Source organism: Loxodonta africana, chromosome 3, assembly GCF_030014295.1.
Source record: "Loxodonta africana isolate mLoxAfr1 chromosome 3, mLoxAfr1.hap2, whole genome shotgun sequence".
NCBI lineage: Eukaryota > Metazoa > Chordata > Mammalia > Proboscidea > Elephantidae > Loxodonta > Loxodonta africana.
The window spans coordinates 53,540,663-53,647,233 of NC_087344.1; the positions used below are offsets into that span (position 1 = coordinate 53,540,663).

Genomic DNA, 106,571 nt, shown 5'->3' on the forward strand with positions numbered 1-106,571 from the left:
CTGCACGGTTCAGAGGCACCTAAAGAGGTCACGGGGGAGGCCTCAGAGCCTGTCCCAGGAGGGCCCAGCTTCAGCAGTCCTCTGCACTCTACCCTCGGAGAGAAGAAGGTTAGGAGTCGAAAGCTGTTATTCCAAAAGAATGCAGTATGAGGGATGGGCCCTGGAGGCTGGAGACCTAGGGGCAGCTAAGGCCCAAGGGAGGCTCTCTGGTGAGGTTGGGACACCTTCTTGAGCCCAGAGATCCACTCAAGCCTCCTCGCCAAACTTTCCTGGGTGGCCTTGAGCAGCCTGTGACCCAACCAGATGATCCGGAGGTTCCAAATAACCAGAAACTGAGTAATAGCCAGAGGAGTGGTGGTCACAGAAGCCGGAAGGGAGGGAAGCAACCTTTACCGAGTGGTATGAATTGAATTGTGTCCCCCCAAAATACGTGTTGAAATCCTAACCCCTGCACCTATAGCTATGACCCTGTTTGGAAATAGGGGTTTTCTTTTATTAATGAGATCATACCAGAGTAGAGTGGATCCTAAACCTAATCACTTCTGAGTTATAAGAAGACCGGAATAGACACAGAGACACACTCAGGGGAAGACACATGCCAGGTGAGGATTGTCTATGAGTCAAGGAACGCCAAGGAATCAAGGAACACCGGGGGCTACCGACAAGAAAACAACATGCCTGATGCCCTGATTTGGATTTTTAGCCTCCAAAACTGTGAGAAAATACGTTTTTGTTCTTTAAAGCCACCTACTTGTGGTATGTGTGTTATAGCAGTACTATAGATGCGGAGTAACTAAATAACAAAGACACAGGGTTTCTACAACGCTCCTCAAACATCACTGCATCTGTTCACCACAGCTCTGTGAAGGATTTTTATCCCCATTGTACAGATAAGGAAATCAAGGCTCAGATTAAATGGCTTCCCAAGGCCACTAGGATTTGAATCCAGTTTTGTTTCACTCCAGAGCTCATAATCTTTCCGTTGCATTAGTGCAAGTCATCTTAAATTTAAGGTTCTAGCAAAAGCAGCAGACTGTCCAGAACAACGGAGGTGAGACTTCTGCCATCAGACCGCATCTGGGCCCCTGAGGAAGATAACTATTAACAGTGATGGTTCACAGTGACTGGCCTCTTCCCGGCCACCAGGCCCAGGACGAAATTCATTTCATCGTAGCTTACTTAATCCCTGTAACGACTGTAAGGGATGGGTACTATCATCATTACACTCCTGCTATACACCACAGGAGGCCGAGACTCAGTGAGGTGCAATGGCTCGGCCAAGGTCACACCAACGGGGTCCCAGCTCAGCTGACTCTACAGACTGCTCCCCTTGGCACCACTAGGGGAGGTGTGAGATGGTTGGAAAACGAGAAACCATGTCCCATGGGAAGCAGCTGAAGAAACGGGATATTCAGCTCAGGGAGCTCGTGAAGGGGCGCAAATGATGGGGAAGGAAGGGGTGCTGCTATGAGGGGTTGCAGGAGGCCGAGTCTGGACCAGTATGCAGGGGCCAATCAGCAGGCTGTGTCTCCTCTCAGCTTCCTCACCTGTGAAGTGACCAGAGCCACTCCTCAGAAGAGGGTGATTAAATGAGATTGGCTATGTCCAGCACCTGCTCAGGAAACGATAGCAGCTATTAAGCAAGACCGAAGAACTGATACCTTTGAATTAGGGTGTTGGCGAAGGATACTGAATATACCGTGGTCTGCCAGAAGAATAAACAAGTCTGTCTTGGAGGAGTAAAGCCAGAATGCTCCTTAGAAGTAAGGATGGTGAGACTTGGTCTCACATACTTTGGGGATGTTATCAGGAGGGACCAGTCCCTGCAGGACATGATGCTAGATAAAGCAGAAGGTCAGCAAAAAAGAGGAAGACCTCAATGAGATGGATTGACACAGTGGCTGCAACAATGGGCTCAAATGTAGCAATGAATATGATGGTGCAGGACTGGGCAGTGTTTCGTTCTGTAGTACATGCGGTTGCTATGAGTGGGAATCAACTATGGCACCTAACAACACTATACACACAGTGTTGGTGGCTTCATTCCTTTTAAAGCCAGGTATTTTTATTAGACCCTCCATCTTAGCCCCAGTAAAAGGCTGTGGGAGGGGGGTGGTCTATGACTCCGTGAAGGAGCCCTGGTGGCACAACTGTTAAGCACTCAGGTGGTAACCAAAAGGTCAGCGGTTTAAACCCACCCAGCAGCTCCACAAGAGAAAGCCAGGTCAATCTGCTTCTGTAAAGATTACAGCCAAGAAAACCCTATGGGGCAATTCTCTGTCGCATGGGATCGTTATGAGTTGAAATTGACTTGATGGCACCTAACAATGGGTCTGCAGGACTCTTCACTCTTCTAAGACTCAGATCTGACTGACCCAGGTTCCAGCCTGGCTCGGCCACTTGCAGGCTGTGTGACCTCACCCAGGCATTTTCTCTCCTGATCCTCGCTCTCCCCACATCACCTGCACTACACAGAGCAGGTGCCCACCAGGACAAGGGCTTCCTCACTTTCTCCAGCTTCCACAGTCGGGTGTGTGCCAAATGCTTAGGGGCTGAGGGTACCTTCCTGGCACCTGGGGTTTGGTGGGAGGGCATGGCAAAGAGGCCTGTAACAGAATTCAGATGTACCTCTGGCCCCTGAGGGTCATGTGGTACCTGCTCCACTAACCAGGGTGGCTGCCAGCAACCTGGTCAAGGGGAGAATGAGGCTGACTGGTTGTGTTTGGAGCCATGACATCAGCCCAAATTTCTAGACCTGTAACAGCTGTGCCTCCTCCGGTCCCATGCTAACCACCCAGAAGGCTGCTAAACCCCTTCAAGTGACTAGGGTAAGGGGTGCTGGTGTGGCCGTCAGGAGCAAGTTCCCCTCTTGCCTCTGCCCCTTAATGAGTAGGTCTCCCTTCACCTCCCTGAGCCTGTTTCCTCATCTGTGAAACGGGGCTAAAATATTACTGCCTTTCTCACAGGGCTGTGTCATTCAAGAGAATGAGTTGAAGTACATAATAGGTGCTCCATTAAATTCTGCGTTTCCTCCTGCCTGGACACGCACAGCCCCGGATGAAGATATGTTGAGGAAGTGGTTGAAAGTAAGTTCTCATTTCCTGAGCACCTCATTCTGTGCAGGGCACAGTACTTACCCTTCAAAAAATGTATTTCCAAGGTGCAGCAATTGGTCTCTATTCGCCTGGAGCAACAGAGGAAGAAAGTCAGCAATAGGAGGAGGAAATGGAATGTGGCTAATCGCCCCCACGAACATCAGCCTCCTTTACCGTGAGACCCTAAGAACTGGATGGTGCCCGGCTAACATTACTGAACGTTTGGATCAAAGATGCTATAGAAGAATCCTGATCAAAAGGGGAAAATGCAGAACAGATTTCAAATTCTCATGGAATTCAGACCTTCTGGAGCCATGGGTGCTGGATGAACCCCTGAAACTATTGCCCTGAGATAATACTGAAACCTTAAACTAAAAATATTCCCAGAAGTCTTCTTAAAACTAAATAGTTTAGTCAAACCAGTAAAGAATGTCTGCCTTGAGCATTATGCTCTTTTAAGAACTAGCTATATGGGATCAAGGTGAACAGCAACTTGAAAGATCAGATAACAAACGTAGGGGGCAGTAAGTTTATGTTGGTGGGGCAGGAACAACTTAGAAAAGGAGGGTGAAAATGATTGTGTTACTCAAAGAATGTAATCCACGTCACCAAATTGTACGTGTAGAAATTATTGGTTTATGCTCTGCTGTGTATATTCTCAACAAAAAAATATTTAAAAATATATTTCACTTGATCCTCAGCTCCCTGAAAAACGTCAGAGCTGAGGTCTGGGGTGGTCATTGCACAGGTAAGAGGGGTTAAAACTGGGATTTGACCCAGGTCCATCAGGCTCCAGGGAGGCGTGCAGTAGTGGCTACTAGCAAAGGCTTGGCTGTCAAAGATTTATCATTTCCTACTGGTTTGCAAGTTACTTAACCCATCTGTGCCTCAGTCTCCTCATCTGTAAAATGGGGATAATAGTATGTACCTTATGGGGTTCCTGTGAGGACTCAAGGGTGTGACATCTAAAGCATTACGCACAGTGCCTGGCACAGAGCCCATGTTCAAACAATGGTGGCTATCCCAACTCTTCAGACAGGGATTGGACTAGACTGTAAGAAGAAAATGATCCTGGTGGGGAGTGAGCTTCTTGGATCAAGTAGACACATGAGACTACGTGGGCAGCTCCTGTCTGGAGGGGAGATGAGAAGGCAAAGGGGGACAGAAGCTGGCCGAACAGACATGGAAATACAGGGTGGAGAGAAGGAGTGTGCTGTCTCATTAGGGGCAGAGCAACTAGGAGTATATAGCAACGTGTATGTAAATTTTTGTATGAGACTGACTTGATTTGTAAACTTTCACTTAAAGCACAATAAAAAAAAATTTTTTAAATACATCTTCGGTAAAAAAAAAAAAAAGAAAGAAAAGAAAACCCTGTGGGGCAGTTCTACTCTGTCACATGCAGTCGCTCTGAGTCAGAATGGATTCCATGGCACCCAACAAGAATGGCTCAACATGACGAACAGAACTAAAGTTACTGAACGGTGCACGCGCAGAATGCCGATGTGGCAAACAATTCGTTACATATTATTCACCACAATAATAGTAGTAAAGAATAGGAGCTATTTGGGTAAATGGACACCACACATTGGAAATACAGGATGGAGACGGAGTGTGCTGTCACACTGTAGGGAGGGCAGCTAGGGTCACATAACAACGTGTGTATAAGATTTTGTACGAGAAACTGACTTGAATTGTATACTTAAAGCATGATTAAAAAAAAGAAGAAAAAATGGTTGTCATTATTTACTACACTGGCCTCTAACCAGAGAACATTCAGGAATGATGATGAATGGGTGGATGAATTAATGAAAGAGAAGACGTGGCTCCATGAAGAGGGTGGATTTGCACCCTGCTGTTTCTTCCTGCCCCCAGGAGCTCCGGTTCAGCCTGGGGGCCAGGAGGTGACACAGGTGGCCCCTCATTTTCGTAGCGTGCACGCCCGACCAGCAGTGCATGGCGATGGTGGAGGGACGTCCGGCCTCAGTCAAATGGTTCACGCTCCAAGCCCAGACCCGTGGTTGGGCCCCCAGCCACAGTAGGGAAATGAAGAGGCTCCCTGAGCCACCACAGACACTGGTACGTGCTGTAGTGACCCTGCCAAGAAGTCTCAGGCACTCGGGCAGGCATTGGGACCTCAGGAGCCACCAGGCCGAGGTCTGGAGTCAGGGAATGAAGTGAGCTTGGCTGAGCATCCTCTTACCCCAGATAAAACAGAGGTAGAGGTGCCAGGGTTGGGGGAGGGTGGGGTAAAGTTGTAGAGGGAGCAGCTGCTAAGTTGGGGGACCTGATGGAGCAGATTGACTCTGGGCACCCACAAACCTAGGTCCAAACCCTGGCCCTCCTACTCACCTCAGGCTTATCATTTTGCCTCTATGCTCTCTATCAGCCCTTCCATAAAAGGCAGATAATAGCTACCTGGTAAGGTCAGTGTCAAGGCTTAATAAGACCATGTAGATAAGACACTTAGCCAGTAATAGGCTAACTTTGCCACTGTCTGTGAGCAAGTCACTCCATAAATTCAAAAACATCAACAGAGCCTGCTCACCCCTCAAGTGTAAGATGCAGCTGCACCCTTCCCTTCTGTGAGCTCAGCCTGGGCACTCTGGGCACTGGCCTTGGCTCCTGGAAGAGTTGCTCATGGGCTCCAGGACCGGGCCAGCTTTGCCCAGAGCCAAGGTTCCTCACACACAAGTCAGTAGCGGACCCCTGGGTGAGTCAGGGAGGGGGGATCTGCCAAAGGATAGAGTCCTCGGCTCCCTCCCCCAGCTGAGATCCTCCACACCAGCAGCCCTGGTCAGAGGACCCTCAGACAGGGAGGTCTCCATGTGTTTTAAGAAATATTATCTGAGACAGGCCAACACATAGATTTTTTTCTCTCCAAAGGTCATCTGGCCCATGTGATGGTTAATTCCACGTGTCGGATTAGCTAGGCTTTGGTTCCTGGTGGTTTGGCCAAGCACTAGACTAGTTGCTGTTCCATATTATAATCTAATGCAATGTAATGATCTTCCATAATGTAATCTAATGCAATGCAATCAGTCAGCTGAAAAGAGAGTTTCCTCAGGATGTGGTCTGCCTCCAGACTAAATTTTTAGCAGAACTTGCTCTCTCTCTCCACTTTGCACTTTTTCCACTGCGTGACCGCTGGATCTTGGGATGCAAGTCCGCACAAGTCTTCACCCCGCTGTGTAACCCACAATCACGTGAGCCAATCCATTGAAATAAACCTGACTCCCTCTTCATATGTGTGTGTGTATGTGTGTGTGTGTGTGTGTGTGTGTGTGTGTGTGTGTGTGTGTGTATAAAACTGGTTCTGTTTCTCTAGAGAACCCTAACAGAGCCCATATGGACTTGAACCCTGACTCAGGGCATAAGCTAAGTGGCCACAATTCCTCCCTCCAAGCCACTACTTGGCCTACCCTTCCTTGCATCACACTAAAGGTGCTGTGCTCCCATCACCTGACAACACACTGGCAACATCATCAGACTTAGGAGAAGTTGGCCACCCCCCACAATCCCACCAGAAAGACCACTGATGTGATTAACTAACAGGCATTTATTGGGTGGCATCAGGGCAAATCCCACTGCCACCTCACAGTGTTGAACCAAGCACATCTCCCACCCCAGCAGCCTGTCCTGGCCCCACATGAGAAGACACTCCCCACACAGGTAGCATCAGCACACTCCACTAGCTATGGGCACAGTGCAAGGTGGTGGCACTTGGGAACAGCTCCACAGTCCTGCAGGGCCCCACCCCAGTGTTCTTTGAGGAGTGCCCAGCACTTTCAAAACTCATTACTATGGCGTTGATTCTGACTCATAGCAACCCTGTAGGACAGAGCAGAGCTGCCCCATAGGGTTTCCAAAGCTGTAAATCTTTACAGAAGCAGACTGCCACATCTTTCTCCTGTGGAGCAGCTGTTGGGTTCCACCCACTGACCTTTGAGTTAGCAGCTGAGTGTTTAACTGTTGTGCCACCAGGGCTCCTTCCCAGCACTTTCAGGGCCCCCTAAAAACCATCCTCAAAAGTCACCCCTTGAGAGATCCCTGGTCACCTGGAACCCAACCAGGAAGACAATTTGCCAGTGGCCACGAGGGGCCAGTCCACACAGAGCCATTTCCATGACAAGAAGGGACAGTCCTTTGATAGCGAAGGCTAGGCCTGGGGGGAGGTGGTGCTGGGAGAAGGGAGGGTGAGGCTACATCCATCTGGGCCCATTTTCCCTCAACCCATTGGCGATGGAGACCTGAAGGGAAACTCACCAACATAAGCTATGTGTGTGGCCATCTCTAGGGGCAGCACCAGAGGAGCCAAGGGAGAGCCAACACAGGATGAAGCCCTCCCCTACCCCCCATCAAGCTTTTCCAAAATCACAGCCCAAACACAAAGGACCACCACATCCACACTGTGGCAGTGGGCCTCAGTGGCCCCTCGGCCTACCACGTGGAGCTGGCCAGGAATCAGCTGGGCGTTGGGTGAACAGAGGAATCCTGGCAAAAGGCACACAGGCATCTAAGGTGTATAGCTGGGCAGAGGTGCCCACTGGCTCAGCGCTGGTGACGAAGGCGGGCAGCCCAAAAAGGGCAGCCCAGCAGGTGACGCCCACACCATGCAGCAGGGTTTGCCAGTGCTGCAAGCCACCCTGGGCTACCCCTAACCCTGAAGTCCTGGCCTCAGGGAGGAGCCAGGGCTGAGGGTGAAGTTTGCCAAGGGCCTCAGAGCAGCCTCCTTTTCTCCAAGGGATCCCAGGAGCTGCTCCACCTCCATTCCTCAGGTCCGTGGGCCCTTGGGCCACAGTATAGGGGAGAGAATCAAACAGATGGAGAAACAGCCAGGCACCAAGTTCCTACCTACCAGATGGAATTTCTAGAATGGCCGGCAGGGTCAGGGGTGGTAGCCTTGTTCCTCCCCAACATGATTGAAACTTGAGCCGAGCCCCTGACGCCAAGCAGTGGGTCGAGAGGGCCAGAGTACAGGCCAGTGGGGTGAGGGGTTCTGGCCTTGGTGCTGGGAAGGGGGCTGTCCCAGGAGGAGCTGGGTGGAAGGGCTGGGGACTAGGGAGGACCAGTGCAGTCAGAACTCAGTCGTCTGGACGGACAGACAGGTGGACAGCAGGAGGTGCTAAGCGGGGTCACTGCATGTATGAGTAGCACCAGTCTCCCAGAGGCTGGTGGGTCTCCTTGATGACCTGGGGCGATGTCCAGCGCAGGACGTAGTGCGGCCCCCCGGGCTTGTCGTTGGTGCCTGTGGAAGAGACAGCTCTGTGTTTCTCTGACGAGATTCAACAGCTCTGAGCAAGTGGGAAAGGGGTGGGGAGGAGGTGACGGAATAAATGGGGCACGAGCATGGGCAGCAGGCAGTAAGCTTGCTCTGCACATATGCCGGGCTTGGGGCACTAGAAAAACGTCAGGGGGACGTATGGAAATCTGGCTCAGGACAGGGAAGGTTGCATCTCAAGCCTGCTGGGTGAGAGGGACAGGCACAGCTAGAACAAAACGTTCACAGCAACCAGGGGCCACTGAGCACACCCGGGCCAAGTGCACACAGCACAAGTCGGCTGAGGCAGGAACCGACAGGCAGGCATGTCGACAGTAGTCCCAGGTTCCACATGCCCTATCAGCAAGGCCTTGGGAGGCAGGGGAGCACTGGACTGGGAGTCAGGACACCGGGGTTCCAGCCTTGGCTCTGCCACTGGGCAGCTGTGAGCTTTGGCAAGTCAGTGCCCCTCTCTGAGCCTGTTTCCCCATTTGCAAAATGGAAGGTGTTGGAGACTTCAGTGATCTCCAGCATGGTGGTAAAAAGTGTGGGTGAAGGAACAAAAATCCCAGCATCATCACTGTCTAGCCATGTGACCTTGAGCAAGTCACCTCCCCTCCCTGTGCCTGGCTTTCCTCCCCTGTAAAATGGGAAGGATAATAATAACTTTAGCTTGCAAGGTTGTTGAGAGGACTGAAAGAGCTGGCATGAGTAAAGGGCCTAGCACAGTGCTGGCACACAGTAAGTGCCCAGAAGATAGTACTATTCCTGTTATTGTCAACACCCTTGAGAGGAAGGAATTAATGTCTCCTGCTAGGACCTTGGCTCCCTTCTGGGAAGGGTGACCCACTCACCAGAAGCTCGAGCCCCCCCAAAGGGCTGCTGGCCCACCACCGAGCCAGTGGACTTGTCGTTGATGTAGAAGTTGCCGGCAGCATTCCTCAGCACCTTTGTGGCCTCGTGGACAATGTCCCTATAGAGCAGGGCAGTGGTTAGAGGGCAGCCAGCCCCCCTCCACCTCCCAGCCTGACACCCCTGCTGTAGCCCACACTGGGTCAAGCACTAGGCCGAGCCTGGGACAAACAACAGTGGCCAGCCACAAGCTGTGGGTCCCTAGGCAGGTTGCTTAGCATCTCTGAGACTCGGCATCCTCTTCTGTAAAGGGGTGAGCACACCTGCTCACAGGCTGCTGTGAGGATGGAAGAGGGCAATACATGAAGCACACGATGGGTCTGTGGGAGGACAGAGGACCAGGGCAGCACCCAGGGAGTAACCCACGTGGTCCAATTTTCCTGCCCCTTGGGAGCTATGGGGCCTCCCAGACCCCCGATCCTTCCTCTCAGTTCAATCCCATCTCCAAGTACCCTGGAGGAAGGAAAATGCAAAGCGCTGGATTCAGCATCATGGGGCCCAGGTTTGAATCCTGCCTCTGCAAGACCAGCAGTGACCTGGAGCCTCTGCGTTTCCCTCTCTGCACTTGGGGCTATCACCTTGCTCCGTGGGACTCCATCAGAGTCTGGGGAACTGGCTAGGGCACCAATTTCCAGGCCTGGCCCACAGAGATTCAAATTCAGGGATCAGTAGTGGGGCCCAGGAATCTGTATTTTCAACAAACAGCCGGCTACCTCTGGGTACCTCACTGGGTGACCTGCCTGCCTGCCAGGGCTGAGGAGAGGGGGAATGGAGAGAAAGCAGGGAGGCAAAATTGCTACTAGGAACAAGTCCATGAAAGCAATGCCAGGACAGCCCCTAAGCAGGATATCAGGGGTGGGGTGGGGACAAGAACCAGAAGGGACAGGAACATCAGAATTAGAACAGATGGGACTGCAGCAGCTGGGCCACTCACTTATCCTGGGCGAACACTGCCCCCGTGAGGCCATAGCTGGTGGTGCTGTCAACTAGCTGCAGCGTCTCCTTGTACTTGTCGTCTGGATAGACATACACGGTCAGCACAGGCCCGAAGATCTCCTGGGGGGGAAGCCCCACGGTCAGGCCCATGCCTGGCCCAGGTCCCGAGCCCTCCCAGTCTCCCTGCTCCGGCCTCTCATTCGCCCTAGTTCCCTCACCTCAGTCCAGACCTACCCTCTGCAAGAAGGGCCAGTTGTTATTTCCTGCTGGTTTCCCTCCAGGGACAGGAATGCATCCCCAAGCCCTGCCCTGCCTACCCCACCCCATCTGGCAAAAGAGCCAAGGGAACTTTCTGGCCCTCCCTGAAGCTAAGCCCACACCTGAAGAGAAAAGGGCCCAGGCCCTCAGAAATTGGCGGTTTTCAGCAGCAGCTGGTGTGGGAGCCCCTCTCTGGAGCGTTTATGGTCCCCACTCCCTCAAGGGCCTGAGGGAAGACCTCCTCCCCCAGCAGTCCCCACCCTTGCACGGCCACCTGGGCAAGTACCTTGACTTCTCTGCCTCAGTTTCTCATCTATAAAATCGGGACAACAGGACACATCTCTGTCAAGTGCGCAGCTGTGGCCAGCCCACAGCGAGTCCACTATCACTGCAGTCACCGTGCTTGCTGTGGGCAGCTGGAGGGCTGTGACACAGCTAAGACCCACAGTGTCAAGGACAGAGCCCTGGATCTGGAGGACTGAGTTTAATGCCTGGCCCTGCTCTCACTGGGTGTGAGATAGGCCCTTGCTAGGGTCTTACTCCTGTCATCTGTCAAACGTGGACAATGCCACCCTGAAAGTGCCTGGCTGTGTGCTGTGCTGGGATGGGACTGTTCTCATGTGGGCCCCAGGCTGAGGGGTCCCGTCTGGTCCCTTCCTCGCCCACCCAGTCACCTCCTTCATGATGGGCTCCTGAGGGTCTTTGCTCTCGACGATGCAGGGTTCCACAAAGTAGCCCACGGAGTCATCACACTTGCCCCCAGCCAGGATGGTGAGGCTAGGCGAGGAGCGGGCATGCTCCAGCCACTTCTTGATGCGGCCAAAGGACTGGATGGGCAGGGAGGAGGAGGTGTCAGGGCTGCCGGGAGACCATTCCAGCAGCCCCTCAACGCACACCCGAAACCCGTCCCTGAAGGGCCCAACTTCTGAAATGGGGTGGCTGGGGGGCAGTGGGTAGTGAGGGCAGAACCAGGTCTGACTGAGCCATGGCAGAGACAAGGGCAGATTTGTGTGCCTATGTGTGTATGTGTGAGAATGTGCATGTTGGGGGCGGGGGGTGGGGAAGTGTGTATGCAAGTGAGTGTGCAGAACTAGAAAAACAAAAAAAAACAAACCTGTTGCCGCTGAGTCGATTCTAACTCATAGCGACCCTATAGCACTGAGTAGAACTGCCCCATAGAGTTGCCAAGTAGCGCCTCGTGAAATCAAACTGCCGACCTTTTGGTTAGCAGACGTAGCTCTTAACCACTACGCCACTAGGGTTTCCAGGAGTACTATGGGTGTACTTATGTTTTCAATCAGCTTTTCAAACAAGAATTTTGTTTTCAAGTGGTGTTGTTGAAACGTTTAAACTTGCTGTTAACAAATGTTCTTAAATAACAAAACTATACATGAGTACAAGCATTTACAACTTAAAAAATATCTTCTTCTTGTTAGTTGCCGTTGAGTTGATTCTAACCCATGGCAACCCCATGTGTGCGGAGTAAAACTGTTCCACGGGGTTTTCAAGGCTGTGAACTTTCAGAAGCAGATCGCCAGGACTGTCTTCTGAGGCACATCTGGGTGGGTTTGAACTGCCAACCTTTTGGCTAGTAGTCAAGCACCTAACTATTTGCACTACCCGGGGACTACGTATATTTTATTTACGTATTTTGTATTTTAAATATATTTTAACTATCATATAGTACACATAATATGGAGCCCTGGTAGTACAGTGGTTAAGTGTTTGGCTGCTAAGCAAAAGGCCAGCAGTTCCAATTCATAGCAGCTCCTTGGAAACCCTATGGGGGCAGTTCTACTCTGTCCTATAGGGTTGCTATGAGTCAGAACTGACTCGATGACAATGGGTTTGGTTTGGTTTTATACACAATAAATTTGTAACTATATAAACGTAAGTTTTACAGATGTCATTTACATTTTTTATATGCATGGCCAAGTGTCTGTATGTTTAAGCAAATAGGCATGTGTTTGCCTATTCACGTACGTGTGTTTACGTTCATGCCTGTAGACCTATACACGCTTGCGTACATATGAGCATGTACATGATATGCATGTGTCCATGTACCTGTGTGTTCCTACGTCTATGTATGTAGGTATGTGCGTGCCTGTGTGCCTATGGGTGTGATGGTGCCTATGCAGCAGACCTACACTTGTCTACAAACACAGCTATACATGAATGTGAACATGAACATGTACGTGTACATGCACATGTGCATTTAGGTTCACACGTGCAGATGTGTGTGCCTATTGGCATGTGCATGTGTGAGTGTATGTGTCTGCATGCGTACTATGCATCTAAGAGGGGCTTATTGAGCCTTCTAGGGTGTGTGGCAGATAAGTGCTTCTCTGGTGACTGATGATTCTGCCTGGTTCAAAGCTGTGTGTGCGCACGTGTTTGTGTTCAGAGGTGCGTGTGTTCAGAGGTGTGTGTGTGCGTGTGTGTGTGTGTGTGCGTGTGGCTACACAGCTGCCCTGCTCAAAGCAGTAGGGTTGGGCTGCCCCTGGGTCAGGGCTCCCCATCTCTTCCTTCTTCTCCTCTCCCTAGTCCAGGACTCAGCCCCCAGGACCACCCTGCTTCCTACCCTGTACCTTGGCATCAATCACTGCGGAGAAGAAGGTCCCAAAATCCTCTGCAGGCTAGAGGCGAGGGAGGCATGAGAAGAGATGAGTCACTGCAGGCTGGAGACAAAGGCCTCCTCCCTGCAGCCCCGGCCCCGCCCGCACAGGCCTCTCCAGGGGACCAGCTCTCATCACCGAGCTGCCCAATCCCATCAGCCCCCCGCTGGGCCCAGTAGGGGACACTCACGTCGCCCACTTTGATCCTGCTGTGCTCCTCCAGCAGCCGCCCTTTGATCTGCGGCCATAGCGAGCTTGGCACGTAGAGGCGGGAGCAGGCAGAGCACTTCTGGCCGCCATACTCGAAGGCTGAGCGCAGGGTCCCACTCACCACGCTGTCCACATCAGCCGAGCGGTGGACAAAGTGGAAGTTCTTCCCACCACACTCTGCGGGGGGAGAGGGTGGGGAACGACTGGGGAAGCTAGCTCCACTGGCCAGCCCAGGGCCCCAGGCACTGCCTACTCCCATCCATGGGGCTACGCGGTCAGCCCCCAACACTGTGTGGACAAGGGCTGGAGAAGGTAGGGAACTGGAGCTGGACAAAACCTCAGAAACTGATCAGCCAGGTCCATGCCTCCACTCTACAGACTAGAAAGGAGGCCCAGGCAAGGTAAAGGGCACCAGAGGTCAGTGGGTTCCAATTTCCCCCATCACACAGATGAGAAAACTGAGGCCCCAGGTGGGATGGGCTGCTCAACATAAAGGTAGAGGACGGACCAGAATCCAAGGCTCCCAATAGCCAATCCTACACCCTCTCCACTTACAGAAGTGGGGACAGCTTTCCCAGCCAAGGGGGAGGTTCCATCCCATGTCAACTGCTAGGGAGGGGCCCCTCCTCTCTACCATGGTAAGAAAACACTCCCCAGCTTCCTTAGCATGAGGGGGTCTTGGGCAAGTCACTTCGCCCTCCAGGCCTTAGTTCCCTGACTCAGTTAAAAAACCAGCTAACAGCTGCTCACAGTTACAAAGCACTTCCTAGTGCCAGACTCTGCTCAGAGCACTTCATGTGCTTTGTCGCACCGAAGCCTCACAACAAGCTCTAGTTATCAGTCCCATTTTAAAGATAAGAAAACTGAGGCAGAGGAATTACATCACTGTGCCTAAGGTTGCCTGGCTAGAAGTAAACAATGGGCTCTCTCGAAGCCCCAGGGAGGCACTGGGAAGGAGACCCCAAGAGAAGGAAACCCAGGACAGCTCCATGAAGGGGCTGATTGTTCTCCATCTTGAAAAGGTCAGCTCAGGTGCATTAGAGGATTGAAAGTTGGAAATGCTACACCTCATCTTGAGGAGGGCTCCCCTTCCCTGATGTCCCCATTAAAGCTCCCACCAGCTCAAGAAGGCGGTCCAGTCACCCCATGGGCCCCACCTCCCCCAGGGACAAGACCCCTGAACCGCCAACCCCAGCTCTGCTGTTAATGCGCTGTGTGACCCTGGGCAAGCCCTCCCCCTCTCCGGGCCTCAGCCTTCCTGTCCAGAAAACGAGGGCTCTGCACCAGGGTGCTTTCCCAGAGTGTGTCCCACAAACTCTCAGTCCACAGGGCCTCTGAAAAACAGGGTTCCGTGGCCCAGTGAGTTTGGGAAACATTGCACACCAGCCCTTGCTCCTAAAGACGTGCGGTGCACACTTGAGCATTAAAGGCTCTGAGAGGTCCTGCAGGGATCAGTTTTGCTTTGTTTTTTAATACAGCACATGTCAAATTTCCTTGACCGTAAAACTCTATCTCTGTGGGAAAATAAATAGTATTTCAGCAAGATCCAGCCCCTGTCGAGCTCTCAGTTCCATGTCTACCACCCTCTCCTCCCTCCCTACTCCAGCTACATCGGCTGTTCCATGTTTCTACAACGCTCTCAAATCCCATGAGATATGTCATTTTATATTTTCAAAATACATACGTATAATCACTCATAGTATGAACTCAGAAACAGAAATATGTCTACCTTTGTGAGGCTCTCTAACACTAATTACAAGTCATGGGAAATCTCTAAATCAGAAGAAAAGTTGTTTAGAAAATTTCTGAACTCAGACACAGAAGCAAAAAAGCATGTGAAGTATATACAGAATGTAAACAACCTTTAAGTTCACTTTTACCCGGCATGCTGTGACACAAGAAAACATAATAATGTAAAGCTAAACAACCTCCGTAATCTCGAACCTTGAGGAAAAGACGAGTCATTTGGTTACTCTCTAACGCTGGGGAAAAAACATACCACACTACTCTTTGACCTCACACTGGCCCTTGCTGTGTGGCGCCAAGGTGACAAATTCACATATAAACCCTAAATTTCTGCTCACTCACAAAGAGAAGGCACAGATGGAGCTGAGATTCTGGCCACTGCCACTGACCTTGAACCCTAGCTAAGAGGAATCTCTTCTGAGTTAGAGCTGTGGTTAAGCTTTCCTCCTGAAACCTCTGGTTAAAGGTAAAAGCCTGAAGTCTAAAGATGTGAACTCTAACCATTGAACTAACATTGTAACTGTAATTCTTAATTCTGGTTCTAAACAAATGTTGTAAGGTCTTAGTTGTGTGCCTTGCCATGACTACCTTGCAATAAACTAAACAAGTTTATGCACGTCAGACCTCTATTTTCTAAGATAAAATCCTATATAACACTGGCCTTTATTTTTCTTCAAATATCATCTCATTCCCATCTCATGACTCTACATTTGCAGTTCCCTCTGGACCTGTGCCATCAAATACAGTAGCCACTGGCCCCAAGTGGCTATTTAATTAAAATTAAATGAAACAAAATGTCACTTCCTCTGTCACAGTAACCACCTTTCAAGTGCTCAAGGGCCACATGTGGCTGCCATATTGGACAGTGCAGATTGGGAATGCTTCCATCATCATGGAAAGTTCTAGTGCACGGTGCTGGTACCCGAGACAGTTTGTCCCCAGATTTTGCATAGATGGCTGCTTTTCACTGTTCAGGTCTCAGCTCGAAGGTGCCCTCCTTGAAGAGGCCATCCTGGCCACCTAAGTCTCCATACCTAACCCACTGGTCTTGACCTCTGACCTTTTCCCACCTTTATTTCTTCAGAGCCCTTGTCACTACTGACATTATCTCATCTATTTGTTCGCTGTCTGCCTTGACTGCTGGGATTTACGTCCTTGGTAGTTAGGCTGCATCCCAGTGCCCAAACAAGGCCTGGATGGACACGTTCTAATCTGCTGAATGAATGAATGAACAAAAGCACATCCTAAGGTCTAAGTGCACTCACTCCATGACACCTGGGAGCCACCGGGGCTGAGGCTCCGTCCCTAAGGACCCCTGCTCTTGGCTTTCACAGGGCCGCCTGACTTACAGCTGCATCACCTCCACCGATTCCTCTCGTGATGACTGGAGGGGTCCCTAGGGCTAAAGGGGAGGAGCAGGGGAGAGGACTCTTACCTCCGGCCAGGCGTGGGAAGGTGCGGAAGTGGTCTAGATTCTGGGCTACCTGCTTCCACAGGTGCTTGAAGGTGCTGAAACCAGAGGAGGACAGGGCAGGGATCAGGGAGCCTGGCTCAGGTGCCGGAGAGGGTGAAGGTCCTAGGGGTGGGGAGCAGGCTGACAGGGGGCCCAGAAAAGAAAGGGTGCAAAAAGCCCAGGCGATGGCATCACGGTCAGCAACCCAGCAGGAGGTGGGCAGGGGTCACCATGGTAGGGGTAGGGGCAGGTGGGGTAGACGGGAGCAGCTGGAACAGGCTGTATTCTGAGCCTAAGGGAGGGAGCAAGGGGAGGCTTGGCAGCAAGACAGTGCAGGGGAGAAGGTCCAGGCTTTGATGCCGGAGGGTACAGGGCTGAGTCCTGGCTCAGACACTCATGGCTGTGTGATCTTGTACTCATTCCTTAAGCTCTCTGAGCCTCAAATTCCTCATCTGGGAACTGGAGGAAACCATCCCCACCTGGCAGGGCTGGTATGCAACTGGTTCTAGCTAGAGAAAGTGCTTCGGACACACTGGACACACTGTAGGTCCCTGACAGGGAACTGTCCTTGCCATGGTCTGGGAGGGGCACCTCCAGTCCAATGCCTGGGCTCAAGCGGCTGAAATGAGGAGGACCTGGGAGAGGGAGCTCAGGTCCCTGCCCTGAGCCGTCGCCCTGGAGGTCTGCACCTTCCGCCAGGGCTCCAAGTGTGACCAACCTCAGCAACCACAAAACAATAAAAATGCTAATGACCCGGCAGCCAGCGACACAGTAGCTAATACTAATTTATGACTTTCCTACCTTTAAGCCTGACGCTCATCGGAGCATGGCAAATGGGGGCCGGGCTGGTGCCGCCCGCTAATCGGTGGGGCCCCGTGGGGCCCACGGCTGGCAGAGCGGGCCTTCTGGAAAACGGCCCTCCTCAGCAATTCTAACACTGCAAGTGTCACCCTGCAAACCTTGGTGCGGAGCGGGTGGTGGAGCCGGAGGTCGGGCAGGGGAGGTGCAAAGCCTCCGAACGTGCGCCAGGAGACCTAGAAGGACCCTGAGTTTCGGACCTGGACACCCAGCTGCCCCCAGATAGCTCCACCTAGGTAGATGACCATGGGCACCTCAAACTCAAACTGACCAACACGTAATTCCTGCTTGCTTGTCCGGGTGCCCACTTGAGGGAATAATGCCAGAACACAATGTTTTCACCAATTCCCTGTCTCTCTCATCCCACGGACAGGGGATCCCCACAACGCCTCCCTTCTACCTCCTCCTTTCAATCTGCCCACTTCTTTCCATTCTCACTGTCTCTACTCTGGCTCAGGCCAGTGCTATCCCTCCCCCAGATATAGGCAGCCTCCTAACTGGTCTCTGCATCCAGCTTCTAAAGAATTCTCTGCACAGCAGCACAGTGATCATCAGGACAGATGATGTGAAGGCAGGGGCTTGTAGGGGGCCAGGCAGGGAAAGTAAGTGACCAGGTATCTGGAAACCCAGGGACTCGTGGGGACAGTATGGAACTAGAGTCCACCCACCCCTCTCCTGCCAGTGGTCCCACATGGAGATGGAGGGTGACCAGGGTGTCAAGTTTCTCAAGAGAAGCCAAAATTTGGATTTTTCTATGAAATTGTCCTAATTTTATAAGGTTGGACAATCATTTAAAAAAAAAAAAAAAAACCCACTGCCGTCAAGTTGACTCCAACTTATAGCAACCCTCTAGGACAGAGCAGAACTGCGCTGTAGTGTTTCCAAGGAGTGGCTGGTAGATTCAAACTGCCAGCCTTTTGGTTAGGAGCCAAGCTCTTAACCACTGTGTCACCAGGGCTCCTGGACCATCACTAACAGGGTCAAAGAAACATACCCAGCTTCTTGCCAAGTCCAATTTGAGGGCCACCTATCCAATCTCTCTGCTTGACACAGAGATCTGATTAAGCCACTCCCCCTGCTTATGACCTTCAGTGGCTCCTGTCACCTTCAGAATAAAGTCCAGACTCCTTCACAGAACTGTAAGAGCCCTGGTGGTACAATAGCTAAGTGCTCGGCTGCTAACTGAAAGGTTGGCAGCTTGAACACTCCCAGCGGCTCCATGGGAGAAGGACCTGGTGATCTGCTTCTGTAAAGGTTACAGCCTAGAAAACAATACAGGGCAGTTATTTTCTGTCGCTCGGGTTCTATGAGTCGGAATCAGCTCCATGACACCTAACAGCAATAACAAAGAGCTTCTGCAGTCACCAGACTAAGTCCCCTCTGAGCTGGGACCTTGTCTATGAGCACAGTGCCCAGCACATGGCAGGGGCTCCCGTAACACCTGCTGAGGGAGTGAATGGATGAGTGATGCTCCTGATCAGACAGCTGCCTGCCTCCTCTGCCTCATATCAAACCAGGTCCCGCCCATGCCTTCCACAGTGTGGCCCCAGAACTCCACACTCCAGCCACCTAGGCTCTTTCCAATCCCTAGGGTGCAAATTGCACTTCTGCCTCAAGACCTCCGTAAACATTGTTCCCTCTCCTAGAATGTTCTTCCACCATCCTCTCCCCTTTGCCTGGCCAACTCCTGCCTTCAATTCTCAGCTCAGATGCTACCTCCTCCAAGAAGCCTTCCTGACTCTCCTCCTCCAATTCATCCCAAGCTCCCTCCTGCCCCTTCCAGTGGCCAAGGCTGCATCGAAATGAATATTGCCAGACATCATAGGCCGCACTTCCAGCCTGCAAAGCTCCTTCCTATTCATGGACTCGTGTGAGCTTCACACTAGCTCTGCCAGGAAGGAATCAATACTCCAGTGCACAGATGAACGAAGAGGCTCAAATAGGTGAAGTGGCTCATCCCCAGCCACAGTGAGTGAGTGGGAATAGTCAGTGGCTGGCCTGTGGTTTCACAGCATTAGGCCCCTGGACAGCAGGTGACAAGGTGGTTGCCTGGTGACCTTCCCCTGTGCCACTCTGCCCCTCCTCTGCAAGACTTACGGCACACTGCCAGTGAAGTTGATGCCACAGAGGTGCTCTGAGCTGGTTACGGTGTCCCCAAACATGGGCCCATCTGCTGGCACAAACTGGATGATGTTGGGGGGCAGACCCGCCTCACGAAGGATGCGGTAGACGGCGTAGCTGGCCAGCATGGCAGTGTCACTGGGCTTCCATAGGACTACGTTGCCCTGTCAGGGAGGAGTCATGATGACGCACAAGGCCGAGGGCCACAGCGCCACTGACCTCCACCGCCACCCACAGCATGGCCATCTCTTACCCTGAACTGCCACCTGTCCCCAGTTCCCTAGGACTGGCCAAAAGTTCCCATCTGTGCTAGGCCCCAGTGCCAGCCAAGACATCCCCCTACCTGCCCCCACTCCTTCAGGTGTCCAGCACTGTGTCCCAAAAGCCTATGCCACTGAAGTCACACCCAGCCCTGTCTGCTCTCATACTCTGGCCAAGGCGCCCTTTTCTCTGGACACCTGTGCTGACCGCCCCTGCCATCACCCCCCTTGCAGGCCTGTCCTGGTGTTTCCGAGTCGTCACGTGCTAACCAGGCATGGCTGGCAGGTACTCACAGGCACACCCTGCACACATCACTGGGTGAGGGCCTGTGCAGCAGCATGGCTCCTGGGTGCCTGGGTGCCGCACTGCCTGCACACGGTGCAGAGGGACACCCTGGGCACGCATACCTGCATGCACCCAAGCATCAGAGCCCTTCGACCTGCCTCCTCCACCCACTACTCTGTGAGCCACCAAGGCCCTCTGTGGTCAGGGGCTGTGTCTCCCCCATCAGACTGGGGGCTCATCAAGGACAATGGCCACCTTCACCCTGATCACGACAATGGAGCCCAGTAACTTCAAGCCCCTGGACCCACAACAGACTCAGTCCAAATCCCTGTCTGTCCCATCATCTACTAACTGCACAACCTTACAAAAAAGCCACCGCTCTGTGACTCAGTTTCCCCACCCAGAGGCATAACCACAGCACTGACCTCTCAGAGATGCTGAGAGGATTAAATGAGAGCCAGTACTGGGCACATGGCAAGCACTCAGAGTGAGCCATGATGATCATTGTTACTACTACCAAAACCAAATCCATTGCCGGGGAGTCGATTCCGACTCACAGTGACCCCATGTGCTACAGAGTAGAACTGCCCCATAGGGTTTCCTTGGCTGTCACCTTTACAGAAGCAGATCGCCAGGCCTGTCTTGGAACCGCCCACCTTTAACTGCAGTCCCCAAACACTAAGCCCACACAGAGCCAGACCTGGTGTTGGACAGGCCACACACACTGTCTCATCTGATCCTCACAACCCTATAATGTAGGCTTTCTTATTATTTCCACTTTACAGATGAGGACACTGTGCCTCAGAGAAGTTCGGGGACTTGCCCAGGGTCACCCAGCCAAATGTGGGATTCAAGCCCAAAGCCTTTCCACTTGCCCCAAGCTGCGTCCACCTTCTGTGCTTCTCCCCATGACCTGCGGCTGAGACCTAAGGGGCTCACCGCAGCCCTGCCCTCTGAGCCCAGGATGATAGCGAGCTCCCCACCATGCCACAGCCCACCAGCTCACCATCAGGGCTGGAGCCCCTGCCAGGTTGCCGCCGATCGCAGTGAAGTTGAAGGGGGAGATGGCCGCCACGAAGCCCTGGGGACGAAGGTGGTGGTGAGGTCGGTGCTCCAGGCATCCAGCGGCCCCTCCCCGTCCCTGCCCCTGCAGGTACCTCCAGCCCCCGGTACACCACTCTGTTGGTGCTGGGTGGCACGCTGATGGGCTGCTCCCGCTCGAGCTCCACAGCAAACTTGGCGTTGAAGCGGAAGAAGTCAATAAGCTCCGCAGCGGCATCGATCTCTGCCTGGATCACCGTCTTACCCTGTGGAGGAGGCAGGCCAGACGATCAGAGGGTGTGGAAACCCGAGCTGGCGTTACAAGGCCAGATCCTGCTAGCCCTCTTCTAGCATTCGATCCTGGGCCCACAGAGGGCACCATGCCTGGTCACGGCAGGGGCTGCTCAACATTTAGTGGACTGACCAGGGCCTATCCCAGGAGACCAACTCTCAAGAGATACCACTTCACTTCCACTTCAGGCCCTGGATGGGTGTAAGCAGTGTTCATTGATCAACTACCACAGACTACCAGCACCCGTTTGTCAGTGTGCCTTGCTTGTGGTGGTTTGCATGTGGCAATGAGGCTGAAAGCTATGCCACTTATACTCCAGGTACCAGCAGGGTCACCCCTGGTGGACAGACTTCAGCAGAGCTTCCAGAATAAGACAGACTAGGAAGAAAAGCCTGGTGATCTATTTCCAAAAGTTAGCCAATGAAAATTTTATGGATCACAACAGAACAGTGACCAACTCACTTGCTTTAGACACGTAATCAGGAGCAATCAATTGCTGGAGGAAGACATCATGTTTGGTGAAGCAGAGGGCCAGCGAAGGCATGGGCAACCCTCGGTGAGATGGACTGGCACAAAAGCTACAACGACGGACTGTCAACACTCCATTAGGCTGTCTGCTCTCCCTGGCAGCAAATGTGAGCCTGGGCCAAGGGCTCTGGGCAGCAGGAACAGGCTCTTCCAGATTGGGGCAAGCCCCTCGCTGGCAGACAGGGTTGCTGGCAGCTGCATGCAGCATTGGGGACATGTTGCCAGGGAAGCTGAGCTAAGCCGTTCTACACTCTGTGTGTGGCCACAGCAATTCCTACGAGCTTCTGAATCTTTGGCCAAATAAAGGAGGAGCTTAATCTAACCTTAGAGTAAGTGTGAGTGTATCTCTTCCCGCTGTGCGTGGCTCACTCAGAATACTCCAGAGCTGGACTCCCACCCCGGAGGGTTGCTGAGAGAATCAAAGGAGTTTTCAGAGTCGAGGACCAGGCTGCAGTGAGGGGCGTGGAGCTGTCATACCACCTCCGTGCAGCAGGGGGGGCTCTTCCTATGAGGCCAGCTGAGCAGGAAGGTGCAATTGTTAGATGTTGACGAGTTCGCTCTGACTCGTAGTGACCCCATGCACAACAGCACAAAACACTGCCCGATCCTGTGCCATCCTCACAACTGTTGCTATGTTTGAGCCCACTGTTGCAGCCACTGTGTCAATCTATCTCATTAAGGGTCTTCCTCTTTTTTGATGACCCACCACTTTACCAAGCATGATGTCCTTCTCCAGGGACTGATCCTTTCTGATAACATGTCCAGAGTAGTGAGACAAAGTCTCACCATCCTTGCTTCCAAGGAGCACTCTGGCTATACTTCAAAGACAGACTTGTTCATTCTTCCGGCAGTCCACAGTATACTCAACATGCTTCACCAACACCATGGCTGACCCAAACGACAGCCCGGGTTCTGGCTTCCATAACTTGCCCTTCAAGAAACCAAGGTTGGCTGCCACTCTCAAGCTGAGTTCCTGGGGATGGTGAAATTAGCTTTCCCCTGCCCCTGTTCCTGGCACACTCTGCTCCTAGTGCCATGCCTCATTCAACATGCTGCCATTCTAAACGCATTTATCAAGAGCCTTCTACGACTCCATAGAAACATCATGCGAGAAAAAGATCAGAAAAAGACTGAGAACACTAAGCCATGATTGTTGTTGTCTGATGCCATCAAGTCAGCCCCTGACTCATGGTGACCCCATGCATAAGGAAATGAAACCCTGCCCGGTCCTCTGCCATCCCCGTGATCAGCTGTGGATCTGACCATTTAGATTCACAGGGTTTTCACTGGCTGATTTTTTTCAGATATAGATCACCAGGCCTTTCTTCCTAGTCTGGAAGCTCCACTGAAGCCTGTGTAGCATCATAGCAACATGCTCACCTCCAATGACAGATGGGTGGTGGCTGCTCATGAGATGCATCGGCCAGGAATTGAACCCAGGTCTTCTGCATGGAAGACGAGAATTCTACCACTGAGCCACCAATTGCCTCATTAAGCCATGACTTCCCCACTACCACCAGCTGCCACTGAGCTGATTCCAACTCATGGCGACCCCATGTGTTTCAGAGTAGAATTGTGCTCCATGGGGTTTTCAGTAGCTGTAACCTTTTAGAAGCAGATCACCAGGCCGGTCTTCTGAGGCACTTCTGGGTAGTTTGGACTCAGCAATCTTTCAATTAATAGTCAAATGCTTAACCGTTTGTTCCATCCAGGAACTCTTAATCCACGATTACTATCCCTGAGAAGCTCATAAAAGAGCGATAAATACATTGTTGTTAGGTGCCATCAAGTCAACTCTGACTCAGCAACGCAAGAGGACAGAGGAGAACTGCCCCGGAGGGTTCCCTAGGCTGTTGTCTCTATGGGAGCAGGTTACCAGGTCTTTTCTCCCATGGAGCCGCTGGGTGGGTTCTAACCGCGGACCTTTTGTTTAGCAGCTGAGCACTGACCCACTGCGCCACCAGGGCCCCTTATTATACTCCAGTGTGATCTGCACTGTAACTGACAAATGAACAGCATGCTATGGGAGAGCTGAAGGAGTACTCCCTTTGGCCTGAGAAGGTTCAGGAAGCCTCGTGAAGGAGGTGATACCTGGGCTGGACCTGGCTGGGCAGAGAAAAGAGCAAGCATTCCAGGCAGGGGGACACTGTGGGCAAAGGCAGAGGGGCACAGGACACCAGCAGTATCCAAGTTGGCCACCTCACAGGCAAGGATGGCCTGCCAGGGACAGGCTGGACAGAAATCAGAAATGAAGGCGCTCCCTGGGTCTTGACTGTGCAAGACAGAACAACCTGCTGGAGGTGTGAAAAAGACCACAAGAAGAGCTACGGGCTCTTGCCAGGCCTGGAGGCAGGGGGACTACACAGGGCAGCGGTCACAGTCCAGGCAAAGCACAACAAAGGCCTGGCCTGGGACACGGGCAGAGGAGAGGGAGGCGAGGAGACATTTCCATGGCAGGACCCACAGGCCCAGCACACTCTGCCTTGTCTCAGTTTATGTTCTCCTGTTTGCTCTCCTAGGCCTTGTCCCTTGAGGACATCTCTGGCTCTCCAGCGCACAGAGCCGAGCTTGGCATCCTGAAGCTGTTCAGTTGACGTCTGTTGATGTAAATGGGGCACGCCCGCCTCCCCAGCCCTAGCTTTGCCCACAGTGCACCTCACCTGTCCCACCATGGTCTTGGCGAGGATCTCAGCCCTGTGGGGCCCGCTCAGTAAATCTGCCGCTTTCATGAAGATCTGGGCCCGGTCGGCCACAGGCTTGAGGTCCCACTCTTTCCTGGCAGCCAGGGCGGCCTCAATGGCTTTGTTGAGCAGGGCCTAAGTGAAAGAGGACAAGGCTGGGCACTTATCCCCTGCAGCCAAGAGTCCCACGGGTGTCAGCGGGGGAGGAGACCTCCACATGGCCACTATCCACCTAGGGAAGACTGCCACCTCCCTCGGCCTTCATCTTCCTTACAGCTGCAGACACTGCCTCACGGCCAGCTAGACCACCCCAGGCTCAGGCACTGTCCCGTGGCCAGTCTAGAGGAGTCGAAGCGACATGCCAGGGCGGTCAGCATGCCAAGGATTTGGCCCCAAGCCCTCACCTGTTAAACCTGCTCCAGCTTCCTCAAAAAGTCTTATCAGAGCTTCACCTTATTCCTGGAATCCTGTGTCCCTAAACCGCCACCCAGGGCCTCTAGCCCCTGAGGTTGGGGCCCCTTGCCTTGCTCTGGCCCGGGCAAAACTCCACCCAGACATATGCCTGCTGCTGGCACCCCAGGTGCCACACAAGCCAGCTCCCAGATCCCCTGCCACAGGTCACCCCATCCCCACTCGCCAGCCTCCCTGATACCTGTTTCCTGCCTGGCTTTCCATCCACTATGTCCCTAATTCCCTGATTGGCCTCCCAGAATCTACACCCATCCCCAAACCAGGGTCTGCCCCGATGCAATGGGCACATCAGGTTTGCCCGAGGCCTGGCCAAGGCAACTCTTATTAGCTTGTGCATGCCTGGCTCTGCCAAAGTCACCCACCCAAGTGAGGGCCCTCCAGGGCCATTCCCACTCTGCTCCTTGCCCGTGGCCAGACAGGGAAGCAGCAACTGAGGTCCACCTCCATGCCCGCCTCCACGTCAGCGGTGTGCAGGTCAGGGTAGGAACAGCAACCCAACCCCAGCATCCCCAGGGACTCACCTTGTCTGCATAACAGAACTTGGCCACCTTGTGTCCATGGTTAAAGGGCTAGAAGAAGAGAGAAGAGTGGGGTCACTGCCCAGACGGGGGTGCCAGGACAGGCAAGGGAGGGCTAGGCACACAGGCTGTTTTCTTTTTTAAAATTTTGTTTTATTTTTGGTGAAAATATGCACATCAAAACATGCTGCCATTTAACAACTTCTACACATAGTGGTCAGTGACATCATCTTTCACGTTGTATCAATATTCTCGGTATTTCTGCTATAGTTGTTTCACCCCCATTAATTTAGACTCGTTGTCCTGAACTTCTCACCTATGCTTTAGGGCCACTGTTGTCCCTTTGGTCTCACATGGATTTTTTTTTTTTAAGTGCAATACTTAAGGACGACATTCTTTTTGTTTTTTTGAACTAAACTTTTTGCTTGTTTAGAGGTGACTTCAGGGAATAGTTTCAAGGTCTGAAGAGCATCCCAGGGCAACAGTCTCAGCAGTTCCCCAGCCAGAATGGATCCAGTAAGTCTGGATTCTTTGAAAATATGAAGTTCTGCTCCATATTTTTTTCCTTTCTATCAGGATCCAGTTAGGAACCCTGGTGGCATAGTAGCTAAAGCACTTGGCTACCAATTGAAAGGTTGGTGGGTCAAACCCACCAGCCACCATCTGGGAAAAAGTTGTAGCAGTCTGCCTTCATAAAGATTACAGCCCTGGAAACCCTACGGGGCAGCTCTACTCTGTCCTACAGAGTCACAATTGACTAGATGGCAATGGGTTTATCAGAATCCACCTATTGTGTTTCTGATTGAAACATTTGGTCATGGTAGCCAGGCACGATCCAGTTCTGCTGATCTCATGTTAGAGGAAGCAGTGGTCATGGAGGCTATTTGGTCCTGCTGTTCATTTGCTTCTCTGATTCTCAGGCTTCTTTCTTCTTCGGATGCTCCGGACATTTAGAGACCAATTTTTGTATGTTGGACAGCCGCTCAGAGTTCATTTTCTAGGCAAGATTTCTTTGACACTCTTTCTTCTTCCTCTACTTCTCTGCCAGTTAGAGGCCTACCCCCTCCTCCAGGAAGCCTTCTCCAGTCACCCTAGCCCCAACAGACTTCTCCATCTCGAGGCCAGGAACTCTGACTTATTTGTCTCCAACAGTTACATTCCCTTATGAGGCCCTAGAGGTAACACGTGGCTCCCACACCAGAAGGGTTCAGTCCAGAAGGAGAAAGACACGGACCACATGGTATCTTAGTCATCTAGTGCTGTTACAACAGAAATACCACAAGCGGATGTCTTTAACAAAGAGAAATTTATTCTTTCATAGTCTAGGAGGCTAGAAGTCCAAATTCAGGGTGCCAGTTCCTGGGGAAGGCTCTCTGTCAGCTCTGGGGGAAAGTTCTTGTCATCAATCTTCCACCGGTCTAGGAGTTTCTCGACACAGGGACCCCAGGTCCAAAAGACCTTCTCGTTCTTAGTTCTTGGTGGTACAATGTCCCCCTGTCTCTCTACTTGTATATCTCAAAAGAGACTGACTCAAAACACAACCTAATCTTGTAGGTTGAGTCCTGTCTTATTAATGTAACTGCCTCTAACCCTGCCTCATTCCCATCACAGAGGTAGGATTTACAACACATAGGAAAATCACATCAGATAACAAAATGGTGGACAATCACACAATACTGGGAATCATGGCCTAGCCAAGCTGACACACATTTTCAGGGGACAACAATGCAATCCATAAAACACAGTCTTGCAGGGAAAGCTTGCATTCTGAGGCCAAACAGACACAGGTTCGAAACCCAGCTCTGCCATTTACTAACTGTGGGGCCTCGTGCAGTTGACTTCACCTCACTAAGTCTCCTCATCTGGAAAATGAGGGCTGCACCCCTGCCTCACGCATGGAGATGAGGATCAGATGGGCTCGTGGATGAAAATTCTTCCAAATCAGCTCTGGCAGGTTAGTAGAAAGCCTCTTCACAAGAGTTAAAACTTCCTGGGACTTAAAGCACAGACAGGTTCTGCCCCCCAAAAAATACGCCAGTGTTGTGAAATCCTCACAGTGTCTGCCAGCCTCCAAAGTCACTGGGGAGCAGGGCAATTACTTCTTGAGTCCCCTGTATGAGACCCAGATCTATTCACCTAATGGGAAGATCCTCAACAAAGAGTAGCAGAACCTGGCAGTGCTACACGCTAACAGCAACAATACAACAGGGAGATGTTCCACTTCCACCCCTACCCAGGCTAGCAACACAGTTTACACCCGATATATCAACACCTGTTGGTCTTCTATTAAGGAGCCCCGGTGGCACAGTGGTTAAGAGCTCAGCTGCTAACCAAAAGGCTGGCAGTTCAAATCTACCAGCCACTCCTTGGAAACCCTATGCGGCAGTTCTACTCTGTCCTATAGGGTTTCTACGAGTCAGAATTGACTCATGGCAACCGGTTTGGTTTTTTTTTTTTTTTTGGAGGCACAATGGTTAAGCACTCATCTGCTAACCAAAAAGGTCAGAGGTTCAAACCCACCCAGGGACTCTGCAAAAGAAAAGACCTGGCAATCTGCTCCTGTAAAGATTACAGCCTAGAATATCCTACGGGGCAACTCTACCATTTCACTGGGCCACGATGAGCTGAAAATCTACTTGACGGCACCTACGACCACAACAGTCTTCCAATGGGATTGTTTAAATCTGTGCCATCCAATACGATAGCCACTAGTCACTTGTGACTACTGAAATTTAAGTTCAGTTCCTCAGCCAACTAGCCATGTGTCAAGTGCTTAGTAGCCACATGTGGCTGGTGGCTACCACACTGACAGTGCAGATACAGAACACTTCCACCATCAGCATTGCGGCAACTTCTATTGGGTGGTGCTGGTCCAGATCTAAGTAAAAAGTGGCCCTTTCCCCTTCATTTTAACCCTTGCCACAGTCACCTAGATCCTGTCTACACCTGAGATTGGCCCATGATGCTGAGGGGCCAAGAAGGTGGCTCAGACCTGGGGCCTTCAAATTCAGCATTCCCAATAGGTTGCAGATAAGCCCAAATCTGCAACAACAAACTAAACCCACTGCTGTCGAGTCAATTTCAACTCATGGTGATCCCATGTTACAGAGTAGAACTGCTCCATAGGGTTTTCTTGGCTGTAACCTTTAGAGAAACAGATTGCCAGGCCTTTCTTCTGTGGTGCCACTGGCTGGGTTCAAACCACCAGCCTTTTTGGGTTAGTAGGTAAGCACAGGAAACCCTGGTGGTGTAGTGGTTAAGTGCTATGGCTATTAACCAAGAGGTCGGCAGTTCAAATCCACCAGGTGCTTCTTGGAAACTCTGCAGGGCAGTTCTACTCTGTCCTATAGAGTCGCTATGAGTCGGAATTGACTCAACGGCAGTGGATTTTTGGGGGGGGGGTTTAGGTAAGCACAAACCATTTGTGCCACCAGCAAATACAGACCCTGCCCTCACATCCCAATGGGCCCCAAATGCCTGGCTCTACAAAGGATGACCCCGTGGCCACAAACTCCAGCCGGGTCAGTGAGGCATGAAAACCAGAAGTGTGTCCCCACCCTGACCAGTGAGTTATCAAAATCCCAGGGTCTCACTGCCTCAGAAAACCCCAGGTACTGGCAGTGGCTAAATAGGCCTGGAGATCTGCAGGCAAGGAAGCTTCTACGCAGAGCTGTGACCCTGGTGAGCAAGGTTGTGGGAGGCCGGCTCTCAGCCAGCACCTGGGCACATACCTCATGCAGACCTGAGGAGCCAAGTGACCTGGCCTGAGGCCTACAGGCTCCAGGCTGTGCTCCAGAGGCTCCATGTGTTGTGCCCTCTGGCTACAGAATCAGCAGCACAGCCTACAGGGCACCTCAGCTGACAAGAACCAACAAAGTCATTGCTGCCGACCTCTCCATCCCATCTCCTCCACTCCAGCCCACCGGCTTCCTTTCTATTTTGCAGGACACTGAGCCTCTCCCTACCCCCTAAGCTCCACACTTCCTCTTCCCTCTGCCTGGTGCGTGATTCCCTCGGCTTTTCCCACAGCCCATGGCTCATCCTCATCCTCCATGAGGGAGGCCCCTGTCTGCCTTGTTCAACACCATGTCCCAGCATCCTGTGCTGGGCCGGGGGCCCAGGTGCTCGGCAATTGTTTGTTCAATGACTGAACGAATGAGCAGATGGGATTTTATTATCATGATTAAAAAAATATCTGTAACAACAGACCATCAACCAAAAAAACCAAACCTGTTGCCCTCAAGTCAATTCCAACTCATGGAAATCCCATGTGTTACAGAGTAACAGAGCTGCTCCAGAAGGTTTCCTTGGCTGTGATCTTTATAGAAGCAGATCGCCAGGACTTTCTTCCATGGTGCTCTTCCATGGGTTTGAACCATCAACCTTTAGGTTAGTAGCTGAGCACAAACCTCCTGTGCTACCCAGGAGCCCCTCATCACAGACCACAGACCCTTCTGAACAGAACAGCTGAAGTTATCCTTTTGGCAGCTCTCTTCTAACTTTAAACAGGTTTCTAGCAAGTAATGGCATAAAGCAAGCTACCTTATTTACATACCCTGGCATAGATTTCACAACAGGTTGCACTGCAAAGCTAGAGTTGATCAATCACAACCCCTCCTCTGTGTGTGTGTGTGTGTGTGTGTGTGTGTGTGTGTGTACATATATGTTTTGTTTTGTTCGTAGCCAAGGTGGCTATTTGCTTTAAACTTTCCTGGGCTAAAATTATCATGGCCATGATAAGGAATAAAAGGAAGGGGTGAGTCCCCTGCCTGGGTTGGGGCAGGCCCAAATACTCACCATCAGGCCACCCTGCGAGGAAGCGCCACAGTCATCTATTCAGCCAAGTATCCTGGGCAAGATCCCCAGCAATCGCAAGAGGAAGTCACTCCCACCCCCAGAACTGAGAGACTGTTGGGACACATGGGTAGGTGGCACTTCTTAACTGTCAACACAGACCAGCCGCCCTTCCTCCCCCCAGGCAGGCTGTGCTATATCTAGTAAAAGCCTGGCTGAAACGTGTAAGGAGATGCCTTCAGGACATGCAGACCAGCTATTTCTCTGGACCAGGGCTGCAAACACAGGCGCCTGCAAGCGACAGGGAGTGGTGGCGACTGAGGCCTGCTGGAGAGAGCCAGGTTGCTCCATTCGACATGTGGCAGCCTGCGGAAATGCCAGCCTCGAGTGGCCACACCTTCCTACTCCTAAGAGAAGCCAGACAATTTGGATTTTTTTAAACGTGAAATCTCCCAATTTTTAGGTTTTAGAAATATCAGGCAGGTCAAACAAAGCTTCAGACTATTAGTTTGCAAGCTCAGCTCCAGATGATGGGAAACCCATTCCGGGAGCAGAAGCTGGGACCCTGAAGGATAGACAACTCCTCAGCACCCCCAGGACCTGGGCTTTGATGATGTCCTTGGCATACACAAGGGGATGGTGCAGGAGAAACGGGCCATGAAACACCTGAGCATCAACTGTAAGGCTTGTGAGGATACTGCTTGTTGTATTACCATGTTCTCATGAGGCCCTCGGGAGAATTTCTCTCCCAGCCCACTGTCCGCAACGGTCGAGCTTCTACCAAGGAGGTGGACTTTATTTCAACAATACTCTGAATAGTGTACATGATGTATTCTCCTCTTCCCCTTGGCCACCAGGAGACTTATAGTCTGTGGCCACCTCCAGGAAGCACCTAGGACTTCAAGGTTCTCAGTTTGTCATCAGTCTCCTTCAGGCCCCATCCTCTGCAGGTCCCTTCCTTGCTCCCTCTTGTCCACGTCCTTCTCACCCACTTCAAAAGACTATCTTGCTGCCATGGATGCAAATAAATAAGTCCTTTTTGGAAGCATAAGTGAATTAATTTGAATCAAAATAAATGGGATTTGGTCTGGAGAACCTAATTTTCATCCCTGCTTTACTTCTTTCCAAGATTACAGCCATGGAAATCCTACGAGGCAGTTCTACTCTGTCCCATAGAGTCACTGTGAGTCAGAATTAACTCAGTGGCAATGGGTTCACATCTTTCCACCCCAAGCAGGTCATTTTACATCTCTGACCCTATTTCCTGATCTGCAAAATGGGCAGCCAACTCCCTCTTGTCCCACTCAAAGGGGCGTGGCAGGGAAGAAAGGAGGAGTTATGTGCACATGAGAGGGGGCCTTGCACAAGGGCTTCCTGGGAGCCCCAGGGGAGCATCAATCCAGCAGGAAAGTTTCTACAGGGAGGGCCCTTGGACATGCCCTTGGCACTGACTTCAGAATGGGCTCATCATTAGACCAAAAAACCAAAGAAGCTACCATCAAGTAGATTCCTACTCATGGCGGCTCCATGTGTGTTAAAGTATAACAGCATTCCACAGGGTTTTCAACGGGCTGTGATCTTTCAGAAGTACATCACCAGGTTTCTTCCGAGGTACCTCTGGGTGAATCCAAACTGCCAACCTTCCAGTTAGTAGCCAAGGCTTAACCATGGTCCCCAAATAGAGACTCCAGTGACTTTCCTGTCTTTGGAAGTGTGGCACAGCCAATTGCTATTATATGGCCCTTCTAGCCATGGTCTTGTAATTCCCACAAAATGACTGGGTGAGACTATCCAAACAAGGTATGTGGAATTCTTGTCAGAACTAGACAGGCTGCTAATGTAAATAAGGTGCATGGAACCCTGGAGGGGATGGGACCATGCAACCAAGGTGCATGGAGCCCTTGTAGGGGATTAGGCAGTTCTGCCACCCAACTAGGCTGAAAAAGAGCCAGTCCCAGAGGTTGAGGGGAGACTTTACCAGCATCAAGAAGAGCCAAGAGTGGAATGCATCCTTTGGATCCCGGGTCCCTGTGCTGAAAACTCCCAAGACCCAGGAGACAGAGAGCTAAACATTGGAGATGGTACAAGGCATGAGATGGTAAGAAGTGACAGCAAGCACAGCAGAGTCCAATGGCAGAGGAATGGCAGCTGCAGAACCAGGAAACCGGTGCAAGACAGCACAATGGGTTTCCCAGCTCACAGGGTGAGGCAGCTATGGCAGACTTGCCAACCCACAGAGTGAGAGAGCTGAGTGTCTTTGGACAGGAGGTTCGCTGGCAGGGTGGGGTGCCTTCAGGGGCACTGATCATTGGCACTAAAGAGTTGTAACACTTGCCCAGGCAGCGCAGAGGCTAGGCCCAGGCAAAGCCCAGAACCAGAGACAGGCCTGCTGGCACAGCTGAGAAGAGGCTGTCCTGATCAAAGAATTTACTGTTACTTCCAAGTTGAATTGAAACCTGTTACTTTACAAATAAACCCCATAATCGTATGGTCTGTGCGTTCTGTGTAGGCATTGCAATGAATTACTGAATTATCGAACCCAGTACAGAAGTAAAGAGTGCTGCAGGAAGGGCAGCTGGTGTCAGAATTGGTAAAAAAAAAAAAAAAAAAAGGGTTGCCGAGGAGAGGTCTGTCTGGCCTCCACTTCAAAGGAATCAGCTTTGGGCTGATGGCGATGCTGATTCTCTCTTCTCCCCTGAAGTTAGACGAGGTCTGACACTGCAGGATTATCTTTTATTCTGACATTCTGTCTTTCCTTCCTACGCTCAATGTGCCAATTTTTCTAAAAAGATGGCAAACTGGTGGCAACTGTTTTTAACTTCCCTCTTGCAGGGTGTGAGGTTGTCAACTTTGCAACGGTCCCCCAAGATTGCCTTTTGGAGTGTTACTGGTCCATGGAAATCAAAATCTGAGAATGGATTATAAACCTCTTGAAGGCAGAGACCACAGGTTCTATGCTTGTTGTAAGGGAGAGAGACCCCAGCTTCAGGGGACAGAGGTCCCGCCCTGCCTGCCCACCAGACTTACCGACACCTGGTACTGTACGTCCGAGGTCCACACCTCTTCATCCCCCACCACACACGGGATGGCTTCTGTCCGGCCCTTGAGGTCCTTCAAGGCCTGGGGAGAGAGGCAAGGGCGCTGATGGGGTTCCTCTCATTCCCCCAACCTAAAACCCTGATGCAGAGTCCAAAATGCAGGTGCCAGGCAGGACCACCAACGAGAAGGGGGCCAAGCCAGGTCTGTGACCAACGAGAGTGTCCCTTCCACTCGGGGCACCATGACTCAGCTCAGTCCACTGTCACCACCCAGTGTTGCCAGGTCTTCCCATTAAGAAAACATAAAAAACGGCTTCTGAATTTTATGTGCAATGGCTTAAGTTTTAAGGTACTGGCAATTGAAGGTGATGGCTGTACCACATGACTGACGTAGCTGATCTCACTGAATTCTGTGCGTGAAAAGTGCTGAGTTGGCAAATGTTGTGTTATCTATAGTTTCACAAAAAATAAAATTATCTACCGGCGATTAATTTGAAAATGTTTTTAAGCCGAGAACATCTGTGGACTTGCAACCCTAACCTGGGCTGAGACGTCCCAAAGTGGCCCCAGGCTGCACCCTGCTGCTCCCAGCTCTCCTCTAACTCCAGGCTTCTTCCCGAAGGTGGGGAGCAGGGGCGGAAGGGGGTGATGGTGCAAGCCTGGAGCGGAGTTGGGGGCTGCCGGGGCTGTCTCCGCTCCATGACCTGTACCTGCCGGATGCCCTGTGGGTGTTCCCCCCACTCCCCGGCCCGTTACCTTCTGCAGTGCATCTCGCTCGGGGCTGCCCTGAGTGAACGCCAAGACAGGCTCATTGGCCACCTTCAGGGAGGAGATGTGCTGCCACCGCAGCCTGGGGCACAAGAGAAGGGAAAAGAGGCAGACAGGTCAGCACCAGCTGCCACCAGTGCCAGACCCCGGGCCTCTCTATCTCCAGAGGGGCCCCAGGGGTTGGCTCAGAAGCCTGAAATCCAAAAATCAAGGTTCCAGTCCTGCTATTGTGTGCCCTTGGGCATGTGGCTTGCCTTCTCTGAGCCTGTTTCTGCCTCTATTAAGTTAGAATAATCATACCAAGCTCACGGGGTTGTTTAAGGTTTAAATTCAGATACAAAACAACGTTTTAGGTGTTTTGCATGTATGGAGGATTATTCTCCCTTCACCCCAAAGAGACCACGTAGCTTCTTTCTCTCAGCTGAAAAGGCAGCACATTCCAGAGTGGAGTCCCATCAGAGTGTGAACCACTGACCTTCCCTCGGTACAAAGAGCCAAGAGCTCCAGGTGGGCAAGAATGTTCAAGACGTGGACCGTGATCTTGGAGGACTACCCTGAGCTCAGCTCACAGCTGCAGGGAGGGCCAATTTGTGGGTTCAGTGTCTGATTCCAGGGCACTGAGTTTCAAGAATTCCTGGCTCCAGGAATGCTGTTCAATCTTGAGCCCCAGGACCTTGCTGATTAATAACCACTCACCACTCCCCTAACAGGTCCAGGGGTCAAGGGTGGGTAACGGGAGTAAGAACTGGGTCATTGGGGTCAGTCATCCCCAAGTTGCAGCCCCAACTCTGCCACTTTCCAGCTGGGTCTTCCCCTCTGGCTGAAGTATCCTTATCTGTAAAGGAGGCCCTCGATGACAACCACGTCCATCTAATATACACGGGGCATATTCCAGTTAATGAAGTCTCTTATCTATCATATTGCTGATGGACCTGCCTATTAGTCCAATTACAAAAATAAAGTAAAAAAAAAAAATCCACTGCCATCAAGTCGATTCCAATTCATAGCAACCCTATAGGACACAGAAGAACTGCCCCATGGGGCTTCCAAGACAGTAATCTTTATAGGAGCAGACTGCCACATCATTCTCCCATGGAGTAGCTAGTGGATTCAAACTGTCAACCTTCTGTTTAGCAGCCAAGTGTTTAACCACTGTGCCACCAGGGCTAGGTCCTAAAAGAGAAATGACTAGTTCAAGGTCATATCATCAGGAGACATCTGGATTTCAGTCCAGAAAAACCCAAGTATCATCGCCCTCCAGCTAGAGATGACCAGGGATACACCAGGTCAACCAGTTGCTCATTACTGCAAGAGAGACGCTTACCACGGGGGAACAGCAGGGTGTCTTAGTAAGAGGGTGTCAGAAAGGTCCAAGTATAGGATTTGGGCCCCGTTGTTGTTGTTAGGAGTCATCAAGTCAATTTTTGACACATGGTGGCCCCAAGTGACAGAGCAGAACTGTCCTAAAAGGTTTTCTAGGCTGTAATCTTTACAGGAGCAGATTGCCAAGTCTTTTTCCCGAAGAACCACTGGGTGGGTTCAAACTGCCAACCATTTGGTTAGCAGCCAAGCACTTAATTAACCATTGCACCATCAGGGCTCCTTAACTGTGCCACCACGGCTCCGTCTGGGTTTTAGTTGGTTGTTTTGAGGGAGAGTCTAAGGAAGGTATGGGTTTGTTCTGGATTGCAGGCTGTTGGAAAGTGGGGGCAATTCCATGACTGGGTAAAAACATAGCAGTCACTCATTTAGCAAAGATGGGGATCTTGCTACTTTGCAAGTGGCACAGTGATCCTGTTTGTGTCTGTGCTTAGACAAAATTAGGAAGTGGGCTTGCTTTGTCTCACTTTATCCTGGGCGCAGAGTGACCTTGCCTGAGGCTGGTATTCTCTAAGGTGGTTTATGTCCAACAGCAGAACACAAGTGGTCTGGCTGTGGGTGTCAAATCAGGCCCCAACGTCACGGGCCCCTCTTCTTTCTTTCTCACTGGGAAGGGATCTGGGGGTTCCAAGACCCAGCCTGGGAGGCCCAGAGGAAGACACAAAACCAGGGGCCATGGGGGCAGGTCCTTCGTTCCTTCTACAGGATTTATTGAGGACCTACTACAGTGACTTTGGAGTCCCTGGGTGGTAAACATGCCTACCTGCTAACCAAATGGTTGGCAGTTCCAACCCGCCCGGAGGCACCTCGAAAGAAAGGCCTGGTGATCTACTTCCAAAATATCTGCCATTGGAAACCACTGGAGCGCAGTTCTACTCTGACACACGCGGGGTCACTATAAGTTGGAACAGACTTGACGACAACTGGTACTGCAGTGACCAAGACAGCCAGACCTCCACCTGCCTGGGGCTGACCTCCAGTGGGAGGCACGGTAAAGAACACATGACCATTACCAACAGTGATCACAAACATGAGTCAACAGGGGAAAAATCACTACTACCCTGTCTACTTTACCAGGGTGGCCAGGAGGGCCTCCAGGAGGGGACGCCTGAGTGGATGAGTCAAGACCTGAAGAAGGCAGAGGAGTGGCCTTGAAAAGAGCCGGGAACAGCGTTCTGGGCAGAGGCAACAGCAAGTACAACCGCCCTAAGTAGGAAGTATGGGTTAGAAGCAGAAAAGTGGGAGAAGCCTGTGTAGCTGAAGTGGAGGGAGGGGTGGGCAGGGGCCAGCTCCAGCAAGATCCACAAGGGCAGAGTGAGCACTGAAGACCTTCTCCCTCCTCTCCTTTCCCACCTTCATCCTGGACCAGTGGCTCTGCCCTAACCCAGGCTGTGCCCACCACACCCACATTCCTCTAGCTGCAGTTTCCCCTGCTCCACTCCAAGGGGAAAAATTTGGGTCTAGGACAGACCTGGGCTCAAATCCAGTTCTGCCACACACTAGCTGTGTGACCTTGGGCAAGTGACTTCCTTGAGCTTGTTTTCCTCCCATGTAAAACGATGATACCCACCTGATCGGGTTACTGTGAAGATTTAAGGAGGTAACCATGTAAAACTATAATCCACTGGCCTCAAATCGCCTCTGACTCCCAGTGACCTCATGTGTTACAGAGTAGAACTGCTCCACAGGGTTTTCTTGGCTGTAAGCTTTACAGAAGATCGCCAGGCCTTTCTTCCACAGCATTGCTGGGTGGGTTCATCTGCCTTTGGGTTAGTAGTTCAGTGCAAACTGTTTGGACCACCCAGGGACCTTTCTGCAAAGCTATATATATGCTCAAGGGTCCCTAGGTGGCACAAAGGGTTTGTGCTTGACTACCAACCCAAAGGAGTCCTGTTGGTGCAGTGGTTAAAAGGTATGGTAAGCCAAGACTGCTAACCAAAAAGGTTGGCAGTTCAAATCTACCAGTCGCTCCTTGGAAATCCTATGGGGACAGCTCTACTCTGTCCTATAGGATCGCTATGAGTCAGAATCAACTCAATGGCAACAGGTTTGCTTTTGGATTTTACTAACCCAGGGATTGGTGGTTCAAACCTGTCCAGATGCACCATGGAAGTAAGGCCTGACAATTTGCTTCCATAAAGATCACAACCAAAAAGACGTTATGGAGTTCAGTTCTACACTGTAACCATTGCCATGAGTCGGAACTGGCTCTATTACAACAAGTTTTTATACACGTGGTCAATAAATTAAAATTTACACTGTCCCTTCCCAGGGTAGATTTTGCCTTGGGGAAGAATGGAGAGACCTGATGCACAGCCCCTCAAGGGTTAATGAACTCAGGCTGATGACTAAGTACAAAAACCTTCCCAGGAGATGGGGGGAGGGTGTAGAGGAGACTGAGAGCACCAACAGCCACAAGCTCCAACCCCCTCCCCCCACTCCGCCCCAGAAGGGTGAGGGTGGTATTTCCCTCCCCTGGTAGTATCAAAGGTTCCTGATGGAATTTTGAGCAGAGTTGCTGAGTCAGCCCAGGAGCCACCTGGCTTTCAGCAGCCTCTACCTGGCCTGAGGGCAGTCATTGTCTCTGGGCCTCAGTAGCACCACACCCACCATCAATCAGTAAGTACTATATCGCCATCTCCTAGTTCAAGCCTCGAGTTGCAATGTTGAAGGATTCTACAGGGAAAATACTAAATAATGCAGGAAGCAACAAAAGATAGAAGGAATACACAGAGTCACTGTATCAAAAAGAGCTGGTCAACATTCAACCATTTCAGGAGGCAGCGTATGATCAAAAACCAGTGGTACATGTCGACACCTGTGCCACCCCATCCTGTGAGCGCCAGAGGCCTACTCTCCTTGTTCACTGTCTCTTCTCTCCTCTCTCTGTCCCACCTCTTCTAGAACTGGAAGGCGGGGAGGGAGAAAATTAGATCTGCTTCACACTTCAGCCTCGCCCAGGTTTGGGACTTGGCTGTGTGTGTTAGGTGAGGTGGAGACGTAGAGAATCAGTGGGAAGTCCCTTTAGACCCAGCTTGTTGGGCCTCCCTCACCAGGGCAGGGCTCTCTACATTCCGGATTCCACCCTCATCTCCCAGTGACTTGTACATTGTTAGGTCGTTGTTTTGTTTTGTTTTTGTACGCGTCTACTTGTAAATTTTATTAAATTGGGTTCTCAAGCAGGTAAAAAAAAAAAAAAAAAACAGTGGTACTGAAGGAAGAGGTCCAAGCTGCACTGAAAGTACTGCCAAAAACCAAGGCTCCAGGAATTGACGGAATACCAACTGAGCTGTTCCAACGAACGGATGCAACGCTGGAAGTGCTTACTCATCTATGTCAAAGAATCTGGAAGACAGTTATCTGGCCAACCGACTGGAAAACAGATATCTGTACCCATTCCAAAGAAAAGTGATCCAACAAAATGTGGAAATTATCTAACAATATCATTAATACCACACACAAGTAAAATTGTGCTGAAGATCATTCAAAAGTGGTTGCAGCAGTGTATCACCAGGGACTACCAGGATTTCAAGCCAGATTCAGAAGAGGACGTGGAACAAGGGATATCATTGCTGATGTCAGATGGATCTTGGCTGAAAGCAGAGAATACCAGAAAACTGTATACCTGTGTTTTATTGATTATGCAAAGGCATTCGACTGTGTGGATCATAACAGATTATGGATAACACTGCAAAGAATGGGAATTCAGGACACTTAATGGTGCTCATGAGGAACCTGTTCACAGTCCTCGTTCAAACAGAACAAGGGGATACTGTGTGGTTTAAAGTCGGAAAGGTGTGTCAGGGTTATATCCTTTCCTTATACTTATTCAACCTGTATGCTGAAAAAATAATCCAAGAAGCTGGGCTATATAAATAAGAATGCAGCATCAGGACTGGAGGAAGACTCAATAACAATCTGTGATATGCAGATGACACAACCTTGCTTGCTGAAAGTGAAGAGGACTTGAAGCACTTACTGAGGAAGATCAAAGACCACAGCCTTCAGTATGGATTACACCTCAACATAAAGAAAACAAAAATCCTCACAAGTGGACCAATAAACAACATTATGATAAACGGAAAAGACTGAAATTGTCAAGGACTTCATTTTACTTGGATCCACAATCAACGCCCATGAAAGCAGCAGTCAAGAAATCAAATAACATATTGCATTGGGCAAATCTGCTGCAAAAGACCTCTTTAAAGTGTTAAAAAGCAAAGATGTCACTTTAAGGATTAAGGTGTGCCTGACCCATGCCATGATGTTTTCAATCACCTCATATGCATGTGAAAGCTAAACAGTGAATAAGAAGACTGAAGAAGAATTGATACCTTTGAATTACGGTGTGGGTGAAGAATATTGAATACACCATAGACTGCCAGAAGAATGAACAAATCTGTCTTGAAGAGGTACAGCCAGAATGCCCATTAGAAAGCAAGGATGGCGAGACTTAGTTTTACCTACTTTGGACATGTTATCAGGAGGAACCAGTCCCTGGAAAAGGACATCATACTTGGAAGAGTAGAGTGTCAGTGAAAAAGAGGAAGGCCCTCAATGAGATGGATTGACACAGTGACTACAACAATGGGCTCAAGCATAACAGTGACTGTGAAGATGGCGCAGAATTGGGCAGTATTTCGTTCTTTTTTATATAGGGTCACTATGAATCGGAATTGACTCAACAGCATCTAACAACATCTCCTAGTTAGCCAGGAACAGAAAGGTGACACGGAAAGACAGCAGAGTGGGTACTCGTTAAATACCTGGGCCGATCACACCCTCCTCTGGACCTTGTTACTGGTGGCATGGGAGAAGCACGAGCTTTTGAAGCAGACAACTCCAAGACCAAAACCCACACTTGCTCCATGACCTCAGCAAATTATTCTATACTCTCCAAGCCTCTGTTTCCTCACCTGACAAAACGGGAATAATACTCTATGCCTCCCAGTACCATGGTGAGGACTGGAGGAAAGAGACAGAAAAGCACCCACCCTTCCTCAGGCCCTGTCCCCCCACTCTAGGGCTTTCCTAAGAAAACTATAAAGGTCTCTAAGAATGTCACTCCATCTCTGGAAGGCATTTTCTCACCAGGCCAGGCTTTCAAAGGCAAAGTGGTTTCCACAGCTCCTCAAGGATCACATTCTCTGGGCTGGTCGAGGTACTCAACAAATACTGAAGTAATAAACTTAGCACCACATCCCTTCCATGGCAGAAGGTTAAAATGTAGCTGCTACCAGCTCTCATTTCCCTCTTCCCTCCCAGGCAATGTCAGAAACAGAAATCCCACAGGCCTCCCTCCACCTTCGCCAGGGAGAGGCCCACCATTAAGGCAAAGCCTCAGGCAACATCCTATCAGAATCCTGTCTCCTTTGCTTGGCGTTCTCCCCCACAGCTTTGAAGTTATCCGTAAACCCCACTGCACCTGCCTAGTGTGATCAAGAATGTTACTGATGTAACTTGTATGAACTCCCTACTTGTAAACCCTTAAATGTAACTTTTCCCCTCGCCCTAGGGAGCAGTCTCTGCGGCTGCAGCTCCAACTGACTCTTCCTTGCGCAACGAAATAAAGGTGCTTTTCTGCCTTCCCACCTCAGTCTCTTGTTCATTGGCCAATACGAGTCATGCAGAGCAAGAACCTGGGGTTTCCACCCGGTAACCCTGACCTCAGAGTCACTCACCCCCACGGCTTTCTCTACTTCTGGAAAGCCTCCAGGCCCTGAGGTGTCAGTCTGTCGAGCGTGGCTTGAAAAACAGAGACTAGTTCAAAGATCAGTCTGAACTGTTAGAGAAAGTCAACTGCAGCCAAAAGTAATTGGGGGACTCCAGTCAAACTTTTTTTTTTTTTTGCTGTTGGGCCGTTTTAGATTGCATGAATTTGAGGGCCCTCCCCTTGGCTCAGGTGAAGGTGGAGATCAATCACGCAAGGACTCACGCCTCTCTGAGGATCTGAGGGCCTTCAGGGCAGGCTGCATTCAGTTAAAAACAGCACACAATTATTCCATGCCAGGTAAGGAGGCCGACCAATCAGATAAGGTCTTTGCCCAAGAAACATCAACAACAGCTCACTGGTTTAATCACATCTCCTGAACACCTATGAGGTACCTGGTACTGGGATACAGGGATGACTCCAACCCCACCTTTTTTAGAGTAGCCCCCAGTCCTTCTACCTCAAAAAGGGGGCACAGGGCAGAGTCTGAATGTGACTCAGTTCCCCTAACAATCTGAGGTAATGTACGCTGCCCACCTGGGGGGCTCACAGCCCTGAGACCTCAAGCAGCCCCTCTACCTGTCTGCAGGTACCAGGATCTGAGCAAAAAAGGCCTCAACACCAAAACTTATGCACCAGCACCAGGGGCCAGTCAAGGCAGCCCCTGAAATTTATAGACTGGAAAATATAGGGCAGCGGGGCTCCCAGGTTCGGCGGTCCTCCTTACCCCCACACCCTAGCCTCCACCTGGTCCAAGGTACCATCAGCTCTACCTGCTCCATGCCTGTCTCCAAGCCCCTCCACACCGGCCAAACTTACATTCTTAACATGACAATTTGATCGTCACACACATACACATAGCTCAGCTCTACTCAGTGGCTTCCCATTTCTTCTAAAATAAAAAAAATCTGAATACTTTCCCTTCCTGTCCTCCTCCTCTGTCCCTTTGCTACAATCCAGCCACTGTGCTCTTTTTTGTGGTCCCCTCTACTTGGTACAAGGAGCCCTGATGGTGCAACTGTTAAGAGCTTGGCTGCGAACAGAAAGGTTGGCGGTTTGAACCCACCAAGTGGCTCTGCGCAAGAAAGCCATGGCAATCTGCATGCGTAAAGATTACAGGCAAAAAAAACCCCTACGGGACAGTTCTATTCTGTAACACATGGATGAAGTCACCGTGAGTTGCAATTGACTTTACGACACCCCACAACTATTTGTAAGATCTTCCCCCCATCACATAGCCTGAATGGGGTCCCCGTCAGATCATCTGATGGTCCCACACTTTCCTTCATTACGGAGCTCTGGTGATCATGTCCCCTACCAGGTCACCGCTCTAGGCAGGCAGGCCTCATTCATTTTGTCCACCACTGGCTACCCTGCCAGGCACACGGCCGACACCTGACAGATCCCTTTTAAAATAATGAATGAACACATGGCGTGGCGTCAGAGCTGACGCCAGACCCTCAGGACTGGACTCTGGGCCAGCACTTTTCTGCTAATGTCTTGGTCTGTACACCAGTCCCTTGGGTTACCTGGTGGCTAAAGTAGGGGTGGCAGAGGTCAAGAAGAGAAATAGAAAGGAAAGAAGCCTTGCCTCATTCAGCCTCAGCTTTTCTAGCTGTTATCTGGGGCCTGATAAGGCAAATCTGTCTTATCTCTGAGATAAGTGGACGTAAGCAGAGAGAAAGTACCTGGCCCCGGGCAGGTCCAGGAGGGAGGAGCCTGGGCCCAGGATGAGCTGCTTCCACCTTGCAGCCCAGCAAAAACATCCAGGAACATTTATTGAGCACTGACACCTGCCAGGCACTATGGTAAGTGAGCTACCCGGAGGAGCACTGACTCCGCCCTACAAAGGTCTAAGGGGACAACTATCATTACCTCCACTTCACAAATGAGGAAACTGAGGTTCAGAGAGATTACCTGGCTCACTCATGGTCACAGTTTGTAAGCAAGAGAGCAGGATTTGAACCCAGGTCTTCCTCACTCTGGAGTCATTCAGTGTGGCAGAAGTGCCTGCAGCATCTGACCCATGGTCCTCACCACCACCCTAGACAGTAACTGGGGCTGATGGGGCTGTCTTATCTCCCTCATGTCCAGCAGTTACTGTCAGCTGCCACTGAGTCGTCCTCACTCATGGTGACCCCACGCACAACAGAATAAAACACTACACCCAGTCCTGCACCATCCCCATGACCTGTCGCAGATCAGACCATTGTGATCCACAGGGTTTTCGTTGGCTGATTTACAGAAGTTGATCGCCAGGCCTTTCTTCCTAGTCTGTCCTAGTCTGGAAGATCCGCTGAAGCCTGTTCAGCACCATAGCAATACACAAAGCTTCACTGACAGACAGGTGGTGGCTGCACATGAGATGCACTGGCTGAGACTCGAACCTAGGTCTCCTGCATGGAAGGTAAGAATCCTACCACTGAACCACTGTTTTTTTTTTTTTAGAACCTCCTTATTTCCCACCCGAGGACAGAGGCTGACCAGAGACAGGCAGTGACTTGCCCAAGGTCACATGGCTGTCCACCAACAATGCCAGGCTCATTCAGGGCTCTTTCTACTCCATGGCATTGCCCCTGCCAGGAAAGGTCTGCAAGGGGGTAAGGGGCCCCCAACAAAGGGCAGGTGTCTCTGCCACACCATGGGATTAGCAGGGTCAACCCCCAAATTTTTGCATTTGAGATAATTAACTGGAATAAATAAACCCAGGACACCCAAGTTCCACACCTTCCACCCTGCTACCCTACTCTTGCTGCTGGGATTCTCTTGTCTTGATATTCATGTTCAAGGACAATCACTCAGGGCAGCTCACTGACAGGGATCATAACAACAAAAGCATCAACACTGAGTCTTCCAGATGCCGGGTACTGTTCAAGGTGTTTTCTGTGTATGAACTCATTTAACGCTCAAGACAACCCTATGAAGTTTTTACTATTATTATTTTCCAGATAAGAACAAAGCACAGAAAGGATGAGTAACCTGCCCCAGGCTACAGAGCTGCTAAGAGGTGGAAAAAAAAACAAAACCAAACGCTTTGCCATCCAGTTGATGATGACTCATGGTGACCCCACATGTGTAAACTGTGCCCCACAGGGTTTTCAAGGCTGTGACCTTTTGGAAGCAGATCGCCAGGCCTTTCTTCCATGGTACCTCTGGGTGGATTCAAACTGCCAACCTTTCATCTAGCAGTCAGTAGTTGAGTGCTTAACTATTTGCACCACCCAGGGGACTCCAGGATCCAATCCACCTGGTCTGGGACCAGCCTATGTTCTGTGTTCTGGGAGGAATCCAGGCCATTAAGCAGCTACTATGTGCTAAGCAAGGTGCTGGGCAAAGGAAGCAGCCTCCCAGTGGGGGAAGCAGACTTTGAAATCACAGCCCTCTGACAAGCCAAGAGAGCTGGGGCAGCATGCTCATGGTGTGTGCCTGCACCAACCGCTGCCTGAGCGGGATTTTAACAACTTTAGAAATAAGTATTACAGTAACTGTAGATTCTAATTATTATTCATCCACTTACATATTGACAGCGCACACACTAGGTACCAGGCACCCGACAAGCAGCTTGTCACATTGTCTGTAATCCTTGCAACCATCTGCTACACAGCTGTTAATATGATTATTCCCATTTTACAGAGCAGGACACTGGAAGGTTCAAAGGGGGGCTGCCCTGCCAAAGCCACAATGTGCCAGGTGTGTATGGGGTCAGCAAGGTGGCAGGGGGAGGGCATTCCAGGTAGGTGGCACGGCCCTGGCCTCTGCCTGGAGGAGCAAGAGGGCAGAGAGTGTTCAGCGAGCCCTGTGGAGCTGCCAGGCCCTCCCCAGGACAGCCTGGGTCAGCACTGGGTGGGAAGTTCCCTGGAAAATTAAACAGGCAGGTGGGCTGAGTGCAGTCCACAGTCACCCAGGACAACAGCAGGGGACAGGGTAGTGGTCAACTCCAGCCATGTCTTCCTGACAGCAGGGGGCCCAGTGGAGTCACACCTGGACCCCTAGCACCTAGATGCAAGAGCAATGGACAGAAATGAACATTTATTTTGAACCTGCAATGAACCTGGGCTAGTTCTTTTATTTATTACGTTTACATGTAAATACGCATATCCTGCCTCTTTCCAAGGAGAATCTGTAAAGACTTACAAATGTGGTCACCCATGACAAAGCCAAAAAAATAGAGAAAAAGGTAGGAAGTCATGGTCAAAGGAGAAAGGGAGCCATCAACTAGCTTGAAACCTTAGACAAGCTTGTACTTAATTTCCATGGGACTCAGTTGTTCAACCTGTGATGTGGGTCAGTAAGACCTACATCATAGGTTGGAGCCCTGGTGGCACAGTGGTTAAGATCTTGGCTGCTAACCAAAACATTGGCAGTTGAATCCACAGATCGCTCCTTGGAAACTCTATGGGGCAGTTGTTCTCTGTCCTGTAGGGTTGCCATGAGTTGGAATCGACTTGATGGTAACAAGTTTTTTATGGGTCACTAGCAGTCATCTCTGGGTTATTTAGGAAATAATATTGGAATCATTATTTCCTGTCCTTGAGCACAGGGAATGTGACCCCGCTGGAGCTGGACTCACAAGGACACATCAGCTGGGCCCTGAGGTATAAAGACAATAGCTAAGATAATCCTGGAAAATATCTTTTAGGGTCGCTATGAGTAGGAATCAACTTGATGGCAATGGGTTTGGTTTTTTTTTTTTTTTTTTTTTGGTTTCACATAAGCCAATAAAACAGAACACAAAGGACTTTCCACTCTTATCTTTTTCTATTAGTCTATTAGCACTTAGTGAATAGAAAATTTGTTGGACCAATGAGGACCCTCCTGACTGAAACCTGTACCAATGCTTCTTAAGACAATTCAAAATGTAGGATTAGTTTCTTGCCACGCTGTGAAAACGGGAAGCTTTCAACGGTTTGGCCCATTTTGTAATGTTAATATAGACCGATGATTCTGTAAGGTTTTTTGGACTCAGGCAGACATGGCTCTAGCAGCATGCTTGTCCACTGCCCACCTTTGCCTTTTTTGAATATATGCTGAAGAAAACTTTCTTTTTGCTTTACTAAACTTTATGATGTTTTTATCCTAAGACATGGGTCATCCATAAAGAACTTCACGAATGGTTGTGATCGTTATCTGTAGACAAAGAAGGATTCGTGTGCACAGTTCATTCATTCACCAAAGGTTTACCAGAGGGCTTGCCAGATGCCGGACACAGATGCTAGGACGTGGGAACCTACGGTGCAGCAGACAAGTCTACGAAGTGAAAAAGCAAACTACAAAAATGTATTTGCAGCAAAAAAAATTTTTTTTAAAGGATTTGCAGGATGAGCCCATTTTTATGTTGCTTTTAAAAAAAGCTTATATATTCATGAAAAGCTGAAAGAATATCAACCAAATATTGAGAGAGGTTGGTGTGGTAAGATTCCAGGCTTTTTTTTTTTTTTTCTTTTAATCTGTATTTTTTCCCCCCCAATGGACATATATTAGCTAAAGAAAAACATACAATCAAAGGCGTTTTTAAAAATTGGTTCTGAGATGCCAGGCACTCAAGACAAAAAGGGAAACACTTCAAAAGAACATCACCCATACCAGCTCCTCAAAAGATGCCATTTTTGTCAACACTAGAGTTTTACATACAGGATGCTGAGAGATCTCATGAAAAATGTCCTAAAACGGCTTCTCCATAAGGGCAGACATGGTACACCACAGGTGTGTCCTAAACTAGCTCTTTAATAAATGAACAAGCCAGTGACCGAACATCACATCTGCTCTTCTAGAGCAGTGGTTCTCAACCAGGGGTGATTCTGCCCCCTCAAGCACATTTGGCAATTTCTGGAGACTTTTTCATTGTCATAACTAGGGGGTGTTACTGGCTTCTAATGGGTAGAGACCAGGGATGTTGCTAAACATTCTCCAATGCACAGGACAGCCCCCCACAACAAAGGATTACCCAGATCGAATGTTAGCAGGGCCAAGGCTGAGAATCTCATCCGCAGGCATCAGGCCAGTTGCTGCTGCAGAAGAAATGCAAGCCTGGGGATCTGGCTGCAAAATGCTCACTCTCCTCTTAACTCAGGAGGCCCCGAAATTAAGAACATGAATCTGGAGTCAGATGGACCAAGATTTTAGCCCTACCTCTGCCTTAACTGTCAGGTGAGTTATGTTTCTTTCCCCATCTGTAAAATGGGGGTGACAGTCCTTATCATCACAAAGCCTGGCCATGGCACTTGACTGCTTCACAGATACTGCTGTTATGGGCTTTTGTTTTATAACAGGGATTGCTTTCTACCAGATGGAAAAAACCAGCTGCTGTTGAGCCGACTCCAACTCTAGTAACCCCACGCGTATCAAAGTAAACCGTGCTCCAAAGGGTTTTCAATGGCTGATTTTTTGGAAGTAGATCACCAGGCATTTGGACTCGAACCTCCCATCTTTCAGCTGGCAGCTGACTGCATTAATCATCTGCACCACCCAGGGACCCCTTCTAACAGGCATTAGAGGTTTTTCATGTCCAAGTCTTCTGCCCCACGAAGCAGAAACTCCTCGAAGGCCGCATCCACACATAAATCCTCTGGGTATCCCTCATCTCCAGTGTGTTTGGCATAGCAGCTGCACATGGTAGATTCTCAGGAAATGTGACAATCTAAAAATGATCACACCTCCCCCAGCTTCCGTCTAGAGAAGGGTGGTCTCAGAGTGCAGTGAGAAGCCTGCACAGGGGACCACGCTGAGGAGCTGGCAAGTATGGCCCCGATCTCAGCTTGGAAGAGGAGTCCTTTTTTCTCATGTCGTCTTCCTGTGCCCGTCCCTATCCCCTCCCCACCCACAGAAGACACACAAGTGTGTTGAAACTCACCTGGACTCAGGGTACCCCCGTGCCATCCCTTGGGGGCAGGGAGGGAGAAGGGACACTGATTAACTCAGAAAAGGGCAGAGCTTAGCAGAGGAGACATAGCAGGCCACAGTCCTAGGGGTCAGGCAAACAAAGCTCAAACTCAGTGACACTGCCCACCTTGGAAAGGGAGGCCAAGAGTCATGGTCGTGCAGGGGTCAAGGGCAGCCCCACCAGACTGTAAGCCCTTCTGGGACTGGGTCTGTGCCTTACCTACCTCCCCTCACCTAGTCCAGAACAGGGCTCTGAAAACAATTGTCACTGAGTGGGCAGTGGTCCAGAAACCCAACTCCAGTGTCAGGGTTTGCAAATCTGGGTCTGAAAAGCAGATATACCTCCAAACTGCTCCCTCAGTCTCTTCACCTGCAATTTGGAATAGGAGTCCCTCGGTGGTGCGAATGGTTAACTTACTCCACTGCTAGCTGAAAGGCTGGAGGTTCAAGTCTACACAGAGGTGCCTAGTGATCTACCTCTGACGAATCAGCCCTTGAAAACCTGTGGAGTAGGTCTACTCTGACACACACAGAATCGCCATGAGTCGGAATCCACCTGACAGCAACTGGTTGGTTTAAGGTGGGATGATACTACCTTCCTTACAGGAGTGAGAAGTTTAAAAAAAAGTGATACTGATCATCATGATAATAAATAATAACTGGACACTTCCTATGTGTCAGGCAGTTTTAATGCATTTTACAAATTAATTCATTTATAAACTCATTTAATTCTCACAATAAGATACATGCCAAATGCCTAGCCCAGTATGTCCTACATTATACTCATTGTCAGTCCAGTCGATTCCGACTCATAGAGACCCTACAGGAGTGAGCAGAGTAACCCCACAGGGTTTCCAAGACTATAATCTTTAAGGAAGCAAACGCCACATCTTTCTCCCAAAGAGCACCTGGTGGGGCCAGTGGATTGGAACCCAAGACCTTTTGGTTAGCAGCCAAGTGCTTAACCACTAAACCACCTGGGCTCCTGGGTAAGCACCCCATAAATATTACTATTCCACCTACTAGAAAATAGTCTCTCTCGTTCCTGTTTTGGACCCAACACTTAACTTGAAAAAAAGGGATGAGGAAGAGAAGCAGAAAAAATGACGGTGGAAGGAGGAAAGGGGAGACTCAGTGAATCTCAGGCGTGGGTCCTCAATGTGAGTCGAGGGTGTGGAGGTGAGAACCGTGAAATGCTAAAAATAAAGGTGTCTCTCGGCGGAAGCCAGCGTACTCCGACGTGGAAAATCCAGTATCAAAAGGAAGATGAGTGAATCGGTAGCTACTTTCTGAGAGTGGGACCCGGGAGAGCCCAGAGGCACCCCACTTGGCCGCGGGATTCGGGAAGGGGGCCTCTCCCGCTGAAGGTTAGTGACCACTTGAGGGAGGCTGGGGAAGAGGCTGAGAGATCCCCGTGGGAGCAAGGCCTGGGTGGAGGGCGGGGAGCACTGGAGGCAGAGAGCCCGGGAGCAGGGGAGGGCTTGGGGAGCCCCGCGGGGACAGGAGCCCGGCTTGGGGGAGGCCCAGAGACTTCGCGACCCCGGGCCAGCAGGCGCCGTGCTCGGGGCTTCCACAGCCCGGTGTCCACTCACCTGGCTCCTCTCCAGGGGCGGGCCAACAGGGCGCGGCGGAGCGCGAGCGGCTGCAGCAGCATCTCGGGCTCGGAGCGCGGCTGTTAGTAAAGCATGAGACCCGGCGGAGCAAGACCGCACGGCCCCGCCCCCTGGGACCGCACCATCCAGGAGAGGGGGGATCAGAGCACCCCAACCGTCCTCCGAACTAGGGGGTCAACCGAAACCCCTCCCTATATATCTTCCGTTAATAAAACTCTTTCTGTATGGGGGCCGCTGTGCAATGGAGGGACAAGGGAAGCCCTGGGATATACCCTCTATCCCCCTACTCTTGATGGTATGACCCAATCGTTCTCGATAAAGGGGGAGGGGGCGTGAGCCCCATTGACCAATCAGAGTGATACATGAAAGCTTCTGGGCCAATCAGAGGGACGGGCCCGCAGCAGCCTTCTTAGGCAGGGAAGAGAAGAGAGAGGCTAAAAAAACCAATAGGAGAGCAGAAATGGGGCACTTGCTGAGGCTAAGCGGAAAGACCTGCTACCAGGTTCTTCGTCAGCGCGTTAAGTGCCTCAGAGGTCGAGTCCCTTTGCTGGGGCTGCGCTTGGCTGCTGGGAGGGTCTAAATTTGTGCGGCTGCCGGACTCCTCCGCCCCGCAGGGCCACACCCGGCTAGCTCCTTGGCCCGGACCCAGACCGTTCCCCACCTCCTGGCCTGGCGCAGGGCCACCCAGCCTCTTAGGGCCTGGCGCTTTTTAAAGTCGGCCTGCTTCCTTGCAGATTATTATCAATAAAAGATAAAACCGGAGCCGTTGTAGGCTTAGCTTTTCCTTCAGTTCCTCTGCAGCGGAACCACTGCTCTGACGCTTCTCCCCCCACCCCCCTACCCCCCACGCCCCCTACCCCCCACCCCCCACACCCTGCACCCCCCACCCCCGCCGGCCCCGCCTAGATCAAAATTTGTGTTTTCTCTATGGGGAATTGTTCGCTTGGTGAATGCTTGAACGTTATTTATAAGTCCCGGGTTCTGAAGCCTTTCCTGATGACGGTGTCTTAGGGACCCATTCCGTTCCTAAAGTTGTTATAGTCTTTCTCACACTGTTATATCTGGTTCTATTTCCTCAAGCTGCGTGAACCGAGTTCCTGCTTATGAGGCAGAGTTCTGATGCTGATTCTGGTTCTTCCCTATGACCATGTAACTGGGCGAGTGACATAACCCCCCAGGCCTCTGTTTCCTCATGTATAAAACACGGTTAATAATTATTGTTAGCTGCCACGGAAGTGGCTGTGACTCCTGGAGAACTTCTGTATAACAGGATAAACTGTTGCAGGTCCTGGGCCATCTTAATGATCGTTGGTATGACTGAGTCCATGTTGAGGCTATTGCGTCAATCCACCTCATTGAAGGTTTCCCTCGTTTTTGTTGGCCCTCCTCAAAATGCCCACCATCTCATGCCACTCCTTTTCTTCCAGAAGATCACATCATTTAGGAAACTTTGTGGAACTGGAACATTCAAAGAGTGACGAGTAAGAAAGGGAAACTACATGAGTGCATATCTTAGAGATGGCAAAAAACAAACTGGAATGGGCAGTGGCTGTTTCTCCTCGTCCTTGGAAGACCCTAGTCAAGTAGGTCCAGTTCGGATGGGGCAATGTCGTCCTGAATTTGGCCATTAACAGGAAAAACCCAGAGCCTCTCCTGGGTACTGTGTGGGGGTTTAAGATGCCGGGACTTGGTGGCTAACAGGACCTCAGTACCAAACCAGGCTATGCCACCTTTCAGCCTGTGCTCTACCTGGCCCTCTCTTCTGTAAAATGTGTGTAATAATCCCTGCTCTGTCTCCTTCCAAAGAATTCATTGTGAGCTATAAGTGTAACAGGTGATGTGAGATTTCCTTTTTATAACTAATTGGCTAATCAGTTTGTTTCAGTGTTTATGTGGCTCCCAGTCCTCTTGCCCCTCCCATCCCACAATGTTCGTCAATTTAAAAAAAAAAGCACCATCAATTCTAAGACATTTCTCTTTATTTAAAAGAAGCCAATATACAGGATATAAAGGGCATGATATTTACAACAGTACAGTAAACAGGTTGGTGTTCAGTAGGATCAGTAGTCTTTCAGTGAGTACAAACCCTCCCCCTTCCCCTTGACACTAGACCCAGCTGGCAGACAAACAGCAACAGTGGGGTGGGATGGGATCACGGGATATAAAGTCTCCCTGGATGGGGTTTAAAATCAGGTAGATGCTCAAATGTCCGTACAAGGGTCTTGGGGGGGGGTGCCTTTACTTCATTTCTGTGAGGAGTGAAAAGGGGGGATTTGAGGGATTTGTCCAATACTAGCACACAGCCCACTCTGACCCTGGAGTATTCCACTCATGGAAAATTCCCTTCCAGAGAGAATGTGGCCTTATTACCTGTGCCCACTCAGCTGCCTCCAGACTTTCCATTCTAGGACTAGTGCTCAGTGTCTCAAGGTGGATGACCTAGGCCAGAGAGACTCCCAGCACCTCATCCCTCAGCCTGGAGGAATACACCCCAGGACTGCAGCTGAGTTCCTGGCCTGTAGTAGGCACAGCCAGGGCTGGGCTCTGAGCATCTCCCAGCATTTCCACTCCTGCCCCAGCTCCCTGACAACCTGAAACCCACTAAGACCCAGGCGCAGAGGAAGCTGTGTGCTACCTGAACCCACAGCCCCACTGCCACATTCTCAACCATCTTCCAAACACAACTGGCTTGGAAACAGATCTTGGCAAACCAGAGTTAGAGTAATTAATCAGAGCCTACCCTCTGAAAGAAAGCTTGCTCCCAGCCTTCCCCACCTTAATTCCTAATTCCCCACTGCCCACCCACCCCCACAAGCACCCCCCCCAAGACTTCCCAGGACCAAGGAGCTGTGGGAGGGTCAGGGAAGAGGAAAATGGGGTGAGATGGATCCTACACTCCACAGAGGTCGCTCATCACTGTGGATGGCTAGGCGGTGAGGCTGGGAAGACAGGTTGAAGGGTGCTGATTATATTCAATCCAGGAGCAACATGCATATCTTGTCCACAGAAAAATGCTGGGCTACCACAACTGCCTACCCGAGATTAAAAAATCTTCCCCTTCATAAAAATAGATGAGAGTCTCTTGCTTTATAAATAGATTACATTTAGCTTAAGTTACACCTTACATTAACCCCTACCCTACTCCCTCTACCCCCATCCCAAGCCAAGTGGTTTGATTCCCACAGATCTGAGCTACATCCACAGAGCTAAGTCCCTGATGAACACACGAGTACATAATTTCTGCCTGGTTCTTCAGCGACCTCAAGATCTGTTTGCTACAAGAAAACAAAATGTCTTTGTTTGCTGATAATATTTTTCCCCTGTTTCAAGTCTCATGGGAATGTGTTTATATGTGTGTCTGTGTGTGTGTGTGTTCCACAACCAGGGAGCCAAAAGGAAGCTACTCTCCCTGCCCCTTCCCAATCCTCTCTTTTTATAAACCCCCCAAAAATAGGAGAGTGAGAGAGGGCAGCAAAGGAGAGCCCATCTGAGAACAATTCTAAAATACCAATGTCAATATGACACTGGGCTTAGAAATAGAAAACCAAAATTAAGTATATACAGCTTTACAAAGGACACACCAGGTTGTGCCAACCTGGCCTGGAGCTGCCCCAGTGAGCATTGGGGTCTTTCTTGGCAAGCTGTGGGCTCATGGCGAGGGGATAAGCAGGGCCCACTGGCAACTAACTCAAAAAAGAACTTGGTGGGGAGGGAGGCAGCCACGCCAAGACCCAGGAACCAGCCCAGGAGGCAGGTTGACTACACCATTGCTGTCCTTTCCCCCATTCACCTGCCCCCAAGTGGAGAGCAGCTATTGGAAACCAGCAGAAAGGAGCTCTCTGACCACCATCTCTCTCCAGCTCCTGCCATCTCCATACTCTCTAGACAAATTCACAGCACCCTAATCTCCAAAGACAAATGACCTATGTATATAAGGGGGAAAGCAAAAATAATACACCAGACACCAGTCACCACCGTAACCTTCATTACCCTCAAATACTTACACTATTACTTTACTGCCTTAACTCTAAAGATATGTCTGTCACCCTCCCAACACCTTGAGGAACAACCCAGGGCTGGCTTCCATGCTGCCTACCTAACCCCCAAACCATGCCATTCAACACCCCTCTCAGCCCTGGACAAAGGAGACCCACAGAGGTTTGGCCAGTGTCCTGTCCTCGGGGAAACGGAAAATCTTTTCAGCAGCTGAGGTCCAAGCCCAACTGGCTCTGATAACCTTTGGTTAAAATAAAAATAACAATAACAACAATAATAATAATAAGGTATGTTTGAACCCTGTAACCTTTAGAAGGAGGGCCGGTGAGGAGAAGAGGAGGGGCAGTCTCTGCTTCAAAACCACCATCCCTCCAAGTACCTATCAAAGGACTGTTTGGCTAATAAGAGATGCTGGGAAAGGAAGCCTCTTGGCCAGGCTGCCACAGGGAACCAGTAGGGTATTCCCCCAACAACAAAAAAAACAAAAGAAAGGAAAAAACTCATGATAAAGGCCACCAAGGTCTGATAAATTACACATAGTCACTAATACACTCTCACGCTCTCTTTCCATATACATATACGTATATATAATATGAATATTATGTACAATGGTAAAGACTGCAAAACAGAGAGGGGAAACGGAGGAGAGAGGAGGCCCTTTAAGGTTGCTGGTGCCCTGGGGAGGAAATACAGGGGCCACAATCCCACCCAAAGCCAGAGCTCCCTCCTCTGCCTCCAGACACAGGAAGCGGGTATGAAGTTCTGGTCTTTGGGCACATTTTACTCTTTTGACCTCCAGGGGGCACTCCTGGGCCAACGAAAGCAAAAATCAGCCATCACACCACTGTCAAAAAAAAAGACACCAAACTGATTCATAGAGACCCTATAGGATGGAGTAGAACTGCCCGATAGGGTTTCCAAGGAGCTGCTGGTGGATCTGAACTGCCAGCCTTTTGGTTAGCAGCCATATCAATTAACCACTCTGCCACCAGGGCTCCCACACCACTGTAGTGGGTACAAACAGAAAAAAAAAAAAAAAAGGCTGCTAGGCCAGCTCCAAGCTAAGATCTGGCGGTGGTCTCAATACAGTGCCCTGCAACTACGGGCCACTCAAGTCTTGGGGAGCTATTGGCTCAGATGAACTCCCCGACTGGTTAGTCAGTGAATTATAGAAAGAGGCTTATGTATGTTCATGAGTGGGACAGAGGATGGTCCTCACTCAGGCTTCTAATCCTGCCACCTCCAATCTGCCAGCAGCCCTCACTGCCTCCCTCCCTTCCCCTTTCCAATGCCTCTTTCCTGCCAGTGGCCAAACAGCAGGCAACTTGGGGACAGTGGAGAACCAAGATGGCAGCAGGCCAATACTAACCAGAGCTCCACTGTGAAAGGGGGAGGATACCAGGCCTGGCCCCCTTCAGACTTTATCACAGAGAAACCACAGGCCTATAATATCTTGGAGCTGGCTGGAGAAGGGGGAAAGAGCATCAAGTCACCAGGGCAATAAAAGATCCTCCCAAACCAGTGAGGTCCCAAAGCAAGCAAGCAGTCAGGTGGGCTGAGGATCTTTCAGGAGCCCAGGCCTAGCTACCAACCTGGACCAACCTCCCCTCCCAAGACAGTGCTCACCCTCAGAGGCTGGAAGAGAGGTGGCCCTCGCTTCTGCCTCCCTCCCAGCTCCAGGGGGAAACCATGGGTCCAGGAAAGGGCCCACCTTCCACAATGAAATAAGGCAAGCTGCTTTTTTTGTTTGTTTTGTTTTTTTTTGCATAGTAGTTTAAACACAGTGAGGCTCCACCTCCCCGCACAGTGCCTCATCCCTTCACTTTGCCACTCGATCCAAAAAGAAAATAAAAATGTGTTTTTGCTCCCTTCTTCCATCTTTCTCTCTTTCGGTGAGTGAGAAACATTTGGGAGGCCCCCACCCAGACCTGGAAAGGTTGCAGAGACAAACAGCTCCTTCCTGGGGGAGACTGACTACCCCAAGCCCCAATTCAGTCAGTGCTGGCAGGTAGAAGAAGGGAGGGCAGAGCTCATGGCCAATCAGATGAGCAGGTGGGAGGGTAGAAAACCACATTATATCATGCCCAGGGGCCCTGCCCTCACCTTAGAGTTTTGTATAAAAACACCTGCTAGGAATAATTCTTTGGAGCTCAAAGTGGCTCAGCTTAAGGGAAAAGGCACAGTTAACACTGCATCATCCGGACAGAAGTCTGCATTTGTGATGTGGAGAACAATAGAAATTGACAGCACCATTCCTTGGGTGGAAGGATGGAGAAGGGGCACTGGTTGGTGGTGGGGAGTGTGGAAGGAAGGAAGGAAGCAGCAGTCCCTCGGGGCCTCCAGAGAAGGGAGGACGTAGGAAGTCTGTGTGGAGCCTTCGTGACCCCATGGGGGCAGGGGGAAGGGCCCCATCTCCAACACCACCAGGCACTTAGGGCCTCAGTCATCAGCTGACCATGGGCTCCACATCCGCCTCCCGCTCAAACTCATCCTGGATCTCGTCTGTACTTCCTGAGTCGCTGCTGGCCATGGAGCTGGGGGATGGGGAATTTCTGGAAGGCAAAGAGAATGGGGATACTCAGAGAGCAGGCTGGGGATTTCTGAAGGATTCAAGGAGCCGGGAAGGCTGAGTGGCCACTCCCGTAACATCTCACCTCAGAGGGAGACCCTACTCTGAGACCCTGCCCGATCTCTGCTTTCCTCAGAATTTTCTACGTTTTTGTGTTGAACATGGCTCTCAAGACCTCTTGGGGCCCCTTCACCAGCCTTGAATTGGTCTGAGTGCTTTGACTTCTCTAGACTAAAAGCTCCCTGGGGGCAGGGACCATGGATTAAACGTGGTTCTTACCCTCCCATCACCTAACACAGGTCTCGGTACATACTGTTGTTGCTGTGTGCCATGGAATCAATTCTGACTCATAGCAACCCTACAGGACAGAGTAGAGCTGCCTCATAGGGTTTCCTAGTCTGTAATTTTTACAGGAGCAGATTGCCAGGTCTTTTCTCCCACATTGCCACTGGCCGCTTTGAACTGTTGACCTTTTTATTAGCAGCTGAGTGCTTAGCTGTTGTGCCACCAGGACTCCTGGGTATACACTAGGTGCTCAGTAAACCCCAATTAACTTCAACTCAAAGGGAGGCCATACAGGCAGGCTTGAATTTTGGCTCTGTGGCTGATGAGCTGAGGGTCCTTGGACAATTTACTTAACCTGCCTAAGTGTCAGCTCCTCCATCTGAATAATAGAGATAATACAGTGGGTTCTGGGACATTAAATGAGTTAAAGGTATGATGTGTTAAGTGAGGGCCTTGCACGCGCTGCTTCCCACGGAGCTGTCTCTCCCTCTTTCATAGTCTGAACCACAGCCTTGAACCACAAACACAGTAATATAGTTACGGTAAGAAAAACAACTACAGTTAACATCTACCTTGTGCTTTGTGCCAAGCATTTTACATGCATTCTCTCATTTTATTACGAGACTGTCTCCCCAGTAAGGCTGCATGTTCTTGAAGGCAGGGGCTCTGTCTTTGTTTTTGTGTCTCCCAGAAAACAAAAGGTGCTTTGTACTTCCCAGTCTCTAGAGGACAGACCCAGCCAGCTCTGGGTTGGAAGATGGGAAAGAAAGGGAAATTGCTTCCTACAGTGCCCTGCCCACTTCCTCCACTCCCCAAGTCAGCAGAAAACGGCGTGTAAGTGCCATGAGGGCAGGGGCTGTGACTGTTTTGTTCAGCACTCTATTCCCATGGTCTTGCACATAATAGGCCTTCAACAAGTATTGCTGAATCGATGGGGGGAGCAGGGTGGGTTCGTTGTGGTAGCTACATGAGATTAGATATGAAAGACATCTAGCACATACTAGGTACTCTAATATTCATTGGATGGATGGATGGATGGATGGGTGGGTGGGTGGGTGGGTGGGTGGGTGGATGGATGGATGGATGGATGGATGGATGGATGGATGGATGGATGGATGGATGGATGGATGGATGGAGAATGGGCTGGATAGGTGAAATTGACCAGGCTGTAAGTTCCAGCTCCACCAATTTCCCTCAAACACCCAATTGCTGAGTCCCTGGGACAGGCAGGGCCAGTACCTCTCTGCAGAGCCTTTGATGAGCCGGCGACAGGTCTCCATCTGCACATCCAGGCCCCGCTTCATGCTACACATCTCCATGTACTCGTGCAAGTGTCGGTTCATGTCACTCTTGGCTGTGGCCAGCTCCAGCTGAGGGGAAGCCACGTGGGATAAGGGTGAGGGCATGTCAGAACCCTCGGCATCTTCCCTTCTCACTTCCTCAGTGGTAGCACCATCAATGCCACCACTGCTGTGCCCTTGGGACCCAGCCTCAAGGGCTTCAACCTCCCTGGGCCTCTGGACCCATCACTCTGTTCTCTGCATACTCGCCCATATCCTCTGGAACTGCTTCTGGTCAAAGGGAATGGTTGGTTAGCAACCCCAGGGACACCTTCCTTGATAAGCCCCACCCAGCTCTGATAATTCCACCAGCCTCAGCATTTCTGCACTCTTTTATATGGACTGGATTGTAAAAGTCCTTAAGTCTCTTTCATGTTTCTCACCCTTCTCCTCTTTCTTCAGTATGACAATGCAATGATTCTCGTTGCTATTAGGGTTTCCTAGGCTTTAATCTTTACAAATAGTCAAGTGCACAGGCTCTGGGGCCAGAGAGAATTGGGCTTGAATTCTGCTTCCCAGTGGTGAGGCCTTGGGTAAGTCATTTGGTCTCTTTTAGCCTCATCTCCTCCTCTGTAAAATGGGTGGCACAGCACCTACACATGGGGTGGTGGTAAGGTAACTAGGGAGGATGTACTTGTAAAGGGTTTCCTCAATGCCTAGCATCACTTGGTATCACTAACTACCATCTCAAACAAATTAAAAAAAAAAAAAACCTCTCTGGGGCAGGCAGTGATTGCCAACCCCCACTTTACAGATTAGGAAACTGAGGCCCTAAGAATGGTGTGAATTGCCTAGAGCCAGGCAGGGAAACAGTAAGCCTCCTGATCCCAATCCTGTGCTTTCCCCACCCTATTGCCCCTGCCCACGTAGGCACTTAATCACCAGGGGTCTCAATCATGTGGCTTTCAGTCGAACCTCCCTCATGGGCTCTGCAGACTGAGCCCTCACCTCAATCTGGCCTATCGTTTCCTGGTACTCCTTGTCTCTCGTCTTGAAGAAGGATTCTGTCTCGTGGATCAAGTTGCCCAAGTGTTCCTCCTGCTGGGGAAACAGAACAAAGGGGATGATTTAGATGGGTGTTGGGGGCCACCGAGAAAGAACAGGGCTGAGGGATAATTGGAAGGAGATCCTAGGTGAGAGCCCCCAGGAGGATGGGCCCTCCAGGCCCCACCTCAGCCTCTGGGAAGCCAGGCCTTGGGCTTACCTCCCTCTGCAGGTCAATGGTGGGATTGCAGTTGGTGAAATCCTCCCAGAGCAGCAATGTGTCTTCATTCTCTTCCCATGTCAGGCTGTCACAGTCGTCGTCAAAATCAAAGGTCTCCCGCCTATGGGAGTGACATGGAGGACATGACTGAACAGATGCCCAGGCTCCCAGGGACCCATATGTGGGGTGGCGGAAGAGGCAAATGCAAAAAAAGATGTGGTACTGGAGCAAAGGAGAATGAAATACACCAAAGACACAAGGAAAATATTAGGCCAAGAGACAAAAAGGCTAATATTTATACCAGAGACTCCATTAGCCTGAGACCAGAAGAACTAGATGGTGCCCAGCTACCACAAATGACTGCCCTGACAGAGAACACAACAGAGAGTCCCTGATGGAGCGGGAGAAAAGTGGGGTGCAGAACTCAAATTCTTGTAAAAAGCCCAGACTTAACGGTCTGACTGAGACTACAGGAACCCCAGAAGACATGGCTCCAAGGCTCTCTGTTAACCCAGAACTAAGACCATTCCCAAAGCCAACTCTTCACACAAAGATTAGACTGGACTATAAAACAAAAAATGATGCTCGTGAGGAGTGTGCTTCTTAGTTCAAGTGGATAAACAAGACTAAATGGGTGGCTCCTGGTGGGAGGTGGGATGTGAGGACAGAAAAGAATAGGAGCTGGTTGAATGGATACGGGAAACTGGGGTGGACGGGGGCATGTGCTGTCACATTGTGGAGAGTGCAACTAGGGTCACATAACAATGTGTGTATACATTTTTGCATGAGAAATTAACTTGGGCTGTAAACGTACACCTAAAGCATAATTAAAAAAAAAAACTAAAACCATTGCCATAGAGTCAATTCTGACTCATAGAGACTCTACTAAAAAAAAAAGACAGGGTGGTAGCCAAAGGAACATTCGCCTTATCCACAGAGTTTAACTTTTAAAACGCAGAATATATTTATGTATTATTTGTATATTTAAAATGTACATTTTAAAAATGCCAGATTTTAATTAGTGGAGACTGAAAATATTTTCCCCAAGTCTCATCCTGTTATTTTTTTTTTCATTCATTTCACAGCTATTTCCTGAGACCCTCCTTGACCAAAATGATTTACATAATCTTCTTGGCAACTTGGAAAGGTTGCTGTTTTATGGACAAGGAAATTGCGCTTCAGAATAACTCACATGTCTTAAGTCACACAGCTAGCAAGTAGCAGAAGCTGGGGCCCCAAACCAGGTCTGTTTCTGCGGCTTTTTATCTCTCATCATAACATCAATAAGCACCCACTATGTGGGGGGCACTGGACTACTAAGCTTATATTAAAATGCAATTAGTTTCATCCTCACAACAATCTTATGAGGTAAACATAATTATTATTCCCGTTTTACAGATAAGGAAACTGAGGCTCAAAGGGTTAGGTGACCTTCTTGACCAATACATGTCGGGCACTGGATTTGAATTCAAAGCCTGCATGACTTCAGGGCCTCCTTTTTCATTAGGAGCCCAGGTGGCACAATGGTTAAGCACTCAGCTGCTAACTGAAAGGTCAACGGTTCGAACCCACCAGTGGAGAAAAGACCTGGCGATCTGCTCCTGTAAAGGCTGTTGTTATTGTTGCTGTGTGCGGTCAAGTTGATTCCAACTCATAGTGACCCTCTATGATGCAGTAAAACTGCCCCATAGGGGTTTCCGAAGCTATATGATCTTTTAGGGAGCAGATTACCAGGTCTTTTCTTCCATGGAGTCACTGGTGGGTTTGAACCACCGAACTCTTACCTATAAAGGTTACAGCCTGGGAAATCTTATGGGGCAGTTCTACTTTCTCATATAGGGTCACTATGAGTTCTACTCTGTCATATAGGGTCGCTATGAATCAACTTGACAGCACACAGTGACAACTATTCATTAGAACTAAAAGCAGGATGACCAACCACACAGGTTTGCTTGGGACTGAAGGGTTTCTCAAGACACACTGGTTACCCCCATTGGAAGGGACCTTGAGGATCACTTGGTCCTACACAGATAAAAAAAAAAACACAGATGGGAGGGTTAAATCACTTGACCCAATAAGTCAGTGCCAGGGGAGGGCATGGATCCTGAGTCTCCAGATTCCCATCCCAGAGCTCTCCCTGTTGCCTCCCTCAACTCCTTCCTAGATCCTCCAGGGCATTACTCCCAACAGTCAGACAAAGAATCAGACTGGGAGCCAATGGGCAGAGCCCAAGAAAAACTTCTGGTAAGAAGCTGCCTAGAGCGTTCCCTAGGGTCAGGCCACTCTGGTTCCCTGCAAAAAAGTAGTTCCTGCTTGAGCCTGTAGGTGGCTCTGTGAGTCCAGGAACCAGAGCCCGGGGCTGCCGGGCGAGGAGAGGCGCTGCTGGCCACTGCTAGCCAGAGCCTGAGTCCCTGGGGTCCAATCATCACCGCATCACATACTCGACTCCTGACTTCACTTCCTTTCCAGCGTCTGGGGTCTGACGGAAACCACAGCTGAGGCAAAGTACAGGAAGATGGACAAGAGGAGGGGCTGGAAGAGGGCCTCCTCCCTTGCTAAGACTGTAGGGCAGGGTGGAGGGGAAGTGCCAGCTGGCCAGGGGCAGAGAAAGTAGCAAATTCCTCCTCTTCTCCTTGATCTGAATCCCAAGTAACCAACTTTGATCAAAACGAAACACAGTTCTAACATGGGTGCATTATTCAAAAAGCTTCTGAGAACTGGCCAGGGGCAGTCTCTCTGGGTCTCAGCCTATAGCAAGTGAAGATGTTGGGGGAGAGGCCAGGGCCCCGCCCAGGGTGGGGCCAGCAGGGCCTCGGCTGACACTGCGGCAAGGCGAGTGTGTGTCTGACAGGTGAATTTTTTTTTTTAAACTTAGGCATCTTTACAACCAGATAAATCTAATTGGATATTGACTCATTTCAGACCAGTCAACACACAGGCACCTGTTTTTGCAGCATGTGCTCTTAGCTAGACTGTGGGCTGAACACTCTTTCCTACTCCCAGGCGCATCTGCCAGTGAAGGTGCACCCCGGAGCTCTCTGCACTCGGCTCTCTTGGGATGTGCTCTTTGCTTAGGGATTCTCTGGTGACTTTATAAAAATGCAGGGCAAGGATTTCTTCAGAGAAGCCCATTCACTGCACCAAACTAACCCAGCTTCGGGTCCCTGGGGTCACACAAGCCTATCTTAGGCTCAGGGATGCCTAGGGAAAATCTAGACCCAACCAATGGTCCTTTTCAAAAGCCCCTCTTTGATCATTAGCAAAAAATGAGAATATGAGATTTTAGGGCGATACTGAAAGATGAATCAAGAGTCTGGGGGTCTCTACATCACCTTCAAATAGCCAACCACCTAACTACAGCTCCCCATCTCAGTTCTGTTTCAAGGGGTTGGTGAGTACAAGGAAGTCTCAGGCAAAGGAACTCTCATGGCGCCCAGGTTCCTACTCCGGCCCACACCTGCTGGTGTCCCAAAGAGTCAGCTGGGCTCAGCTGGCAAAGGGACCAGGGCAGGGACGGTGTGCAGAGGAGGCAGAAGAGGGACATCTCTTCCAAGCATGAAGACACTGCTGTAGAGGATAGAGCAGTGGACCAAGAGTCGGGGGCATACCTCTGTCACAAAGGCCTGTGCACCCTTGGGCACATCATCACCCTTTCTGAGCCTTAGTACAAGGAAGGAGTTGAACCGAGAGATCTTTGGACTCTATAATGCTAAAGCTTTGCAGTAGAGGCGCCTGCCTGGCATTTGAAATGAATACGATGTCAGGGTACCTGCTGACAGGAGTGGGCCCCTCTGAAGGGTTCTAGGAGGTGTTGTCAGGGCTCATCAGAGCCAAGGGTGCAAACCTATGCTGTTGGAAACCAGGACTGCAGGGAAGGGACCCAGGCCAGAAAGCTCGCTTAGCCCCTAATGCAGGAATGAGGGGTAGGAAGAATGGAGGCCTGGGGAAAAGCTGAGTTCTCCAGATTCAGGTACCTGACTGTGAGGGACTCAGAGACAGAGCAGGCAAGAGCAGTCTGGTGGGCCTGGGGGAAAGGGGGACCCCACAGACCAGTCCCAGCCCTCTCCTTTGACTCATGGCCTTTAGGCAAGTCACCCAATGCCAGCAGCTGCACCTCTTCTCTCTGCCTCCTCATTTTAGGGCAGAATATGAATTATAGTTAAAGATGGGTCAGGATTCAGAGCATGGCACTGAATAAGCCAAGGCCACACTGCCATCCCTGCCCCAGGTATATCCATACCCAGTGATGTTCTGGTAAACCAGCTCCTGGGGTGGGGGACAGGGGAGACCCTGATCTGTAGCATTTGTTATTTCCCACCATGGCCAATTTTAAGCAGCTAACATGATATCACTGAACTTGGAGTGGGAAGAAATGCACACAACCCCGACCATACCCAGCCCAGACTCGGCCCGGGCAGCACTACGAAGTGAGAGAGCCAGGCAGATAGGCCTGGGGCAGAATCTTAGTTTTGCTGCATATTAGCTGAGTGGTCTTGGTCAAGTTGCTTCCCCATTTGGAGGCTCAGTTCTTGCATCTACAAAGTGGGGTGGGGGGATAACCCCTACCTCCTAGGTTGGTGATCTGGAGTCAATGAACTCACGCTGGGAAGCACCATGCCTACGAAGGCTGCTCAGTGAAAGGCGGACCCCTTCCTTGGCTGGTGTGGTGGCATCCAGGGTGTGGATCAGCTCAACCATCCCGCCCCAAGGAAACTAGAGGGAGGGGTCTAAGGCTCGAAAAATAGTCCACAGATGACCTTTGCCCCTGGGTGGTACAAATAGTTAATGCACTCGGCTGCTAACCGAAAGGTTGGAGGTTTCAGTCCACCTAGAGGCGCCTCAGAATAAAGGCCTGGCGACCTACTTCCAAAAAATCAGCCACTGAAAACCCTATGGAGCACAATTCTACTCTGACACACACGGAGTCACAATGAGTCTTGTAGCAACTCTGAATAACTTGACCCTTTCTGGATTCATGAAGTCACCAGACACAGAAACTTCTGAACATGGCCAGGGAGGGGACAGCCCAGCCCCTTCTTCTCATGGGAGAGAACAGCTGAAGCAACTCCCTCCTCCCACCTCCATTCTGTCTGTCCACTGCCCTGGAGGAAGTGCTCCAAGGGAAAGGAAAGAGAGAGGGAGACAGGTAACATGAAGAGCTATGGAAATCTGAAAAGCACCTGCTGTGCCTGGAGGCAGCTGCCAATAACCAGCTCCTGGCCACCATGCTGTGGGGCCCAATGGACTCAACTTTTCAAGAGAGACTGCGAATGTGAAATTCTCCAAATTCTAAATGTTGAAAATGAACCCCAGTTCTTTGAAAGCACCGTGCTGACGAAACAAACACACCCGTGGCCTCCTAGCAGCCCAGCCCACCAGTTGCTGCCCCTGCCTTAGCGATCGAGATTGGGGGGATTGGCAAGGAGCCCCACAGTGCTGGGTGGGAGCACTCACAGCTGATTGAACATGCGCTTCATCTCATCTGTGATGTTCATGGAGCCGACTTCATCGTCTGAGAACCGGTTCACCTCTCCGTCCTGCTCGGAGATGTCATCGTCTGAAGCCACCTTCCGCTCTTTCTTTTTGGGGACCACCTGAACCGGAAAGGAAGAGATCAAGGTAACTGGGAGGCTCTGCTGGGATGGAGGTGGGGGCGGGCCACTGAGGAGGGAGCCGGCATCCCACACGCAGATGGAGCGCGGCTGGGCCAACCACTGGCAGGAAAGATGCACAGGTCCGCTACGAAGCAGGCGGTGTTAGCGGGAAGCGTGAGGTGGGGGGGCATGCAGGATGGAGGACATGGACGGCCTGGACCCTTCCCCTGCCCTAGGAGGCCTGCTGGCTGGGCTCATCAGAGAAACAGCCCCACAATCTGGGGAGAAGAACAGGCCAGACCAGGCTGCAGAGCCACCTGGGATGTCTCAGAGCCAGCCGGAGAGACGGTGAATCCCTCACAGAGGCCAAGACCGCTTTATGCTTCCCAGAGACCTCTTGCTCACATGCAAAGGCAATGGGCAGCAGCCCGAGGAACACCAAGCTTCCGCTCCAAGCAGACAAGATACACGCAAACGACACTGCTGAATTGGTCTCCTGCTTCCCAGCAGGGGCATAGCGAGAAGGCACAGAGAGGAGAAAGGGCCGCGGAAAAGCCCACATCTTGCCCAGCTATGTCCAAGGTCACACACTTAAAGCAACCACAGACTGTATGGCCCTGAGCTCAAGCAAAAGCCAGACCACAACCCAAAACACAAGAAGCAGCCTTCCGAGAATAACATGTGCTCTTTGGTCAGCTGTACTGGGAGGACAGACCTTCTCTCAGGAGCACACATACTTTCACATTAGGTTGGGGAGAATGGAGAGATTCTTAGTGGGAACAAAAATAGTTCAACGCGAACAGCTCCTCTTTGGAATTCTGAGGTCACCTGGCAGGGCTCAGGCCAGCTCACCCAGTTGTCCCCACACTTTGGCTAGGGCTCCCCACCTAGGGGGATGACGCCCAGTTCTAGCACACAGAGGAAGGGGCCTGAGGCAGAGCAGAGGCATAGTGTGGGGCAGTGGAACGAATTGGAGGGTCATGAGACCTGAGTTCTAGTCTCGGCTCTGCCACTTCTCTCCTGGAGTATACACGTCACGTCAACCCCTCTGGGCCTCAGTCTCCATGGCCACAGGATGAAGCAGTCAGACTAGATCACGGAGTCACAGGGTCTACGCTCTCTGGGGGTTCTACGTTCCCTGGTTTTATGTTCTCCAGGGGAGGCCAAAGGGGGATAAATGCTACCTCTTGGGGAAGGGAAGTGAGCGGGGCGTCGGGGAATAAAGGGCTGGCCAGGCAGGAGTGGAGGCCAGGGCTGCTCTGGGAGGGGGAGTGGCGGGCAGGTGGGCAATGGTGAGCAGGGTGGCCCTATTCACCTGGAAGATCTTGGACACGTCTTCCGAGTTCCGCTGCTGTGCGACATCGCACAGCTTGGCTGTGATATCGATTCGGCGGCAGATGTCCATGTCCACCTTCATGGCCTTTTCTTGGATCTTTGTGTCCAGGTCTGTCATGGGCTGCAGGGAGGACAGCAGGGGGTTATGTGAGCAGGGAGTGGAGCAAGGATGAAGGGGTGGGCAGCCCGCAGAGTCCAAGGGACCCTGAGCTTTTCCTGAAGTGAAGGGCTGGGTCAACGCTGCTCAGGCTGGGGCGGGGTGGGGAGAGGCCTTGGGGGTTAAGGGCTTTGGCGCCCAGTGTTTGCTGGTCTCCCTAGGGCTGGAAGGCATCCTCTCTGCAGAGAGTCAGGATGTTAAAGCAAAGAAAAAAGAAAGACAACTCACACTGTTGAAAGGCTGCCCTCTTTTCCCAACCTGTCTCCACACAGGGGCCCCTGCCGAGGCAGCTCTCTCTCCTGGATTCCACCCACAGCAGAAGGCAGGGGGTCGCTAGGATGGGAGGGTTCCCCTCCATCCAACTGAGGGGAAGCCAGGTGGCCTCCACCTGGGGAGTTTCCTTCTAATCACACCCAGCCCTGTGGTGCCTCAGCACCAGGAACCAAGCCAGGCTGAGTCACCCCAGCTCCTTCTCCTTTCTGCCTGCCCACTGAGTGAAGGCAGCAGGAAACCCAGGTCCCCGGCAGGAAGGAGGTCTTCACTGCTGGCAGCCTCCCCACCCCCACCACCACTATCATTACTCAGAGGGGCCCTGGAGTGTCAAAAGGACACACGCTGTCCCCTCTTGATGCACCAAAGCAAAACTGCTGGAGGCAGCTGGGCCTAGAGCCTCTTAGGCTGCAGAGGCTGGACCTGGGGTCTCCCTCACCCCTTCAGTGGGCCCCAGCCTGCCAGTCCCCCTCTTATGCCCAGACAAGCGGGCTGTAATCACCACCTGCCCTCAACAGTGGCAAGCTGGGAAGGAGTCCGACCGAAACACACACAGACCGTCAGAGGAGCCCTGGGGAGGGTGGGATGGGTTAAGCGGCAGATTAATGCATCTCTACTCAGACCGAGGGGAAGCGGAAGTGGGGGCGGGGGGGAGGCGAGAGGAGGGCGCCTGGTCTCCGATGCATCCGTCATCCTCACGGTCAAATGCAACAGCCAGGATTCTAACTAGAAGCCGAGCTCCGGCCGCCTCAGAGTGAACGAAGCATTTTGCATGATGGGGGTGGAGGGTTCATGACGCCTGGGGTGGCAGTCGGTGGCACTTACGTCACTCATGAGCCCCTTAAACACCACCAGCTCAGCTTTGAGCCGCTCGATCTTCTCGTTCATCTCCTCCTGGATGGCCTCGGCCTCTTGTGCCGCCTGCAGGGATGGAGATGGGAGGCCTTAGGGAGGTCGGGCACCCTGAAGGCAGGGGGGGCTGGACACCTGGGTCCAAGCCCTAGACGCCTGATGTCCAACCAAGCTGGGCACCTACATGCCTGGGAACAGGGTGCCCAGGCCTCCTCCCAGCCTGGCTTCCCACTGGACTCTGCTGACTACGGGGCACCACTCAGCCAAAAACACTTTTCAAAGGACTATTTATTGCATGGAAAAATCCATGGCAGATACTAAGAGGAAAAGAGTAGGTTCACGAAACAACTGACGCCAGTATGTTAAAATTTTAAGCTGGCTGACGTGAAATTGCCTGCATTTGACCACTTGTGATCTCAGAAAACGGCACCGTCATGTGTTTTCACCTAACACACGCATCTAGGGTGGGTGTGTGTCCGTGGAGAAAAGGCTGGAGGCTTACATACCAATTCAGCAACTGTGGAAGGGTGGCACTAGAGGTCATTTTTATTTTCTTCCCTGTGTTTTTCTGTGTTTTCCAAATATTTGACCCCGAGCGTTTTTTTAGAGGTATTTTTATTATTCAGGAAAACATTTGCTCTTTTCCTCCTACTCCTCTATATTACTTGAATCTATCTTGAATTTTTTAAGAAGATTAATGCTTAAAATATCAAAAGATAATTTTTTAAAAAGTGTTTGACAAGATCTTTTCATGCCTTCTCATGGAATCGCCACTCTTATTCCCATTTGAGAGGAAACAGAGGCTGACAAGATGAAGCGAGCTGCTCAGGGCACACCACAGGTGGGTAAGCAGCAGAGCCCAGATGCAGACCTGCCAGGCTAGAGCAGCAAGAAGAGGGTCCTCAATGCCTGCTGTGGAGAGTCCGCTCTGGCCGGGTGCCCACCTGTTGACATGCCCACCCGCTCTCCCAGGTATTCAGGTTCAAGTCATCCAGCAAGCTGGGGGCAGCCCTGGGACTTGGACTTAGGTGTCCCAACTCCCATATATGAGCTTTTCTGCAACATTGTGCTGTCCACTCCCAGCTCCAAAGTAGGGGGAGAGGAAACAGCCTCTTGGCTCCATAGGGGAGAGGCTGAGGTACCAGGAGGTAGTGTAGAGGTAGACAATGGGCTGGGAATCGACTCCTGGCTTTGCCCCATGAAGTCTGTGCCCCTTGACCACAGGGGTCTCTCTCGTGTTTCTTCTGGTCAGGACCTCTGAAGGCTCTTACCTCCTGGAGCGTGTCCACCATGGTCTGCAGATTCATGCGCTTGGCGAGCTCCTCCTCCCATCTGCAAGAGCCAAGAAGGACAGGCAGTCAGACAGTTACCTCCCTACTGCAGTCTGGCCAGCAGACACAGAGCCAGCACCCACCCTGGGCCTGTCCCAGGCTGAGCAAGGAAGACACATGGTGAATTCATCCCTGCCTGCTGCAGAGCTCCAATTCTAGGGGGTTGGGGCAGGTGGGAGGGTAGCCAGGTGGCACATAAACACAACAGGACGTAGCGGCAACAAGTTCCATGTCTCAGGTGTGTGCATCACACTGTGGGGAGACAAAGGCAGGAGGAATCACCACTACCTTTCTTCATACAAACTGTAAAGTACTGTGCAAAGGTTGCTGCCCCTGCTATGCTATACAACGCAGTAGCAAATCTGGCCCTCAGGAGCCAGGTTGTAGACAGTCCCACACATGGGTTCTTCTTTGCACCAACAAGAAATAAACTACTGTACTAAGCATTGCAATATTAGATCTATTAGACTACAGCCTATCCTAACCAACACAGAAATCTCCTACCTAGGTATTACTGTCCCATTTTACAGATGAAGAGACTGAGTTTCAGAGAGGTGAAATGTCTTTCACAAAGATAACATAGCTAGTCAGTGGTGGGGCTGGGACTCAAACTCAGGTCTGTTTTATTACATTAAAACAAAAAAACAATACATGGGGCTCTCACTTATTTAGTGCTTACTATGTGCCAGGCCCACCACCCATCTGTCAGTCTGTCATACTGTGGCGGCTTGTGTGTTGCTGTGATGCTGTAAGCTATGTTATCGGTATTTCAAATACCAGCAGAGTCACTCGTGTTGGACAGGTTTCAGCAAAGCTTCCAGACTAAGAGAGACAAGGAAGAAAGGCCTGACAATCTACTTCCAAAAATTAGGCCAATGAAAACCCTAAGGATCATAACAGATGTCCAATTTAGCGCTGGCAGATGAGCCCCCTAGGGTGGAAGACAACAGTAAACTCATGCATGTGGCAATCATGAGGATGGCATCAGACAGGAAAGTGATTCTGTTGTACATAGGGTCCCCATGAGTCACAGCCAACTAGGAAAACAACTAACAACAAAGTAACAAATGTGCCAGGCACTGTTTCAAGGGGTTTATATGTATTACCTCATTTATGCACACATTGGTTAAAGGAAAGGATAGAGAGGAGAAGGCACAACCGGGGTCCCAGTGTATCTCAGCCTCAATTAGGGGTGGAAGCAGTTCCTTGGGATTGAATGATAATATCTACGATAACCGTCACCGTACAAGCTCACCTCCTTTGAGCATTTACTTTGTACCAGATATTGTTGTACACAGGCATCCCTGGGAGGCACAAACAGTTAAGAACTCAGTTGCTAAACCAAAGGTTGGTGGCTTGAATTCACTCAGAGGCACCTCAGAGGAAAGGCCTGGTAATCTACTTCCAAAAGGTCACAGCCATGAAAACTCCATAGAGTTCGGTTCTACTCTGACACATACGGGGTCACCACGAGTCAAAGTTGACTCGAAAGCAACTGGTTTTGTTTCTTTGTGTGTTTACTGTCGTACATGAAGTAACTCAATCCTTGAAGCAACCCTAAAGCGTAGATACTATCTTATCCCCATGTTACAGATGAAGAAAGCAAGGCACAAGGTCACATATCAAGGTTAGGATGAGGAAGGGTGGAGCAGGGACTCGAATCCAGGCAGTGAGACTCCAGGTTGAGTGCTCTTAGCCACCTCCCTGGGCTCCGCAGACCCAGGAGCCATCAAAGCCCAGAGCTTTAACATGACTCTACTCACACAGGGCCCCTCCCGGAGGAAGCTAAGGACAGGTTCTCTCCCTCTCTCCATCCTAGGGCAGACAGACGAGCTTCTCTTTTCCTCACCCGCTGCCACCCTCCCGACAGACCTTAGAGCGAGGAGGTCTGGAAGTCTTTTAGGATATTGTCAGGGCCAGCTAAAAATAGGCCAGAGGGGAGGAATGGATGAAGAGTTGGTTACGTCACCCGGCTTTTGGAAACAAGAGAAAACGGATACTGTTTGCACACACAGAGGAAAATTCCTTCTCTCTCCCACACGAGGCAGCCCAGCCAGGGCTCCCAGAGGACACACATGCCCTCCCTCTGCCTGGTTCGCTCTGGTCTCTCACCAGCCCCCAACGACTAGCTGCTGGGGACTTGGGCTCCAGGATCCAGAGCCGAGAGGGCAGTGAGGCTGGGGCTAGGGCTGATGCCAGGGATGAAGGGTATGGAAGGTATGGAAGAAGCTAAGGAGAGGCAGGGAGAGACCCAGGCAGGACCATCCCACTGGACCCCCTCATTGTATAGATACAGCAACCAAGGCCCAGAGTGTACAAGTAATTTGCCCCAGGTCACCCCACATGTCAAGGGAAAGGACTCAGCCCCAAGCATCTCACTGAGAAGGGCAGGCCCAATGTAGGGGACAGGAATCCCAAGTGGGGAGAAATACGTAGGCCGCCTCACCCCACCAAGCAACATGGGGCATCTGGGGCTTCCCTCCAGGGAGGCACAGGCCCGGAGCACAGGTCCTGAGCTGAGTCATCTCTCCTGGCCAAGCTACTCTGCTGGAGGAAGGGGACTCAACTCCAAAGGCACTGAGCACAGGGGGTGCACAGGGGCAGCTGAATGTGGCGCTGGCTGCAGCCTGGCTTCTGGGGCAGCCTTACCACTGTGTCTTGCAGCAACAGAGGAGCAGCAGAGAAGGGGGCCGTGAGGGGTGATGAGTGACATGCTTTCCCCCTCAGATGCAGGTAGCTGGCACCCAGGGTCATCTCACTGACACACATACCCATTTCCCAGTTACCTAGTCTCTTGGGGATGAGGTACAGTGCCCCCTCATCCTTCCGTTGATCAACCTTCTCAAGAGAAAGGTGGGGCAGAAGTCAGCACACCCATTGTACAGATGGGAAAGATGAGGCCCAGAGGAGGAAAGCTATTTGCCCAAAGTCAACCCACAAACATGAGCCCATGACTTTGGATTTCCAGACACAGTAACAGCAGAAGTAGCAATCATTTATCAGCGAGCACAGAGAGACTGGGCCCCCACACTGGGCTCAATGCCTTGTACACATGTATCACCCTCTTTAAGCCCGACTATGAATTACTAACCCAAACCTATCTTGGAAACCCTGGCAGCGTAGTGGTTAAGAGTTTGACTGCTAACCAAAAGGTTGGCAGTTCGAATCCATCAGGTGCTCCTTGAAAACCCTGTGGGGCAGTTCTACCGTGTCCTACAGGGTCGCTATGAGTCAGAATTGACCCCATGGCAGCAGGTTTGGGTTTTTTGGGTTTTTTTTTTTTTTTTTGCAGATAGGAAGTTGAGGTTCAGAGAGGTGAAGTAACTTGTCTAAGGTCATCAGGGCTTGAATAGGTTCGTTCTGGTTCAAACCCTGCTGAGAATTTGCATTTCTAACAAATCCCCAGGTGATGCTAATGCTGGTTAGGGACCAATTCTGAGAACCAATAGTAGAGCAGTGGTTCTCAATTTATTGTACATAAGAATCACCTGGAGATCTTGTTAAACTGTAGATTCTGATTCAGTATATCTGGGGCAAACCAGTTCAAAGCCCTGAAGGTCACACAGCTAGGAAGCAGGGTGCTAGGTCTCAAACCTAGGTTGGTCTGGTTCTAACCCACGCTCTCAAGCATCATGTCTCAAACTGTAATGTGCACACGAATCACCTGGGGGTCCTGATAACATGAAGACCCTGGTTCAGTAGGTCTGGCATGGGGCAGAAGCTGCATCTAATAGGCTCCCCTGGGAAGCTGGGTTCCCACACGGCTGAGCTACATATGGTACTTTGAGAGGTGAGGCTCTGAAAGACCATACAACCCCATCTAAAGCTACCTTCACCCCTCCCTGCCGGCAACTAAGAGTGAGTTCTGCACACACCCCACGTCTTGCTAGTGTTGACTGAGCTGCATCCCAGCAGATGAGCTTGCACAAAGGATTTTATGGTCAACTCATTTCCAAAGCCGGGCTGGGTGGGCAGCTGGCTGGCCTGCTCCCAGGACACCGAGCACAGACCTTTGCATGTCGACAGCAGTTGGCTTGACAGCCCAAGCCTGCTGCTCATGCTGACCTCCCTCCTAGCAGCAGCAGGGAAAACCTGGCTCTATCAGCTCTGATGTTGACGGTGCAGAAAAGCTCTGCCCTTCAGCTGCTCTGGCTGCCTGGGGTGAAAGGGTGGGTGATGTGTTTCTTAAGGTGCCCCAGACACCCAGCGTTCCCTGCGATTCAGCCCAGAGGAAGGGAGCTCTCGGCCTAACCAAAAACTAGTCAACCAAGTTGCTGGCTCTGAAATTTCAACACCTGCTTCCTCGGCACAATCCCTTCCCCTGACCTGGATCTGCCCACACAGGGTAAGGTTTCAGGAGGGTGTTTCAGGCGAAGGGAACAACACGAACAAAGATGGATGGGCAGGAAGGCATAGGCGAGTGGTTCTGTTTGCTGCTGAGAAGAGGATGCACCTACTATGGGTCAGGGGTTTGGTGGGTGTTGTTTCCTTTAAGCCTATCTAGCCTCTGCTGTCCCAATTCTTACGTCCAGTTCACAGCTGAGCAAATGCGCTCAGAGAGGCAAAATGACTTGCCCAAGGTCACTGCTGCTAGGAGATGGCAGAGCCTGGATTCAAAGCCAGTCTGGCCTATCCCAACTCCTGAGCCCTTGCAGGTGGAAAGGGCTGCTTTAGATGCCCTTTGAGATCTAGAGGACGGGGGCTAACAAAGACAACTTTTGCAGCACAAGGGTGAAAGTCTCCTGAGTCTTCCTCAGCAGTCCAGGAACTTCTCTGCCATGCAGGGAGGGGGTTCCTCCTGGTCGAAAGACCCCAGGATATTGAAGGACCTGTCGCTGGCGGAAATCAGGGTGACATGCGTATCCCAACTCTCTGTAGGAGGCTGGGGCCTTTACGTAGGTCTACTTGGTCCCATTGCCTCCCATGCAGTGGGCTGTGAAGCTACAGAGAAACTCCTCTCCCCATTTTACAGGTGGGAAAATGAAGGCCCAGAGCAAACAGGGCCAAGATGGTCTGAATCACTGAGATCCATCTCTGCCCACCCTTCATCCAACAGCTTATGTTGTTGTTGTTAGGTGCCGTCAAGTTGGTTCTGACTCATAGTGACCCTATGTACAACAGAAAAAAATATTGCTCAGTCCTGTGCCATCCTCACAATCACTGCTATGTTTAAGCCCATTGCTGCAGCCACTCTATCAATCCATCTCATTGAGGGTCTTCCTCTTTTTTGCAAATGCTCTACTTTGCCAAGCATGGCATCCCTCTCCAAGGACTGGTCCCTCTGATAACACGCCAAAGTGCATGATAAGAAGTTGCCTGTGCCTGCTTCTAAGGAGCACTCTGGCTGTACTTCTTCCAAAACAGACTTGTTCATTTTTCTGGCAGTCCATGGTATATCAAATATTCTTCACCAGCACCATAATTCAAAGGCATCAATTCTTCTTTGGTCTTCCTTATTCATTGCCCAACTTTCGCATGCATATGAGGTGACTGAAAATAACATGGCTTGGGTCAGGCACACCTTAGTCCTCAAGGCGACATCTTTGTTTTTTAACACTTTAAAGACGTCTTTTGCAGCAGGTTTGCCCAATGCAATATGTCCTTTGATTTCTTGACTGCTGTTTCCTTGGGCATTGATTGTGAACCCAAGTAAGATGAAATCCTTAACAACATCAATATTTTCTCTACTCATTGGTCCAGTTGTGAGAATTTTTGTTTTCTTTATGTTGAGGCATAATCCATACTGAAGGCTGTGGTCTTTGATCTTCATCAGTAAGTGCTTTAAGTCTTCTTCACTTTCAGCAAGCGAGGTTGTGTCATCTGCATATCGCAGGTTGTTAATGAGTCTTCCTCCAATCCTGATGCCCCGTTCTTCGTATTCATCAGCATACAGGTTGAATAAGTATGGAGAAAGGATACAACCCTGATGCACACTTTTCCTGATTTTAAACCACGCAGTTTCCCCTTGCTCTGTTTGAACGACTGCCTCTGGGTCTCATAAAACTCCCAAATTCTTCTTCCCTCTTCAAACGCTGGGTAAGAGAAGGAAGAGAAGGGACCACATAATACATATAAGGTATCACTTAATCCTCTTCTCGGGATCCTCTCCGTTTTGTAGATGAGGAAACAGAGGTTCAGAGACTAGGTAACTGGTTTCCCCTTCCCTCCCTCCTTCTCAGCCTCCTGAAATCTTATCCATTCTCCCAGGCTTGTCTCAAATGTCATCTCTACCCCAAGCCTCAGCATCCGTTTCAATTGCTTTCCCTCCTTGAACTCTGTCTGGTCTCTGGTTTGAGCCAGCCAGGCCCCAGGATCCTGTTCCCCTGGGCAGCTTGGCCATAGTATTCCGTCATGCGCAGCTCTCACCCAAAGAAGCCAGCCCCATGATACTAGGCAGCGTGATGGCTGCAGAAAGTTCTTAGGCCCCCAGCCTGGCCTGACTGCCAGAGTCCGCTGGCCCCAGCGCCAAATTCCATTCTTGTCCCAACCATACCACTGAGACCTCTTCTCACCCTACCGCCCTGCCCCCAGAATGCTCTCCCTCGCCCCGAGCTGCAGACACCCTGCAATCCCAGCCTTGTACACTAGCAGTTGTCTCGAAATGCTCAATCCACAGATGCTCCAGCTAGCCTCAGAAGTAGGCAGAGCAGGTAATGCTGGTGATGATGATAATAATAATGAAAATGCTCAGGGTAATAATAATACTAGCAGCAGCTAACACTGAATGCTTAAGAATCGCAGGTGCTTCAAACCCATTACTTCATTTAACTCTCATAATAACCTTGAGGTGTTGTTGTTGTTAGGTGCCATTAAGTACGATTCCAACTTGTGGCAACCTTACGTGACAGAGCAGAACTGCCCTGTAGGATTTCCCTGGCTGCAATCCTGACGAGAGCAGATCTTTCACTCACAGGGCCACCAGGTGGGTTCAAACTGCCAGCCTGTCAGCTAGCAGCCAAGCACTTAATCGTTGTGCTACCTTGAGGTAGGAGTCTTCATTATCCCCACTGTACTGATAAAGAAGCCAAAGTATAAAACAATGAAGTACCTTCCCCAAGATCACACACCCAGGAAGAAGCAGTTATTTCTCTTTTACAGAGAGGACATCTCCAAAAGGCTGAAAGGTACCACAGAATTTATCTAGTCCAAACCTCTGAGCATACAGATAAGGAAACTGAGGCCCAGGAGAGACAGCATCCAGCCCAGGGTCACACAGCAGTTTGATGGCAAAGTACCCTCCACTCGCCTGGCCCAGTCAGAGCTCATGATGGGGAGGCAGAGAGATGGGAGTCTAAATTCCAACCGCTTCTCCTGGTTGTGTGAGTGGGCATCTGCCTCCATCTCTCAGAGGCTCAGCCTCTCCATCTGAAAATGAGACAAAGTGTGTGCCCAACACACCCAGAGATACTGCTCCCCATACGCGCTAATGGTCACGTGACTGGCCCCCCGCTCAGGATCGGCTCTGCTAAACTGGAGCTAAGACTCAGAGCCCATCTCCTGGCAGGGCCTTGGCCCCTGCCCTCTGTGACTCAGCCATCCAAATCTCCCCAGCACTGACCCAAGTGTCCAAGCCCTCCCCTGTCTGGAATGTGGAGCCGAGTGTGAAATCAGGATCCCAAGGAGGATGGCGCTGACACCTGGAGACACCTGGAATCCTGCCAGGAGTGAGCCACACATGGTGGCAGAGGCAGGGAGGTGGGGCAAGGGGAGGGCAGGCATGGAGGGCTTCAGTGCCCACACGAAATAGCAGGAAAATCCAATCAGAGTTCCAGGAGTCGGAAGTCGGGTTTGTGTGGGGCAGGTGGGCAGGCAGGCAGGCAAGCAGGCAGGCAGGCAGGCAGGCAGGCAGGCAGGCAGCTGGGTGAAGCACTCCAGCACTCATTTCAGGAGTCTGGAGGCACCTGTGCCCAGATGGGGCAAGAAGGAACAAGTGCTGAGACCCCTGTCTAGGTAGGAAAAGAGGGGCCCAGAAAAGGAGCCGCTACCATCACAGTCGTGGGAGGAATCGGGTCAGAGCTGGGGTCCAGCCATCCGTACCGGCCCAGACAGAGTTCTGGGGATAATAACTGTCATGACTGTGTTCCCTGCTGCACTCCTTGCTCCTAACCCACCCAGCACTTGGTAAGGGGTCAGGTATTACTGAATTAGTTGAATGAATGAATGAATCCAAGCAGCACTCACTCCTCAGCCCCCTGCTCACCCCACTCCCTGTCAAGGCTTCAGCCACTTTCCTAGCACAGGCTCCATGCTGGTGCACTGGCTCCAGACCTCTCTCCCCCAGGCAGGGGGAGGACTTCCAGGACAGCAAGCAGGCAGGGAGAAGGAGAAACCTTCTCACTCCCACTTCCCACAACCCTTGGGGGTCAGGAGGGGAGGCAGGGACATCAGGACAATGGTGCAGGGAGAGGAAATGACTCTACAAAATGACACTGCAGCTGAGCACAGGGGGGCCTCACCCCCATCTTAGCAGAACGGAGCCCATGCAGGAGGCCGGTGGCCAGGATGGGGAAGTGGCAGGGGAGGTGGCAGAGAGGGAGGCGGCAGCACCACACCCAGTCAGATGTGGTCTCCCCGCATTCCTGAGGCCCCACACTGTGGCCATGTGATGGACCAGAAGTCTTGGCTGGCCACTGGGGGATGGGTGGGCAGCTTCTACCCGGGTCCCCTCCCCCAGCCAACACTCAGGGCCATTGCCTCCCCCACCCCCACCCCCTATCAGCTCATGATGACACACAGACCCACAGGAAAGGGGCTGACAAAGCCCAGCCTACAGAGGCATGGAAACCCAAGCTGAAGTCACTGGCAGAGAATGACTCACAGATTTTTCACTTCCTGTCCTATCAGAGAAAGGGGCTCAGGGCTCCAGTTCCACAGGAAAGTGGGTAAAGCTCCAGCAAGGCAGTTAAGGCTCTAGGATAGCCCTGAACCTCAGGAATCTCCAGGGAGACTCCTGGCGACTCCTGAGCAACAAGAACCTGGGTTCTAATCCTGCCTCCACCACTTACCAGCTGTGTGACCTTGGGCAAGTCCATCGCCCTCTGTGGGACTCAGTTTCCCCACCTATAAGATGGGGAGCACACTACCCGCTTTAGACAGTGGCTGTGAGAACTACATGAGGCAGCTGGTGAAAACATCCAGTCCCACCCCAGCCCACAGCAGAAAATGAATGCTCAGCTGCTCAATTTGAACTTTAGAGCGCCAGGGCTCCAACAGTAGACAGGCTGGGAGGGAGCCACAGGAATGGTCCACGCCTTGCTGGGGAAGGTGAGGCACACCCAGGCCAACTCACTCAGGTGATGGGAAACTAGCTCAGGTGAGGCTGGGCTAGAACTGTTGGTGGAAAACATCATTCCGGGCCAAGCGTGGGCCTGGCTTCCAGCGGAGGGCAGGTAGGGGCGGAGGGCAGCTTTCTCCTCGTGGCCACAGGCTGGGTGCCTCTCTGCTCCACCCTGGCACTCATCCTCTGCAGCAGGGCCGGGTGCAGGCTGCCAGGGGCTGCCAGGGCATGCTGGGAGCCAGTGACTCTGACCTCGGGACATTTAGCCCAGCCTGTGTCCCCTTTAGCTCTGTGCTGCACCTGGCTCCTGTTTTACCCACCCTCAGATGTATAGAGGTACCTGTCCTACCCCTGGGGTGGGCAGAGCTGGCACAACGCTTCACAGCAGACAGTGGAGGGGCCGGGCCGAGCCCAGGAGCCCAGACAGGTAGGTTCTTCTCCAGAATAATACCCAAGCTGGAGGAAGAGCAGGGGCAGACCAGGGACCCTTTCTTCAAATGAAATTTCACAGAAGCTGATAGCAGCACAGATCCAAGTGGGTTCTAGTGGAGTCAGGGCTGTGGGTGAAGATGCAGAGACCACCCCTTTGCCCCCACTTCTGCTAAGACCCTTCCGGGGAGTTTAAAAATCACTGAGTCAACTTTCTCATTCTACACCAATCTCCCCCGCTTTCTTACTAGCGCAAACAATTCGTGCTTGTGGCAGAAGAAAGAATACAGGTAAGCAAGGAGGGCAGTGGGAGCAGGATGGGCTGGAAATAAAATGATGGGAACCCACCACTCCCAGGGCGCTGCTGCCAACAGCCAGGGTCCACCCTCCCGGGCAGCGACACACACAAACACAACCAAGTTCCTCACGGCTGGATGGCCATCTCCCACCTGGTTTACTGTGAACCTCCCCTCCCTAGGAAACAGAGGGCCAGCAAGCTCAAGCCACCTGCCCAGGTGCAGGAGGCCCCCTTAACTCACCCTTCTGCCCAGGCCCCCAAGCCCCGCCCCCCACAGGCACCACCATCCCCACGGCTTTTCTCTGCCATCTCCACAGAGCTCCTGATCCCAGGGAAGGGACACCTCACAGATGTGCCCACCAACAGCCTGGCTACCCAGCTGCACTCTACTGCTTGCGGAAGGAAACCCAAATTAAATGCCAACTGATTGTCTCCACGGAGGAGGTATTAATTTAATGTGAACACTTAACCGGGGCAGCCGATTCCATTACAGGCGGGCGGTAATGGCCTGGGCAGGCCTGAGCACAGGCTGCAAGTGGGAGATGGGGCAGGGTTTGAGTGTGCCCCTCCACCCAGCACACTGCCACCCACATGGACAGACATACAGACCTGCCTGCCTTCCCCTGAAACGACAGCCTCCTCCAGAGACCCAGTGGGCGAGGTCTGTGTGAGGTGCTCAGGGGGTGGGCAGGGGTCCAATGTCCACAGGCAAGCACACAGTCGAAGAGAAGGTGCTGAGCTAGGAGGCAAGGATGCTGGTTCGAGTCCCAGATTCACTGCATGACCCTGGGCAAGTCCATTCCCCATCCTGGGCCTCCATCTCCCCATCTATAACCTGGTCCCTAAGAATCTATGTGGATTTGACAACTGCAGGCTATTTGCAGCCCCTGGATGTGGCCCTTCATTGGAGCCCGAGATAGGGACAACCTCAGGGATACCAACTGGATCCAGAGTTACCCTGGGTAATGGCATCAGGACACCAGACATTCCCTTAGCAATCTCTCTCTCCTTCACTGACAAGCAGGGGATGGGGTGGCAGCATGCATTCATTCAACCATTTGTCCATTCATTCATTCCACAGACACTGAGGGCTTGCCACGGGCACACAGGCCTTACAGAGTCAAAGACAGCAAGAGTCTCTGCCCATCCCCACTAGAAAGGGCAGGCCACTGAGAAAGCGGTCTGCCACTGTATGATCCCCAGAGGGTCTACTTATTTCTAGCTAGAACCCTCAGTTTCCTCATCTGTAAAATGGGAATTATAATTCCTACCTTGTAGGGTTCATAGGGAGTCCTTGATGGCACAAACGGTTACGTGTTCGACTACTAACCAAAAGGTTGGTGGTTAGAACCCACCCAGAGGCTCTTTGGAAGACAGGCCTGGCGATCTGCTTCTGAAAGGTCACGGCCTTGAAAACCCTATGGAACAGTTCTACTCTGCATACATGGGGTCGCCATGAGTTGGAACTGACTCGAGAGCAACTAACAACAATAGGGCTCATGGACGAATTAAACGAGCAGGCTCAAGTGAGACAGGGGCACACAAGTGCCCTTGATGAACAGTAGCTATTCTTATTACTGGTATTACCCTGGCTGTGTGCACCCAGGGGAGGGGGAGAGACTGGTGGGCGGGTGAAGGCTGGGCCACCTAAGAAGGGACACTTCTTCACCCTGCCCTGACCCTCTGTGGTCATCCGGCAGCAACTGGCAGAGGTGGCACTGGAATCCAGTTCCTCATGAATTTTCCCAGCAAGGAAGAGAAAGTGAGCCCCACCCATGTGCAGCGTGGATGGGCTTCCTGCAGTCATCCATACTGTCCCCACCTGTCTCCTGGCAACCGAAGATGGCCCACCCAGCCAAGCAAGAATATGCCGTCCATGTTCCCTGGACAGGCACTCCATACTTACCACAAAGTTACCTAACTAACCACAAAGTCTCAAAAGCCAGCTAGGACATTAGGTCTTGAGTTCAAACCAGCATGTGTTGTGAAGAGAAGAGCAGGGTGTCTGGAGCCAGAGGGCCCTGAGATCAAATCCCAGCTCTACACCTTGCCAGCTCTGGGACCCTGAGCAAGTTACTGACCCTCTCTGGGCCTCAGCAACACCACCTACCCCAGAGGTGTTCTTGCAAATATTCAACAGAAAAATGTGAGCCTGCAGTCGGTGTCATCAATGATTACATCTCATCCCCATGACCTCCTAATGACAGATGTCTTCCATAGATTGATAGAATGGCTGAGGACCACACTGTAAGCGATGGGGCCAGACTTGAACCAGGACTCTTTGACTCCAGAGTCACTACACTGCATTGATGATGATGATGACAATGAGCTAGATGCTGCTATGCCGTGGCTGGGTGACCGAGGTGGATGATACATGGGGGCAGGGGTGGTAGAGGGAAAGAAGCCAGATGCTAATGCCACCGATTCCTCCTGCCAGTAAAGCCCAGCAAATGTCCTGCTTCCATCCTCCACGCTTGTTGGCCGTAACTTGAGAATTAATGGACACCTGCTTGGCCCTTTGAGGTCTGTCCTGACAAAGGTCACCATGCCAGCAGGTAAGACCCCAGGCAGGAGAGGTACCGCCAGCCAGAGACCAGCTGGTCTCGTGGTGTCACCCCAACAAACACAAGCATTCAAAGGGCATTCTCCCAGACCAGTGGCTGGCTTTCAGAGGCAGAGCAGGACCCAGAAAAGGTCCTGGTCACCTGCCTTCGATGAGCCACCTGTTCCAATTTCACAGCAGCGTCAGTACGCGCCCAGGTTTCCAGCGTCACTCCCTCTTTGGTGCCATTTATTGAAAACACCCTTAGAGAAGCAATAGCTCTGTGGATGCTCACGATCCGGAGCTGCAGGCTGGGCAGTGCCCTCCTTTGGTGCCTATTTAGAAGCCACACCCGAGTGAGTACTGCCCCTCAGACCAGGCAGCTCTGAGAAGGAAAGTGACTCAAGGACCATCTCACAGTGAGGAGGAATCTGGGTCCCACATTGCAGGCCACCGGGAGGTTTCTGGGGCACCATTCCCATTTTTTTCCAGGAGTGGGCATACCTTCATCACCTGCTCCAAGGAGTCCTTCATGACTTCCCCAAAATAAGTCACTATTCATCTCCAAGTGCTGTATCCTGCCATCCAGGGAACCAGAGATCTTCCCATCTCTGCCTCTCTCACCAGTCTCTACTAATCGCTTTGTTCCCACCATCTCTAATTCTCACCACCACTCTGTAAGCCAGGTGTGAGCATTCCCACTTTACAGATGAGTAAACTGAGCCCCAACAAGTTCCTACCCCACACTGGGTCTCAGACAGGTGGGATGACTTGCTTAAAGTCAAACCCAGTCCATCTGACTCCCAGCTTGAGCTGCCTCTCAATGGTAAGGACAGCTCCTCATCAGCAACATAGGCCCCACCCCCACCTCTGCCCCCCAGCACATTGGTGGGAAATGCCCCCAAGTTACACTGCCAAGACCAAGTGCACTGATGTGCGCACATGGGGCCACAGGCTGTGACTTGGAAAAGGCCAAAGGGTTTTTGCTGTGCCTGTTAACTCACTTCTCAGGGCCCCAGACCAGGGTACAGAAAGGCCTTTGAATACCACCATCTTCCCTGATGAGCCTGAACCGTGTCCCATGGCTCTGGTGTTGGGGAGCCCACAGCTAGCCACCCACCTCACCCCTACAATCAGCTGGGGCCAGCATGGGGTAAGCAAAAAAGCCATCAGGTTTGGAGTCGGACAGAACTGGCTTCATATCCCAACAATACTGGCCATATGTTCCTGGGCAAACGGGCAAATGAGTTCCTGTCATATGCCTCCATTGTGTCATCTGTGAAATGGGGATCATAAAGGTCTGTGGTTTGTGAAGAAAATGATATATGCAGGCACTGCCCTCCCTTCCCTGCTCTCCCCGTCACTGACTAGCTCTGGGGACTGAACCAGAACCCTTGTCTTTCTGGGTCTCGGTTTCCTCGTCTGTAAAACGATCTGTTTCTTTCCAGTTTTGCTGCTCTATGGACACCATGGGAATGAAGGCTGCAGTTTCTCATCAAGCCCCGCTTAACCTCCTGTGCTCAAGGGTGATTTTTTTTTAAAGCAGGAGCTAATGGAAGCACCAGAGTCCCTCAGTGGTGCAAACGGTTAACGTGTTCAGCTGCTAACCAAAAGGTTGGAGGTTTGAGTCCACTCAAAGCACTTTGGAAGAAATGCCTGGTGAGCGGCCAGTGAAAGCCCTACGGAGCACAGTTCTACTCTGGCACACATGAGGTTGCTATGAGTCGACTGGTTACTGAAGTACCTACCCCGTGGGGCTGTGGGATTAAATGAGTCATCACAGGTTAAGCACTTAGAACAGGGCCCAGCCCCTAGTAAATGTTCAATAAATGGAAGCTGTGATTAGTCATGGAACACGGCCTTTATGCTGTCTTTCAGGGTATGCAGAGTGGTTGGTTCAGCTTGGCATGGCAGCCCTGCTACGTGGACTGGCCAGAGGCCTGGCAGCAGACAGGCTGCCTGAGTGCCAAACCAGCCCCCTGCTATCAATGCCTGGTAACACGCGAGGCTGTCAAAGGCAAAGAGGAGGACTTCTTACATCCGCCGTGTCCAATTCAGCACCACCTCCCAGTGCCTGGCACCAGACCTGCATCCGTGAGTGTGTTTTGAACATTTCTGGAGATGCTTCGGAGCACCCATTGCAGCCCAACTCTGCCTGGCTGCTGGCTTAGATTTCATCTTCTTTCCCCCGCATTAGAGTCAACAAACACTTCCCAAGTGCCCACGCGGGAGCCAAGTGCGGGGACACAGGAGTGGAGTAAGAGCATTCTCCCTCCTAGTCTCCCTCCCAGTCTCCCTCCCACCAAAAGAGGGGCAGACATGTTCCAGCACTCTCCAGCCCGGGCACTCCACGCCAGCTCTGCTAGTCTCAGGTCCCCAATCCCTCCAACCCAAAGTGCAAAGATCTGGGCATTGGCTGGCTGCTTCCTGCCCTGGAAGCAGGCCTTCCTTAGGAGATCCAATCTGGAGCCGATCAGGCTTTGGCTTCTCAAGACAACCCCCCAGTCCCTGCAGCTCTGCCACTCTCCTTCACTACCCCCTCATCCATGTCAGCGCCTGGGCCCACCTCACATGGGGCAGACGACGGGAAGGGTGTGCCCATGGCTGTCCGTCCCTGGGACCCTGCCTTTCTGTCTAGACCTGGAAAGCTTCCAGAACCTCCTACCTCCACTCTCAGCCCCACCCCCAGAGTCAGCCACTTTCAGTGTCTGGCTTCCAGCTCTTGCTCAAGTCCAGGGCCAGCCAGGGGGTCTGAGCCCCAGGTCTCTGGTCCCCCAAGCCAAGGAGCAAGAGGCCTAGGGGGTCTGTGCATGGGAGGGTGTGGGGGCCCCACCCAGGAGTATATTTACAGCTTTGAGAAAAACAGCAACTCCCAAGGCTATTTTGGAAACCTAATGTGCACTTTGGGTCTCTCGTTGTTTATTCCAAGCGACTGTGCTGCCTTGCAGGTAAATGTGGGGCACTGTGGGTCAGCAGCTCCATGTCATCTCCCCATCAGAGCCATATCACTTGCTTGGAGCACGCTGATTCACCCCAGAAACCCTGGGCTAACTGCCCGGATCCCAAGCGTTCCTTATCATCTGCAACTTGGACAAACGAGGGGAAGGCAGCCAAAGAGAGCCATGGAACAAGAGCTGACCATACTCCTACCTAGGTTCAAGCTCTGGGTCTTGAGCAAGTTGCTCTCCAGGCCTCAGTCTCCCCATCTGTAAAATGGAAAGGATGGCTTCCACTTGGATTAAATAAGGAGAGGCAAGCCCAAACAGGTTCCATGTATGGTGGAAAAAACAAAGAGCATGGAACGCCCCAGAAAGTCAGAGGAGGACTTTCAGAAGTCCAGACCAGTGGTAAATGAGAAAACTGAAGCTCAGAAGTGTGAAGTGACATGCCCAAGGTCACACAGCCAGGCAGCTGTAGATAAGAGGAGTAGAACATTCCTGAGCAATTACCAGGGAGGAAGGAAGGAAGAGTGGCAGAGACCAAGGAAACCAATTACACATGGGGCTTGTGCAACTGAAGCTGGCTCGTGGCAGGGACTGCCTGTATGTGCAGCACCGTAATTGTCATAACTGGTCGGGGAAGGTGGCAGGCACCAGGCATTGCTGGGACAGGTAATTAGACTGGCAATGCCCGTGCCAAAAGAGGGATTAATGACTAAACACAGCTCAAGGGGATGGACTCATTACATTGTCGTGGCAGGGCCTGAACATTCAACTAGACGTGAACCAGTGGCAGGGCCGGAGGCAGGACACCGGGGTGCCCCCCAACACAAATATACAAGGAGCATGCCTCTTGCCCATCCATGGGGCTGGGCTACCACTCAAGATGGGAGGGAGAATGAAATGGAGCAAAGACTCCCAGAGAACCTCCTGTGATGGTAAAGCCCTTGTCATGACATCTTATTGGAGATTCCCATTTCCTTGCCTCCATTCTGCTATTGGGGAAACCGAGGTGAGGTGACTTACGTGGGCTGACATATTAGTTAACAGTATGACATATCAGTATGTGCTAGACACTATAACTCATTTAATCTTCCCAACAGCTCTATGAGGTAGGTACTATTCCTATGCCCCTTTCACAGATGAGAAACTGAGACCCAGGAAAGTGAAGCAACTCGCCCAAGGTCACACAGCATTTGTACATGGAAAGGCCAGGACTTGAATCCAGGCAGTTTGGCTCCAGAGCCCAAGCTCATAATCACCAGACTGTCCTGCCTCTGCTCTCCTCAAGAAGTGGAGGGTGCTGGATTAGAACCCAGGTCTGTCAGATCCCAAAGCCTGGGCTCCTTTCTAGGTGCCACGTAGCCTCATAATGGGAGGGAGGATGTGTGCCTTGGTCTCCCAGTGGTCAGCATGGGCCCAACACCAAGCTGCACCACCCCCAAACTCCAATGTGCTGTGTAACCCAGGGCCAGCCCATAAGCCTTGTGAGCCTGCTGGGAGGTGAGGGGCTGCCCTTTGGCCACACTCTGGGCTGGCAGGCTGGGGCCTTGCTTGGCCCTGACTGGGTGGCCCTCAGGGTGACGTCCCCATTGGCTTGGAGGGCAGAGCCTTGGTGCCTTCAGATAAGCAAGGAGTCATGCAGACACCAGGGATCCTCTGGGGTGAAGGAGGGCCATAAGCACTGCCAGGATCCTGCCAGGCACACAGCCAGGGGGAAGCAGAGGGTCACCTAGCTGGTGACCTGGTAGAAGTGACTTGGCCTCTCTGAGCCTCAGTTTCCTCGAGGTGTTGTGAGGATTCTACAAGATCGTTAATGCCAAGGGCCTGGTGCTGTTTTCTCACCTTGGCGAGCAGGCCCCACTTCTGGCTGCTGCGGAGGGTACTGCAGGGCCCAGGGCCCTGAGTTTGGCTGAGATGTGCCATTCTTCCTCTCACAGGGTTCATTCTCTGGGCTCCCTTTTCTCCATGTTAGAACTGGGGTGCTGTCTGGTAACCAGAGTCTCCAAGTGCACAGTGCATAATAGGCCCCAACCAGTATTTACCAGATAAATGAGCTTGTAAACTGGAGTGGTGAGCAGGGCCTGGTGAATCTCACCCTGCCTGCACTGACTTACTGTGTTACCCTGGGCCAGCTCCTGTACCTCTCTGGGCCCATTTGTACAAGGAAGCTCTGACTGCCCCCACAGAGCTCTCCCTTCTCCTGCCTCTCAGAGGCCCTGTAAGGCAGCCACCCCCAGGGTAGCGGGGAGTGTGGCCAGAGGGCAGCTTGCCCAGTGGGCCCTTTCTTGACTGTCCAAGCTTCCCAGGGACAGACAGCCTGGTCCACGCCCACCCCAGCAGGCCCATAAAGCCAGCCAGTGGGCCTCCTCCTGGTGACTTTGCCTCGGGACAGATGGGACACAGTGTGGCTTCTGTCAGGCCAGATGGCTTGGCTGGTCTGAGGGGCCAGGACACCAGCTGGGAGTCCGGCCCCTGCGGGCAGAACTGCTTAACCCCTTCCTGCCCCAGCCACAAGAGCTAGTGCCTTTTTGGCAACATAATCATTGCTATAATCCAGGCCTCCAGTCCTCCGCCTTCGAGGTGAGGGGCCTGCCTGAAGCCTAAAGGGAGACAGGGAGGCTGTGAGGTAAGAGGGGACCATGGGATGGGTGGGAGCAGAGAGGGGCCACAGCTCAACTCCGAGGGTAGCCCCGGACCACCTGGAATCTGCCAACCCCAGAAGGCAAACAGTGGGGGCCACTGGATCCAGGCCAGGGAGCCCTGTGCTGCTTTGCTTCTAGGACACCCATCCAGGGCAGAGACCACCAGGCCAGAGGCCACTATCCACCTACACCAGGCTGGAAAACCCACCCCCTGCCCAAACCATGGAAGTGGACCTGCCCAGGGAGGGAGGAAACCCAGCTCTGTCCAGCTGGCCTAATGACTGCCAGCATGTGGCTCAACCTCTCTGGGCTTCAGTTTCTCCATGAGGAAAGCTGGAGGGAAGGTGATCGCTGGGCTCCAGGGCCACTTCTGGCTCAGAGGGCCCCGTGACTCCAGGAGAAGGAACGTGCCTCCCTTCCAGGAACTTGTGAGATCCTAAAGAGACCAGCCAGATCCTTTCTGCACCAAGAGCAGGTCCCAACCAGTGTGCATGACTCAAGACACAGACTCTCCCAGGAAGCTGAAGAAAGGAATTTTAGGTGGGAAGAGGACAAGCCTCTGGGGCTTAGGGAGGAGTAGTGTTGCCTTGACAACTTAGGAAGGGTCATTATCAAGCCTTGATGGCCACCCCTTTCCCAACTCTATGCAAGGCTAAACAAGGGGGAATGCAGCATTAGGGATTATGGCTAGAGACCAGGGAGGATTTCCCAAGGGAAAGGGCCACAATGATACCAGAAGGCAACTCTAGAAGGTTCTAGAATGCCCTTCCTAGGCAGTAAGATTGTTAAGCAGGATTTGCAATTGTCCTAGCCTCAAGGTAGGGGAGGAACAAGATGACCCCTGCAGATGCGCCTGGGGACAGGAAGCCACTGCCCAGCAAAGAAAAGTAAAGCAGGGCCTCCAGTCTCTGTACTTGGGCGTTTGGACAACCTCGTGTTCCAGATGTGCCAGGGTGTCAACTTGAAGCAGAGCATGGCCAAGCTTGACTCCAGCCTGGGGCCTGCACGCTGCTCCAGCCAGCATCTCTGGACATCTCTCAGGACAGAGGCTATGAAGCACTACAGAAACGCCCAAGAATACAACAAAATAGCCAAGGAGGGAAGGGCTGGGCAAGAGAGCTGCCAGCAGGGAGTGAGAGCAGCTCTGTCAGCTGTCAGCACAGGGCTGGGTCTTTGCCAATTTGCTGTGCAACCTTGGGCAAGTCACTGCCCCTCTCTGAAAAAAGTGTGTTGTGGGGGAAGACTAAACCATCTCTAAAGACTCTTCCAGCTCTGATTTAACTGTCATTTGGCAAGCTCACTGGAGACAGGTGTCTGCCTGTCTGGTTCATGGAGCATCATCCCCAAGGCCCAAATAGGACCTGAGCACAGGAGTACAGAAAATGCTGGATAAATGAACAAATGAATGATCTACTGGTGAAGTGGGTAGTTCCTAAAAAAGAAGACCAGAAGGTCCTAGGTGCCCCCTGGGATGATTCTTTACACTTGCCCAAAAGGCCTCTCTGGAATCACTTTCCCATAACTACAGACCTTTCAGTGTCTAATCCTTTTCTCTAAATTGTACATACATGTACACACACACAGACATACACAACACATACACTCCAAGCACAGTGACCCAGCTCTGAATACTGAAGAGAAATTAAACCTATGAATGCCCTAAAGCCATGAGGTTTCTATGTTCCAGCTTACCCCAGGGTCTTGGTTTTCTGACGTACCCGCCCAAAGCTGGGTTCAATATGAGACTCAACAGTGGTAGATTCCAGTGGGGATCTTTGAAGTAGAGAGACCCAAGTCCACATGTCAGCTCTGCCACTTTCTAACTATGATGAGGGATAAGTCATCTCACCTACAAACCTCACTTTCCTCATCTCTGCAATGGGCATAACCACTGCTACCTTTCGGGAGTGTTGTGATGTTCAAGAGATCATATCGTGAAGCTTTCAGCACCACACTGAGCCCATGGGGTGCTCTCATGAAGCAAGTGAGATGGGTATTATGAACTATGAGATCACAGCTTCCCTCTTTGGGGGCGCTGAACGTGAGCCAAACCTCACAGGGCTTCTCTGTTTGGAGCCCACGATCTCTTCCACCTCGTTTCCCACCTTGGGGGTGGTTTGCCTGGACTTACACCAGGCAGAAGCTACAAAGCAGACTTTGTCTTACAGACGAAACACTAAACCCATGCCCCGATGTCAACCCTGGAAAAACAATGCCAAGACAACCTCCAACCTCACCACTCTGCCTGGTCTGGGAGCGGGTGCTTCACCCACAAGGCCTCATGGAGGCAATCTGCGAGCTGGACTAGGACTCGAAAACCACCAACCCACTGCCCTACGCAGGACCAGGAAGAAGAGTGGTTGCCTTGCCGCCTACTGAGGGGCAGGGCAGGACTTGAACCCCTGTCTTCAGGCTCAGACCAAGGAAAGGGCCCAGGAATATGAGGTCTGTTTCTCAGCCTGGGAGCTTGAGCCTGAGAAGGTGGTGGAAAGAACTCCAGGTGAGGAGTCTGACGCAATACAAAAAAACCAAACCCACTGCCGTCAAGTCAATGCCAATTCACAGCGGCCCTATAGGTCAGAGTAGAACTGCCCCATAAGGTTTCCTAGGCTGTAAATCTTTACAGAAGCAGGCTGCCACATCTTTCTCCTGTGAAGTGGCTTGTAGCTTTGAACCACTGACATTCTGGTTCACAGCCAAGCACTTTAACCATGGGGCCACCAGGGCTCCTTCGAGTCTACCACACCCAGGTTCAAATCCCAGCTCTGCCCCTGCCTTATAGTAAAACCTCGGGCCAGCCATGTGACTCCTGGAGGCTGTGACTTGGAAGTCCCCTCCTGGGCATTCTGTGACATCCAGGGAGGCAGGAACAGGGACAGACTCCCCTATTCAAGTCCAGTCTCCAACAAGACCACTGGACACCACACACTCCTGGCGACACGCTGTGCTGGACACAGCCCTGGACACTAGGTCTTGCCCTCCTGGTGACCCTGCACTGACAGTCTGCTGGGGAGGGAGGGGAGACATGACCTCCTTGCTGGCCAGGCAGGAGGCTCTGCTGGGGAAAGGAAGTGCCCTGAACACAAAAGGCCAGCCTGCTGCCAGAAGGGGGAAGGAGCAGGCGGTTCTCATAGTCTCGATGCCTGGGGGCTGGGGAGGGCCAGGCTTGGGCAGAGGGGTCAGAGTGACAACAGCTCAGGTTCAGTGAGTCCTCTGTGCCTGCACCATACTCAGCGCTCTGCATGCAATATTTCACTGAATCTTCATTACATGCGATCTTACGAGCTAAGGCTACCAGCCCCATTTTACAGGTGAGGGAATTGAGGCTCAGAGAGGAGATGTGAACCCCAGCAATCCCGCCACAGAGCCAGAGCTCCTTCCTGAGTGATGGCCAGGACTGTGCGCCAACCGTGAACACCAAGGAAGAGGGAACAAAGCAGTTTCTTTTTAATTCCCCACTAATTTATTATGCCTTTACCCAGCCTCAGGAAGGACCGGCCCACAAGTTGAAAGGGGGGTCCTGAGCTCAGCATCAGGTTAATTCTGGCTCTGCCAGTAGCCTGCTGAGCTTGGGTCTCCGTTTCCTCAACTCAGGTAACTCCTGATGTTCTAAATATTAACATTTTCTCTAGAGGCCAGTGTAAAAAAAAAGCCAACTGCAATTTAATATTTCGACTTTCCATACAACCAAAAAAAAAAAAAAACCAAACCCAGTGCTGTTGAGTCAATTCCGACTCATAGCGACCCTATAGGACTGCCCCAGAGAGCTCCCAAGGAGCGCCTGGGGGATTTGAACTGCCGACCCTTTGGTAAACAGCCATAGCTCTTAACCACTATGCCACTAGGGTTTCCTTTCCATACAAAGGTGTGTACAAATCCAAAAGTACTATTTGCCTGGCCACATCCCCAGACTGGGGGATTTGGAAAACAGGATCTTTGTTGGGAATTGGAGGGTTGGCCCTTGTGATTCCTCCAGCTCCAGTGTTCAAGGCCAGGTTCGCAAAACTTTCAACTCTAGGGCTTACCTCAGAGAAAAAGGGATGGGAACGGTAGGCTTATCAGCAACCTATTTTACACTAGAGGAAACTGAGGCACAGAGAAGTGATGTGACCAAGCACACAGTTAGCAGACAGAGACAGTAGGTCAGTTAGTCAAAACCCCAAGAGCCCAAAGCTGGGCTGAAGTGAGGGAAAGGGCTTTTGTTATACGGAAACAAACCCACAAGGTAACCTCAGATGTCCTGTCAGCCTACAAAAGGCCAAGAGCACCCGTCTGCAGCACTGAAGACCAGCTGGTCTGGTGAGAGGTGGGGCCTGGTCTCTGTGGACCCCACTGTACATACTCCAAGTTATGCCTCTTTCACTCAAGTGCTCCGGGCTCTAAAAGTTTTTAAAACCCTGCCTTAAAAAACTAGAACCCCCACGAGTTTGACCTTAAATAATCTGCTTGATATCTCTCAGCCTGAGAGTACTCCTCAGAACAGACTGAAATAATGACATATACTTCATTAGGAGTCGCTCAGTGGTACTAATGGTTAAGAGCTTGGTGACTAACCAAAAGGTTGCCTGTTCAAATCTACCCAGAGGTACCTCAGAAGAAAGGCCTGGCAAGCTACTTCTGAAATATCACAGCCATTGAAGACCCTATGGAGCACAGTTCTACTCTGAAACACCATGAGCCAGAGTTAACTCAACAGCAACTGGTTGGTTGGTTCATCAGAGGTACTGAGGGGATTAAAAAAGATAATGCATGTAAAGTGACTATCATGGTGCCTGCCATTTTATTTATCATCAGTAAATAAAAGCTATTATTATTATGTAAAAAACAAAACAAAACAGTATCCCCAGAAGGAGCCCTGTTCAGGGGACAGGAGTGAGAAGACCTGGGTTCCAACCCCTGTTCTGCTGTGTGACCTCAAGGTAGCTGCTTTCCTTCTCTGGGCCTCAGTTTTCTCATTTGTAAAATGGTCATGGGTACGTGAGAGGTGGTGGAGGGGAAAATAGAGTACACTGAAGGATGAACTCTCAGAAGGTCTTTGAAAACAGAGAGATGGCACAACTACTAGCCTGGAATGACAGGGGAATGATTTTGCCTGGAAGCAAGGGGATGGATTAAATGACCTCTGTTGTTGTCGCTCTTGTATACTACCAAGTTGGCCAGCACTTATGGTGACCCCACGCACAGTGAATAATCCACAGGGTTTTCAGTGCCTGATTTTCAGAAGTAGATCACCAAGCCTTTCTTCTTAGTCCGTCTCAGTCTGGAAGCTCCACCGAAACCTGTTCAGTATCATGGCAACACGCAAGTCTCCAGCGACAGTCAGGTGGCAGCTGCACATGAGGTGCATTGGCTGGGAATCGAACCCGGGTCTCCCACACAGAAGGCAAGAATTCTACAGCCAGCACCATTGTCCCCTTAAATGATTTTTGAGAGCTCCCCAAGCCCTCTGGGCCTACCAGGTAGTAAGGGGAAGTCACAGGTATGAGGGGAAGGGACAGGCAGAGCTGTCAGTGGGAAGAGGTCAGGTAAGCAGCCTGGCCTCCCCTGCCCCCCACTAGTCTAGAACCTGTGTCTATTTCTAGATCTTAGACTTTGATGGGGGTTGGGAAGGCTAAGGGCCCCCCGCCAGTGGCCAGTATTGACCTCCAAGACTGGGCAGCTAACCCTCTCACCAGGCAGCCTCCCCTGCCCCCCACACCATGATGTCAAGACTCACTTCTGTAACACAGAGGTCTAGGGAGGCCAGAGGGTCCTGACCTGGGGGTTCCAAGTCCAGAGAGTGGAGACAGATAGAGGCCCCCAGACACGTGCTCACGTGCACACACACGACTCATAAACCCCCAGCATCAGACAAAAAGCTACCCACCAGGCCCTGACATCTGGCTGAAAGGTGCGGGGGACAGGCCTAGCCAGAGGCCTGCAGCCGCTCCTCACAACCCTGCCCCTGCCTCCTAAGGGGGATGGGCGGCAGTGAGCAAAACAGCCACAGGGATCTGAGGCCAAAACAAGAAAGAAGGGTAAGAGAGGGATAACAAAGGAGAAAGAGCCGAGAAGGCCAAGAGGAGGAAGGGAGGACAAGAAGGGAAAGAAGAAAGGGCAGGGCAGGGTGCCTCTGGCTGTGCCCAGGCTCCAGCCTCACCTCTGCATGCCAGTCTCTCCTCCAGGCCTTTTGCACAGCTGTCCTCTCTACTCTGAACACCCTGCCCACTTCTCTTCCGCTCTCATTGGGCCTTCAAGACACCAGTCTGGTGATGCCTTTTCTGGGAAGCCTTCCTTGACTGCCCCCAAACTGGCTCAGGTACCTTCCAGAATCCCTGGGTTTTAGGCACCCCAGGGTCCCACCCAGAACTCCAAGGCACTCTGGCCCTGTGGCCTGACTCTGCAACAAGCTTCCCCCAAAGCTATTCCAGTAACACCCCTCCTGAGGGCCTTCCGCCCATTACCCTGTGGGCTAGGGGCAAAAAGCGGTCCCCAGTAGGCCCTGGGGAGATGTACTGGCCCTGCCCAGAGAGGAGCCTGTGTGCCGGGGAATTTCACAAGGTCCACTTAGACCAGTAGCTCTTCCCCTCCCCCAAGACAGCAAACAGGCGGCATCGAGCCAAGACCCGTCTTAAATAACCCAAGTAATAAAAATGGCCAATTAAGAGGGCGGAAGGCAATATCTCCACTGCAGGGGCCTCTCTCTGGCATGCAGCAGGGGGGTGGGGGGTGGGGGCTGTGTGAACCTGCACATCCTGAAGTCTGAGCACGCCAGCCAGAGCACACTGAGCAAGCAGCTCGGAGACAGCTCAGAAACACCCCTGCCCGGGCCAGCTGGTGGAGGAGCTTCTGCAGGGCCAAGGTCCCATCCTGCTCCTCTCCCAGGGACCCCCAGCCTCATTTAACAACCATCACGGCAGCTGCCAGTTTCTGAGCACGGCCATTTCATATGCTTTCTCCTGCAATCCACGTGATATGGCTATTCCCATTTTGCAGATAAGGAAAGAGAGGTGCAGAAAGGCAAAGTGACTCTCCCAAGGTCATGGAGCTCATAAGCTGCAGAGACACTCTACAGCTTCCTTTCTTCCCAGCATCCAAGTCCCACACAAGCACTCTGCTCCAAGCTGTCTAATTTAGCAGGTTTCCATCCAACAGCCATCACAGTTGTCTTGGAATCCAGGGGAGTGTGAATATAAAAGCGAGGAAAGGATGAGGCATTTCAAGGAGCTGTGAGTAGCCCCAGGTTGTGTGGAAAGTTGGAGAAGAAACAGAAGGGTTGCTAGGGCCCTGGGCTTCCAAAAATTTATTCCCCACGGGTATAGCACTCACTAGTTTACAAAGTGCTTCCACAGGCATCGATCACTTCACTGGGTCCTCCAAACAGCCTCATAAGGTCAGATTTATTTCCCCCATTTCACAGATGTGAAAACTGAGGCTCAGAGCAAGGAAGCTGCCTGTAATGGGCATCCCCTTGCTGGGTATGGCACAGGATCAAGGTTGGATCTGAAACCGGACTACCTGGGTTTGAATCTTGGCTTTGCCACTTATGAGTTGTGTCTTGGCCCAGTTTCCTCAGTGCCTCAGTGGTTCAGTTTCAGTGTCTCTAAAATGGGCTCATGATAGTACCCGACTCATAGGGTTATTATGCGGTTATATGAATTAAATGTTTGTAAACCGCTTTAAACAGAGCCTGACAAAGAGTAAAACCCACGGCCATCAAATCAATTCTGAGTTATAGCGACCCTGTAGGATGGAGTAGAACTGTCCCACAGGGTTTACAAGGCTGTATATAATCTTTACGGAAGCAGACTGCCATATCTCTCCCATAGAGTGGCTCGTGGGTTCAAACTGCCAACCTTTTGGTTAGCAGCGGAGCACTGTAACCACTGCTCTGCCAGGGCTCCTTGGCTAAGAGTAAATGTTGTATAAATATTTGTTTAATAAATTAATTAACTGAGAAATACATATTAGGCTTCTAGTACGCACAGGCACCATTAGAGCTGGCTCATGTCACATGACACATTTGCCTATACGCCCAGACTCTGAGCTCCTGAGGGCAGGAGCTGTATCTGCTTCACCTCAGTGCCCATTTCAGGATCTGGCACACGGTGGGCGCTAAGCCTCCATGCAGAGAACAACAGAATCTTGACTCTGAGTCACCCACACCCAGCAGTTTCTTCCCCATCAAGAGGCACGAAAAGATGTAACTAACACCCTGCACCCTGACAAAGCTCACAGCTCTGACTGAAATTAAAAGTTAGGGAGCCCCCAGGTCCAGGGCAAGGCCAGCTTCCTTCCCTACACCAGAATTCTTAGCTCTCTCCTTCTGCTTATCATCAGCTGGAGAGGACCCCTGGCCACTGTCATGGGGCACTCGGGACAGAGCGTCATAGAATGGGCGTTAATTTAGAACCTGAGACCCACGTCCGAGCCCAGCCTCTGCACCTCCTGGCAATGTGACTTGGAGCAACTTACTTCCCCCTGGAGCCTCAGTTTCTGTCCTGCAGAGTTATTGCAAGCCTTAAGCGAGACCACACAGAAAGTATCTGACAGGTAATGATACTTCTCCCCTGCTCCCCATCCCTTCCCCGCCAAGCCTGCCCACCTAGGTGTGCCACCCTCTGTGGCCGACCAGGAAAACCCCTTCCCCCAGGGCCTGGCCCTCATCAGGATCACCTCTAAAGAGCAAGAGGGCTGGACGGGCAGCTACGGAGGCCAGGAGGCTCGCCTGCCTGTAGCTGCCAGTGATTCATTCGCTTCTCAAGAAATAATCACCATAAAGTGACAGCAGGAAGTCTACCCAGTGCACCAGCTGTCTCCTGCTCTGCTGCCCACCACGGCAATATTGTGACAAACGCCGGGGAGACCCTGCCCCACCCTGCCTTCTGTCTGCCTCCCCACCCTCAGTTCTACTTTCTGGGCCGGCCACTGCCAGCCTTCAGTTGGCACGAGACAAGACCAGCTCACAAGATCTTTTCCTGAGAAGAGCACTTAATTTGGGGTCTGGAGACCCAGACTGGACTCACTGCAAGTTTGGGGACAGATTTGTTCACCTCTCTGAGTCAGTCACTCACATGTAAAATGGGCATATTCAATTCCCACGACATGGGGTTGCTGTAATGATTAAATATCCCTTATTTAAAGAATTCAGAGCCTATCCATTGCCATCAAGTCGATTTTGACTCATAGTGACCCTGTAGGACAGAGCGGAACTGCCCCATAGGGTTTCCTAGGCTGTGATCAGCACGGGAGCAGGCTGCTACATCTTTCTCCCGTGGAGCCACAGGTGGGTCTGAACTGCCGACCCTTCGATTAGCAGCCAAGCACTTAACCACTGTGCTACCAGGGCTCCTTTAAACAAACTTATAACCCGTTGCCTTCAAGTTGATTCTGACTCACAGCAACCCTACAGGACAGAGGAGAACTGCCCCCATAGGGTTTCCTAGGCTATGATTCTTACAGGAGCAGATTGCCAGTTCTTTTCTCTTCCAGAGCCTCTGGTGGGTTCGAATCATCGACCTTTTAGTTAGCAATTGAGGCTTAACCAGCGCACCACTGGGGCTCCTCTCACAGAGACTAGTACCCCAATAAGTGGCAGCTACTACATCATTGGAGCCCTGCGTAAGTGTTTAGCTGCTAATCAAAAGGTCGGCAGCTCAAATCCACCAGCCGTTCCTTGGAAGCCCTATGGGGCAGTTCTACTCTGTCCTATAGGGTCACTATGACTCGAAATCGACTCGACAGCAATGGGTTTGGTTTTTGGCTTGATTACATCATTATGATTTCTCTTTAAAGCTTTCTTCCAAATGTTTTCACACCCCATTATTTCAACTGACTTTTATATCAACCCTGGGAAACGGACCTCATAAGAAACCTCATCCCCATTTTACAGAGCAACAAACTGAGGCACAGGGACTAAATGGCATGTGCAGACCTCAGACCACTCCAACAAGGTTACATAGAGAACACACTGTGCACAGCTGCTTTGGCATGCTCACCTTCCTACTGTCCCTATCTACACATGGGCAAAGCAAAGTTAGGTCACACCACCAGCAAGCCAGGGACAGCACCTGGGCTCTGCAGGGTTCCGGCTGCCCCATGCCACCGCCCAGGGGGCTCAGTCAGACCACAGCCCCTGTGGGAGCCAGAGGCACTTGCCAGGTTTACTGCCAAGTGACAACTACCCTCTTTTGTACCAGGGACTAGAGTGAGAAACCACATCCTGCCCAGGAAGCCAAGTACCTCGTGCCCAGAGTAGGTGGGAGGGTACTCCCCTGGCAGGCAGGCAGCAGGGCCAGAAATCTCCACCACCCTCCCATCTAGCCTGGAAGCCTCTAAGCACCCAGCAGTCTGGCAATGACCAGGAGGCTACACAACCCACAGACACTGCCAACCAGGCCAGGGACCACCCTCCTGCCAGCTGCCAGCTGCCAGCCTTGGTCTCAGCCTCTGTCCACCTCCTAAAGCCAGCACCATTCACCCTCCCCTCTATAGGGTACCCACATCCCCCTATCCCCATCTTGTGAAACCTTCCCACATAACTCACACAGCACTTTACGGTTTACAAAGTGCTGTCACCATGCGAGTTCATTTACCCCTCCCGCAACCTTGGGAGACAGCTCAGCACTTTTACAGATGCCAAGACTCAGAGAGGCCAAGTGACTAGCCCAAGCTTGTCACTTGCGTTTAAGTCCTGTGCTAGACCCACTTCTTGGAGGCAGGGGCTGGGTGGCCCTGGCATCTGGCAGCTGGCTATGGGTGTTCATTAAATACTTGTTGAACTCACACCCCCAGTCTTGTGAATCCCAAACCCAGTCCCTTCTTTGTGCAAGCTGCCCAGTCCCCTGACGGCAGAGCCTGGGTCGTCTGTGTCCTGTATCCTCCACCCCGCAGAGTCTCAGCACCCAGACACAGAGTCCTCCCTCATTGTGTAAACTCTGGCCCTGGCTGGGCTCTGTGAGTGGGAGACGTGGAAGACAGACACAGAGCCAGTCCCCACAGAGCTTACAGCTGATGTGGGAGGCAGCCACACCCCCCAGACAACTAGGACTCCTGTGTCAGATGCTGCGAAGGGGACGTACTGGGTGCACAGGAATGTTTGACTGAAGAAAGCCAGGGAAGAGCCACAGAGCCCTACTTCTGAGTCCAGGGGGAAGACAGGGCTGCATTCTTCCCTGTCCCAGGTCTTCAGCCATCCATGACATTGGAAATAAGCAAGATGTCAGCCCGGCATCATCTCCCCAGTGCTATCAAAAGCCAGGACTCCAAATGCAGTGTCCACAACCTCCGTATCACCGATACATGACATGGTTTAAATCAATTCCGCTGCAAGTCAATGCAGTTCATTGCAGCAAAGGGCGTGTTCAAATTCTGGGTCTCCCAGCTACTCTTCTGTGTCCTTCAAATACTGGTGTGTGTGAAGATGTGAGACATGGAAATAAAGAGAGAGCCAGAGAGTGTGAGTGCATGTGTGTGTGAGCGTGTGCATATGTGTGTCTGTGAATGTGTGTGTGCACGTGGCGTGAGTGTACGTGTGAGTGTTGGGGGAGCCCAAGGGCTGAGCATCCGGTCTGAGGGAAAAGCCCCGCCTCGCATTCCTCTGAGAAGGAATCTTCAGCGTCAGCTGTCTCCTGCTTCCTTTTCTTTTCTGGGACCTTGCTGCCCTCCCTCTGGCTTGACGCTCTGAAAATCCCTCCCAAATTTGTTCCCAAAGAGAATGCCAGCCCAGCCGAGAGACTTTTTAATACAGTTCTCCAGTGAACTGAGGAGCTGGATGGAGGGGGTTTTGATGTGTTTCTCTTGAGAGACAGGGGGAGTGGTGAGAGACTTCCGGAGCCACAAATCAACCGCTAAGAGTAGGAAGAACACCCTTCTTAGATGCCGGACAAAGAAGCAGCCCTTCTTCCCTCCACCCCCAACACCATCTCTGGCGCCTTTCATGGGACAGAGAGCGGCGACGTGTCCTGAAATGGATTTGTTGGGCAGTCCAGGGCTGTGTTGAGAAATCCCTATAAATTAACGGAGCAGACATTGCAGGGGGCCGGGGGACGTCCCAGGAGCCTACCAAGCCCCAGGCCCCCTAACATATGAGCTCATTTATTCCTTCCCAAGCCCTCAGAGAATGGCATTATTATCGCTCCTTTACAGAAGAGGAAGGAGGAGGCTTAGGCAGCTCAGAGAGGCCAAGTAACTTGCCCATAGTCACATAGTACAGCCAGAACACCAACCGTTTTCCACCACTCCAGGCTGCCTCACAGGCAAATTGGAAATAAAGAATTCATATCAGTGGCAGCTTCAGAAACAATGAAAGTGTCGACGGAAGTGGCAGGGAAGAAAGCCCTCCGACCAGCTTTCTTGGGGCAGCCTTCTGGCTTTGCGGTGTCCAGGGGCGAGCACCCACCTGCTCCAGGGCCTCCCTAGGAAGTGACGGGAAAAGGCAGGGGACACTCCAGCTGACCCACCCACCATTCCTTTTTGAAGACCTTATCCCGGCTGATACAGCCCAGCCCCTTCCGGCTCATGATCAGAAATAGCCGTGACAAAAGTCCCTCTCGTGACAAAAGTCCCTCTCGTCTCTGAAAGTGCCTTTCTGAAAGATCCTTAAAGGCAAACACAGAAAAAGGTGGAGAGAACCTGAAAAGCCCTGGCCTCAGGCAGTCAGTGTGGGCATCACCTCAGAGTGGTGAGGACAGCTCTGAGTGGCAGATGAGGGGTCTGGGGTAGGGCCAGCTCAGCTTTGAGGACCAGTCCCCCTCTGGGACTCTGTTTCTCCATCTCTAAAATGAAAGTACTCAGCTGAATCAGTGATTTCTTTTTCATTTTTAAACAGTGGACCCTGTTCTCAAATTGACTCTTCCTCAGAATATCCATCTGGGAGTTAGACAGAAATGGAGTTACTGTGGTTGACGTGGGCCAAGCCTCAAGGGCTCAGCCTCCACTGTCCCTAGAACAGCTCGAGGCACTCTGCTCTGGGCTCTAGGGCTCTGGAGGGCCCACTTGAAAACCACCAGCTAAATGATCACCAGGATACCTTCTTATGGCTCCAGGCACCAGGGAAAAACAAATCCAGCCCTTAAAGCTGACTTAGGCCAGGGGTGTATACACTCCATCAGCAACCTGCGGGGGGAGGGAAGGAAGCCAGTGGTCCCAAATCATACTGGAGCTGGGGTGCCCAGGAGGGCTGCAGGAGCTTCTGGACCAGGGGCACCAGACCCTCAAAAGGTTTCCCCACCAAAAGGCAGCCAGGCAGTACCCCCTCTGCCAGCCCCTGGGGAACTTTCCCCCCATCTGCCAGGCTAGAGGGACCTTTTTCTTGACAACCTCAAGGCTCTCCTGCTTCCTTCTGGAGCCAATGAAGAGAGAAGAAACTGTTTGAGTCTAGCCTGGGGATGGGCTAGGCAGTACTGCCCATGCCCTAAGCCTGGACCATGTTCATCCAAGGCCAGGAAGGGAGATGGGGAGGCCAGGCCACAAAGGTTACAATGAACGCTGTCATCCCAGGAGACAGAAAGATCAGCCCTGACCAAGGGAGCTTGGAGTCCCAGACCTGCAGTGTAGAGTGAGCTGGGAGGGCACTTAGGGATCACCTAAAGGAACCCCTTCATGTAAAGATGGAGAACCTGAGGCCCAGAGAGGGCAGCAGCAGGCCTAAGGTCACACAGTACCTAGTAACCCAGCCAGACCTAGGGCCCAGGTCTCTTGGATGCCAATTCACAGAATTCTCTGCTTGAGCTGAGTTTGGCTAGATTCAGCAGGAATCTCCCAGGCAAAAGTCCCCAGCTTGCAAACTCAGAACAGGATATCTTGGTAGCACTGGGTGGTGACAGGGTAGAGATGTTTGTTTTGGTTTCCAAATCAATGCTTGACAACCCCGTCTGCATTACAGGTTCAGCGACCACATTGCCCACGTGGTAAAGGGCTCAGGGCTTGGCTGATTGGACCAAGGGGAAACCAAAGTAGTGGTGAAAGGACGGGGGCTGGGCACCCCAGGCTAGGGGCTCTTTGGGTTGGTATTTCCAAAGCATGGTTCGTGTACCACTGGGGGCACACGGGATGATTTTAGGAGCACACCAGTGATTTTTTACATTTAAAATATATTGAATAAGTAGGTAAATGGATAAACAGAATGTGGACTATCCACACAATGGAATATTACACTGTGATAAAAAGGAACATACAGCCTCAGAAACCATATGGGACAGTTCTACTCTGCCCTATAGGGTCACTACGAGTGGGCATCAACTTGACGGCAATGTTTGGTTTTGTTTTGCTTTTTACTGGTACATGCTAGAGCATGGATGAACCTCAAAAACATTATCTAAGTGAAAGAAGACAGACAGAAAAGACTACACATTGTGTGGCTCCATTTATACGGTATGTCTGGAATAAGCAGATCTATAGAGACAGAAAGATGAGTGGTTGCCTAGGCTTGGGTGGGAACGGAGACTCACTGCAAACAGGCATGAAGGATCTTTGAGAGGGGATGGAAGTGTTCTAAAACTGGATTGTGGTAATGGTTGCACAACTCCGTGAATTCACTAAAAACCAATGAATTGTAAACTTAAAACAAGTAAAATTTAAGATATGCAAGAAGGCTGTTAAACCACCACTCATCTGTCAGCTTGTCATACTGAGGTGGCTTCGTGTTACTGTGAGCTGGAAGCTATGTCCTCGGTATTTTAAATACGAGCGGGGTCACCTATGGTGGATGGGTTTCAGTGGAGCTTCCAGACTAAGACAGACCAGGAAGAAGGACCCAGAGATCTACTTCTAAAAAAATCGGCCAGTGAAAACGTTATAAATTTGTACATGGGGTCACTATGAGTTGGAACCGACTTGACAGCACCTAACAGCAAATAACAAGGCTATTAAAATATTTCATTTTCCATAAGTAATAGTACAGGAAGGAGCCCTGGTGACACAGTGGTTAAGAACCTGGCTGCTAACTGAAAGGTTAGCAGTTCAAACCCACCAGCTGCTCCACAGCAGAAAGATGTGGCAGACTGTTATTGTAAAGATTTACAGCCTTGGAAACCCTATGGGGTAGTTCTACTCTGTCCTGTAGGATCGCTATGAGTTGGAACGGACTCAGTGGCAATGGGTTTTTTTTTTTTTTTAATAGCATAGTTCATGGATATGGCAAAAAATCATGATGGTGGAGCCTCCAGTTGGGAGAATATTGAGCCACACATCCCAGGTTTCGCTCTGAGAAAAGTAATAAGGGAGTCCGAGGCTGTGAGTTACTCCAAGTAGACCAGAGGAGACCCTGGAACTTTTCCTTTCCTTACACAGGGCCCTCCCGCTGGTCACTGCTTGGGGCACCAGGCAAGGCATCCTAAAAGGATCTGAAGACTCCGGTTGCCAGATATTCAGCAAACACCTCAGCCTCATTCCATAGTCTGTGACTTCTCCTGTGGATGGAGCGTTGGGGGGTGGGAACTCAAACTTATACATTGTCAAGACTGGGAAGATTCTTTGTGATCATCTAGCCCCACAGTTTTAAAACACTTTTTAAAGTTGATCATATACTCCACACCCCCTCAAAAAAAATTCTTATAAGAAATTCAAACATATAAGCAAGTAAAAACACAATGTTGCTTGTATGACTTGATATGGTCGGTCCAAATATATAACAGTTACCTATTCTAAATTCAATCAATGAGCTTGATGAGGCTATTCTGCTGCATTAACATTTAGAATCGGGATTAGGGATGACGTCCTGCATCCAGTTTAATTTTGTCTCCAGTTTTCACTGCAAAGCATCAAGAAAATCCTGACTCGCACAGATAAGTAGCTACAAATAAGAATAGTTTTCAGCCACTTGTTTTGCAATCTCAGAATACTCTGCAGACAAAGAGGGCAGGAGAGACGCTTTAACTCGAGACTAAATATTAGTAAGTATGTCTGGTAGGCTCCAATGAGTTAACATTAAGAACTTAAATGTTAGTGAGCAGATTTTTATGACCATATTAAGATTGTAATATATTTTTAAATAATAATTTTATTTAATATTCAAGGAACCCCGAAAACAGCTCAGAGGAAGCCTGCGGCGTCAAGGAACACAGTTCTAGCCCATCTACCTCACCTTACATTTAGGGAAACTGAGGACCAGGGAAGTACATACACTTGCTTTGGAAAAATCCAACCTGAGCCCTAAAGCAACTCCAGAAAAGATGTGTCCAATTCACAAAAACATAGAGAAGAGAAGGTATGCACACACCTTCCCAGCAGGGCGGGAAGAGTGACACCTACCTCCACCTGTCTCAGCAGCACTGGCTCATTCCAGGCCAGCGCCAAAGCTGACATCATACCCCACACCCTGGGTGCAACTTCAACAGAACATTGCTCAATGCCAACCCATTTCCCTCTAAGACTGGGCACGGTTTTTCCATCTCCTTAGTAGCCAGGTCCAAAAAGCACACACACCACAAAACAAACACAACGCAAACCTGGGGCATGACGACACCATCAACAGTGGCAGACAGGAAGGCCCAGCCCTCCCGAGTTTCACCATCGAGACCAAGCGCCTGTTTCCCTACCCCACCCCAACAAGGCTGCCCACGAGGGCAGAAAGGTGGCCTCCCCATGGTGGGCCACCAAGACATGCCCAAGTCTTCAAGAGAGACAGCTACCCCAGAAGAGGAGCTCATCTCCCAGTGGGGTCTAAGATCTACCCCTGAAAGCCAGAGACTTGAGACTCAGGGCATTTCGGCTCCCTGCTAGTTTGACAACACGTCTGTCATCCTGAATAGGATCAGCTTGGTACTTTAAACCTTCCAAAAAGCATCACCACCACCATCCTACTCTCCCCTTGCACAACCCTGCATGGGTTTTGTTATTCCCCTTTCTCTGCTGAGGAAACGGGCTTCCAAGTGGTTCAGCAATCTCACTGGCAGGTGATGGAGCTGGCATTTGAACCCTGCCCAGTGGCCAGCCTGCCCAGTGGGAGGGAAAGGAAGGAGACCCATGCCCAGTTCCCTGGGTAGGGCTTTGTGCCATTAAACCTACAGCTCATGTGTGCACCAGGGCTCGGGGTGGAAGGAAAGGTCCTTCTCAGTGCATCCTTCAAGCCCTGAAATACAGATCCATAGGACTGGATCCATGTAATACCAGTCCATCAAGGACAGAGAGCCCCTCCCCTGACTCAGGCCTGCGGTGCTGCAGACAGACCCCCTCCTCTTATCAGAAAGCCAAGCAGACAGCACTGTCAGCCAGGGTGCAGGCAGGAAGTAATGTCTGTTTCCCAGCTGGGGAATCTGGGCTGGGGCAGGAATGGGATGGCCAGTCCTGTGGGCAGTCTAGCCAGAGATGGTGATCTGGGTCCAGTCTTCCAGCCCAAGGTTATCCCTCCTGGGGCCTTTCAGGCTAGGAATAAACCATGAGGAGCCCAATAAACCATGAGACTTTGGAGAGTGGGGAGAAGAGGAATGAAGGGAGGCATTTTTAAAAGCCTGTTATTAGTCTGATATGGTCTGGTTGTCCAGCCCAGCCAGCTGGACCTTTCAAAGCTGGAGCAGGAACAGCAGAGCCCAGCCCCATGTGATCCATCTGTTTTCAAACACATGATCTCTTTTAATTCAAGGAACAAAAGAGGATTGGGTGGGTTAAGAGTAATTTCTTCTCACCCTTTGAGGGGGAATCTCCCCCCTGGGGGGAGTGAGGAAAATAAAAAACTACCTGGGCTTGGAGACAGAACATCCAGGATTGGTTACTACTACTGGTTCAAATCCTGGCTTCACCACTTACAAGGAAAGCTACCTAAGGCAAGTCACTTCATAGCTCAGTGCCTCAGTTTCTTCTTCTGCAAAATAGGAAAAAGACTGCCTTCCACTCTGCGGTGTCCTGAAGATTAAATGAGATGGCATACAACACCAATGGTTATTATGTCACCTAGAAACCAGTATGCCTGGACCAATGACGGCACCGAGATGTCCCCCATCGTAGTCAGCGCCGGTCCCCATTCTTGGATCTAGATAACTAAGTCTTCCAAGAGCGCATAGGGCGCTCTGCAAACAGCTTTCAGCCCACCTGCTGGGCCTGCCAGCCGCTCCTGGACCCTCCCGACCTGACATTCCGCGGCCGCCAGCACCTGGATACCCCCACTCACCTCCGCTTGTACTCGTCGCGCTCGCGCTTCACCTTGGCCAGCACGTTGTAGAGTGCGCGGATCTCGGGCGTGATAGTGTCGATCTGCACGCCCACGCCATCGGGGTGCACCCAAGACACGCCGGGTCCCTGCACTGTCTCCACGCCGCCGCCGCCCGTCCGGCGCACCTGCGTGTAGCTCCAGATGGTCCCGGGCAGGCGGCCGTAGTGCTGCGGGTGCGAGCCGCTGCCGGAGGGCAGGCCGCCCAGGGCCACGGCATTGGCGTTGGCGCCGGCCGACGCGCTGCTGCCGAGCCCGATGCCGGCCGCCGCCGGCCGCAGAAGCTCGGGCCCGGTCTGCACGGCCTGCTCGCGGGAGAAGGTCTTGTAGCGCAGCCGCCGCTCGCGCTCGCTCTGCTGCTGCTCCAGCTGCTTCTCCAGCAGCCGGTTACGCCGCTCCAGCTCATGCACCTTGGCCAGAAAGCAGCGGAAGCGCACGTTGAGCCCCTTCAGGAGGTAGATGTTGGAGCCCAGGTCGTCCCGCAGCGCCGCGGTCACCGGTGATGGCCCCGGCCCGGCCCCGCCGCCGCCCCCACTGGGACAGCTCCCGCCGCCGCCGCCGCTCGGCGGGCAGCCGAAGGCCAAGGCCATCTCCCCGAAGAGGAGCGAGTTCATCATGCGCCGGCTGCGCGGCTCAGGGCCCCGGGCCCGCGGCTCCAGGTGCGGCTCCAGCTCCGGGCAGGGCTCCCGGCGCGGCCGGGCCAAGGCGGGCGCGGGCTCCAGAGCGCCGGCCGGGCGGTGCCAGATGCGCGCCAGATGCGGCCTCCGCAGCGAAGGCGCGCCGGCTGCTCCCGGATGTGGGCGCTGAGCAGAGGGCCGGTGCTGGGGCGCGCTTGGCCGCTGCTCGGGCCGCAGGGGAGGCCGCGGCGGCTGCGCACAGCTAGCAAGGGTCGCGGGTCCGACGGTCAGCACTGTCGGGGACGCTGTGGAGGCGCCGCGGCAGCCGCACGCAGAGGACTCTCGGCCGGCCCTGCCCACTCTGCGGCGGCCCCGCCCACTGCAGACCCGAGCCCCGCCCCCGCCGCTAACCCCGCCCTGCCGCCCACCCTCTGCGGCGTTCCAAGAGCCCGAGGCTCCGCCCCTCGAGGCCCCGCCCAGCGAGGCCCGCAGTGCCTCGCCACGCCCACAGCCCCTGTGGCTCCGCCCAGTCTCAGGGTCCACCGCTTTCTTTCCTTAAACCAGAGGCCTGCGAGCACTGGCCCCGCCTATCGCCCCGGCTGGACACGCCCTCTCGTGCTACTGCTCAGCTGCTCAGCGGAGCTCGGGTTCTCCGCTGGGGGACACGGACCGCAGAGCTGCACCAAGGACCGGGTTAGCTGGAAACGCCGCAGAGTCAGCCCGGCCTCTTAAAGGGGCCGACAGTCCGGGCAGCCGCTCGCTTCTCCCTTCAGGGCGCCCCCTCCCCCACGTCGTCTGCCAAGGAGGCCCCGCTGCTCGCCCCAGAGTCCCCTGGCTTAGGACGCGGGAGACCGCGGCCTGGAAGGTCACGGAGGCTGGGAGACCGCAGCATCCGAAGGTGCACCGGCACCCACCCCAACCAGCCTGGGACGGCCTAGATCCATCTTCTTAAGATAGGGCAGCGCTGCTGGCAGCAGGTCCGCCACGCTGCGGACCCGGGGGTGGACTCCTCGACCGCTTCGCCAGCGCCCTCTGCCCCACACG

The 106,571-nt window shown here is 51.6% G+C and overlaps 2 protein-coding genes across 3 annotated transcripts; both read right to left on the reverse strand.

The window, feature by feature from the left end:
* Positions 1-5,668: 5,668 nt before the first annotated feature.
* ALDH4A1 (aldehyde dehydrogenase 4 family member A1) lies at positions 5,669-50,373 on the reverse strand. The gene is made up of 15 exons (XM_003413131.4): positions 49,703-50,373; positions 34,130-34,223; positions 33,363-33,455; positions 25,545-25,592; positions 24,532-24,687; positions 21,168-21,317; positions 21,017-21,091; positions 19,441-19,628; positions 16,468-16,541; positions 13,267-13,463; positions 13,050-13,097; positions 11,136-11,288; positions 10,202-10,323; positions 9,210-9,328; positions 5,669-8,343 (listed from the first exon to the last, which is right to left on the reverse strand). Exons 1-15 carry the CDS (start codon positions 49,762-49,764, stop codon positions 8,231-8,233), a joined length of 1,692 nt encoding a protein of 563 aa, XP_003413179.1. The 5' UTR covers positions 49,765-50,373; the 3' UTR covers positions 5,669-8,230.
* Positions 50,374-52,526: 2,153 nt separating this feature from the next.
* IFFO2 (intermediate filament family orphan 2) lies at positions 52,527-105,550 on the reverse strand. 2 transcript variants are annotated; one of them, XM_064281371.1, is made up of 9 exons: positions 104,872-105,550; positions 68,597-68,657; positions 67,299-67,394; positions 66,027-66,167; positions 64,572-64,711; positions 59,118-59,238; positions 58,862-58,951; positions 57,813-57,943; positions 52,527-56,271 (listed from the first exon to the last, which is right to left on the reverse strand). In XM_064281371.1, the coding sequence occupies exons 1-9, from the start codon at positions 105,525-105,527 to the stop codon at positions 56,166-56,168; spliced, it is 1,542 nt and encodes a 513-aa protein (XP_064137441.1). In that variant the 5' UTR covers positions 105,528-105,550; the 3' UTR covers positions 52,527-56,165. The 2 variants fall into 2 exon arrangements, with proteins under 2 accessions (XP_064137441.1, XP_003413485.2); XM_003413437.4 differs by having other exon boundaries at positions 58,862-58,954; positions 104,872-105,542.
* Between the last annotated feature and the right edge of the window lie 1,021 nt (positions 105,551-106,571).

What these genes read in the sequence shown, in the direction of transcription:
- IFFO2 (XM_003413437.4), bottom strand. Translation starts at nt 105,527, where the DNA reads ATGATGAACTCGCTCCTCTTCGGGGAGATGGCCTTGGCCTTCGGCTGC. An exon ending in TTAAGGGGCTCATGAGTGAC is followed by an intron (nt 66,168 to 67,298) that starts GTAAGTGCCACC and finishes TCCTCCCTGCAG; the next exon opens with CCCATGACAGACCTGGACAC. An exon ending in ACGTGTCCAAGATCTTCCAG is followed by an intron (nt 64,712 to 66,026) that starts GTGAATAGGGCC and finishes TTTCCGGTTCAG; the next exon opens with GTGGTCCCCAAAAAGAAAGA.
- ALDH4A1 (XM_003413131.4), bottom strand. Translation starts at nt 49,764, where the DNA reads ATGCTGCTGCAGCCGCTCGCGCTCCGCCGCGCCCTGTTGGCCCGCCCC. An exon ending in CCAAGACCATGGTGGGACAG is followed by an intron (nt 21,318 to 24,531) that starts GTGAGGTGCACT and finishes CCTCCTCCACAG; the next exon opens with GGTAAGACGGTGATCCAGGC. An exon ending in TGGGGGGGCTCGAGCTTCTG is followed by an intron (nt 8,344 to 9,209) that starts GTGAGTGGGTCA and finishes TCTCTTCCACAG; the next exon opens with GCACCAACGACAAGCCCGGG.